The 132,564-nt window shown below is 46.1% G+C and overlaps 6 protein-coding genes across 11 annotated transcripts; all 6 read left to right on the top strand.

The window, feature by feature from the left end:
• The first annotated feature begins 31,756 nt into the window (after positions 1 to 31,756).
• LOC140410843 (4-galactosyl-N-acetylglucosaminide 3-alpha-L-fucosyltransferase 9-like) lies at positions 31,757 to 40,915 on the top strand. Its single transcript, XM_072499544.1, has one exon. The coding sequence runs from the start codon at positions 31,952 to 31,954 to the stop codon at positions 33,020 to 33,022; it is 1,071 nt and encodes a 356-aa protein (XP_072355645.1). The 5' UTR covers positions 31,757 to 31,951; the 3' UTR covers positions 33,023 to 40,915.
• Positions 40,916 to 47,514: 6,599 nt separating this feature from the next.
• On the top strand, positions 47,515 to 55,511 carry LOC140410842 (4-galactosyl-N-acetylglucosaminide 3-alpha-L-fucosyltransferase 9-like). Its single transcript, XM_072499542.1, has one exon. The coding sequence runs from the start codon at positions 47,530 to 47,532 to the stop codon at positions 48,598 to 48,600; it is 1,071 nt and encodes a 356-aa protein (XP_072355643.1). The 5' UTR covers positions 47,515 to 47,529; the 3' UTR covers positions 48,601 to 55,511.
• Positions 55,512 to 62,384: 6,873 nt separating this feature from the next.
• Positions 62,385 to 65,965, top strand: LOC140410841 (4-galactosyl-N-acetylglucosaminide 3-alpha-L-fucosyltransferase 9-like). The gene has a single exon (XM_072499541.1). It carries the CDS (start codon positions 62,414 to 62,416, stop codon positions 63,482 to 63,484), a length of 1,071 nt encoding a protein of 356 aa, XP_072355642.1. The 5' UTR covers positions 62,385 to 62,413; the 3' UTR covers positions 63,485 to 65,965.
• Positions 65,966 to 71,051: 5,086 nt separating this feature from the next.
• On the top strand, positions 71,052 to 119,246 carry LOC140410838 (4-galactosyl-N-acetylglucosaminide 3-alpha-L-fucosyltransferase 9-like). Of its 6 annotated transcripts, XM_072499535.1 has the most exons (3): positions 100,788 to 100,875; positions 107,146 to 107,353; positions 115,076 to 119,246. In XM_072499535.1, exon 3 carries the CDS (start codon positions 115,084 to 115,086, stop codon positions 116,161 to 116,163), a length of 1,080 nt encoding a protein of 359 aa, XP_072355636.1. In that variant the 5' UTR covers positions 100,788 to 100,875; positions 107,146 to 107,353; positions 115,076 to 115,083; the 3' UTR covers positions 116,164 to 119,246. The 6 variants fall into 6 exon arrangements, with proteins under 6 accessions (XP_072355640.1, XP_072355638.1, XP_072355639.1 ...); XM_072499539.1 differs by lacking the exons at positions 100,788 to 100,875; positions 107,146 to 107,353 and adding an exon at positions 71,052 to 71,102; XM_072499537.1 differs by lacking the exons at positions 100,788 to 100,875; positions 107,146 to 107,353 and adding an exon at positions 97,005 to 100,248.
• LOC140410837 (4-galactosyl-N-acetylglucosaminide 3-alpha-L-fucosyltransferase 9-like) lies at positions 77,289 to 85,579 on the top strand. The gene has a single exon (XM_072499532.1). It carries the CDS (start codon positions 77,304 to 77,306, stop codon positions 78,372 to 78,374), a length of 1,071 nt encoding a protein of 356 aa, XP_072355633.1. The 5' UTR covers positions 77,289 to 77,303; the 3' UTR covers positions 78,375 to 85,579.
• Positions 92,160 to 93,532, top strand: LOC140410840 (4-galactosyl-N-acetylglucosaminide 3-alpha-L-fucosyltransferase 9-like). Its single transcript, XM_072499540.1, has one exon. The coding sequence runs from the start codon at positions 92,188 to 92,190 to the stop codon at positions 93,256 to 93,258; it is 1,071 nt and encodes a 356-aa protein (XP_072355641.1). The 5' UTR covers positions 92,160 to 92,187; the 3' UTR covers positions 93,259 to 93,532.
• Positions 119,247 to 132,564: the final 13,318 nt, after the last annotated feature.

Genomic DNA, 132,564 nt, shown 5'->3' with positions numbered 1-132,564 from the left:
TTTTAACTAACAAATAAAGAGCATTTCCTTCAATTGTACACAGTGGAATATCTACCCCATTGTCATAAATTACATCTACGTCATGCAAGGGGCGGAATTCTCTGGCCTTGTTACACTCTCGTTCGAGCAAAACGAGGCCAGTGAATATCAGGAGAGGGAGAAATTGAGAACCGCGCCAGCGGCAAACAGTTTGCGATGCAACCGGCCCGTTCCAGTAGGCGAAATCAGGATCTCGCCGTAGCGTGTCAAGAAAACAATTATCGCCACTTATACACTATTTCAATTCAATAAACGAGAGCCACCCCATATCCAACGGCCTCCCGTTATTCAGCAGCCTTGCCAGCAAATGCTCCTGCTGGCGCCGATTAGTACTCCTTATTAAAAACGTGAACCTGACAGAAGGGCTTCTGTGAGGAGCCACGGAGGTGAGTAGCCATCTTTGCTCACATGCAAAGAGCCATGGGGCGCTGGGCTTGCCACCCCAGTGCTTGGCGAGGTGTGGGGGATCTTCCGCAGTGGCGGGCTGCCATGGGCGGGTGGCGGGGGAGGCAACCGGGGGGCAACCACGCGCAGCACCACTATGCCAAACCCTAGATCATGTGCACCCACTCCAGGGGCAACTCCTGTCCCTGCCTGTCTGCCCAACTGACCACCCCACCGACTGCCGAGCCCTCTGGCCGTGCGGCTGAAGGCAATTGCTAATAGTGAATTGGCAATTGTGGTTAAGTGAGCACTTCACATAACCATAGTGGAGACCTATGGGTGGGCGGGCCATGTAGCATGTGGAAGTCATTGCCTAGCATCCCAAACACACCTTGTTGCATGGACACTGTGTTTGAACGCTGCGAGAGGCAACACCACACACACACACAGCAGCCAACATCCAAACACCCAGGGGTTGGGACACAGCTCCAGGGACATGTCCATGGCCGGAGGATGGGCGGGTGCTACGGAAAGGGGAAGATGCTTGGAGAGATGGGCCAAATGTTCGGAGGTCGTGCCGTATTGCGGAAGAAAGTGACAGAGGTGTCATTCAGGTTGTGCACAAGGGTGTTTATTGTGTTTTATGATTCCCCACCCAATGATGCTGCCCCTCCCCCACCCCCGGCCCTCTCACCCCCTACCAATCCCCCCCACCCCTCCCCCGTTGCCCTCAATGATTCTCGATGTTCTTTGTCTTCCTAGCTCTATCATTACATCTAGTTGTGTCCCCAGGATGCACATCTGAGGTGAAGGCAGCCAGCTGCTTACCTCGCCCCATGGCCTTTGATGCCCCTGGCGGGCTTCCTCTCGGGGCTCTGAGGCCAGAAGGCCCCGGCTTACTTGTCGGCGGCACATGAACAGCAGTACCACCCTGTCCTGTGTGCTGATTGTGAGACCTCATCAGAGTGGTGGAACTCTGGGGAGCTGTGCCACTCCATGGGACGGTCTGGGTCGGCACCTGAAGCCCCCTCCTCCTGCTCAGTGCCCATAGAGCTGTGGTATTCACCTTGGGGTGGAGGGGCAGCTGGTTCAAGCCTTGCTGCCACTGCATCATCTGGCTCTTCCAGCCCTTGCAGCTCCCCATAGTCTGCACCATTGTGTCAATGCCCTCTGCGATGCTCCTCAGTGACTGGGACATGGTCTGCAGTGCCTCAGCAATGCCCATCTGCGACTGGGACAAGCTCTGCAGCGCATGGCCATGCCCATCTGACAGCGGGACATGTCCCGCACAACCTCATCAAGGTCAGTCTAGTACTGAGTCACATCCCACAGCGAGTCGGACATTCTGCCGAGACCCTCAGCCATAGCCGTCATCCACTGCTCGACGCCGTGGATATCTTCACTAATGGTGCCGACGTCATGCATCAGGCTCTCCACTGCGGTCGCCAACTTTCCTGTGTTGGCCTCAGTGTCATGCATTGCCGGCGACATCTCCAGCACCCGTCTTTGCTGGGACTCCCCCAAGGAGCTATGGATCTGCTGGAGTGACGCTGACATCTCCCTCCGAATGTCCCGGCTGCACCCTAACATCTCCATCAGCTCCGTGATTTCCTCTTCCACTGGGTCCTGGGATCCAGCAGACATCTGACTGCTGTCTCGCCCGGAGGTTCTTGCCTCATCTGATGTACATCCTCAGCAGCAACATGGTGCTTACCAGATTGTGCCCCAGAAGCCTGACCACTAATATTTCCCACCGAGGTGTGAGTATCTGGCTGGTGGATGACAGCTGTGACGCGACTATATGGTGGCATCCTCGGCACTCTCCTCCGAGGTGGTCTCACGGGAGGCTAGCCCCCCAGGACCTTTGGGGGAACAGGACATCCCTCCTGTCCCCCACAACATCTAGCAGCCTCCCCAAATCTTGGGGCTGGTCTCCTTGGCGCCATTGGTGTGAGCTGGCTGGGCTTGACTGAACAAGTGGTTCTTAAGTGCTGCTCGACCTTGTTAGGAGGTGGTGGTAGGGGGGCTGGCGAGCATGGTGCCAATGAATCGGCTGGAAAGCCTTCATTTGCAGCGAGAAGCCCGTGAAGCCTCAGTAAGTGGATCATTTAACTTTGAATAGCGTTGCCGGTCTCGCCAGGCCGAGTGCCAGGAAGCTCGCGGCAGTTCCCGCTCGCTACCACACTTAAACGTTTTTCCAGACAATCGCGTCCAAGATATTGTATTAGATGTATGGAATTAACTTTATAATGTGGCCTGTGAACAAGGAAGTTGTCTGACTTTTAGACCTGTCATGACTTTATGTTCACTGTTGTGAAATTGTTTGGTGCCTTTTTGGCTCCTTGAAACCTCTGGAAGCAAAATGTATTTCCCAAACTCTGACATTAATGGTCATATTTTCTCTTTCCATCAGAAATAGACTTTTATTTATTATCAGAATTTGCAATCTACTGATGATTACAATTTCTGAGATTACAAGGTTTGATAACAGAACAATCCCAATCTAGAACATTCCAGTAATTTCAATTTAAATATAAAAATAACATAGCAAAGATGAAATTTAGGGCACGGCCTAACGGCCACATCACTTTGGGTATGAATCTGCGTGGGCCGGGGAGAGGCCGAAATTGGGAATCGCACTGGACACCTGTCAGTTTCCGACCTAACCGGCCCACTCCCGTTGGCGGGTTCCGGATCCCACCTCAATGAGACGAGAAACCAATAATCACCGATTAAGGCCAAACTCGATCCCATTAATGGGACTGACCTCCTATCTAACAGCCACCCATGATCTAACCGGCTACAAAGTGAGCAGACACCAATTAAAATATGTACAGCTGGCAGAATGGCTGCTGAGGGGATCTGTGGAGGTGCGCAGCTATCTTCGAAACAGGCATGCATCCCAGGGGCACGGGCACCAGAGCTGCTGCCCCAGTGCTGAGGGCGAGGGGGCGTGGAGGGGTGGAAGGATAGGCCTGGTAGGGAGGGTGGGTTATTATCAGTGGAGGGTTGACCTGGGCTGGGAGGGGCTCGCAGCCATGGGTCCAAAGGATGGTTATGTGAGCTGGCTGAGTTGTGTGATTGAATACATCCGCCTTCACAGACATGTGAAATCAGCACGTGTGGGCAGGCATTTAATTAAAATAGAGAGAAAGGAATGACAGTTTTTTGTGGTCAGTGGTGTGAAGGGATTTAAGACAAATATGTGCAGAGTCACAAAACAGTCAGAATCCCATTTGCAGATCTTTCAAACTGTTCCAATGGTCAATTGTATTCAATTGGAACAGAATTTCGGATAGGACCATATAAATTTGCCTCCGAGCCTATGTGCAATTTCACCTCGGTCATTTAATGAGAGTTGGTGACTCACTCCCTTAACCAATAGATAAATAAATCGATTAACTACGATATTTGAGATCTTGCCAATCCTGCCCTTCAATACAGAAGTTGCCTCCCATGCTTTTACAATTTAGTAGGTTAATCAAACGCCACCTTAAACACCCTTCACTCTAACGGCCAGCTTTATCACATTTGCAGACAGAATGCTGAGCACAAATTAGGTAAGGATTTTAAGCTATGAATCCATTCTGTTCTCACCTACAGTGGTTGGTACGCGGTCACTTCCCCTGAATTGCATTCACTCTAGCATGATCTGATCAATGTACGTCCATCAGCTCCTATGACCCCGGAAATAATTATTACAGTGCACTGAAATTACTTCTTTAAAATAATTAAAGGGGCAAAATTGATGAACATGGATCTGGTGCAATAAGCTAGAATTCCTAACTGTCAAATCTGTCCTCATTGTAATTGTTTAAGGAGAGGACTGAATTGACGTTTTAGAACAAAGAACAAAGAAAAGTACAGCACAGGAACAGTCCCTTCGGCCCTTCAAGCCTGCACCGACCAGTTGGATTTTCCCTGCAGGCTTCTGAATGCTGCTGTTGGGAAACTCCGCCCTAGCGGCTGGTGGGCGCAATGAGCAGCAATTCGATCCTGCTTCCACGGCCCTTCTGACAACCGCCCGTGACCCACCTGCGGGTCGCAACCTCCACTTTGAAAACCCCTGGTCTAGCATCCCAATCAGACTGTGAGGCCTGGACTCTGGGGCTCAACACTACGATGGAAGCAGCCTAGCCAGGTCAACATTGCCAAAGGGTGGTGGAGGTCTCTTCAGTGGCATAGCTCTGTGCTGCCTGGGGTTTGCTCAGAGGGGTTTAGCTGCTGCACCCCCTGTTGGTGGGAAGCTGTTGGGCATGTCCAGGCAAATCAGTTGTTGGGCAGCCAGTTGTGGCATGAAGCTCATGGGGCATCATTTAAAAAATATATATTTTATTCCAAGCATCATCAAATTATCACAGACAAAAGGAATTTTTATTTTGACGAAGTAACAGCAACAACCCTAAATCCACTACCTACCTAGAGAAATCAAGGCCTGCGCCAGTGTGGCTGGCAACACCCTCCCTCAGCAGAGAGTCATTGAACGTTCCCAGTATGTGCGCCACTGACAGGGCCGTGAACTGTTTGTAGAATTTCACCAGAAAACCATCCGGCCTCAGTGCCTTCCCCAATTGTATGGAACCATTACAGTCCATATCTTCCTCCAACCTCAACAGTGCCTCCAGCTCCTCCCATTTCACCCTTTCCCCCACAGGGGAGACCAATCTGGCCAAGAATTGCTCCATCTTCGAGCTATCCTCCAGCGGTTCAGACTTCTACAGCCCTCGATAAAAATCCTCAAAACCTCCATTAATCATTTCCAGGGCAGTAACTAGCTCTCCCCCTCATTTTTCACCTGGGCCATCTCCCATGTGGCTGCCTGCCATCTCAGTTGGTGAGCAAATAATCGACTGGCTGTATCCCCCATCCTCATAAAATGTCCCTCGCGAACGGCAAAGCTGGCTCACCGCATTCCCCGTCGATTCAAGCTCAAACATAATTTGTAGCCTCTTTCTCTCTGCCGTAGGGGCCGTGGAGTACTCTGATCCACCTCCAAGATTAAGTCCACCAGCACCTGCATTTTCAGCCCTGCCAGCATTATCATTGTGTGCCTTGTCCAATATTATTTTCCCTCTGACCACCACCTTCGACGCTTCCCAGACATGGAAGGCGAGACCTGCCTGTTGTAGTTGGAATCCACGTAGTTCTCTTTGGCCCTAGCCACCTCTTCAGAAATCCCGTTGCCTATCAGGAGTGATGTGTCCAAACTCCATGGGGGGCACAGGGCTTGGTCCATCTCCAAATGCATATCCACATAGCGTGGAGCATAGTCCGGTATTACAATCGCCGAGTATCCAGTTCCCAACACCCCTGGGAATAACGGCTTTCCCACTATGAAGAAATGTGTTCTGGAATTGACCCGGTGCACGTCTCTCTTTCTCTCTCTCCTTCCTCCCCCAACACCACCACCGCCGCTGCCGCCATCCGTTCCATGAACAGTCAACTCCCTAGCCATCCCAGAAGTAACCAGAGACCTTGGACTTGACATGTCCATCCTCGCGTCTAATACACAATTGAAATCTACCCCCAATAATCAACTGGTATGAGTCCAGATCGGGGATGGCCGCCAACACCCTTTTGATAAAATCTGCGTTGTCCCAATTTGGTGCATAAATGTTCGCTGTGGGGCATCATTAAGTGCCCTATTTAACATTAGATACCGGTGAGGTCAGTCATCAGGAAAAACCCAGCAATTCCTGCTCACTACCACACTTTAAAACATTTCCGTTACTTTGCGCCCTTAGTGTTTGAAACATTAAAATCAACTAATGTTAAACTACGAGCAGAAGATTGCAATGAAGAAATAGGAGCTAATTACAACGCACAAGTTACCAGCGTATTCTACTGTTTCTTTTAAGTGTTTGCTAAAGCTCAGTAAGGAAGTAGCATAAGGCATGTATGGTGCAAACGAATAATATTTTACTTTTAAAATATATGCCATGAGACAGAAATTGAATATAGTTCAGTTATGAGGGTGCACGATGCTTCATGGGTATGATCAAACCAAATTTGTTCAAAATGTGATGGCAAGCCGGAATTGCCGTCAGTTTACCGACAGCTGCCCTGGCAAGGCCATCACCGGTATCTAATGCTAATTTCTCTACTTAACAAGACCCCACAGACCTCACTCCACAAATGACTGTCACACTGGCTGGTTTGCCAGCCCCCACTAACGAGGGGGGACAGTACTTAAACCGATCCCGGAGAGCAGCCAAGCCACCAAGGAGACCAGCTTCAGGTTTCGGAGATGCAGACCTGGCCAGACTGTTGGACACGGTGGAGTCGAGCCAGCACACCATGTTCACCCAAGGGGCTTGGCGGGTCAACCACAGGGCAGCCAGTGTCGCCTGGGAGGAAGTGGCAGGGGCCATCAGCACGATGAGTGTCACCAGGAGGACTGCCACCCAGTGCCGCGAAAAGCTAAATGGCCTCCACCGGACTGCACAGGTGAGTTTGCATCGGCCCCCGGCACCGGTCTTGCCTGTCATAACCCCACCCGGCCAACGACTTTGCATCACCTCCTCCGCTCAGTATAATGCCACAACCCTCCACCCATGCTCAGCAGTGGTGCCCATGCCATCCCCCCTCCCCCCAGGTGCATGAAGTGTCTGAATCCCAGCAGAAGAAGCTGGCTCATAACAGACGGGAGAGGGCCCAGGTGGGAGGCGCAGTACTGGACATCAGCGTCCTCATCCCCTACGAGGAACAGGCCCTGAAGGTTGAGGGACTTGTCCGGGACAGGTAGGTCAATTACGTTGAGATTAGCTAGCTTGGCAGAGGTGAGAAACCACCGATTCCCATCCAAATGACAGGTCACATGTGTGTTGTTCAAACTAGCATGTTGATCCTTTCCCTGGCACCCCCCCCCCCCTCCATTGACCACATGTCCATTCTCCCATAGGACCTCCATCTGATGCCGCCGGCCAACCGGGGTGGTTTCCTCCCATGCCTCCCAAGGGAACACCTCAGAGGAGAGCTGTGAGGATACCACCATAATAGTCGCGGCTATCATCCCCACCCTTCACCAGCTCAGTGACACAATCCTAGGTGGGCGAAAGCAGTAGACAGGCTTCTGGAACACATTCTGGTGAGCACCGCACAGTTGCAGATGCACATTAGGTGGAGGCAGGAACATCCAGGTGAGACAGCAGTTAGAGGTCTGCTCGATCCCAGGACCCAGTTGGGTCCCAGCCAGATGTAAGTCTGTTGACCAGGTTTACCTGGAGCTGATGCAATGGATAGAGTGCGGCTGAGCGATTTAGAGGGGAATGTCAGCCACAACATGTCCACAGCCGATTGGAGGAATCCTGAAGGCGAAGGGAACAGGAGATAGCACCGGCACAGAGGCCAACTGGCAGTGCTAACACAGGACCATCACCCTGGAGTGATCTAACACAGACCTTGGGAGAGTGGAAACAGGGTGATTGTGGCAAGAGGGTGATTGTGGCAGAGGGTGAGAGGGTTCGGTGGATGTGGGCGGGGAAGGGGAAAGTTGCAGCAGGTCAGGTGAGGGATGGGGACACAGGTATGGTGGGAAGGGGTGAAGAGATGGGATGACGGACATAGAATCATAGAATTTACAGTGCACAACATAGGACAGAGGCCATTAGGCCCATCGAGTCTGCACCGGCCCATACAAAGAGCACCCTACTGAAGCCCACATATCTACCCTATCCCCGTAACCCAGTAACCCCCACTTAACATTTTTTGAACACTAAGGGCAATTTTAGCATAGCCAATCCACCTAACCCACACTATTTGGACTGTGGAAGAAATACTGGAGCACCCGGAGGAAAGCCACGCAGACACGGGGAGAACGTGCAGACTCTGCACAGACAGTGACCCAGTGGGGAATCGAATCTGGGACCCTGGAGCTGTGAAGCAACTGTGCTAACCACTATGCTACCGTGCTGCCCACATCTTATGTGAGGCGGTCAAGGATGAGGGCCTCACTGGCTCTCCTTGCCACCGTTGTATGTCCTTCATCCTCCAGCTGGTCCTGCGGAACTTCCCCGGGCTCGTCCTCCATTTCCACCTGGTCCAGCGCCTCCTTGTCCTCCTTGGAGGTAACTGCATGTTCCTTCTCCTCCTCCTCCTCCATCTCCAGCACATTGCCCCATTTCTGTGGAGGGTTGTGGAGGGCACAGCAGACCACCAGAAAGCGGGCAACCCTCCGGGGAGGGGAGGGGGGTGGCTGTACAGCACAGCACCACTGGAGCAGTCGGGGCATCAGAACCGCATTATGAGGAGTAAGCTGCGCTGCTCAATCACAGCCCAGGTGGCCACATGGGATGCGTTATATTGTGTCTCCGCGTCAGTCACCAGTCTCCGTACTGGCGTCATCAGCCAGGTCTTCAGCGGGTACCTCTTATCCCCTCCAAAGCCACACGGTCACCCTAGGAGATCCCGCAGAGAAGAGGGGGATCTTCAACTGCCCCAGGATGTTGTGGACTCTCCCTGGGAAGTGTGTACACACGTGCATGATCTGCATGTGGTGGTCATACAGAAGTTTGACATTCAGGGTGTGGAACCCCATCCTGTTAAAGAAATGCAGTCCCTAATGCCCTGGTGCATGGAAGGCAACATACGTGCCATCTATTACCCCCTGGACCTGGGGCATCCCGGCGATGGTGGAGAATCCTGTTGGGCTTGGTCCAGGTCAAAGTTTATATAGTTAGCTGTCTGGGCAAAAAGGGCCTCCGTTACTTCACTTGTGGGCTGTTGGTTGAGAAATGCCACACAAGTCCCTGCTCAAGCCCTGGAATGATCCCAAAGCTTAAAATTTCAGAGCTGCGTTGACCATGACGGCAAACGGGAGCAGTTGTCCTCCTCCTATATTTGATTTGATTTGATTTATTGTCACATGTACCGAAGTACAGTGAAAAGTATTTTTCTGCGGCCGAGGGAACGTACACAGTACGTACATACTAAACAAAAAGAGTAATCAACAGAGAACATTGACAAATGGTACATCGACAAACAGTGATTGGTTACAGTGCAGAACAAGGGGCCAAACAAAGCAAATACATGAGCAAGAGCAGCATAGGGCGTCGTGAATAGTGTTCTTACAGGGAACAGATCAGTCCGAGGGGGAGTCGTTGAGGAGTCTTGTAGCTGTGGGGAAGAAGCTGTTCCTGTGTCTGGATGTGCGGGTCTTCAGACTTCTGCACCTTCTGCCTGATGGAAGATTCTGGAAGAAGGCAATGCCTGGGTGGGAGGGGTCTCTGATAATGCTGTCTGCCTTCCGGAGGCAGCAGGAAGTGTATACAGAATCAATGTGGGGGTGGCAAGCTTGTGTGATGCAGTTTCTTGCGATCTTGGACTGAGCAGTTGCCATGCCAGCCTGTGATGCAGCCGGATAGGATGCTCTCTATGGCACATCTGTAGAAGTTTGTGAGAGTCGATGCAGACATGCCAAATTTCTTTAGCTTCCGTAGGAAGTAGAGATGTTGTTGGGCTTTGTTGACTGTTGCATCAATGTGAGTGGACAAGGACAGACTGTTGGTACTGGTGACCCCCAGGAACCTAAAACTATCGACCATCTCCACTTCAGAGCCATTGATGCAGACGGGAGTGTGTGCCGTGCTATGCTTCCTGAAGTCGATCATCAGTTCCTTGGTCTTTCCGCCATTTAGAGAGAGGTTGTTTTCGGTACACCATGAAATCAAGTGATTTATCTCCCTCCTGTAGTCTGATTCGTCATTGTTTGAGATACGGTCCACCACAGTCGTATCATCTGCAAACTTATAGATTGACTTTGAGTTAAATCTTGCCACACGGTCATGTGTGTGATGTGCCATCAACGAACACGAGACAAGTAGTGAATGTAACTGAGGCTTTAATAAACTAAACAGAAAACCTCCTGGCCTTGGATCCATAACTGAGGCAGCGGCGGAGACCAGCCACCTTTATACCAAGCCCCAGTTCCAGCTGAGTACCCGCAAGGCACGCAGGAATTCTGCTAGTGATTCCCCCGGGCGTTGTCGTCTCGTGGCAAGAAGGTGCCTAGCATACACCTTGTTTACAGACTTCACATATTGTCCCTTCAGCAGCATTATCGCCTCCGTATACGAGGGGGCATCCCTGATGAGAAGGAAAACTTGCGGGCTCACCCGTGCGTTGAGGATCTGCTTCTTTTGGAGATCGGTGAAGTGTTCGGTGGAGGATCCGAGGTACGCTTCGAAGCAGCATAGCCAGTGCTCGAATGTTGCAGTGGCGTCAGCTGCCTGTGGGTCCAGCTCCAGGTGATCCGGCTTGAGCAATGAATTCATCTTAGTAGTTTAGTTTATTAAATTGATGTGCCATCAATGAACACATGACGAGTGGTGAACATAACTGAGACTTTAAGAAACTAAACAGAAAGCCGCCTGGCCTCGGATCCCGAACGTGGGCAGCGGCGGAGACCAGCCACCTTTATAGCGAGCCCAAGGGGAGGCGGAGCCAGCAGGCAGTGGTTTACCACATTACATATAATACAGTGGCAGTTTACCACAATACACATATTATATACGACAGTGGTTTGGAGCCAGCAGGGACAAGCCCAGGCATGTAACAATACAACAGTACAATGCAATATAGTGGTTTACCATAGTGTGTATAGGGAGCATAGTAGAGAACTGAGCACACACCCTTGCGGGGCCCCGGTGTTGATGACTATTGTGGTGGAGGTGCTGTTGCCTATCCTGACAGTTTGCGGTCTGCTGGTGAAGAAGTCAAGGATCCAGCTGCACAGGGAGGGGTCAAGTCCAAGATTGCAGGGTTTGGTTATTAATCTTGTCGGGATAATGGCGTTGAAGGCGGAGCTGTAGTGCTGCAGTCTTACATAGGTGTCCTTGTTGTCGAGGTGTTCGAGTGTTGTTTGGAGAGCCAGGGAGATAGCGTCTGCTTTGAACCGGTTGCGGTGCAAACTGCAGTGGATTGAGACAGTTTAGAAGGCTGGCAGTGATCCGTCTTAAGACTCGCCGCTCGAAACATTTCATGATAATAGACGTCAAGGCCACTGGTCGGTCGTCGTTGAGGCAGGCTACCTTGTTCTTCTACCTTGTTCCTCACACATGGTGCGAAGTCCACAAAGACATGGCAAGGGTGCCACACCATCCCCTTTTTGAGGCAGGGCCTCCTGCGGCACACGTCCGTTATCTGTTCGAATGACCAGCGACGCCTGTACACCTTGGGCCATTGTCAGCCTCCTCCTCTGAATCCCTCCCTGGTCTGATGAGTGGCTGGGCCCTCAGGGTGTGGGGCGGGGCCCTTAACATGGGCCACCATCTCTAACTTTTGTCAGTACTGCTGCCTCCTCTGACATTTGGCCACCTGGCCTGCCAGCAGCACCATGATGGCAACTTCTGTGGGGTTCAAGGTATCCATTTCGTGCAATATCTGCAAGGGATTGATAAGGGTGAGAAACAGTCACTCAGCGATAGCTTTTACCCGGTACACTCCAGTTCCCCAGCCTACCCCTTACATCCTCAGGGTGCTATGAAACACAGCCTGCACACACATTTCTGGATGCAGCGGGTGCCCCCAGGCATCAAAGCCGAGCCCCTGTAACCCAGACACCCACTGTCATGATATTCAAACATGCATCATAACACATACATAATGATAGACAGAGCAACGGACCAATTAGCACACATAACACGACAGCCAAACACAGACAAGAGCAGACACAGTATAAAACAAGAAACACAACACTTCCCGGGCAGTCCATCTGGAGACGGCACAGGACCTCAAAGCAAGACACTCACACCGTCACAACATGCTGAGTACCAAGTCTGATGTATAAATAGTTAGATGGAATAAAACTGCGTTGTACCAATCGCAACCATGTTGGTTCGTCTGTACCTCAGAGCACCCAACACTTCATCATACCAGGAGTGAATCGATACCTACCAGCAAATCTGCCATCCTGAGCCATGGAAACCCTCAACAAACCGCAGCCGTTGCAAGTTGCTGGGAACCTGGGCACAAATTGGAAGCTCTTCAAGCAGCGCTTTGAACTCTTCATGCAGGGGAATGAAAAACAGGGCACCTCGGACGAAACAAAGATTGCCGTGCTCCTCACTACCGCAGGTCAGCACGCCATCCATGTATACAACTCCTTGGTGTTCGCGGAAGGCGAGAACAAAGCTAAGTATGACACGGTCCTCCTCAAGCTCGACAAGCACCTCAATCTTGAGGTCAACGAGAGCTTTGAGAGGTATGTCTTTCAGCAGCGCCTGCAAGGTAAGGATGAGCTCTTTCAGTCCTTCCTGACGCACCTCCGCATACTCGCGCAGTCCTGCGGTTACGACACCACCTCAGAGTCCATGATCCGGGACCAGATCGTTTTTGGCGTTGCCTCCAGCGGCCTACGCCAGCAGTTTCTAAAAATTTTCTTACATTCATTAAAATTTCCCTCACTCTTCTCCTCTTTCTCTACAAGCTGTCTGCGGAGCGTCCTCACGACCTCCTCTGTGCCTCGCAATTGTGCCAGACAGGACACGATTGGCAACGGCTTACAAACATTTCCTACATTCTTCTTATGTATTTCGGTTAGGTTATCCCACCAGGTTTGTTCTATGCTTCCTGGACTGGATTCTTCATTTGAACAAAACTCGGACCAAAGGGGCCATCCTTTCCCCTTTAAATACTTCCTCAACTCTTCTTCCCATATGGGGCACTGCTCTGCTCTACTGGACGCTGCGACTTTGGTTCTTGCAGGTTCATTAGGCGTTTTATTGCCTTTGCTGCCATTGTTACTAGTATCGCTTATCCTCCCATAATCTCTGTTTCTCTACCGTAAATGTGGGACAGCGGAAGTAAGGCGGCGATTCGAACAGCGGGTATGGCCTAAGCTATTTACCGGTTCACAATACTCCCGATAGTTTTACGCAAGAAAATCTAACGAGCTTACCTTATATCCCTGTTAGTACGCATGCAAGTTAATACACACTTCCGAATCTTGGAGATTTGGCCTTACACTTGTGGTTTCTTTCACTTTTCCCAATTGGATTTCTAATTCAACGTTTTGTGAGTTCTGTCGGAGTGCCAAAATCACTTCTGGGTCGAGTCCCGTCAGTGTCGCCAATAGTGTTGTTCCTTTTAACTGGATACTGATAGTTATTGATGATAATATTGCTTTTCAGAGTCGCCAGGTATCAAATGATACCACCACAAGGCTTTACCGGATATCGATCAAAGACCAAAAAACCTGTTAGTTAGTTCAAGTTCAATGATAGTTTATTTACACACAAGAATTAGTTCGACATGCAACATAAAACACTACAAGCCAAATGACACCTAACACTACAACAACCTGTACTTAACTTCAGGCACCCGGCTTTATGCAGAAGAACAAGGCCTTTGTTTGGATCTTGCATGGCTGGGTCTGGAGAAGTGACTTTGTTTCTGCTGGGCTCATCCATCTGGTAGCAATTGTTGGTCTTGAACTTGCTTCTGGCCATCATGCTACAATTGGTTTTGGACGCAAGCCGGGGCCAAGAGAATTGCTGGTGCGCTGGGGCCAAAAAAGACTGAACACATGGCAGTGTCTCTTTTTATCCTTCGGCGGTTTTGTGCTCTTTTGAGCAGTCCTTAGCTTTGGACCTAATAATTCGGCAGGCTTCGATTACTGCCTTCGATTTCAGGCAATAAAGGGACGGGTGCCTTGATGGCTGGGCATGTCCTAAGCGGTCATTGACCTTGGCTGTTTGGGCTTCTTGGGTGAAGGGAGTGACGCCGATGAGTCTGTATCTGTATCTGATACCTAAGTACAAGACCTTTGTTCTGGGGAAATGGGCCATTAGAATGTAAATTGGCTGGGGGTTTCGATCGAGTCTGGTTATCTAGTGGGAAATATACACTTAAGCTCTGAGTTCGCCTGGATCCCGCATTGGCCATATTTCCCGTGATTCTTTGCAAGTGGCCATACTTCCCTTTATAAGTGGCCATGTTTCCCTTTGTAAGTGGCCATCCCAGATGGCTACAACCCTACTATAGCTAATTCCCATATCCTTGCTGCTGCCCATACTCCCTTGTTGAGGGTTGGTTTAGATCAGTTGGCTGGACAGCTGGGTCTTGATGCAGAGCGATGCCAACATACCATTGTACCGGCTGAGGTTATTCATGACCTTGCCCCTCGCCTGAGGTATGGTGATCCTCAGGTTAAATCACCACTAGTCAGCCTCCCCTTCAAAGGGAAAACAGCATTTGGTCATCTCAGACTATTGTGACTTTACTTGTTCTCCCTTGCAACCTTTATCCTTGGGGTTTCACCCCCCTCCCCAATACTATTCAACTGTGGCCTGGATCACTCACTTTCCCTGGTGCTCAAGTGGGTGAATTGTTAGTCGCAAAGACATAAGAATGTGGAGCAGGAATTGACCATTTGGCCTCTTGAGCCTGCTCTACCATTTGTTAAGAAAATGGCTGATCTCATGGCAGCATCTACCTTCCTGTCTATCCTTAAAACCTTTGAGTCCCTTCTCAGTCACAAATCTGACTCTGCCTTAAAAGTATTCGCCGTTGTCGTTGCTGGGAGACCCATGCTCCGACGTGGGATTGGAATTTTCCATCGGTTTGAACAGCCAGTAAATCCTGCCCAAGATGGCCAAAACTGTATACAATACCCCAGGTGTGGTCTCACCAATGCCCTGCACAACTACGGCAAAACATCTCAGCTTTTATATTTTATTCCCTTCACAATAAAATATAATATTTAATTTGCCTTCCTAATCACGTGCTGTACCTGCATAATTACCTTTTGTGAAGCATGCTACAACACAGGACTACTCGCATACCATTTACATTATATTGTGCTTTTCCATTCTTTTTGCCAAAGTGGACAAGTTCCACATCTTTCCACATTGTACTCCATCTGCCGAATTTTTGCCCATACACTTTACCTATATCTATGTCCCTTTTCAGACTTCTTATGTCCTCTTCACAACTTGCTCTTCTACCTACCTTTGTGTCATCACCAAAATTTGTAACCATGGATTTGGCCTCTTCATCCAAGTGATTAGTATAGATTGTAAATTATTGAGGCCCCAGCACTGATACCTGTGGCACAACACTTGTAGCATGTTGCCATTGCAATCATTATCCATGTATCCCTACTCTCTGTTTTCTGTTTACCAACCAATCCTCTATCCATGCTAACATTTTACCTCTTGTGGCAATCTTATTTTGTGGCAACCTTTGATGTGGAACTTTGTCAAATGCCTCCAGAAATCCATGTACACTATATCCACGGTTTCTGCTATATCCATGTTGCATATTATTTCCTCAGAGAACTCAAATAAATTAGTAAATCATAATTTCCTATTCACAAAACCACATTGATTCTTCCTGACTGGACTAAGATTTTCAAACTGGCTTATGATAATGTAAAGATGCATTTTCACTGACTTAGTGAACACAAAAGATATTTATTAATAGGAATTATACAGCAGCTTCATGGTTGTAGCCAACTCCCCAAATGGTGAGGAACCTTTCTCACCATGGGGTGATTCGACACTCTGGGTCCCGATTGGTCACCCAAGCCATGTGACCTTTACTCTGCTGTGTTGCCCTTAAAGGGACAATCACCATATCCTTTCCCCTTTAATTCCTTTATACAATCTTTTACTCAGCCCTAAATATTAACTAAACATTATGTACATGAGTTGGACAATTCCAAATCAAGTCTTTGAGGAGGTTTTCTGTATCTTGTCGAGTGGCATATTTCTGTCATCTGAGATGCTTCCACAGGATCGACATTTACAGGAACTGCAATAACAGACATCTCTTCTGGCCCAGGCGATTCATCGCTATTTGCTTCCATGGAGACATCAGTTATGTCGATAACATGTCAATCAGGCACTTGGTGTTTATGGTGATTTTGAAAGCAGTGATCAAGGATTTTGGCGCCTCTGAGGGACAGGAGCTTTGTTGGTGTAATTTTGGCAGTACACTCTTGAGATTGGCCTGGTTAAAGTCCCCGGTATAATGAATTAGACCAGGCATTTGAGATTGTCCAATTGGTATACGAGTTCCCTGATTAGTGAGCTAATCAGGGGACCTCTTCTCTGTATATAACAGGTAGTGTCAGATCCTCGGCACTCCCAGTGTAGATAGCAAGCGGAATGCATCTTGTTGTACTGTTGTTGGTTTTGTTAATAAAAGGGATTCTGGTGAAGGGACTTCTGCCTCCATGGATCTATTTCACCTGACCTCGATGAACAAGGCCTCCGGCATTCTGTTTCTTTGTTATTTTCAGTGGTGTACAATTCATCAAGTGCCTTCTTCAGTTCCACCTAGGGTGGGATGTAGACCGCCGTGATGACGGCAGAACTGAACTCCCATGGAAGGTAATGGGGCGACATTTCACAGTCAGGTATTCCAGTTCCAAGGAACAGTAGTTCACCAGGGTCGCCATGTCCGAGCACCAGTGGGAGTTGACGAGGAGGCAAACGCCTCCATCCTTCGCTTTGCTGTGCCGTCCATCCGGAGTCTGGTGAGGCAGGGGGGAGCCATGTCTCCGTAAAATAGAGCACATAGCAGCCTCTTACTTCCCTCTGAGAGGTAAGTCTAGAGTTAAGCTCGTCCAGCTTGTTTTCAATCACTTGGACATTTGCCAGCACTATGCTGGGGAGAGGAGTCTTCAATCAGCATTGTTTTCGTCTCACCTACAGACTGCCGCGTTCCCCTCGCTTCCTCGGTCAGGTGGCTGCTTCTGGATGGTGGGAGACATCTGGCCTTATGGTAGGGTGGTTGCAATTTCAGGGTCGTATCTGGCAGGGTCCCGGGCACTAGGTGTGATTTCGGGGTCGCCGGAGGAGATAGAACATAGAACATAGAACAATACAGCGCAGTACAGGCCCTTCGGCCCACGATGTTGCACCGAAACAAAAGCCATCTAACCTACACTATGCCATTATCATCCATATGTTTATCCAATAAACTTTTAAATGCCCTCAATGTTGGCGAGTTCACTACTGTAGCAGGTAGGGCATTCCACGGCCTCACTACTCTTTGCGTAAAGAACCTACCTCTGACCTCTGTCCTATATCTATTACCCCTCAGTTTAAAGTTATGTCCCCTCGTGCCAGCCATATCCATCCGCGGGAGAAGGCTCTCACTGTCCACCCTATCCAACCCCCTGATCATTTTGTATGCCTCTATTAAGTCTCCTCTTAACCTTCTTCTCTCCAACGAAAACAACCTCAAGTCCGTCAGCCTTTCCTCATAAGATTTTCCCTCCATACCAGGCAACATCCTGGTAAATCTCCTCTGCACCCGCTCCAAAGCCTCCACGTCCTTCCTATAATGCGGTGACCAGAACTGTACGCAATACTCCAAATGCGGCCGTACCAGAGTTCTGTACAGCTGCAACATGACCTCCCGACTCCGGAACTCAATCCCTCTACCAATAAAGGCCAACACTCCATAGGCCTTCTTCACAACCCTATCAACCTGGGTGGCAACTTTCAGGGATCTATGTACATGGACACCTAGATCCCTCTGCTCATCCACACTTTCAAGAACTTTACCATTAGCCAAATATTCCGCATTCCTGTTATTCCTTCCAAAGTGAATCACCTCACACTTCTCTACATTAAACTCCATTTGCCACCTCTCAGCCCAGCTCTGCAGCTTATCTATATCCCTCTGTAACCTGCTACATCCTTCCACACTATCGACAACACCACCGACTTTAGTATCATCTGCAAATTTACTCACCCACCCTTCTGTGCCTTCCTCTAGGTCATTGATAAAAATGACAAACAGCAACGGCCCCAGAACAGATCCTTGTGGTACTCCACTTGTGACTGTACTCCATTCTGAACATTTCCCATCAACCACCACCCTCTGTCTTCTTTCAGCTAGCCAATTTCTGATCCACATCTCTAAATCACCCTCAATCCCCAGCCTCCGTATTTTTTGCAATAGCCTACCGTGGGGAACCTTATCAAACGCTTTGCTGAAATCCATATACACCACATCAACTGCTCTACCCTCATCTACCTGTTCAGTCACCTTCTCAAAGAACTCAATAAGGTTTGTGAGGCATGACCTACCCTTCACAAAGCCATGCTGACTATCCCTGATCATATCATTCCTATCTAGATGATTATAAATCTTGTCCCTTATAATCCCCTCCAAGACTTTACCCACTACAGACGTGAGGCTCACCGGTCTATAGTTGCCGGGGTTGTCTCTGCTCCCCTTTTTGAACAAAGGGACCACATTTGCTGTCCTCCAGTCCTCTGGCACTATTCCTGTAGCCAATGATGACATAAAAATCAAAGCCAAAGGTCCAGCAATCTCTTCCCTGGCCTCCCATAGAATCCTAGGATAAATCCCATCAGGTCCCGGGGACTTATCTATTTTCAGCCTGTCCAGAATTGCCAACACCTCTTCCCTACGTACCTCAATGCCATCTATTCTATTAGCCTGGGGCTCAGCATTCTCCTCCACAACATTATCTTTTTCCTGAGTGAATACTGACGAAAAATATTCATTTAGTATCTCGCCTATCTCTTCAGACTCCACACACAACTTCCCATCCCTGTCCTTGACTGGTCCTACTCTTTCCCTAGTCATTCGCTTATTCCTGACATACCTGTAGAAAGCTTTTGGGTTTTCCTTGATCCTTCCTGCCAAATACTTCTCATGTCCCCTCCTTGCTCGTCTTAGCTCTCTCTTTAGATCTTTCCTCGCTACCTTGTAACTATCCATCGCCCCAACCGAAACTTCACACTTCATCTTCACATAGGCCTCCTTCTTCCTCTTAACAAGAGATTCCACTTCCCTGGTAAACCACGGTTCCCTCGCTCGACGCCTTCCTCCCTGTCTGACCGGTACATACTTATCAAGAACACGCAGTAGCTGATCCTTGAACAAGCCCCACTTATCCAGTGTGCCCAACACTTGCAGCCTACTTCTCCACCTTATCCCCCCCAAGTCACGTCTAATGGCATCATAATTGCCCTTCCCCCAGCTATAACTCTTGCCCTGCGGTGTATACTTATCCCTTTCCATCATTAACGTAAACGTCACCGAATTGTGGTCACTGTCCCCAAAGTGCTCTCCTACCTCCAAATCCAACACCTGGCCTGGTTCATTACCCAAAACCAAATCCAACGTGGCCTCGCCTCTTGTTGGCCTGTCAACATATTGTTTCAGGAAACCCTCCTGCACACACTGTACAAAAAACGACCCATCTATTGTACTCGAACTATATCTTTTCCAGTCAATATTTGGAAAGTTAAAGTCTCCCATAATAACTACCCTGTTACTTTCGCTCATATCCAGAATCATCTTCGCCATCCTTTCCTCTACATCCCTAGAACTATTAGGAGGCCTATAAAAAACTCCCAACAGGGTGACCTCTCCTTTCCTGTTTCTAACTTCAGCCAATACTACCTCGGAAGAAGAGTCCCCATCTAGCATCCTCTCCGCCACCGTAATACTGCTCTTGACTAGCAGCGCCACACCTCCCCCTCTTTTGCCTCCTTCTCTGAGCTTACTAAAACACCTAAACCCCGGAACCTGCAACATCCATTCCTGTCCCTGCTCTATCCATGTCTCCGAAATGGCCACAACATCGAAGTCCCAGGTACCAACCCACGCTGCCAGTTCCCCTACCTTGTTTCGTATACTCCTGGCATTGAAGTAGACACACTTCAAACCACCTACCTGAACGCTGGCCCCCTCCTGCGACGTCAAATCTGTGCTCCTGACCTCTATACTCTCATTCTCCCTTACCCTAAAACTACAATCCAGGTTCCCATGCCCCTGCTGCATTAGTTTAAACCCCCCCAAAGAGCACTAACAAATCTCCCCCCCAGGATATTTGTGCCCCTCAGGTTCAGATGTAGACCATCCTGTCTGTAGAGGTCCCACCTTCCCCAGAAAGAGCCCCAGTTATCCAGAAATCTGAAACCCTCCCGCCTGCACCATCCCTGTAGCCACGTGTTTAAATGCTCTCTCTCCCTATTCCTCATCTCACTATCACGTGGCACGGGCAACAACCCAGAGATAACAACTCTGTTTGTTCTAGTTCTGAGCTTCCATCCTAGCTCCCTGAAAGCCTGCCTGACATCCTTGTCCCCTTTCCTACCTATGTCGTTGGTGCCAATGTGGACCACGACTTGGGGCTGCTCCCCCTCCCCCCTAAGGACCCGGAAAACACGATCCGAGACATCACGTACCCTTGCACCTGGGAGGCAACATACCAAACGTGAGTCTCTCACGCTCCCACAAAATCTCCTATCTGTGCCCCTGACTATAGAGTCCCCAATTACTAATGCTCTGCTCCTCTCCCCCCTTCCCTTCTGAGCAACAGGGACAGACTCCGTGCCAGAGGCCCGTACCCCATGGCTTACCCCTGGTAAGTCCCCCCCCCCACAAGTATCCAAAGCGGTATACTTGTCTCTCAGGGGAACGACCGCAGGGGATCCCTGCACTGACTGTTTTTTCCCAGTCCCTCTTACAGTTACCCACCTATCTCCAATCTTTGGTGTAACTAATTCCCTGAAGCTGCTATCTATGACCCCTTCTGCCTCCCGAATGATCCGAAGTTCTTCCAACTCCAGCTCCAGTTCCCTAACTCGGTCTTGGAGGAGCTGGAGATGGCAGCACTTCCTGCAGGTAAAATCAGCAGGGACACTAACTGCATCCCTCACCTCAAACATCCTGCAGGAGGAACATTGTACTCCCTTCCCTGCCATTCCTCTAACTTTCTACCAAGATCTGGCTAACAACTAAATTAAATTTTTATAAAAAATAATAATAATATAATAAAAATATGGTACTTACCTCAGACCAATGGGTTTTATTATTAGGTTAGAGGAGGAGGGCGGGTGGGAGACACTACACGTGTAGTGTCTCGGGTTTCCTCTCCACCTGAATTTATTGGTGAGGGTCTTCCCAGACGTCCGCGGGTCGACTTCCTGATCCCGCCTAAAAAACTAATTTAAAGAAAAGAGAAAAAGTCTCAGCTCCTGCTGAAACTGACTCACCACTCACCAGCTGCTCTCACGCCGCCGAAATCGACTGGCCTGCCCCTGCAAAGAGAAGTGCTTTTAAAGGTTGACTTACCTCCCAGCACCCTCCTTCCGCAATGCTCCCGCTGAAACTGACTAACCAGCTGCTCTCACGCCGCCGAAATCGACTGGCCTGCCCCTGCAAAGAGAAGTGCTTTTAAAGGTTGACTTACCTCCCAGCACCCTCCTTCCGCAATGCTCCCGCTGAAACTGACTAACCAGCTGCTCTCACGCCGCCGAAATCGACTGGCCTGCCCCTGCAAAGAGAAGTGCTTTTAAAGGTTGACTTACCTCCCAGCACCCTCCTTCCGCAATGCTCCCGCTGAAACTGACTAACCAGCTGCTCTCACGCCGCCGAAATCGACTGGCCTGCCCCTGCAAAGAGAAGTGCTTTTAAAGGTTGACTTACCTCCCAGCACCCTCCTTCCGCAATGCTCCCGCTGAAACTGACTAACCAGCTGCTCTCACGCCGCCGAAATCGACTGGCCTGCCCCTGCAAAGAGAAGTGCTTTTAAAGGTTGACTTACCTCCCAGCACCCTCCTTCCGCAATGCTCCCGCTGAAACTGACTAACCAGCTGCTCTCACGCCGCCGAAATCGACTGGCCTGCCCCTGCAAAGAGAAGTGCTTTTAAAGGTTGACTTACCTTTGCTATCCGGTCTGGCCCCGGGTTCTGTAAGGATGGGTCTACTTTTCAGCACATTCGGGTCCTCGCATGGGGTCTTCGCTGTTTTGGGGGTGTTTAGCCTGGGTTTGGGTCGCAGGCAGGGTCTTCCTGCATCAGGTTGTCCTGTGTCACGTGTTCGGTTCCAGCGTTGGTGGTCAGGTCGGGCGTTCCTGAAATCGGGCCTTCACGTGGATTCACCCCCTTTTCTCCATCTGCCGGTAAGTTGGGATGCCAGATGGGTCTCTCCGAATCGGGTCGGGTCATGTCTCTTGGTCGGGGGCCGGGTCGGGCATTCCGGTGAAGATTTGAACGTCAGCCCTTGTGAATACGGTTCCATTGTCTGATACCATGACTTCAGGTACCCCAGGAGTTGATAAACATTGACGGGATTATTCAATGGTAGTGTGCGATGCAGGTGACTTTACCTCAAACGTGCCCATCCAGTTTGAGTGTGCATCAGTCATGAGCAAAACATTGTGCCCAGGAATAGACCAACATAATTATTATGGATTCATACCCAAGGATGCCCGTGGGGCTGTAGCAGGCAGCCATTGCAGTTGGCACTGTTGACAGTGCTTAACTAGCTTCTTGATACCAGCATCAATACCAGGCAACCACACATAACTCCTGGCAAACGTCTTCATCCTAGAGATACCAGGATGAGTGCTGTGTAATTCAGATAGGAGCAGCCTAACTAGAGCTGCCTAGAATGACAACACTCACTCCCCAAAGGTATGATGCCATCGGGGCTGTTTAGCACAGGGCTAAATCGCTGGTTTTGAAAGACGACCTAGGCAGGCCAGCAGAACGGTTCAATTCCCGTAACAGCCTCCCCGAACAGGTGCCGGAATGTGGCGACTAGGGGCTTTTCACAGTAACTTCATTTGAAGCCTACTTGTGACAATAAGCAATTTGCATTTCATTTTCATTTCCTGACAATTCAATTCATTCTTGCGGGTAAAGAATTGTTTCATTTCCTCGAAAACTGGCTCATTGACCTATCCGATAAGTACTCATTTAACTGGGGGACTTTGGACAGAAGTGGATCTCATTTAGTCCAGTTTTAGATCTGCTTCGCCGAGACTGGCAATGTGTCTAAAAAGTATAAGGCCATGATGATATCTTGTGGTATTGGTGTATAGGTGGTACTTTCTTGCAAGGGTAGGATGCTAAGAGCATCCGTATTTGGAATGTGTGTTCCAGCTCTGTGCTTGAAAGTATTTAAAGGCAGACAGAATTAATGCCCATCAATGAATTCTCGCTGAGACGATCGTCAGGATAACCTTGTCCTCTTCGAAGAGACCCAAGGGCGGTTTGTGGTCATAAATAGTGGAAAACTGTCTACTGTGCTGTTGGAATTTCTTGATGCCAAAGTCCTTTCTTCGTGATTGTTGAGTCGCCTTTTTTGGCCTCTGAAAGAGTTCCATACACATACCCTATTGGCCTTTCAGAGCCCTAGTCCATTTCATGGCACAATAGCGCACCGACACCATATGGAGAGGTGTTACAGGTCAATATCAGTTCTTTGCTGGGTCAAATTATACTAACAGGTTTGAGGGATGGAGCACTTTCTTTACTCTGTTGAAAACCTCCTCCTCAAGAGCCTTTCAAGACCTATGATGGTGCTTCTTTTGCAAAATATACAAGGGGGCTAATACCATTGATAAGTTTGATTTGAGTTCAGTTGCGTGTGTGAGGGCAGGTACCTCCTTTGTCGCTTTGATCATGTTTTCCACAGGGTGTGATCTTTGTGCACCTACACAGGGCTCCAGGTAGGTTACCTCAATGGCTTGAATGGTGCCCTTCGATTTCTTGAAGCAAACTCCAGCCTCCTGAAATCTCTTTACACTAGATGCTCAATGTCTGTCGATCCAGTGATAAGGACATTGTCAAGGTATACTGCAATTCGTGGTAGCCCCTGTAGGAGACTCTTCAATGTCCTTTGGAATATTGCAGATGCTGAAGGCATAACAAAAGGCAGGCATGTGTACTGGAATAGGCTTTAGTGTGTGTTTATCGCATCATCTAATTCAAATTGCTGGTTCGCGTGACTCATATACAACTTTGTGAAGGACTGATCTCCTGCCAGCTTTGCATATGTAGTGATCTCTGTATATGTTAATACATGATTAGTTAATGTGCAGTCATTACAATCAGATGATCAATAGATGGCAATACTAACCCGCTCTTTCTGTGGGTTACTGTGTGCGTAGTGCAGCTAGAGTAAAGACATGACCAGATCAGAGTGTAGTGTATTATCATAGTTGTTAGTTTAATATAATCTCAGTTAATTATCTTACTAGTTAAAGTATTAAAGTAAAAGAACTCACAAGTATATTATTTTGTTACTCAATAAATAATTTGTCATCAACTGGAAGACTTTGACTGTTTATCACCAGGTTCAATACAACTCAGCAAGACAAATGAATAATATTTATACTACATCTCTGTAATATAACAGCATACAGGTCTTCAATACTCGGGATTGGATATTTATCCAGCTTGGCAGCCTGATAATGTGTCAGCTTGTAATTGCCGTAAATGTGGATGGTCTTGTCCAGTTTCAATATGCGGACCATGGGTGCTGCCCATTCTCAGAACTGAACTGAATTGGTGAGTACCAGGGCTAAATCGCTGGCTTTTAAAGCAGACCAAGGCAGGCCAGCAGCACGGTTCAATTCCCGTACCAGCCTCCCCGAACAGGCGCCGGAATGTGTCGACTAGGGGCTTTTCACAGTAACTTCATTTGAAGCCTACTTGTGACAATAAGCAATTTTCATTTCATTTTCATTTCATTTCATTTCATTTCTTCCAACTTTTTAAACTCAGTATCCATTTAATCTTATAGACATATGGGGCTGGATTATCCATTCTGGAGACTACGTGTTGACGCTGTCATGCAAATGGTGGATTTTCACGATGACGTTATCAGGTCCACAGCTGCAGCGATTTAATCGCTCCCAAGGGGCTAGCGTGGACGTATCGGGAACCACAACATGCTGTTAATGGACCGACGGCCGATTCGCCGGTTCCGTGATTGACGCAACGCCGCGGCTGCACATAATGCATTCTCCCCCTCAAACAAGCGTGGCAGCCGACATGCCCGCAAGGAGGGCAGCACTGCGCTTCCGGGACGTCGAACTGGAGACCCTCCTTGACACCATGCAGGAGAGGAGGCTGATACTATACCCCGGGCCGAGACAGAGTTCAGCAGAAGCCATTGTTCGCCATGCCTCGGCGGAGGTGTGAGTCGCCATCAGCGAGGTGGCCCGGACTGGAGGCCAGTGCAGGAAGAAACTGCACAACCACCTCAGGGCGGCCAGGGTGAGTACCCAGCGCTGTGCCCCTGGCACCAAGCACCCTACCCTCAACATACATGTGACCCAACAACCCCACCCTGACTCACATGACTGCACCCATGCCAGCCGCATGGCCGGGTCCCCTGGCCACTAATGCCATCAGATATCCGACCCCTAGGGTGTATGTGTTGGGCCATCTAACACTGTTACTGGCTGGTTGCTTGGTTCCCCTGCCTGGTGCAGGTCTCCATGCATGGTTGTGGGTCCCTTCCCACCCCAATCCCCACACCCCAACCCCCCTCACCCCACAGCCCGCACCCCAACCTCTCTCACCCCACAATCCAACACCCCACATTCCATACCCCCCCTCACCCCAGCCCTCACCACCTCACGCCTCACCCCCGTCTGGCTGTCTAACCATAAATGCCGTCTTTTGCCTTACAGGACCAGCCGGGGATGGTCTCAGCCCATCCGTGGCCACCCACCCCCAGTGAGGGCCAGAGCATGTGCCCTCCAGACAGTCAAGCATCGACCGAGGGAGCAATTGGAAAACCAGCTTTCTGCCCGAGGCGACCCAGGACACCACAACCCAGGACACCGCGACCCAAGAGATCCCGGAGTTCGGGTCGGAGGAGAACACTGACTTTCCATCACAGCTATCTTCAACGCCCTCCACCATCTCTGAGACTATCGGAGTTGAATTTGTAGGGCAGCATGGTAGCATAGTGGTTAGCACAGCCACTTCACAACTCCAAGGTCTCAGGTTCAATTCCCAGCTGGGTCACTGTCTGCGCGGAGTCTGCATGTTCTCCCTGTGTCTGCATGGGTTTCCTCCGGGTGATCCGGTTTCCTCCCACAGTCCAAAGATGTGCGGGTTATGTGGATTGGCTATGCTAAATTGCCCTCAGTGTCCAAAACATGTTAAGTGGGGGTTACTGGGTTACGGGGATACGGGAGATATGTGGGCTTCAGTAGGGTGCTCTTTGTAAGGGCCGGTGCAGACTCGATGGGCCGAATGTCCTCCTTCTGCACTGTAAATTCTATGATTCCATGACCTCGGTTGAGCAAATTAGTAAAGAGGCTTCTGGGACACTGTCTGGTGCGCACCACACAGTCGTTCCGGTGCAGCAGGAGGTAGGAGGAGCCGAGGGGCCGGACGGTCGGAGGGTAGGCCGGAACCAGCAACCAGCTGCCGCCCAGACGGGTCCCGGGTTCTTGGAATATCCAGTCCCACCTGTAGTGTTGGTGCAGGCAGAGACCCAGGGACTAGAGGAGGGGATGACGGCTGGCTTCCAGCACCTGCAGATGCAGGTGGAGGAGTCCATCCGCGTGCAGCAGCAGGAGGTGGTGCCGGCAATGCGTGCTACCCAGGCCGAAACCTTATGGGTGGCGTCCGCGGTGGAGGCATTGGGGGCAACGGTGTCAAACATGGGTCAACGTGTGTGGGGCACTCTGTGCAGGCGGGAGCCGTGGCCCAGGACAGGGCTGCCCTCTCACTGGCAATCATGTACAGAGCCACCTGGAGATTGCAGCAGTGCTCCTCAGCGTCGTCGACTCACAGCAGGCCATTCCTGACAGAATTGGCGGCATAGCCCAGGTGCTGGCCCAGTCACAGCAGGCTATTGATGAGAGCTGCGGCGGCATTGCCCAGGTGCTCGCACAGACACAGAGGGAGGTGGCCCAATGACTCGCTGATGTGGCACAGACATTCAGGGTGGTGGCACAGTCGCAGACAGAGATGGCCCACTCCCTGTGCTCCATGGCCACGAACGTTCAGACCCATGTCGATACCTGAGCGGGCCTCCAGGACTGGCAGTGCCAGGTGGTGAGGGACCACGGGGGATGGCTCCGCCCGCACCCCCGTCCCATGGAGAGGCCCGGGGGCCATCGGGCACCAGAGGGTGGAGGAGGAGAGGTATCCCCCCTTATGGCCGTTTTCTCTGCGTCCTCCTAGGGACGGGGGTGGGTGGCAGCAAGCTGGCTGCCGTAATGGCTCTCCGTGCATGGGCACCGCCCCTGTCCTGTCGGGGGCTCCACGGCTGCTCGGCCTGTCTTCCCCACCCTTCCCCACCCCTGCAGAAAGCACAGCCAGTGTCCGAAACGGGAGGCCGCAGTGCTCCCCACACCAACTCCTACCTCCTCTCGCAGTTGCCTCAGCCAGCACGGCGGCTTCACAATTTTGTACAGCTCATTAGAAACACGCTGTCGGGAAATCAGCCCATCTGGGGCGCAGAATCGCTGAGGCCCCGGAGAATCGGTCGTCAGGGCTGATAATGAGATGTGTACTGTATTTCTGGATCCGATTTTGGCATCGGAGCCGATTCTCCAGCCGATCGCGTTTCGCGATTTCGGCATGATGTCACAGAGAATCCAGCCCAGGTACCGGTCTTACCCTAAATAATTGATCTGTCGCCCCTGAATCCACATAAACTTTAGCTTGTAGCCCTTATCACAGAAGACGTTCCCGTATTTTCTTTTCGGTTTGGGCAGTCCCCCTTCCCACACTTGAAAACTCTCAGCCCAATTCAACTTGATTTCTTTGAGCCGATCGCGGCTGAGAAGGCTTGGTCCTTCACCCATCACTGTTATCACTGGGAGTTGGGTAGACTGTTGTCCATAGCTTACAAGTACCATTGTAATGCCTTTTATTTTTATTGCTTCTCCCATATAAGTCTCTAAGTGCTCTTGAAGTTCAATGGTTGGACTCCTTCACTTAGGTACTGAAATGAATTCTCATCCATCATAGTGACTGATGGCCCGGATCCACTTCCATCTTAATAATAATAATAATTGCTTATTGTCACAAGTAGGCTTCAATGGCAGCACGGTGGCGCAGTGGGTTAGCCCTGCAGCCTCACAGCGCCGAGGTCCCAGGTTCGATCCCGACTCTGGGTCACTGTCCGTGTGGAATTTGCACATTCTCCCCGTGTTTGCATGAGTTTCGCCCCGACAACCCAAAGATGTGCAGGCTAGGTGGATTGGCCATGCAAAATTGTCCCTTAATTGGAAAAAATTAATTGGGTACTCTAAATTTATTTTTTAAAAAGTAGGCTTCAATGAAGTTACTGTGAAAAGCCCCTAGTCACCATATTCCAGCCCCTGTTCAGGGAGTCCGGTATGGGAATTGAACCCGTGCTGCTGGCCTTGTTCTGCATTACAAGCCAGCTGTTTAGGCCTCCCTTTTACCCAGAGCATTACAGCAATAGGACCTATCTTGCCTGCCTTTAGATTAAACAGAGAGTGAATAGCAGAATCACTGGTGCTAAGCTCTTTCACAATGTATTTTTGTAACATTATGATTGATCAATTAGTTGCTGACCTTGACTGCATTCCTCTTGTGACAATAAAAACATTGGGCGTCATTCTCCGACCCCCCCGCCGGGTCGGAGAATGGCCGTTGGCCGCCGTGAATCCCGCCCCCGCCCCCGCCGAAGTCTCCGGTACCGGAGATTGGGCGGGGGCGGGAATCGGGCCGCGCCGGTTGGCGGGACCCCCGCTCAATTCTCCGGCCCGGATGGGCTGAAGTCCCGCCCAGAAATTGCCTGTCCCGCCGGCGTAAATTAAACCTGGTATTTACCGGCGGGACCAGGCGGCGTGGGCGGGCTCCGGAGTCCTGGGGGAGGGCTTGAGGCGATCTGACCCCGGGGGGGTGCCCCCACGGTGGCCTGGCCCGCGATCGGGGCCCACCGATCCGCGGGCAGGCCTGTGCCGTGGGGGCACTCTTTCCCTTCCGCCTCCGCCACGGCCTCCACCATGGCGGAGGAGGAAGTGACTCTCCCCACTGCGCATGCGTGGGAAACTGTTGGCGCCCGCTGATGCTCCCGCGCATGCGCCGGGAAACTGTCAGTGGCCGCTGACGCTCCCGCGCATGCGCCGCATTTCCGCGGCAGCTGGCGGGGCAACAAACGCCATTTCCGCCAGCTGGCGGGGCGGAAATCCCTCCGGCGCCGGCCTAGCCCCTCAATGTTGGGGTTTGGCCCCCAAAGATGCGGAGCATTCTGCACCTTTGGGCCGGCGCGATGCCCATCTGATTGGCGCCGTTTTTGGCGCCAGTTGGCGGACAACGCGCCGTTGGGGGAGAATTTCGCCGATTGTCTCCTTAAACTCACATGATTCAGGAGTGTGGTTAACTCATTATTGTTAATATTCCATTTTAGGCATTACAGATTGATTGCCTATTCTGTAGTTTGTAGCTGAGATTGTTTCCTGCTTCACAGCGATTTCAGTGGTTTTGGTGCCATGGTGTCCTATAGGTTCCTTCCCTAACTGGTGAACAACACCATTTAATGCGCTCTGCAGGTCTTATGCACCTTTTTCAGCACTTTCCATGGCCATCACTATCTCCATTGCTCGTTTCAAATTTACCTTGGCCTCTGGAAGCAATCTGTGTTGAATGATGTTGTTCATGCCACAGATGAACCTGTCCCATAACATGTTGTTTAGGTTGGCTCCAAAATCACAATACTCCATGATTGCTTCAGTCTAACAATGTAAGTTGTGATCAAGTCACTTGCGGCTCCCGCCCTCAAATTCAATTTGAATCTCTGGAGTATGATTGATGGTTGAGGGTGCAATTGAACATTTATTAAATCCATGAGCTCACTAAATTATATGGAGTCGGTCTCACTTGGGGCTGTAAGACTGCAAATAAGGTTTTAGGTCTGAGTTCCACAAGGAGAATTACTTTGTGTTTCATCTCCTCTCCACTTTGTTTGCTTGGAAATCATATCCAAGGCGCTCAACTTATTGTGTCCAGTCCTCCATGGAGGTGTCAAATAGGTTTATTCTGGTGAGTACTTTATTTTCTTAGACTTCGATTGAAACATATTACTCACAGGTATTGGGTCAGAGGTAGTGTCAGGATAATTTATCCTCGTCACCAGATGTAAAGGTGCACTTTCACAGATGTCATTTGTGAACACAAAAGGTGTTTATAAATGAGAACTGGACAGCAGTCTCATGGCTATAGCAAGCTCCCAAAATGTTGCTTTGCCGAAGAACCTTTCTCACCATGGATTCCAAACACTAAGTCCCGATTGGTCACACAGGCCATGTGACCCTTACTCTGCTGTGTTGCCCTTGAAGGGACAATCACCATAGATAAGCTCCTAAATAATGGATTCTAGCATTTTCCCTCTGGCCGATGTTCGACTAATTGGCCTGTAATTTCCTCTTTCTGTCTCCCTTCTTTCTTGAATAATAGATTTACATTTGCAAATTTCCAAGCAGATGGGAGATTTTTATAATCTAGGGAATTTTGGAAACATTACTATCTCTGCAACCACTTATTTTAAGACCCTAGGTTGAAGTCTATCAGAACTAGGGACTTGTCAGCTTTGCTTTTAACATTTTTCTCAGTACCCTTTTCCTGATACGAATTGATTTCAATTCCTCCCTTTTTCAACTTCTTGCTTTACAATTATTTCTGGGATGTTATTTGTGTCTTCTACAAAGAAGACAGACACAAAACATCTATCCAGTGCTTCTTCCATTTCCATATTTCTCATTACTAATCACCAGACTCGCCCACCCCCCAGAGGACAAACACCCACCTTAGCGACCATTTTTCTTTTCAAATATCTGTAGGAACTCTGTATGCTTATTTTAATATTTCTAGCTTGCTTACTCTCTTATTACTTTTCCAGTCATTCTTTGTTTTACTTATATCTGTCCAATCCTCTGACTTGCCACTAATCTTAGCAAAATTATATGCGTTTTCTTTCAATTCCCTGCTATCTTTAACTTCCTCACTTCCATGGATGACGCATCCTTCTCCTCAAATAATTCTTTTGAACTGGAATGCATCTTTGTTGAGTGTTATGATATATCTCCTTAAATATCTGCCACTGCATCTCAACTCATCTATCGCTCAACCAAACGTTCCCAGTTCACGTTGCCCAGCTCTGTCTTCGTACCCTTTATTTAAATTTAAAACACCAGTCTTAGATCTACACCTTGCTTATTCAAAATGAGTGCAAAATTCAGTCATGTATGATGACTGAAAATTATGAGCCCATTAATTAATCCTGCTTCATTGCACATTAGCTGGGGGCCCTGCCAAGCAAACTCAGCTGATCGCCTCTGATTGGCCAAGAGCATTAAAGGAGGCAGAATTTCTGCCCCAGTTTCCTTGATCACAGGGAAGGCCGTTGTCCAGTTGATGTGCAGTAACCCCATCATCTACCTTCAATTCTATCCTATGGCTCTATGAAAGGTGCAATATAAATGCAAATCTTTCTTTCCATTTATTCCACAGTGCATTGTAATGTTGGCAACATTATCATGCTCATTGTTGTCTGTGTTTGATTAGATCCTCTTACTATCATTTTTCTTCATTCTTTTTGTTCACTTCTTTCCTAAATTGAACTCTCATTTTAAGCTTTCTCCTCTTCCACTCTCTTTACCTTCTCTCTTATATCTCCAAGCTAAATCTTCCTCATTCCATTCAGAAAGCTGTGTTCAAACATTCTGGATCTTGATGCAGTTAATTGGAAGAGAAGCTGTGCTTCCAGGATCCTAATAGTCTTAATCTTTCCCTTCACAGGAGACATTATGACATCAATTGGTAATACAGGGATTTTTCGCATCCTGTTAATATCCACCATCTGTTTGGGCTGTTTTTTAGCCATGTTGTTGCTGTATGTCCAACCAACAACCAACTGGATTTATACTCCATTGGAATCTGCCAAATCGATACTCGGTGTGAAAAAGCCCCTTGTGAAAGTTATTGAAAAGAATGAAACTATTGTACTCATTTGGCTTTGGCCTTTTGGTGCAAAATTTGAGCTCAATTCTTGTGGATCTGAGTTCAACTGCCGTTTAACTGCAGATAGAAACCTCTATAACAAATCTCATGCTGTCCTTTTCCATCACCGAGACATGAGTGGAGACTTGTCCAATCTGCCCAAACAGCCTCGGCCAACATTTCAGAAATGGGTTTGGATGAACCTGGAGTCACCTACCCACTCTCCAAAAAAGACTGGACTCGACCATTTCTTCAACCTGACCTTGACATATCGTCATGATTCAGATATCAAAGCGCCTTATGGGTCTCTGATAATAAACAGAGTGCCATTAGATTTTAAACTGCCTAAGAAAAGCAATCTGGTGTGTTGGGTTGTAAGCCATTGGAACACTAATCATGCCAGAGTGAAGTTCTACAATGAATTCCGCAAATACATTAATATCAACACTTACGGTCAAGCCTTCGGGAAACGTCTGGACAATCACAAATTGATGCCTACCATATCTAGTTCTAAATTCTACCTTGCCTTTGAGAATTCAGTACATGAAGATTACATAACTGAAAAGCTCTACAATGCTTTGCGTGCTGGCACCGTGCCTGTGGTCCTGGGGACATCTAGAAAAAACTATGAAAATTACATTCCAGCCGATTCTTTCATTCATGTGGATGATTTCCACTCAGCTAAAGAACTTGCGGGTTACCTGCACAAACTGGACGGGAATGAAGATTTGTACATGACCTACTTCAAATGGAGGAAACACTACTCAGTGAGGAATCCGTTTTCCTGGTGTGAACACGCATGCCACGTGTGTGAGAATGTAAAACGGTATCAAGAATATAGATCATGTTCCAATTTGGAGAAATGGTTTTGGGACTGAACTCAAAATCACATGTTATGGGCGAGGCGTTTTCAGAACCCCAAAATGTATCATGGAGTTCAACCAACCTCTCCCTTCAATGGATTTGTTGCTTTTCCTAGCACATGGCTTTTTCCCTAGGTGTGGTATTACAATTATGGACAGGTGGGTTTTCAAACATAAAACACTGTTTATTCCATGAACTCAACTTAACATCTCAACTAAACATTGGATCTCTCATTGAGCTCCACCCACTCTATGGCATCACTGTTTTCTTAAAGGTACATTGCTTAAACAACCAGTTCTTAAAGGTACTCTCGCATGACACATCCCCCCAAGAAAAAAAACCCCATCAACTTCAAGATGGTTTCATTTTTCACTTTTGCACCATCCACTAAGAAATGCACACATTAAATATACATTTTTATTTAAAGAAAACAACACACGCAAACAGGTATAATAATATAATCCATTTTTCTTTGTTCTTCTTCCTCCAACTAAAATGGTTGATAGTCTTTTTCAACAAAGTCTCTGCACGATCCATCCATTCCTCTACTCCTCGGCATTTCTCTTTAGAATCAGATACTTTCGTTCAATCTGACCACAGAGTCCCTTGCAATTCTCCAATACACGAGCATTGGTGATCACAGCTTTCAGGCAGTCAAATGCCTGTTGAAAGTCCGCTGTCCATTGAAATTTTTTAGGTTTCTTTAGCAACTCCATCAGTGGAGTAATCACGCCACAAAACTTTTGCACAAAGGTTCGATCAAATTCATTCATGGTAAGAGATCGCATTGCCTCCCTTTGTCATGAGAGTATCGGAAACTCCTCAAGAAAAGTGATTTGGGCTTCTCCAAATTCACTTTCGGCTAGGTTCATCACCAAACCCGCCACCTGAAGTTGATCGAAGAACTCCATACGATGTTTTAAATGTTCTTTCCATGTCTGGAAAGTGGAAATAAAAGCAGATTGTCCCACTTTCTCCATGCAATCCTTCAATGGTGGGATAGGATAAGAGTCCATTCTTGTAACTGCATTCACCTTTTGATAGTCCAAACACAACCATTGGGTACCGTTTGGTTTAGGTACCATCACTATGGGTGAGCTCCATTGGCTGCAACCCACTTCAATTATGCCATTTTTAAGCATACTCTCAATCTCTTTGTTAACCTGTGCCAATTTTAAAGGATTAAGTCTATATGGATGTTGTTTGATAGGAACAGCATTTCCCACATTTACATCATGTATAGCCATTTTAGTACTTCCCAATTTATCTCTACAAACTTGCCCATGTGATATCAATAACTCTTTCAAGTCAGTTTGTTTTTCCTCTGGAAGGTAACTTAACAATTTATCCCAATTTTTAAGAACATTCTCATTTTCCAATTTAATTTGAGGTATGTCAAATTCACAGTCATCTGGATTTGGTTCGTCACTTTAAGTTAGAATCATTAAAACCTCCATTTTCTCTCCTTCCCTTTCAAAGTACCTTTTAAGCATATTCACATGACACACTCGGTGAGCCTTCTATCTGGTGTTTTTTCCACATAATTCAGCTCACTTAATTTCCTTTCAATCTGAAACAGTTCACAAAACCTAGCTTTTAAAGTCTCCCCTACCACTGGTATCAACACTAAAACTTTATCCCCACTGGCAAAACTATGAACTTTGGATTTCTTGTCCGCTACCCGTTTCATCACATTTTGTGCAATTTTCAAATGTTGTCTAGCCAATTCACCTGCTCTATTTAATCGTTCCCTAAAATTTGACACGTAATCCAATAGTGGAATTTCCGATTTCTCACCCACCAATTTTTCCTTCATCAATTTAAGTGGTCCTCTTACCTCATGACCAAAAATTAGTTCAAAAGGACTAAATTTGGTAGACTCATTAGGTGCATCCCTAATTGCAAACAATACAAATGGGATTACTTTATCCCAATCCTCTGGATAATCTTGACAATAGGCCCTCAATATTGTCTTTAATGTCTGATGCCACCTTTCTAACGCTCCCTGCGATTCTGGATGGTACGCAGTTGATTTAAATTGTTTTATTCCTAAGCTATCCATAACTTTGAATAACTTTGAAGTAAAATTAGTTCCTTGATCCGATTGAATGTCTGTGGGTAGTCCATATCTAGTAAAGAATTCAAGCAACTCCTCCACAATCCTTTTAGCTGTAATATTACATACTGGAATGGCCTCTGGAAACCTAGTAGACACATCCATTATAGTCAAAAGATATTGATTCCCACTTTTTGTTTTAGGAAGCGGTCCTACACAATCGATTAGGACCCTTGTAAAAGGTTCCTTAAATGCTGGAATGGGTATTAAGAGCGCTGATTTTATCACTGCTTGAGGTTTCCCTATCACTTGACATGTGTGACATGATTGACAACATTGAACTACATCTTTCTGTAGTCCAGGCCAATAAAAATGTTTCTGGATTTTAGCTTGAGTTTTCCTTATTCCCAAATGACCTCCCACTGGTACCTCATGTGCAACTCGCAACACCTCCTTTCTATACCCTACCGGCAATACTACTTGATGAACTTCTGCCCAGTTTTCATCCGCCTGCATATGAACAGGTCTCCATTTTCTCATCAAGACATCATTTTTACGGTAATAACACTCTGGTATACTCTCAGATTCCTCTTCCGTATATGCTTTCTAATATATCCGTTTTATTTCTACATCTTTCTGTTGTAACTCTGCCAATGTTCCTGAACTAAAAATATTCACCTCACCCTCCACCTGTTCTTGTTCTTTTTCAACCATCTGGTCAAAAATCGTTTCTGTTAATTGCACTTTAGCTTCATCTTCACTCTTTGATTTCTCCTCTTGTCTTAACCTGTGACTTTGCGACCTTGTTACTCGACAATCCAGAAAAATCCCAGGATATTCGTCCTTCAACCCTTCAGTTGACTGATTTTCCAATGGCTTATCAACCACAGTAGGCATCACTCCCACCTGCGATCCAGCTATATCATCACCCAAAATAAACTATCTTGTCCAGGAATACAGTTTATCTATTACTCCTACTACCACTTCACCACTCTTCACTGGACTTTCCAACATTATCTTATATAATGGAACACTACTCCTCTCACCCTGAATTCCACATGTCACCACCTTTTCTGGCACCATTCTTCGCAAACTACATAATTCCTCATCACTTACCATTAAAGATTGACTAGCCCATGTATCTCTTAAAATTGTGACTTCTTTACCTGCTCCTCCTGATACACATGAGTAAATTTTACCCACACAATTAAATTCTTTAAAGACATCTGGCACCTTCTTAACAATTACTTCTTGAACAGGCTGTACAATCGTTTGCACCTCTTCGCTTCCCTTGGGCTTTCCTTTCCCACTCTAACAAACCCCACCGTCTTATCCTGTTTTACCACATTAGCCTTCCCAGTGCTTTTCTTCAACCACCAACACTGTGACTTTACATGGCCTAGTTTATTACAATGAAAACATTTGAAATTTTTCATTTCTTTTCCACCATCCTGGATTTCTTTTTTAATCTGAAGTACACCCTCTTTATTGTCTCCCATCAGATCACCTTTACCTTTACCACTTGAGTATTTCTCATGTCCCCAGTTTCTATCCCTCACCGGCTGAAACTGATGTCGGAAACCAATCTTTGATTTATGAACTAATTCATAATCATCTGCCATTTCCGCCGCTAATCTCGCAGTTTTAACCCTCTGTTCTTTCACATGAGTTCTCACTACATCAGGAATTTAATTTTTAAACTTCTCTAAAAGTATAATTTCTCTGAGAGCTTCATACGTTTGGTCTATTTTCAAAGCCCTTATCCACCTATCAAAATTACTCTTTGAGCCTTTCAAACTCCATTTATGTTTGACCAAATTCTTCCCTTAAATTTCTAAACCTTTGTCTGTAAGCTTCAGGCACTCGCTCATATGCACTTCAGATGGATTTCTTCACCTCCTCATACTTTCCAGATACTTCCTCCCATAGTGATGCAAACACTTCACTAGCTCTACCTACCAGCTTTGTTTGAATCAGTAACACCCACATGTCCAGTGGCCATTTCATGTGCTTAGCTACCTTCTCAAATGAAATGAAAAAGGCTTCCACTTCCTTCTCGTCAAACCTTGGCAATGCTTGGACATATTTAAATAGATTCCCACCAAGCCTTCGACTATGACACTCTTTTTCACTATCCTCATCACTATCATCCAACTGTACGTTTCCCTTTACGTCTGCCAATTTTTACTGATTGTTATGTTTCATGGCCATTTTCTGAAGTTCAAACTCCCTCTCTTTATCTTTTTCCCTGATCTGTATCTCCCTTTCTTTTTCTTTTTGTTTTGCTAGGGCTATTCTTTCTTTTATCCTTTCTTCTCTCTCCTTTTCTTTGTCCTCTCTTCTCTTTCTTTTTCCTCTCTCTCAATCTCGTATGCCAGCCACTTTAATTCTTTCTCATGTTCCATTTGTTTAATTTGCAACTGAATTTTTGCCATTTTCAATTAGTCAAACTCTATCTCAGGCAACTTTAAATGCTTAACCACCGCCATAATTACCTCATCTTTTGCAGTTAACATTACCTGACAAAATGCGAATATTCTTGCCAAATCTAACAGTCTGTTTTTCATTTCTGTCCGTAAGGTAACGTGTAACATTCACCACCCCCAAAAATGTCTGAGCCTCTGAAAGAGCCATTGTTCACAACACTCTCCCCATTTAAACTAAAATACCACACCGGAAAAGCAACAATCCTTCACTGTCTTTAAGTTCACAAAAGCCAATCCAATAGATAGACTTTTATTCCCCTCGAGCCCCCAATTGTTATGGGCGAGGCTTTTTCAGAACCACAAATGTATCATGGAGTTCAACCAACCTCTCCCTTTAATGGATTTGTTGCTTTTCCTAGCACACGGCTTGTTCCCTAGGTGTGGTATTACAATTATGGACAGGTGGGTTTTCAAACACAAAACACTGTTTATTCCATGAACTCAACTTAATATCTTAAATAAACATTGGATCTCTTAACTCCCCTTACTTCAAAGATAACTCAGAAAATATTGCAACAGTAAATAATTCCTTAAAATGTTCCTTCAAACTTCCAAGAGACTTAACACCTTTAAACAAAATCACATCAGGTTAAAGGCTTTACTTTAAATCACCCAAATGATCCAGGCATAGTCTTTCATGGCAGAAATCCAGCTCACTGCAAAACACAGACACACACCCAGCTCTTTTCCAAACCAGAACTTCTCAAGCTGCTGTCTCAAACTGGCTTTCTCCTTTTAATCAGCTCACAGCAAAACCAGCCAGGCACTTTTCAAAACTGAAACCAAACTGCAAAATCAAACTGCAAAATGGCTGACCTGAGCTCTACCCACTCTATGACATCACTGTTTTCTTAAAGGTACATTGCTTAAACATCCAGTTCTTAAAGGCACTCTCGGATGACTCACATCACTGGTAAATATCACGGATCATGAGCAATTTCTATCAAATTCAATTGACTTCTTTCTCCAAAAGAAAATATTTTTGATTAATTCATTTGTTTAAGCAATAGTAACTCGACAACCTTACATCTTCCCTGGTGATGTGAGAATTCATGATGCTTCTGAAACTGCAGTAGTTGGATTCCGAGCATCAATTTCTCGTCTTAAATTGACCTGTGCTGGAAAATAATGGCTTTCCAAGGTGAATGATTTTATTTAGGAAAAAAATCACACTGTCTTTCCCCTGCTATTGCCACTTTTAGAAACATTTTAGAAAAAGATAAACTGTATTAGAAATTATCGAGAAAGTGTCCTGAAACAGATTTTATAGCTGATCAGATATATTAAAGTTATAGTGCCCTATTCGAGACAATCTTTCACTTGGAATTATCTATGAAGGTGGTCTGAAACACATATTGCCATTCTGTGTGGCGTCTCTATGAACCCATGCAATATCACCTCAAGAAACCCCAAAGGGTTTACCTTAGACCCCCTCCTTCTCCTCAACTACATCTTCTCCTTTTGGAATATGAATGGAGATGCAGCAGAATTTCCTCCCTGATATGTGAGCAGAAATGCTGGTAGGCATTTGCATAATTTTGTGCCACCAGCCAGTGCCCTGGTTTGTGGACATCATGCCCAATTTCAGGGTCTCCCCTCCACAATGACATTCCAACAGCTGTGACTGTTTATTTCAGATTTTGTAAAGTTGCTGCGAGGGAGCCTCAAAATGGAGGCGCACTCTCCCTCTCTCTTTCCTTCGAAGGTGTGATGACTGGACGATTGTAAGAAATTGGGTTATGAAAATAGTGGACAATTTAAGGGTTAAACACTGGCAGAGGAGGTCAGTGATGGGAGGAGCTAAGAGAGCTCAGGGACATTTTTTAACAGCTGTGGGGGGAGAGGCACTGAGCGATATTGTGAGAAGCTGTGAAGAGAGACAGTGGCTGGAGAAAGGCTTTTGGAAGTGAGGTCTGGGGCTGGATTCTCTGATTTTCAAGCTATGTCTTGATGCTGGCGTGAGAACGGTGGCGTTTTACGACCAAAAATTTGACGTAAACAGCCACCGATTCTCCATCTGGCTGGGGGCTAGCAGGAAGGCAGCGCAGACCACCCAGACCTAACTGCCGATACGGCACGGATAATTGCCGGATCCATGGCCACGCATGCGCACGGTGGCGGTCTACAGTGGCCGCGCCGAGAAACAGAGCGCCGGCCGCGCGTGGTCCCGGCCTGTAAAATAGTGCCTTCCCATTTGGCCGGCTCGCGAGCCCCGGACCACCCCCCAACAGTGCCCCCAGCCCCTGCCAAAGTCCTCCCTGCCCGCGGATTGGCCCTTCCCCGACTGTGACGGGCTGGACTGAGTCCACAGCCGCCAGGCCGAGTTCCCGACAAATGATAGCACACGTGACCGACGCCATCGGGAACTCGGCCGGTTGGGTGGGGCGGAGCTTTATGGGGAGGGCCTCAGGCAACATCCTGAAACTGTCGATACGGCACGCGGCTGATGTGTTAGGCAGGTCAGTTCGGTGTGGACTACAGTTGATGCAGCGATGCAAGTAACAGACCTCTACACTGTAGAAGATCCAACACGGTTTTATTGACCGATAGAACTAACATACATATTTAACTGTGGGTCAACACTATACTGAACTGACTGGAGACCTTGTACTAGCCTGACCAGACTCACTAGCTACCACATGGTGTTTGCACTGTGCTAGCTCGTGGACTCGGACTGTCTCAGTGGCTGGGTCCAGAGAGAGCGGGAAACCTAGTGCCCTCTGGCTTTATAGTGGTGGTGTCCTGTCTGGTGATTGGCTGCACTGTGCTGTGTGCTTACTGGTCATCCTGTGTGTCAATCACTGCCTGTCCGCACTTCATTATATACATGCGTGGATATTATGACAGCGGCGTACTCCTAGAGTATGCCGCTTAGCGGCGCCACTCCCGATTTCATCGGTAACATTGATTCTCCAGCCGATCGTCCCTGATCTCTGATCTGGCAACTCTTGCTTTTTTTGGGACCACAGGTTGAGGCAGAAACGCAATGAGTTTGAGAAAAGAGAAATTGAGTTCCCATATGCTTGACTCCGAGTCCATACTCCTTTTCCAAGTAAGATACTACTTTAAAAACCGAGCAGCCTTCTCCGGAGACAAGGGAAAGACTGAAACAAATCAAGTGAAGCAGCCATTTGAAGACCTTCAGATAGAGTAAGAAGAGATTCTCAGAATGTGCACAGTGAGACATGTATCACTTTAAGGCCTGCATGTTTAAGCTATATTTAGAGCTGCATGTGTATGATCTTGTTTTTTGATGGGAAATTGAATCGTAATTTTAAGGTGTACGTGTGTGGCTGTTCTTTTCGGGTTTGAAGTTAAACAGGTTTAATATTGTTATTCACAATAAAGTTTTGTTTTAAAAATGACTAACCTGATTTCTTCATGGAATCATGCCTGGAGTGAATCGATCTTTTCACAGTCTTTTTTCTTTAAATATTTTATTGGAAGCATTTTCAAATATATACATAAGAAAGAAGAAAAACCAAAACCAACCGCGGCAACAGCAAACAGCCACAACATCCTTACACCCCTCTCAAAAATCTCCCCTACTCTCCCGGCTGCCACTCCGGTGCCTCCCCCCCATTTTTTAACTGTTTACCAGCTTCCTTACCTTGCAGGTCAGCTGTTAGTTTCGGGAGTTCAGTTCCGGGAGCAGGCCTCTTGGCTGAGTGTAAATCAGGAAGGATACAAAAGGTGTGGCTGACGAGCCTTTAGAAACGGAGTGCTGGAAGCAAACAGAGTGTATCTGAGTTTGGGTAAGGCTGAGTTTGGGTAAGAGGTGAGTGAGGGCTGTGTTTTTTGGAGTTTGGTGTTTGGAGTTGAGTTTCCAAAAAAAATAAAAAATAAAAAAAATCCAATTAATTAAGTAAATTAATTAACTAGTGAAGGGAATTTGGTGCTCATCTTAAGGAGGTGCAGAGAAGCAGACCTGTGAGGGAGTCTCGGGAGCAATTACATCACAGCCAGCAGGTAAGCGATTGGCTTGTGACTAGTAAGTGATTTTTCTCTCTTTGACTTTCTCTTAGCTGTGTAGTGTAGTTCAAATTTAACTTCAGGTTTAAGTCATGGCAGGAGAGCTCAGACCCGTGTCATGCTCCTCTTGTGAGATGTGGCAAGTCAGGGAACCTTCTGGTGTCCCTGACTCCTTCATCTGCAAGAAGTGTGTCCAACTGCAGCTCCTGTTAGACCGCTTGACGGCTCTGGAGCTGCGGATGGATTCACTTTGGAGCATCCGCGATGCTGAGGAAGTTGTGGATAGCACATTCAGTGAGTTGGTCACACCGCAGATTAAAATTACTGAGGCAGATAGGGAATGGGTGACCAACAGACAGAGGAAGAGTAGGAAGGCAGTGCAGGGATCCCCTGCGGTCATCTCCCTCCAAAGCAGATTTACCGTTTTGGAAACTGTTGGGGGAGATGGCTCACCAGGGGAAGGTGGCAGCAGCCAGGTTCATGGCACCGTGGCTGGCTCTGCTGCACAGAAGGGCGGGAAAAAGAGTGGCAGAGCTATAGTGATAGGGGATTCAATTGTAAGGGGAATAGACAGGCATTTCTGCGGACGCAAACGAGAATCCAGGTTGGTATGTTGCCTCCCTGGTGCAAGGGTCAAGGATGTCTCGGAGCGGCTGCAGGGCATTCTGGAGGGGGAGGGTGAACAGCCAGCTGTCGTGGTGCATATAGGCAGCAACGATATAGGTAGAAAACGGGATGAGGTCCTACAAGCTGAATTTAGGGAGTTAGGAGTTAAACTAAAAAGTAGGACCTCAAAGGTAGTAATCTCAGGATTGCTACCAGTGCCACGTGATAGTCAGAGTAGGAATGACAGGATAGCTAGGATGAATACGTGGCTTGAGAGATGGTGCAAGAGGGAGGGTTTCAAATTCCTGGGACATTGGGACCAGTTCTGGGGGAGGTGGGACCTGTACAAATCGGACGGTCTGCATCTGGGTGGGACCGGAACCAATGTTCTCGGGGGTGTGTTTGCTAGTGCAGTTGGGGAGGGTTTAAACTAATGTGGCAGGGGGATGGGAACCGATGTAGGAAGTCAGTGGGGACGGAAACAAAAGGCAGGAAGGGAGAGTGTGTAAAGCATGACCAGAGAAAGCAGGGCAGAGAGCAAGGAAAGTCTACATTAAACTGCATTTATTTCAATGCAAGGGGCCTGACGGGCAAAGCGGATGAACTCAGGGCATGGATGGGCACATGGGACTGGGATATTATAGCTATGACTGAAACATGGCTAAGGGAGGGGCAGGACTGGCAGCTCAATGTTCTGGGGTACAGATGCTATAGAGAGGATAGAACAGGAGGTAAGAGAGGAGGGGGAGTGGCGTTTTTGTTTAGGGAGAACATCACGGCAGTACTTAGAGGGGATGTATCCGAGGGTTCGCCCACTGAGTCTCTATGGGTGGAACTGAAAAATAAGGGAGAGATCACCTTGATAGGACTGTACTACAGGCCCCCAAATAGTCAGCGGGAAATTGAGGAGCAAATACCCCTGCAGAAAGCACAGCCAGTGTCCGAAACGGGAGGCCGCAGTGCTCCCCACACCAACTCCTACCTCCTCTCGCAGTTGCCTCAGCCAGCACGGCGGCTTCACAATTTTGTACAGCTCATTAGAAACACGCTGTCGGGAAATCAGCCCATCTGGGGCGCAGAATCGCTGAGGCCCCGGAGAATCGGTCGTCAGGGCTGATAATGAGATGTGTACTGTATTTCTGGATCCGATTTTGGCATCGGAGCCGATTCTCCAGCCGATCGCGTTTCGCGATTTCGGCATGATGTCACAGAGAATCCAGCCCAGGTACCGGTCTTACCCTAAATAATTGATCTGTCGCCCCTGAATCCACATAAACTTTAGCTTGTAGCCCTTATCACAGAAGACGTTCCCGTATTTTCTTTTCGGTTTGGGCAGTCCCCCTTCCCACACTTGAAAACTCTCAGCCCAATTCAACTTGATTTCTTTGAGCCGATCGCGGCTGAGAAGGCTTGGTCCTTCACCCATCACTGTTATCACTGGGAGTTGGGTAGACTGTTGTCCATAGCTTACAAGTACCATTGTAATGCCTTTTATTTTTATTGCTTCTCCCATATAAGTCTCTAAGTGCTCTTGAAGTTCAATGGTTGGACTCCTTCACTTAGGTACTGAAATGAATTCTCATCCATCATAGTGACTAATGGCCCGGATCCACTTCCATCTTAATAATAATAATAATAATTGCTTATTGTCACAAGTAGGCTTCAATGGCAGCACGGTGGCGCAGTGGGTTAGCCCTGCAGCCTCACAGCGCCGAGGTCCCAGGTTCGATCCCGACTCTGGGTCACTGTCCGTGTGGAATTTGCACATTCTCCCCGTGTTTGCATGAGTTTCGCCCCGACAACCCAAAGATGTGCAGGCTAGGTGGATTGGCCATGCAAAATTGTCCCTTAATTGGAAAAAATTAATTGGGTACTCTAAATTTATTTTTAAAAAAGTAGGCTTCAATGAAGTTACTGTGAAAAGCCCCTAGTCACCACATTCCAGCCCCTGTTCAGGGAGTCCGGTATGGGAATTGAACCCGTGCTGCTGGCCTTGTTCTGCATTACAAGCCAGCTGTTTAGGCCTCCCATTTACCCAGAGCATTACAGCAATAGGACCTATCTTGCCTGCCTTTAGATTAAACAGAGAGTGAATAGCAGAATCACTGGTGCTAAGCTCTTTCACAATGTATTTTTGTAACATCATGATTGATCAATTAGTTGCTGACCTTGACTGCATTCCTCTTGTGACAATAAAAACATTGGGCGTCATTCTCCGACCCCCCGCCGGGACGGAGAATGGCCGCTGGCCGCCGTGAATCCCGCCCCCGCCCCCGCCGAAGTCTCCGGTACCGGAGATTGGGCGGGGGCGGGAATCGGGCCGCGCCGGTTGGCGGGACCCCCGCTCAATTCTCCGGCCCGGATGGGCCCAAGTCCCGCCCAGAAATTGCCTGTCCCGCCGGCGTAAATTAAACCTGGTATTTACCGGCGGGACCAGGCGGCGTGGGCGGGCTCCGGGGTCCTGGGGGGGGGGCGTGTGGTGATCTGACCCCGGGGGGGGTGCCCCCACGGTGGCCTGGCTGCGATCGGGGCCCACCGATCCGCGGGCAGGCCTGTGCCGTGGGGGCACTCTTTCCCTTCCGCCTCCGCCACGGCCTCCACCATGGCGGAGGAGGAAGTGACTCACCCCACTGCGCATGCGTGGGAAACTGTCGGCGCCCGCTGATGCTCCCGCGCATGCGCCGGGAAACTGTCAGCGGCCGCTGACGCTCCCGCGCATGCGCCGCATTTCCGCGGCAGCTGGCGGGGCAACAAACGCCATTTCCGCCAGCTGGCGGGGCGGAAATCCCTCCGGCGCCGGCCTAGCCCCTCAATGTTGGGGTTTGGCCCCCAAAGATGCGGAGCATTCTGCACCTTTGGGCCGGCGCGATGCCCATCTGATTGGCGCCGTTTTTGGCGCCAGTCGGCGGACATCGCGCCGTTTGGGGAGAATTTCGCCGATTGTCTCCTTAAACTCACATGATTCAGGAGTGTGGTTAACTCATTATTGTTAATATTCCATTTTAAGCATTACAGATTGATTGCCTATTCTGTAGCTTGTAGCTGAGATTGTTTCCTGCTTCACAGCGATTTCAGTGGTTTTGGTGCCATGGTGTCCTATAGGTTCCTTCCCTAACTGGTGAACAACACCATTTAATGCGCTCTGCAGGTCTTATGCACCTTTTTCAGCACTTTCCACAGCCATCACTATCTCCATTGCTCGTTTCAAATTTGCCTTGGCCTCTGGAAGCAATCTGTGTTGAATGATGTTGTTCATGCCACAGATGAACCTGTCCCATAACATGTTGTTTAGGTTGGCTCCAAAATCACAATACTCCATGATTGCTTCAGTCTAACAATGTAAGTTGTGATCAAGTCACTTGCGGCTCCCGCCCTCAAATTCAATTTGAATCTCTGGAGTATGATTGATGGTTGAGGGTGCAATTGAACATTTATTAAATCCATGAGCTCACTAAATTATCTGGAGTCGGTCTCACTTGGGGCTGTAAGACTGCAAATAAGGTTTTAGGCCTGAGTTCCACAAGGAGAATTACTTTGTGTTTCATCTCCTCTCCACTTTGTTTGCTTGGAAATCATATCCAAGGCGCTCAACTTATTGTGTCCAGTCCTCCATGGAGGTGTCAAATAGGTTTATTCTGGTGAGTACTTTATTTTCTTAGACTTCGATTGAAACATATTACTCACAGGTGTTGGGTCAGAGGTAGTGTCAGGATAATTTATCCTCGTCACCAGATGTAAAGGTGCACTTTCACAGATGTCATTTGTGAACACAAAAGGTGTTTATAAATGAGAATTGGACAGCAGTCTCATGGCTATAGCAAGCTCCCAAAATGTTGCTTTGCCGAAGAACCTTTCTCACCATGGATTCCAAACACTAAGTCCCGATTGGTCACACAGGCCATGTGACCCTTACTCTGCTGTGTTGCCCTTGAAGGGACAATCACCATAGATAAGCTCCTAAATAATGGATTCTAGCATTTTCCCTCTGGCCGATGTTCGACTAATTGGCCTGTAATTTCCTCTTTCTGTCTCCCTTCTTTCTTGAATAATAGATTTACATTTGCAAACTTCCAAGCAGATGGGAGATTTTTATAATCTAGGGAATTTTGGAAAAATTACTATCTCTGCAACCACTTATTTTAAGACCCTAGGTTGAAGTCTATCAGAACCAGGGACTTGTCAGCTTTGCTTTTAACATTTTTCTCAGTACCCTTTTCCTGATACGAATTGATTTCAATTCCTCCCTTTTTCAACTTCTTGCTTTACAATTATTTCTGGGATGTTATTTGTGTCTTCTACAAAGAAGACAGACACAAAACATCTATCCAGTGCTTCTTCCATTTCCATATTTCTCATTACTAATCACCAGACTCGCCCACCCCCCAGAGGACAAACACCCACCTTAGCGACCATTTTTCTTTTCAAATATCTGTAGGAACTCTGTATGCTTATTTTAATATTTCTAGCTTGCTTACTCTCTTATTACTTTTCCAGTCATTCTTTGTTTTACTTATATCTGTCCAATCCTCTGACTTGCCACTAATCTTAGCAAAATTATATGCGTTTTCTTTCAATTCCCTGCTATCTTTAACTTCCTCACTTCCATGGATGACGCATCCTTCTCCTCAAATAATTCTTTTGAACTGGAATGCATCTTTGTTGAGTGTTATGACATATCTCCTTAAATATCTGCCACTGCATCTCAACTCATCTATCGCTCAGCCAAACGTTCCCAGTTCACGTTGCCCAGCTCTGTCTTCGTACCCTTTATTTAAATTTAAAACACCAGTCTTAGATCTACACCTTGCTTATTCAAAATGAGTGCAAAATTCAGTCATGTATGATGACTGAAAATTATGAGCCCATTAATTAATCCTGCCTCATTGCACATTAGCTGGGGGCCCTGCCAAGCAAACTCAGCTGATCGCCTCTGATTGGCCAAGAGCATTAAAGGAGGCAGAATTTCTGCCCCAGTTTCCTTGATCACAGGGAAGGCCGTTGTCCAGTTGATGTGCAGTAACCCCATCATCTACCTTCAATTCTATCCTATGGCTCTATGAAAGGTGCAATATAAATGCAAATCTTTCTTTCCTTTTATTCCACAGTGCATTGTAATGTTGACAACATTATCATGCTCATTGTTGTCTGTGTTTGATTAGATCCTCTTACTATCATTTTTCTTCATTCTTTTTGTTCACTTCTTTCCTAAATTGAACTCTCATTTTAAGCTTTCTCCTCTTCCACTCTCTTTACCTTCTCTCTTATATCTCCAAGCTAAATCTTCCTCATTCCATTCAGAAAGCTGTGTTCAAACATTCTGGATCTTGATGCAGTTAATTGGAAGAGAAGCTGTGCTTCCAGGATCCTAATAGTCTTAATCTTTCCCTTCACAGGAGACATTATGACATCAATTGGTAATACAGGCATTTTTCGCATCCTGTTAATATCCACCATCTGTTTGGGCTGTTTTTTAGCCATGTTGTTGCTGTATGTCCAACCAACAACCAACTGGATTTATACTCCATTGGAATCTGCCAAATCGATACTCGGTGTGAAAAAGCCCCTTGTGAAAGTTATTGAAAAGAATGAAACTATTGTACTCATTTGGCTTTGGCCTTTTGGTGCAAAATTTGAGCTCAATTCTTGTGGATCTGAGTTCAACTGCCGTTTAACTGCAGATAGAAACCTCTATAACAAATCTCATGCTGTCCTTTTCCATCACCGAGACATGAGTGGAGACTTGTCCAATCTGCCCAAACAGCCTCGGCCAACATTTCAGAAATGGGTTTGGATGAACCTGGAGTCACCTACCCACTCTCCAAAAAAGACTGGACTCGACCATTTCTTCAACCTGACCTTGACATATCGTCATGATTCAGATATCAAAGCGCCTTATGGGTCTCTGATAATAAACAGAGTGCCATTAGATTTTAAACTGCCTAAGAAAAGCAATCTGGTGTGTTGGGTTGTAAGCCATTGGAACACTAATCATGCCAGAGTGAAGTTCTACAATGAATTCCGCAAATACATTAATATCAACACTTACGGTCAAGCCTTCGGGAAACGTCTGGACAATCACAAATTGATGCCTACCATATCTAGTTCTAAATTCTACCTTGCCTTTGAGAATTCAGTACATGAAGATTACATAACTGAAAAGCTCTACAATGCTTTGCGTGCTGGCACCGTGCCTGTGGTCCTGGGGACATCTAGAAAAAACTATGAAAATTACATTCCAGCCGATTCTTTCATTCATGTGGATGATTTCCACTCAGCTAAAGAACTTGCGGGTTACCTGCACAAACTGGACGGGAATGAAGATTTGTACATGACCTACTTCAAATGGAGGAAACACTACTCAGTGAGGAATCCGTTTTCCTGGTGTGAACACGCATGCCACGTGTGTGAGAATGTAAAACGGTATCAAGAATATAGATCATGTTCCAATTTGGAGAAATGGTTTTGGGACTGAACTCAAAATCACATGTTATGGGCGAGGCGTTTTCAGAACCCCAAAATGTATCATGGAGTTCAACCAACCTCTCCCTTCAATGGATTTGTTGCTTTTCCTAGCACATGGCTTTTTCCCTAGGTGTGGTATTACAATTATGGACAGGTGGGTTTTCAAACATAAAACACTGTTTATTCCATGAACTCAACTTAACATCTCAACTAAACATTGGATCTCTCATTGAGCTCCACCCACTCTATGGCATCACTGTTTTCTTAAAGGTACATTGCTTAAACAACCAGTTCTTAAAGGTACTCTCGCATGACACATCCCCCCAAGAAAAAAAACCCCATCAACTTCAAGATGGTTTCATTTTTCACTTTTGCACCATCCACTAAGAAATGCACACATTAAATATACATTTTTATTTAAAGAAAACAACACACGCAAACAGGTATAATAATATAGTCCATTTTTCTTTGTTCTTCTTCCTCCAACTAAAATGGTTGATAGACTTTTTCAACAAAGTCTCTGCACGATCCATCCATTCCTCTACTCCTCGGCATTTCTCTTTAGAATCAGATACTTTCGTTCAATCTGACCACAGAGTCCCTTGCAATTCTCCAATACACGAGCATTGGTGATCACAGCTTTCAGGCAGTCAAATGCCTGTTGAAAGTCCGCTGTCCATAGAAATCTTTTAGGTTTCTTTAGCAACTCCATCAGTGGAGTAATCACGCTACAAAACATTTGCACAAAGGTTCGATCAAATTCATTCATGGTAAGAGATCGCATTGCCTCCCTTTGTCTTGAGGGTATCGGAAACTCCTCAAGAAAAGTGATTCGGGCTTCTCCAAATTCACTTTCGGCTAGGTTCATCACCAAACCCGCCACCTGAAGTTGATCGAAGAACTCCATACGATGTTTTAAATGTTCTTTCCATGTCTGGAAAGTGGAAATAAAAGCAGATTGTCCCACTTTCTCCATGCAATCCTTCAATGGTGGGATAGAATAAGAGTCCATTCTTGTAACTGCATTCACCTTTTGATAGTCCAAACACAACCATTGGGTACTGTTTGGTTTAGGTACCATCACTATGGGTGAGCGCCATTGGCTGCAACCCACTTCAATTATGCCATTTTTAAGCAGACTCTCAATCTCTTTGTTAACCTGTGCCAATTTTAAAGGATTAAGTCTATATGGATGTTGTTTGATAGGAACAGCATTTCCCACATTTACATCATGTATAGCCATTTTAGTACTTCCCAATTTATCTCTACAAACTTGCCCATGTGATATCAATAACTCTTTCAAGTCAGTTTGTTTTTCCTCTGGAAGGTAACTTAATTTATCCCAATTTTTAAGAACATTCTCATTTTCCAATTTAATTTGAGGTATGTCAAAATCACAGTCACCTGGATTTGGTTCGTCACTTTGAGTTAGAATCATTAAAACCTCCTTTTTCTCTCCTTCCCTTTCAAAGTACCTTTTAAGCATATTCACATGACACACTCGGTGAGCCTTCTATCTGGTGTTTTTTCCACATAATTCAGCTCACTTAATTTCCTTTCAATCTGAAACAGTTCACAAAACCTAGCTTTTAAAGTCTCCCCTACCACTGGTATCAACACTAAAACTTTATCCCCACTGGCAAAACTACGAACTTTGGATTTCTTGTCCGCTACCCGTTTCATCACATTTTGTGCAATTTTCAAATGTTGTCTAGCCAATTCACCTGCTCTATTTAATCGTTCCCTAAAATTTGACACGTAATCCAATAGTGGAATTTCCGATTTCTCACCCACCAATTTTTCCTTCATCAATTTAAGTGGTCCTCTTACCTCATGACCAAAAATTAGTTCAAAAGGACTAAATTTGGTAGACTCATTAGGTGCATCCCTAATTGCAAACAAAACAAATGGGATTACTTTATCCCAATCCTCTGGATAATCTTGACAATAGGCCCTCAATATTGTCTTTAATGTCTGATGCCACCTTTCTAACGCTCCCTGCGATTCTGGATGGTACGCAGTTGATTTAAATTGTTTTATTCCTAAGCTATCCATAACTTTGAATAACTTTGAAGTAAAATTAGTTCCTTGATCCGATTGAATGTCTGTGGGTAGTCCATATCTAGTAAAGAATTCAAGCAACTCCTCCACAATCCTTTTAGCTGTAATATTACGTACTGGAATGGCCTCTGGAAACCTAGTAGACACATCCATTATAGTCAAAAGATATTGATTCCCACTTTTTGTTTTAGGAAGCGGTCCTACACAATCGATTAGGACCCTTGTAAAAGGTTCCTTAAATGCTGGAATGGGTATTAAGAGCGCTGATTTTATCACTGCTTGAGGTTTCCCTATCACTTGACATGTGTGACATGATTGACAACATTGAACTACATCTTTCTGTAGTCCAGGCCAATAAAAATGTTTCTGGATTTTAGCTTGAGTTTTCCTTATTCCCAAATGACCTCCCACTGGTACCTCATGTGCAACTCGCAACACCTCCTTTCTATACCCTACCGGCAATACTACTTGATGAACTTCTGCCCAGTTTTCATCCGCCTGCATATGAACAGGTCTCCATTTTCTCATCAAGACATCATTTTTACGGTAATAACACTCTGGTATACTCTCAGATTCCTCTTCCGTATATGCTTTCTAATATATCCATTTTATTTCTACATCTTTCTGTTGTAACTCTGCCAATGTTCCTGAACTAAAAATATTCACCTCACCCTCCACCTGTTCTTGTTCTTTTTCAACCATCTGGTCAAAAATCGTTTCTGTTAATTGCACTTTAGCTTCATCTTCACTCTTTGATTTCTCCTCTTGTCTTAACCTGTGACTTTGCGACCTTGTTACTCGACAATCCAGAAAAATCCCAGGATATTCGTCCTTCAACCCTTCAGTTGACTGATTTTCCAATGGCTGATTAACCACAGTAGGCATCACTCCCACCTGCGATCCAGCTATATCATCACCCAAAATAAACTATCTTGTCCAGGAATACAGTTTATCTATTACTCCTACTACCACTTCACCACTCTTCACTGGACTTTCCAACATTATCTTATATAATGGAACACTACTCCTCTCACCCTGAATTCCACATGTCACCACCTTTTCTGGCACCATTCTTCGCAAACTACATAATTCCTCATCATTACCATTAAAGATTGACTAGCCCATGTATCTCTTAAAATTGTGACTTCTTTACCTGCTTCAGGCACTCGCTCATATGCACTTAAGATGGATTTCTTCACCTCCTCATACTTTCCAGATACTTCCTCCCATAGTGATGCAAACACTTCACTAGCTCTACCTACCAGCTTTGTTTGAATCAGTAACACCCACATGTCCAGTGGCCATTTCATTTGCTTAGCTACCTTCTCAAATGAAATGAAAAAGGCTTCCACTTCCTTCTCGTCAAACCTTGGCAATGCTTGGACATATTTAAATAGATTCCCACCAAGCCTTCGACTATGACACTCTTTTTCACTATCCTCATCACTATCATCCAACTGTACGTTTCCCTTTACGTCTGCCAATTTTAACTGATTGTTATGTTTCATGGCCATTTTCTGAAGTTCAAACTCCCTCTCTTTATCTTTTTCCCTGATCTGTATCTCCCTTTCTTTTTCTTTTAGTTTTGCTAGGGCTATTCTTTCTTTTATCCTTTCTTCTCTCTCTTTTTCTTTGTCCTCTCTTCTCTTTCTTTTTCCTCTCTCTCAATCTCGTATGCCAGCCACTTTAATTCTTTCTCATGTTCCATTTGATTAATTTGCAACTGAATTTTTGCCATTTTCAATTAGTCAAACTCTATCTCAGGCAACTTTAAATGCTTAACCACCGCCATAATTACCTTATCTTTTGCAGTTAACATTACCTGACAAAATGCGAATATTCTTGCCAAATCTAACAGTCTGTTTTTCATTTCTGTCCGTAAGGTAACGTGTAACATTCACCACCCCCAAAAATGTCTGAGCCTCTGAAAGAGCCATTGTTCACAACACTCTCCCCATTTAAACTAAAATACCACACCGGAAAAGCAACAATCCTTCACTGTCTTTAAGTTCACAAAAGCCAATCCAATAGATAGACTTTTATTCCCCTCGAGCCCCCAATTGTTATGGGCGAGGCTTTTTCAGAACCACAAATGTATCATGGAGTTCAACCAACCTCTCCCTTTAATGGATTTGTTGCTTTTCCTAGCACACGGCTTGTTCCCTAGGTGTGGTATTACAATTATGGACAGGTGGGTTTTCAAACACAAAACACTGTTTATTCCATGAACTCAACTTAATATCTTAAATAAACATTGGATCTCTTAACTCCCCTTACTTCAAAGATAACTCAGAAAATATTGCAACAGTAAATAATTCCTTAAAATGTTCCTTCAAACTTCCAAGAGACTTAACACCTTTAAACAAAATCACATCAGGTTAAAGGCTTTACTTTAAATCACCCAAATGATCCAGGCATAGTCTTTCATGGCAGAAATCCAGCTCACTGCAAAACACAGACACACACCCAGCTCTTTTCCAAACCAGAACTTCTCAAGCTGCTGTCTCAAACTGGCTTTCTCCTTTTAATCAGCTCACAGCAAAACCAGCCAGGCACTTTTCAAAACTGAAACCAAACTGCAAAATCAAACTGCAAAATGGCTGACCTGAGCTCTACCCACTCTATGACATCACTGTTTTCTTAAAGGTACATTGCTTAAACATCCAGTTCTTAAAGGCACTCTCGGATGACTCACATCACTGGTAAATATCACGGATCATGAGCAATTTCTATCAAATTCAATTGACTTCTTTCTCCAAAAGAAAATATTTTTGATTAATTCATTTGTTTAAGCAATAGTAACTCGACAACCTTACATCTTCCCTGGTGATGTGAGAATTCATGATGCTTCTGAAACTGCAGTAGTTGGATTCCGAGCATCAATTTCTCGTCTTAAATTGACCTGTGCTGGAAAATAATGGCTTTCCAAGGTGAATGATTTTATTTAGGAAAAAAATCACACTGTCTTTCCCCTGCTATTGCCACTTTTAAAAACATTTTAGAAAAAGATAAACTGTATTAGAAATTATCGAGAAAGTGTCCTGAAACAGATTTTATAGCTGATCAGATATATTAAAGTTATAGTGCCCTATTCGAGACAATCTTTCACTTGGAATTATCTATGAAGGTGGTCTGAAACACATATTGCCATTCTGTGTGGCGTCTCTATGAACCCATGCAATATCACCTCAAGAAACCCCAAAGGGTTTACCTTAGACCCCCTCCTTCTCCTCAACTACATCTTCTCCTTTTGGAATATGAATGGAGATGCAGCTGAATTTCCTCCCTGATATGTGAGCAGAAATGCTGGTAGGCATTTGCATAATTTTGTGCCACCAGCCAGTGCCCTGGTTTGTGGACATCATGCCCAATTTCAGGGTCTCCCCTCCACAATGACATTCCAACAGCTGTGACTGTTTATTTCAGATTTTGTAAAGTTGCTGCGAGGGAGCCTCAAAATGGAGGCGCACTCTCCCTCTCTCTTTCCTTCGTCGGTGTGATGACTGGACGATTGTAAGAAATTGGGTTATGAATATAGTGGACAATTTAAGGGTTAAACACTGGCAGAGGAGGTCAGTGATGGGAGGAGCTAAGAGAGCTCAGGGACATTTTTTAACAGCTGTGGGGGGAGAGGCACTGAGCGATATTGTGAGAAGCTGTGAAGAGAGACAGTGGCTGGAGAAAGGCTTTTGGAAGTGAGGTCTGGGGCTGGATTCTCTGATTTTCAAGCTATGTCTTGATGCTGGCGTGAGAACGGTGGCGTTTTACGACCAAAAATTTGACGTAAACAGCCACCGATTCTCCATCTGGCTGGGGGCTAGCAGGAAGGCAGCGCAGACCACCCGGACCTAACTGCCGATACGGCACGGATAATTGCCGGATCCATGGCCACGCATGCGCACGGTGGCGGTCTACAGTGGCCGCGCCGAGAAACATAGCGCCGGCCGCGCGTGGTCCCGGCCTGTAAAATAGTGCCTTCCCATTTGGCCGGCTCGTGAGCCCCGGACCACCCCCCAACAGTGCCCCCAGCCCCTGCCAAAGTCCTCCCTGCCCGCGGATTGGCCCTTCCCCGACTGTGACGGGCTGGACTGAGTCCACAGCCGCCAGGCCGAGTTCCCGACAAATGATAGCACACGTGACCGACGCCATCGGGAACTCGGCCGGTTGGGGGGGGCGGAGCTTTATGGGGAGGGCCTCAGGCAACATCCTGAAACTGTCGATACGGCACGCGGCTGATGTGTTAGGCAGGTCAGTTCGGTGTGGACTACAGTTGATGCAGCGATGCAAGTAACAGACCTCTACACTGTAGAAGATCCAACACGGTTTTATTGACCGATAGAACTAACATACATATTTAACTGTGGGTCAACACTATACTGAACTGACTGGAGACCTTGTACTAGCCTGACCAGACTCACTAGCTACCACATGGTGTTTGCACTGTGCTAGCTCGTGGACTCGGACTGTCTCAGTGGCTGGGTCCAGAGAGAGCGGGAAACCTAGTGCCCTCTGGCTTTATAGTGGTGGTGTCCTGTCTGGTGATTGGCTGCACTGTGCTGTGTGCTTACTGGTCATCCTGTGTGTCAATCACTGCCTGTCCGCACTTCATTATATACATGCGTGGATATTATGACAGCGGCGTACTCCTAGAGTATGCCGCTTAGCGGCGCCACTCCCGATTTCATCGGTAACATTGATTCTCCAGCCGATCGTCCCTGATCTCTGATCTGGCAACTCTTGCTTTTTTTGGGACCACAGGTTGAGGCAGAAACGCAATGAGTTTGAGAAAAGAGAAATTGAGTTCCCATATGCTTGACTCCGAGTCCATACTCCTTTTCCAAGTAAGATACTACTTTAAAAACCGAGCCGCCTTCTCCGGAGACAAGGGAAAGACTGAAACAAATCAAGTGAAGCAGCCATTTGAAGACCTTCAGATAGAGTAAGAAGAGATTCTCAGAATGTGCACTGTGAGACATGTATCACTTTAAGGCCTGCATGTTTAAGCTATATTTAGAGCTGCATGTGTATGATCTTGTTTTTTGATGGGAAATTGAATCGTAATTTTAAGGTGTACGTGTGTGGCTGTTCTTTTCGGGTTTGAAGTTAAACAGGTTTAATATTGTTATTCACAATAAAGTTTTGTTTTAAAAATGACTAACCTGATTTCTTCATGGAATCATGCCTGGAGTGAATCGATCTTTTCACAGTCTTTTTTCTTTAAATATTTTATTGGAAGCATTTTCAAATATATACATAAGAAAGAAGAAAAACCAAAACCAACCGCGGCAACAGCAAACAGCCACAACATCCTTACACCCCTCTCAAAAATCTCCCCTACTCTCCCGGCTGCCACTCCGGTGCCTCCCCCCCATTTTTTAACTGTTTAACAGCTTCCTTACCTTGCAGGTCAGCTGTTAGTTTCGGGAGTTCAGTTCCGGGAGCAGGCCTATTGGCTGAGTGTAAATCAGGAAGGATACAAAAGGTGTGGCTGACGAGCCTTTAGAAACGGAGTGCTGGAAGCAAACAGAGTGTATCTGAGTTTGGGTAAGGCTGAGTTCGGGTAAGAGGTGAGTGAGGGCTGTGTTTTTTGGAGTTTGGTGTTTGGAGTTGAGTTTCCAAAAAAAAAAAAAAAAAAATCCAATTAATTAAGTAAATTAATTAACTAGTGAAGGGAATTTGGTGCTCATCTTAAGGAGGTGCAGAGAAGCAGACCTGTGAGGGAGTCTCGGGAGCAATTACATCACAGCCAGCAGGTAAGCGATTGGCTTGTGACTAGTAAGTGATTTTTCTCTCTTTGACTTTCTCTTAGCTGTGTAGTGTAGTTCAAATTTAACTTCAGGTTTAAGTCATGGCAGGAGAGCTCAGACCCGTGTCATGCTCCTCTTGTGAGATGTGGCAAGTCAGGGAACCTTCTGGTGTCCCTGACTCCTTCATCTGCAAGAAGTGTGTCCAACTGCAGCTCCTGTTAGACCGCTTGACGGCTCTGGAGCTGCGGATGGATTCACTTTGGAGCATCCGCGATGCTGAGGAAGTTGTGGATAGCACATTCAGTGAGTTGGTCACACCGCAGATTAAAATTACTGAGGCAGATAGGGAATGGGTGACCAACAGACAGAGGAAGAGTAGGAAGGCAGTGCAGGGATCCCCTGCGGTCATCTCCCTCCAAAGCAGATTTACCGTTTTGGAAACTGTTGGGGGAGATGGCTCACCAGGGGAAGGTGGCAGCAGCCAGGTTCATGGCAATGTGGCTGGCTCTGCTGCACAGAAGGGCGGGAAAAAGAGTGGCAGAGCTATAGTGATAGGGTATTCAATTGTAAGGGGAATAGACAGGCATTTCTGCGGACGCAAACGAGAATCCAGGTTGGTATGTTGCCTCCCTGGTGCAAGGGTCAAGGATGTCTCGGAGCGGCTGCAGGGCATTCTGGAGGGGGAGGGTGAACAGCCAGCTGTCGTGGTGCATATAGGCACCAACGATATAGGTAGAAAATGGGATGAGGTCCTACAAGCTGAATTTAGGGAGTTAGGAGTTAAACTAAAAAGTAGGACCTCAAAGGTAGTAATCTCAGGATTGCTACCAGTGCCACGTGATAGTCAGAGTAGGAATGACAGGATAGCTAGGATGAATACGTGGCTTGAGAGATGGTGCAAGAGGGAGGGTTTCAAATTCCTGGGACATTGGGACCAGTTCTGGGGGAGGTGGGACCTGTACAAATCGGACGGTCTGCATCTCGGTGGGACCGGAACCAATGTTCTCGGGGGTGTGTTTGCTAGTGCAGTTGGGGAGGGTTTAAACTAATTTGGCAGGGGGATGGGAACCGATGTAGGAAGTCAGTGGGGACGGAAACAAAAGGCAGGAAGGGAGAGTGTGTAAAGCATGACCAGAGAAAGCAGGGCAGAGAGCAAGGAAAGTCTACATTAAACTGCATTTATTTCAATGCAAGGGGCCTGACGGGCAAAGCGGATGAACTCAGGGCATGGATGGGCACATGGGACTGGGATATTATAGCTATGACTGAAACATGGCTCAGGGAGGGGCAGGACTGGCAGCTCAATGTTCTGGGGTACAGATGCTATAGAAAAAATAGAACAGGAGGTAAGAGAGGAGGGGGAGTGGCGTTTTTGTTTAGGGAGAACATCACGGCAGTTCTTAGAGGGGATGTATCCGAGGGTTCGCCCACTGAGTCTATATGGGTGGAACTGAAAAATAAGGGAGAGATCACCTTGATAGGACTGTACTACAGGCCCCCAAATAGTCAGCGGGAAACTGAGTAGCAAATACCCCTGCAGAAAGCACAGCCAGTGTCCGAAACGGGAGGCCGCAGTGCTCCCCACACCAACTCCTACCTCCTCTCGCAGTTGCCTCAGCCAGCACGGTGGCTTCACAATTTTGTACAGCTCATTAGAAACACGCTGTCGGGAAATCAGCCCATCTGGGGCGCAGAATCGCTGAGGCCCCGGAGAATCGGTCGTCAGGGCTGATAATGAGATGTGTACTGTATTTCTGGATCCGATTTTGGCATCGGAGCCGATTCTCCAGCCGATCGCGTTTCGCGATTTCGGCATGATGTCACAGAGAATCCAGCCCAGGTACCGGTCTTACCCTAAATAATTGATCTGTCGCCCCTGAATCCACATAAACTTTAGCTTGTAGCCCTTATCACAGAAGACGTTCCCGTATTTTCTTTTCGGTTTGGGCAGTCCCCCTTCCCACACTTGAAAACTCTCAGCCCAATTCAACTTGATTTCTTTGAGCCGATCGCGGCTGAGAAGGCTTGGTCCTTCACCCATCACTGTTGTCACTGGGAGTTGGGTAGACTGTTGTCCATAGCTTACAAGTACCATTGTAATGCCTTTTATTTTTATTGCTTCTCCCATATAAGTCTCTAAGTGCTCTTGAAGTTCAATGGTTGGACTCCTTCACTTAGGTACTGAAATGAATTCTCATCCATCATAGTGACTAATGGCCCGGATCCACTTCCATCTTAATAATAATAATAATAATTGCTTATTGTCACAAGTAGGCTTCAATGGCAGCACGGTGGCGCAGTGGGTTAGCCCTGCAGCCTCACAGCGCCGAGGTCCCAGGTTCGATCCCGACTCTGGGTCACTGTCCGTGTGGAATTTGCACATTCTCCCCGTGTTTGCATGAGTTTCGCCCCGACAACCAAAAGATGTGCAGGCTAGGTGGATTGGCCATGCAAAATTGTCCCTTAATTGGAAAAAATTAATTGGGTACTCTAAATTTATTTTTTAAAAAGTAGGCTTCAATGAAGTTACTGTGAAAAGCCCCTAGTCACCACATTCCAGCCCCTGTTCAGGGAGTCCGGTATGGGAATTGAACCCGTGCTGCTGGCCTTGTTCTGCATTACAAGCCAGCTGTTTAGGCCTCCCATTTACCCAGAGCATTACAGCAATAGGACCTATCTTGCCTGCCTTTAGATTAAACAGAGAGTGAATAGCAGAATCACTGGTGCTAAGCTCTTTCACAATGTATTTTTGTAACTTCATGATTGATCAATTAGTTGCTGACCTTGACTGCATTCCTCTTGTGACAATAAAAACATTGGGCGTCATTCTCCGACCCCCCGCCGGGTCGGAGAATGGCCGTTGGCCGCCGTGAATCCCGCCCCCGCCCCCGCCGAAGTCTCCGGTACCGGACATTGGGCGGGGGCGGGAATCGGGCCGCGCCGGTTGGCGGGACCCCCGCTCAATTCTCCGGCCCGGATGGGCTGAAGTCCCGCCCAGAAATTGCCTGTCCCGCCGGCGTAAATTAAACCTGGTATTTATCGGCGGGACCAGGCGGCGTGGGCGGGCTCCGGGGTCCTGGGGGGGGGCGTGAGGTGATCTGACCCCGGGGGGGTGCCCCCACGGTGGCCTGGCCCGCGATCGGGGCCCACCGATCCGCGGGCAGGCCTGTGCCGTGGGGGCACTCTTTCCCTTCCGCCTCCGCCACGGCCTCCACCATGGCGGAGGAGGAAGTGACTCTCCCCACTGCGCATGCGTGGGAAACTGTTGGCGCCCGCTGATGCTCCCGCGCATGCGCCGGGAAACTGTCAGCGGCCGCTGACGCTCCCGCGCATGCGCCGCATTTCCGCGGCAGCTGGCGGGGCAACAAACGCCATTTCCGCCAGCTGGCGGGGCGGAAATCCCTCCGGCGTCGGCCTAGCCCCTCAATGTTGGGGTTTGGCCCCCAAAGATGCGGAGCATTCTGCACCTTTGGGCCGGCGCGATGCCCATCTGATTGGCGCCGTTTTTGGCGCCAGTCGGCGGACAACGCACCATTGGGGGAGAATTTCGCCGATTGTCTCCTTAAACTCACATGATTCAGGAGTGTGGTTAACTCCTTATTGTTAATATTCCATTTTAAGCATTACAGATTGATTGCCTATTCTGTAGTTTGTAGCTGAGATTGTTTCCTGCTTCACAGCGATTTCAGTGGTTTTGGTGCCATGGTGTCCTATAGGTTCCTTCCCTAACTGGTGAACAACACCATTTAATGCGCTCTGCAGGTCTTATGCACCTTTTTCAGCACTTTCCACGGCCATCACTATCTCCATTGCTCGTTTCAAATTTACCTTGGCCTCTGGAAGCAATCTGTGTTGAATGATGTTGTTCATGCCACAGATGAACCTGTCCCATAACATGTTGTTTAGGTTGGCTCCAAAATCACAATACTCCATGATTGCTTCAGTCTAACAATGTAAGTTGTGATCAAGTCACTTGCGGCTCCCGCCCTCAAATTCAATTTGAATCTCTGGAATATGATTGATGGTTGAGGGTGCAATTGAACATTTATTAAATCCATGAGCTCACTAAATTATCTGGAGTCGGTCTCACTTGGGGCTGTAAGACTGCAAATAAGGTTTTAGGCCTGAGTTCCACAAGGAGAATTACTTTGTGTTTCATCTCCTCTCCACTTTGTTTGCTTGGAAATCATATCCAAGGCACTCAACTTATTGTGTCCAGTCCTCCATGGAGGTGTCAAATAGGTTTATTCTGGTGAGTACTTTATTTTCTTAGACTTCGATTGAAACATATTACTCACAGGTGTTGGGTCAGAGGTAGTGTCAGGATAATTTATCCTCGTCACCAGATGTAAAGGTGCACTTTCACAGATGTCATTTGTGAACACAAAAGGTGTTTATAAATGAGAATTGGACAGCAGTCTCATGGCTATAGCAAGCTCCCAAAATGTTGCTTTGCCGAAGAACCTTTCTCACCATGGATTCCAAACACTAAGTCCCGATTGGTCACACAGGCCATGTGACCCTTACTCTGCTGTGTTGCCCTTGAAGGGACAATCACCATAGATAAGCTCCTAAATAATGGATTCTAGCATTTTCCCTCTGGCCGATGTTCGACTAATTGGCCTGTAATTTCCTCTTTCTGTCTCCCTTCTTTCTTGAATAATAGATTTACATTTGCAAACTTCCAAGCAGATGGGAGATTTTTATAATCTAGGGAATTTTGTAAAAATTACTATCTCTGCAACCACTTATTTTAAGACCCTAGGTTGAAGTCTATCAGAACCAGGGACTTGTCAGCTTTGCTTTTAACATTTTTCTCAGTACCCTTTTCCTGATACGAATTGATTTCAATTCCTCCCTTTTTCAACTTCTTGCTTTACAATTATTTCTGGGATGTTATTTGTGTCTTCTACAAAGAAGACAGACACAAAACATCTATCCAGTGCTTCTTCCATTTCCATATTTCTCATTACTAATCACCAGACTCGCCCACCCCCCAGAGGACAAACACCCACCTTAGCGACCATTTTTCTTTTCAAATATCTGTAGGAACTCTGTATGCTTATTTTAATATTTCTAGCTTGCTTACTCTCTTATTACTTTTCCAGTCATTCTTTGTTTTACTTATATCTGTCCAATCCTCTGACTTGCCACTAATCTTAGCAAAATTATATGCGTTTTCTTTCAATTCCCTGCTATCTTTAACTTCCTCACTTCCATGGATGACGCATCCTTCTCCTCAAATAATTCTTTTGAACTGGAATGCATCTTTGTTGAGTGTTATGATATATCTCCTTAAATATCTGCCACTGCATCTCAACTCATCTATCGCTCAGCCAAACGTTCCCAGTTCACGTTGCCCAGCTCTGTCTTCGTACCCTTTATTTAAATTTAAAACACCAGTCTTAGATCTACACCTTGCTTATTCAAAATGAGTGCAAAATTCAGTCATGTATGATGACTGAAAATTATGAGCCCATTAATTAATCCTGCCTCATTGCACATTAGCTGGGGGCCCTGCCAAGCAAACTCAGCTGATCGCCTCTGATTGGCCAAGAGCATTAAAGGAGGCAGAATTTCTGCCCCAGTTTCCTTGATCACAGGGAAGGCCGTTGTCCAGTTGATGTGCAGTAACCCCATCATCTACCTTCAATTCTATCCTATGGCTCTATGAAAGGTGCAATATAAATGCAAATCTTTCTTTCCTTTTATTCCACAGTGCATTGTAATGTTGACAACATTATCATGCTCATTGTTGTCTGTGTTTGATTAGATCCTCTTACTATCATTTTTCTTCATTCTTTTTGTTCACTTCTTTCCTAAATTGAACTCTCATTTTAAGCTTTCTCCTCTTCCACTCTCTTTACCTTCTCTCTTATATCTCCAAGCTAAATCTTCCTCATTCCATTCAGAAAGCTGTGTTCAAACATTCTGGATCTTGATGCAGTTAATTGGAAGAGAAGCTGTGCTTCCAGGATCCTAATAGTCTTAATCGTTCCCTTCACAGGAGACATTATGACATCAATTGGTAATACAGGGATTTTTCGCATCCTGTTAATATCCACCATCTGTTTGGGCTGTTTTTTAGCCATGTTGTTGCTGTATGTCCAACCAACAACCAACTGGATTTATACTCCATTGGAATCTGCCAAATCGATACTCGGTGTGAAAAAGCCCCTTGTGAAAGTTATTGAAAAGAATGAAACTATTGTACTCATTTGGCTTTGGCCTTTTGGTGCAAAATTTGAGCTCAATTCTTGTGGATCTGAGTTCAACTGCCGTTTAACTGCAGATAGAAACCTCTATAACAAATCTCATGCTGTCCTTTTCCATCACCGAGACATGAGTGGAGACTTGTCCAATCTGCCCAAACAGCCTCGGCCAACATTTCAGAAATGGGTTTGGATGAACCTGGAGTCACCTACCCACTCTCCAAAAAAGACTGGACTCGACCATTTCTTCAACCTGACCTTGACATATCGTCATGATTCAGATATCAAAGCGCCTTATGGGTCTCTGATAATAAACAGAGTGCCATTAGATTTTAAACTGCCTAAGAAAAGCAATCTGGTGTGTTGGGTTGTAAGCCATTGGAACACTAATCATGCCAGAGTGAAGTTCTACAATGAATTCCGCAAATACATTAATATCAACACTTACGGTCAAGCCTTCGGGAAACGTCTGGACAATCACAAATTGATGCCTACCATATCTAGTTCTAAATTCTACCTTGCCTTTGAGAATTCAGTACATGAAGATTACATAACTGAAAAGCTCGACAATGCTTTGCGTGCTGGCACCGTGCCTGTGGTCCTGGGGACATCTAGAAAAAACTATGAAAATTACATTCCAGCCGATTCTTTCATTCATGTGGATGATTTCCACTCAGCTAAAGAACTTGCGGGTTACCTGCACAAACTGGACGGGAATGAAGATTTGTACATGACCTACTTCAAATGGAGGAAACACTACTCAGTGAGGAATCAGTTTTCCTGGTGTGAACACGCATGCCACGTGTGTGAGAATGTAAAACGGTATCAAGAATATAGATCATGTTCCAATTTGGAGAAATGGTTTTGGGACTGAACTCAAAATCACATGTTATGGGCGAGGCGTTTTCAGAACCCCAAAATGTATCATGGAGTTCAACCAACCTCTCCCTTCAATGGATTTGTTGCTTTTCCTAGCACATGGCTTTTTCCCTAGGTGTGGTATTACAATTATGGACAGGTGGGTTTTCAAACATAAAACACTGTTTATTCCATGAACTCAACTTAACATCTCAACTAAACATTGGATCTCTCATTGAGCTCCACCCACTCTATGGCATCACTGTTTTCTTAAAGGTACATTGCTTAAACAACCAGTTCTTAAAGGTACTCTCGCATGACACATCCCCCCAAGAAAAAAAACCCCATCAACTTCAAGATGGTTTCATTTTTCACTTTTGCACCATCCACTAAGAAATGCACACATTAAATATACATTTTTATTTAAAGAAAACAACACACGCAAACAGGTATAATAATATAGTCCATTTTTCTTTGTTCTTCTTCCTCCAACTAAAATGGTTGATAGACTTTTTCAACAAAGTCTCTGCACGATCCATCCATTCCTCTACTCCTCGGCATTTCTCTTTAGAATCAGATACTTTCGTTCAATCTGACCACAGAGTCCCTTGCAATTCTCCAATACACGAGCATTGGTGATCACAGCTTTCAGGCAGTCAAATGCCTGTTGAAAGTCCGCTGTCCATTGAAATTTTTTAGGTTTCTTTAGCAACTCCATCAGTGGAGTAATCACGCCACAAAACATTTGCACAAAGGTTCGATCAAATTCATTCATGGTAAGAGATCGCATTGCCTCCCTTTGTCTTGAGGGTATCGGAAACTCCTCAAGAAAAGTGATTCGGGCTTCTCCAAATTCACTTTCGGCTAGGTTCATCACCAAACCCGCCACCTGAAGTTGATCGAAGAACTCCATACGATGTTTTAAATGTTCTTTCCATGTCTGGAAAGTGGAAATAAAAGCAGATTGTCCCACTTTCTCCATGCAATCCTTCAATGGTGGGATAGAATAAGAGTCCATTCTTGTAACTGCATTCACCTTTTGATAGTCCAAACACAACCATTGGGTACTGTTTGGTTTAGGTACCATCACTATGGGTGAGCGCCATTGGCTGCAACCCACTTCAATTATGCCATTTTTAAGCAGACTCTCAATCTCTTTGTTAACCTGTGCCAATTTTAAAGGATTAAGTCTATATGGATGTTGTTTGATAGGAACAGCATTTCCCACATTTACATCATGTATAGCCATTTTAGTACTTCCCAATTTATCTCTACAAACTTGCCCATGTGATATCAATAACTCTTTCAAGTCAGTTTGTTTTTCCTCTGGAAGGTAACTTAATTTATCCCAATTTTTAAGAACATTCTCATTTTCCAATTTAATTTGAGGTATGTCAAAATCACAGTCACCTGGATTTGGTTCGTCACTTTGAGTTAGAATCATTAAAACCTCCTTTTTCTCTCCTTCCCTTTCAAAGTACCTTTTAAGCATATTCACATGACACACTCGGTGAGCCTTCTATCTGGTGTTTTTTCCACATAATTCAGCTCACTTAATTTCCTTTCAATCTGAAACAGTTCACAAAACCTAGCTTTTAAAGTCTCCCCTACCACTGGTATCAACACTAAAACTTTATCCCCACTGGCAAAACTACGAACTTTGGATTTCTTGTCCGCTACCCGTTTCATCACATTTTGTGCAATTTTCAAATGTTGTCTAGCCAATTCACCTGCTCTATTTAATCGTTCCCTAAAATTTGACACGTAATCCAATAGTGGAATTTCCGATTTCTCACCCACCAATTTTTCCTTCATCAATTTAAGTGGTCCTCTTACCTCATGACCAAAAATTAGTTCAAAAGGACTAAATTTGGTAGACTCATTAGGTGCATCCCTAATTGCAAACAAAACAAATGGGATTACTTTATCCCAATCCTCTGGATAATCTTGACAATAGGCCCTCAATATTGTCTTTAATGTCTGATGCCACCTTTCTAACGCTCCCTGCGATTCTGGATGGTACGCAGTTGATTTAAATTGTTTTATTCCTAAGCTATCCATAACTTTGAATAACTTTGAAGTAAAATTAGTTCCTTGATCCGATTGAATGTCTGTGGGTAGTCCATATCTAGTAAAGAATTCAAGCAACTCCTCCACAATCCTTTTAGCTGTAATATTACGTACTGGAATGGCCTCTGGAAACCTAGTAGACACATCCATTATAGTCAAAAGATATTGATTCCCACTTTTTGTTTTAGGAAGCGGTCCTACACAATCGATTAGGACCCTTGTAAAAGGTTCCTTAAATGCTGGAATGGGTATTAAGAGCGCTGATTTTATCACTGCTTGAGGTTTCCCTATCACTTGACATGTGTGACATGATTGACAACATTGAACTACATCTTTCTGTAGTCCAGGCCAATAAAAATGTTTCTGGATTTTAGCTTGAGTTTTCCTTATTCCCAAATGACCTCCCACTGGTATCTCATGTGCAACTCGCAACACCTCCTTTCTATACCCTACCGGCAATACTACTTGATGAACTTCTGCCCAGTTTTCATCCGCCTGCATATGAACAGGTCTCCATTTTCTCATCAAGACATCATTTTTACGGTAATAACACTCTGGTATACTCTCAGATTCCTCTTCCGTATATGCTTTCTAATATATCCGTTTTATTTCTACATCTTTCTGTTGTAACTCTGCCAATGTTCCTGAACTAAAAATATTCACCTCACCCTCCACCTGTTCTTGTTCTTTTTCAACCATCTGGTCAAAAATCGTTTCTGTTAATTGCACTTTAGCTTCATCTTCACTCTTTGATTTCTCCTCTTGTCATAACCTGTGACTTTGCGACCTTGTTACTCGACAATCCAGAAAAATCCCAGGATATTCGTCCTTCAACCCTTCAGTTGACTGATTTTCCAATGGCTGATTAACCACAGTAGGCATCACTCCCACCTGCGATCCAGCTATATCATCACCCAAAATAAACTATCTTGTCCAGGAATACAGTTTATCTATTACTCCTACTACCACTTCACCACTCTTCACTGGACTTTCCAACATTATCTTATATAATGGAACACTACTCCTCTCACCCTGAATTCCACATGTCACCACCTTTTCTGGCACCATTCTTCGCAAACTACATAATTCCTCATCATTACCATTAAAGATTGACTAGCCCATGTATCTCTTAAAATTGTGACTTCTTTACCTGCTTCAGGCACTCGCTCATATGCACTTAAGATGGATTTCTTCACCTCCTCATACTTTCCAGATACTTCCTCCCATAGTGATGCAAACACTTCACTAGCTCTACCTACCAGCTTTGTTTGAATCAGTAACACCCACATGTCCAGTGGCCATTTCATTTGCTTAGCTACCTTCTCAAATGAAATGAAAAAGGCTTCCACTTCCTTCTCGTCAAACCTTGGCAATGCTTGGACATATTTAAATAGATTCCCACCAAGCCTTCGACTATGACACTCTTTTTCACTATCCTCATCACTATCATCCAACTGTACGTTTCCCTTTACGTCTGCCAATTTTAACTGATTGTTATGTTTCATGGCCATTTTCTGAAGTTCAAACTCCCTCTCTTTATCTTTTTCCCTGATCTGTATCTCCCTTTCTTTTTCTTTTTGTTTTGCTAGGGCTATTCTTTCTTTTATCCTTTCTTCTCTCTCCTTTTCTTTGTCCTCTCTTCTCTTTCTTTTTCCTCTCTCTCAATCTCGTATGCCAGCCACTTTAATTCTTTCTCATGTTCCATTTGATTAATTTGCAACTGAATTTTTGCCATTTTCAATTAGTCAAACTCTATCTCAGGCAACTTTAAATGCTTAACCACCGCCATAATTACCTTATCTTTTGCAGTTAACATTACCTGACAAAATGCGAATATTCTTGCCAAATCTAACAGTCTGTTTTTCATTTCTGTCCGTAAGGTAACGTGTAACATTCACCACCCCCAAAAATGTCTGAGCCTCTGAAAGAGCCATTGTTCACAACACTCTCCCCATTTAAACTAAAATACCACACCGGAAAAGCAACAATCCTTCACTGTCTTTAAGTTCACAAAAGCCAATCCAATAGATAGACTTTTATTCCCCTCGAGCCCCCAATTGTTATGGGCGAGGCTTTTTCAGAACCACAAATGTATCATGGAGTTCAACCAACCTCTCCCTTTAATGGATTTGTTGCTTTTCCTAGCACACGGCTTGTTCCCTAGGTGTGGTATTACAATTATGGACAGGTGGGTTTTCAAACACAAAACACTGTTTATTCCATGAACTCAACTTAATATCTTAAATAAACATTGGATCTCTTAACTCCCCTTACTTCAAAGATAACTCAGAAAATATTGCAACAGTAAATAATTCCTTAAAATGTTCCTTCAAACTTCCAAGAGACTTAACACCTTTAAACAAAATCACATCAGGTTAAAGGCTTTACTTTAAATCACCCAAATGATCCAGGCATAGTCTTTCATGGCAGAAATCCAGCTCACTGCAAAACACAGACACACACCCAGCTCTTTTCCAAACCAGAACTTCTCAAGCTGCTGTCTCAAACTGGCTTTCTCCTTTTAATCAGCTCACAGCAAAACCAGCCAGGCACTTTTCAAAACTGAAACCAAACTGCAAAATCAAACTGCAAAATGGCTGACCTGAGCTCTACCCACTCTATGACATCACTGTTTTCTTAAAGGTACATTGCTTAAACATCCAGTTCTTAAAGGCACTCTCGGATGACTCACATCACTGGTAAATATCACGGATCATGAGCAATTTCTATCAAATTCAATTGACTTCTTTCTCCAAAAGAAAATATTTTTGATTAATTCATTTGTTTAAGCAATAGTAACTCGACAACCTTACATCTTCCCTGGTGATGTGAGAATTCATGATGCTTCTGAAACTGCAGTAGTTGGATTCCGAGCATCAATTTCTCGTCTTAAATTGACCTGTGCTGGAAAATAATGGCTTTCCAAGGTGAATGATTTTATTTAGGAAAAAAATCACACTGTCTTTCCCCTGCTATTGCCACTTTTAAAAACATTTTAGAAAAAGATAAACTGTATTAGAAATTATCGAGAAAGTGTCCTGAAACAGATTTTATAGCTGATCAGATATATTAAAGTTATAGTGCCCTATTCGAGACAATCTTTCACTTGGAATTATCTATGAAGGTGGTCTGAAACACATATTGCCATTCTGTGTGGCGTCTCTATGAACCCATGCAATATCACCTCAAGAAACCCCAAAGGGTTTACCTTAGACCCCCTCCTTCTCCTCAACTACATCTTCTCCTTTTGGAATATGAATGGAGATGCAGCAGAATTTCCTCCCTGATATGTGAGCAGAAATGCTGGTAGGCATTTGCATAATTTTGTGCCACCAGCCAGTGCCCTGGTTTGTGGACATCATGCCCAATTTCAGGGTCTCCCCTCCACAATGACATTCCAACAGCTGTGACTGTTTATTTCAGATTTTGTAAAGTTGCTGCGAGGGAGCCTCAAAATGGAGGCGCACTCTCCCTCTCTCTTTCCTTCGTCGGTGTGATGACTGGACGATTGTAAGAAATTGGGTTATGAATATAGTGGACAATTTAAGGGTTAAACACTGGCAGAGGAGGTCAGTGATGGGAGGAGCTAAGAGAGCTCAGGGACATTTTTTAACAGCTGTGGGGGGAGAGGCACTGAGCGATATTGTGAGAAGCTGTGAAGAGAGACAGTGGCTGGAGAAAGGCTTTTGGAAGTGAGGTCTGGGGCTGGATTCTCTGATTTTCAAGCTATGTCTTGATGCTGGCGTGAGAACGGTGGCGTTTTACGACCAAAAATTTGACGTAAACAGCCACCGATTCTCCATCTGGCTGGGGGCTAGCAGGAAGGCAGCGCAGACCACCCGGACCTAACTGCCGATACGGCACGGATAATTGCCGGATCCATGGCCACGCATGCGCACGGTGGCGGTCTACAGTGGCCGCGCCGAGAAACATAGCGCCGGCCGCGCGTGGTCCCGGCCTGTAAAATAGTGCCTTCCCATTTGGCCGGCTCGCGAGCCCCAGACCACCCCCCAACAGTGCCCCCAGCCCCTGCCAAAGTCCTCCCTGCCCGCGGATTGGCCCTTCCCCGACTGTGACGGGCTGGACTGAGTCCACAGCCGCCAGGCCGAGTTCCCGACAAATGATAGCACACGTGACCGACGCCATCGGGAACTCGGCCGGTTGGGGGGGGCGGAGCTTTATGGGGAGGGCCTCAGGCAACATCCTGAAACTGTCGATACGGCACGCGGCTGATGTGTTAGGCAGGTCAGTTCGGTGTGGACTACAGTTGATGCAGCGATGCAAGTAACAGACCTCTACACTGTAGAAGATCCAACACGGTTTTATTGACCGATAGAACTAACATACATATTTAACTGTGGGTCAACACTATACTGAACTGACTGGAGACCTTGTACTAGCCTGACCAGACTCACTAGCTACCACATGGTGTTTGCACTGTGCTAGCTCGTGGACTCGGACTGTCTCAGTGGCTGGGTCCAGAGAGAGCGGGAAACCTAGTGCCCTCTGGCTTTATAGTGGTGGTGTCCTGTCTGGTGATTGGCTGCACTGTGCTGTGTGCTTACTGGTCATCCTGTGTGTCAATCACTGCCTGTCCGCACTTCATTATATACATGCGTGGATATTATGACAGCGGCGTACTCCTAGAGTATGCCGCTTAGCGGCGCCACTCCCGATTTCATCGGTAACATTGATTCTCCAGCCGATCGTCCCTGATCTCTGATCTGGCAACTCTTGCTTTTTTTGGGACCACAGGTTGAGGCAGAAACGCAATGAGTTTGAGAAAAGAGAAATTGAGTTCCCATATGCTTGACTCCGAGTCCATACTCCTTTTCCAAGTAAGATACTACTTTAAAAACCGAGCAGCCTTCTCCGGAGACAAGGGAAAGACTGAAACAAATCAAGTGAAGCAGCCATTTGAAGACCTTCAGATAGAGTAAGAAGAGATTCTCAGAATGTGCACTGTGAGACATGTATCACTTTAAGGCCTGCATGTTTAAGCTATATTTAGAGCTGCATGTGTATGATCTTGTTTTTTGATGGGAAATTGAATCGTAATTTTAAGGTGTACGTGTGTGGCTGTTCTTTTCGGGTTTGAAGTTAAACAGGTTTAATATTGTTATTCACAATAAAGTTTTGTTTTAAAAATGACTAACCTGATTTCTTCATGGAATCATGCCTGGAGTGAATCGATCTTTTCACAGTCTTTTTTCTTTAAATATTTTATTGGAAGCATTTTCAAATATATACATAAGAAAGAAGAAAAACCAAAACCAACCGTGGCAACAGCAAACAGCCACAACATCCTTACACCCCTCTCAAAAATCTCCCCTACTCTCCCGGCTGCCACTCCGGTGCCTCCCCCCCATTTTTTAACTGTTTACCAGCTTCCTTACCTTGCAGGTCAGCTGTTAGTTTCGGGAGTTCAGTTCCGGGAGCAGGCCTCTTGGCTGAGTGTAAATCAGGAAGGATACAAAAGGTGTGGCTGACGAGCCTTTAGAAACGGAGTGCTGGAAGCAAACAGAGTGTATCTGAGTTTGGGTAAGGCTGAGTTTGGGTAAGAGGTGAGTGAGGGCTGTGTTTTTTGGAGTTTGGTGTTTGGAGTTGAGTTTCCAAAAAAAATAAAAAATAAAAAAAATCCAATTAATTAAGTAAATTAATTAACTAGTGAAGGGAATTTGGTGCTCATCTTAAGGAGGTGCAGAGAAGCAGACCTGTGAGGGAGTCTCGGGAGCAATTACATCACAGCCAGCAGGTAAGCGATTGGCTTGTGACTAGTAAGTGATTTTTCTCTCTTTGACTTTCTCTTAGCTGTGTAGTGTAGTTCAAATTTAACTTCAGGTTTAAGTCATGGCAGGAGAGCTCAGACCCGTGTCATGCTCCTCTTGTGAGATGTGGCAAGTCAGGGAACCTTCTGGTGTCCCTGACTCCTTCATCTGCAAGAAGTGTGTCCAACTGCAGCTCCTGTTAGACCGCTTGACGGCTCTGGAGCTGCGGATGGATTCACTTTGGAGCATCCGCGATGCTGAGGAAGTTGTGGATAGCACATTCAGTGAGTTGGTCACACCGCAGATTAAAATTACTGAGGCAGATAGGGAATGGGTGACCAACAGACAGAGGAAGAGTAGGAAGGCAGTGCAGGGATCCCCTGCGGTCATCTCCCTCCAAAGCAGATTTACCGTTTTGGAAACTGTTGGGGGAGATGGCTCACCAGGGGAAGGTGGCAGCAGCCAGGTTCATGGCACCGTGGCTGGCTCTGCTGCACAGAAGGGCGGGAAAAAGAGTGGCAGAGCTATAGTGATAGGGGATTCAATTGTAAGGGGAATAGACAGGCATTTCTGCGGACGCAAACGAGAATCCAGGTTGGTATGTTGCCTCCCTGGTGCAAGGGTCAAGGATGTCTCGGAGCGGCTGCAGGGCATTCTGGAGGGGGAGGGTGAACAGCCAGCTGTCGTGGTGCATATAGGCAGCAACGATATAGGTAGAAAACGGGATGAGGTCCTACAAGCTGAATTTAGGGAGTTAGGAGTTAAACTAAAAAGTAGGACCTCAAAGGTAGTAATCTCAGGATTGCTACCAGTGCCACGTGATAGTCAGAGTAGGAATGACAGGATAGCTAGGATGAATACGTGGCTTGAGAGATGGTGCAAGAGGGAGGGTTTCAAATTCCTGGGACATTGGGACCAGTTCTGGGGGAGGTGGGACCTGTACAAATCGGACGGTCTGCATCTGGGTGGGACCGGAACCAATGTTCTCGGGGGTGTGTTTGCTAGTGCAGTTGGGGAGGGTTTAAACTAATGTGGCAGGGGGATGGGAACCGATGTAGGAAGTCAGTGGGGACGGAAACAAAAGGCAGGAAGGGAGAGTGTGTAAAGCATGACCAGAGAAAGCAGGGCAGAGAGCAAGGAAAGTCTACATTAAACTGCATTTATTTCAATGCAAGGGGCCTGACGGGCAAAGCGGATGAACTCAGGGCATGGATGGGCACATGGGACTGGGATATTATAGCTATGACTGAAACATGGCTAAGGGAGGGGCAGGACTGGCAGCTCAATGTTCTGGGGTACAGATGCTATAGAGAGGATAGAACAGGAGGTAAGAGAGGAGGGGGAGTGGCGTTTTTGTTTAGGGAAAACATCACGGCAGTACTTAGAGGGGATGTATCCGAGGGTTCGCCCACTGAGTCTCTATGGGTGGAACTGAAAAATAAGGGAGAGATCACCTTGATAGGACTGTACTACAGGCCCCCAAATAGTCAGCGGGAAATTGAGGAGCAAATACCCCTGCAGAAAGCACAGCCAGTGTCCGAAATGGGAGGCCGCAGTGCTCCCCACACCAACTCCTACCTCCTCTCGCAGTTGCCTCAGCCAGCACGGCGGCTTCACAATTTTGTACAGCTCATTAGAAACACGCTGTCGGGAAATCAGCCCATCTGGGGCGCAGAATCGCTGAGGCCCCGGAGAATCGGTCGTCAGGGCTGATAATGAGATGTGTACTGTATTTCTGGATCCGATTTTGGCATCGGAGCCGATTCTCCAGCCGATCGCGTTTCGCGATTTCGGCATGATGTCACAGAGAATCCAGCCCAGGTACCGGTCTTACCCTAAATAATTGATCTGTCGCCACTGAATCCACATAAACTTTAGCTTGTAGCCCTTATCACAGAAGACGTTCCCGTATTTTCTTTTCGGTTTGGGCAGTCCCCCTTCCCACACTTGAAAACTCTCAGCCCAATTCAACTTGATTTCTTTGAGCCGATCGCGGCTGAGAAGGCTTGGTCCTTCACCCATCACTGTTATCACTGGGAGTTGGGTAGACTGTTGTCCATAGCTTACAAGTACCATTGTAATGCCTTTTATTTTTATTGCTTCTCCCATATAAGTCTCTAAGTGCTCTTGAAGTTCAATGGTTGGACTCCTTCACTTAGGTACTGAAATGAATTCTCATCCATCATAGTGACTAATGGCCCGGATCCACTTCCATCTTAATAATAATAATAATAATTGCTTATTGTCACAAGTAGGCTTCAATGGCAGCACGGTGGCGCAGTGGGTTAGCCCTGCAGCCTCACAGCGCCGAGGTCCCAGGTTCGATCCCGACTCTGGGTCACTGTCCGTGTGGAATTTGCACATTCTCCCCGTGTTTGCATGAGTTTCGCCCCGACAACCCAAAGATGTGCAGGCTAGGTGGATTGGCCATGCAAAATTGTCCCTTAATTGGAAAAAATTAATTGGGTACTCTAAATTTATTTTTAAAAAAGTAGGCTTCAATGAAGTTACTGTGAAAAGCCCCTAGTCACCACATTCCAGCCCCTGTTCAGGGAGTCCGGTATGGGAATTGAACCCGTGCTGCTGGCCTTGTTCTGCATTACAAGCCAGCTGTTTAGGCCTCCCATTTACCCAGAGCATTACAGCAATAGGACCTATCTTGCCTGCCTTTAGATTAAACAGAGAGTGAATAGCAGAATCACTGGTGCTAAGCTCTTTCACAATGTATTTTTGTAACATCATGATTGATCAATTAGTTGCTGACCTTGACTGCATTCCTCTTGTGACAATAAAAACATTGGGCGTCATTCTCCGACCCCCCGCCGGGACGGAGAATGGCCGCTGGCCGCCGTGAATCCCGCCCCCGCCCCCGCCGAAGTCTCCGGTACCGGAGATTGGGCGGGGGCGGGAATCGGGCCGCGCCGGTTGGCGGGACCCCCGCTCAATTCTCCGGCCCGGATGGGCCCAAGTCCCGCCCAGAAATTGCCTGTCCCGCCGGCGTAAATTAAACCTGGTATTTACCGGCGGGACCAGGCGGCGTGGGCGGGCTCCGGGGTCCTGGGGGGGGGGCGTGTGGTGATCTGACCCCGGGGGGGGTGCCCCCACGGTGGCCTGGCTGCGATCGGGGCCCACCGATCCGCGGGCAGGCCTGTGCCGTGGGGGCACTCTTTCCCTTCCGCCTCCGCCACGGCCTCCACCATGGCGGAGGAGGAAGTGACTCACCCCACTGCGCATGCGTGGGAAACTGTCGGCGCCCGCTGATGCTCCCGCGCATGCGCCGTGAAACTGTCAGCGGCCGCTGACGCTCCCGCGCATGCGCCGCATTTCCGCGGCAGCTGGCGGGGCAACAAACGCCATTTCCGCCAGCTGGCGGGGCGGAAATCCCTCCGGCGCCGGCCTAGCCCCTCAATGTTGGGGTTTGGCCCCCAAAGATGCGGAGCATTCTGCACCTTTGGGCCGGCGCGATGCCCATCTGATTGGCGCCGTTTTTGGCGCCAGTCGGCGGACATCGCGCCGTTTGGGGAGAATTTCGCCGATTGTCTCCTTAAACTCACATGATTCAGGAGTGTGGTTAACTCATTATTGTTAATATTCCATTTTAAGCATTACAGATTGATTGCCTATTCTGTAGCTTGTAGCTGAGATTGTTTCCTGCTTCACAGCGATTTCAGTGGTTTTGGTGCCATGGTGTCCTATAGGTTCCTTCCCTAACTGGTGAACAACACCATTTAATGCGCTCTGCAGGTCTTATGCACCTTTTTCAGCACTTTCCACGGCCATCACTATCTCCATTGCTCGTTTCAAATTTGCCTTGGCCTCTGGAAGCAATCTGTGTTGAATGATGTTGTTCATGCCACAGATGAACCTGTCCCATAACATGTTGTTTAGGTTGGCTCCAAAATCACAATACTCCATGATTGCTTCAGTCTAACAATGTAAGTTGTGATCAAGTCACTTGCGGCTCCCGCCCTCAAATTCAATTTGAATCTCTGGAGTATGATTGATGGTTGAGGGTGCAATTGAACATTTATTGAATCCATGAGCTCACTAAATTATCTGGAGTCGGTCTCACTTGGGGCTGTAAGACTGCAAATAAGGTTTTAGGCCTGAGTTCCACAAGGAGAATTACTTTGTGTTTCATCTCCTCTCCACTTTGTTTGCTTGGAAATCATATCCAAGGCGCTCAACTTATTGTGTCCAGTCCTCCATGGAGGTGTCAAATAGGTTTATTCTGGTGAGTACTTTATTTTCTTAGACTTCGATTGAAACATATTACTCACAGGTGTTGGGTCAGAGGTAGTGTCAGGATAATTTATCCTCGTCACCAGATGTAAAGGTGCACTTTCACAGATGTCATTTGTGAACACAAAAGGTGTTTATAAATGAGAATTGGACAGCAGTCTCATGGCTATAGCAAGCTCCCAAAATGTTGCTTTGCCGAAGAACCTTTCTCACCATGGATTCCAAACACTAAGTCCCGATTGGTCACACAGGCCATGTGACCCTTACTCTGCTGTGTTGCCCTTGAAGGGACAATCACCATAGATAAGCTCCTAAATAATGGATTCTAGCATTTTCCCTCTGGCCGATGTTCGACTAATTGGCCTGTAATTTCCTCTTTCTGTCTCCCTTCTTTCTTGAATAATAGATTTACATTTGCAAACTTCCAAGCAGATGGGAGATTTTTATAATCTAGGGAATTTTGGAAAAATTACTATCTCTGCAACCACTTATTTTAAGACCCTAGGTTGAAGTCTATCAGAACCAGGGACTTGTCAGCTTTGCTTTTAACATTTTTCTCAGTACCCTTTTCCTGATACGAATTGATTTCAATTCCTCCCTTTTTCAACTTCTTGCTTTACAATTATTTCTGGGATGTTATTTGTGTCTTCTACAAAGAAGACAGACACAAAACATCTATCCAGTGCTTCTTCCATTTCCATATTTCTCATTACTAATCACCAGACTCGCCCACCCCCCAGAGGACAAACACCCACCTTAGCGACCATTTTTCTTTTCAAATATCTGTAGGAACTCTGTATGCTTATTTTAATATTTCTAGCTTGCTTACTCTCTTATTACTTTTCCAGTCATTCTTTGTTTTACTTATATCTGTCCAATCCTCTGACTTGCCACTAATCTTAGCAAAATTATATGCGTTTTCTTTCAATTCCCTGCTATCTTTAACTTCCTCACTTCCATGGATGACGCATCCTTCTCCTCAAATAATTCTTTTGAACTGGAATGCATCTTTGTTGAGTGTTATGACATATCTCCTTAAATATCTGCCACTGCATCTCAACTCATCTATCGCTCAGCCAAACGTTCCCAGTTCACGTTGCCCAGCTCTGTCTTCGTACCCTTTATTTAAATTTAAAACACCAGTCTTAGATCTACACCTTGCTTATTCAAAATGAGTGCAAAATTCAGTCATGTATGATGACTGAAAATTATGAGCCCATTAATTAATCCTGCCTCATTGCACATTAGCTGGGGGCCCTGCCAAGCAAACTCAGCTGATCGCCTCTGATTGGCCAAGAGCATTAAAGGAGGCAGAATTTCTGCCCCAGTTTCCTTGATCACAGGGAAGGCCGTTGTCCAGTTGATGTGCAGTAACCCCATCATCTACCTTCAATTCTATCCTATGGCTCTATGAAAGGTGCAATATAAATGCAAATCTTTCTTTCCTTTTATTCCACAGTGCATTGTAATGTTGACAACATTATCATGCTCATTGTTGTCTGTGTTTGATTAGATCCTCTTACTATCATTTTTCTTCATTCTTTTTGTTCACTTCTTTCCTAAATTGAACTCTCATTTTAAGCTTTCTCCTCTTCCACTCTCTTTACCTTCTCTCTTATATCTCCAAGCTAAATCTTCCTCATTCCATTCAGAAAGCTGTGTTCAAACATTCTGGATCTTGATGCAGTTAATTGGAAGAGAAGCTGTGCTTCCAGGATCCTAATAGTCTTAATCTTTCCCTTCACAGGAGACATTATGACATCAATTGGTAATACAGGCATTTTTCGCATCCTGTTAATATCCACCATCTGTTTGGGCTGTTTTTTAGCCATGTTGTTGCTGTATGTCCAACCAACAACCAACTGGATTTATACTCCATTGGAATCTGCCAAATCGATACTCGGTGTGAAAAAGCCCCTTGTGAAAGTTATTGAAAAGAATGAAACTATTGTACTCATTTGGCTTTGGCCTTTTGGTGCAAAATTTGAGCTCAATTCTTGTGGATCTGAGTTCAACTGCCGTTTAACTGCAGATAGAAACCTCTATAACAAATCTCATGCTGTCCTTTTCCATCACCGAGACATGAGTAGAGACTTGTCCAATCTGCCCAAACAGCCTCGGCCAACATTTCAGAAATGGGTTTGGATGAACCTGGAGTCACCTACCCACTCTCCAAAAAAGACTGGACTCGACCATTTCTTCAACCTGACCTTGACATATCGTCATGATTCAGATATCAAAGCGCCTTATGGGTCTCTGATAATAAACAGAGTGCCATTAGATTTTAAACTGCCTAAGAAAAGCAATCTGGTGTGTTGGGTTGTAAGCCATTGGAACACTAATCATGCCAGAGTGAAGTTCTACAATGAATTCCGCAAATACATTAATATCAACACTTACGGTCAAGCCTTCGGGAAACGTCTGGACAATCACAAATTGATGCCTACCATATCTAGTTCTAAATTCTACCTTGCCTTTGAGAATTCAGTACATGAAGATTACATAACTGAAAAGCTCTACAATGCTTTGCGTGCTGGCACCGTGCCTGTGGTCCTGGGGACATCTAGAAAAAACTATGAAAATTACATTCCAGCCGATTCTTTCATTCATGTGGATGATTTCCACTCAGCTAAAGAACTTGCGGGTTACCTGCACAAACTGGACGGGAATGAAGATTTGTACATGACCTACTTCAAATGGAGGAAACACTACTCAGTGAGGAATCCGTTTTCCTGGTGTGAACACGCATGCCACGTGTGTGAGAATGTAAAACGGTATCAAGAATATAGATCATGTTCCAATTTGGAGAAATGGTTTTGGGACTGAACTCAAAATCACATGTTATGGGCGAGGCGTTTTCAGAACCCCAAAATGTATCATGGAGTTCAACCAACCTCTCCCTTCAATGGATTTGTTGCTTTTCCTAGCACATGGCTTTTTCCCTAGGTGTGGTATTACAATTATGGACAGGTGGGTTTTCAAACATAAAACACTGTTTATTCCATGAACTCAACTTAACATCTCAACTAAACATTGGATCTCTCATTGAGCTCCACCCACTCTATGGCATCACTGTTTTCTTAAAGGTACATTGCTTAAACAACCAGTTCTTAAAGGTACTCTCGCATGACACATCCCCCCAAGAAAAAAAACCCCATCAACTTCAAGATGGTTTCATTTTTCACTTTTGCACCATCCACTAAGAAATGCACACATTAAATATACATTTTTATTTAAAGAAAACAACACACGCAAACAGGTATAATAATATAGTCCATTTTTCTTTGTTCTTCTTCCTCCAACTAAAATGGTTGATAGACTTTTTCAACAAAGTCTCTGCACGATCCATCCATTCCTCTACTCCTCGGCATTTCTCTTTAGAATCAGATACTTTCGTTCAATCTGACCACAGAGTCCCTTGCAATTCTCCAATACACGAGCATTGGTGATCACAGCTTTCAGGCAGTCAAATGCCTGTTGAAAGTCCGCTGTCCATTGAAATTTTTTAGGTTTCTTTAGCAACTCCATCAGTGGAGTAATCACGCCACAAAACATTTGCACAAAGGTTCGATCAAATTCATTCATGGTAAGAGATCGCATTGCCTCCCTTTGTCTTGAGGGTATCGGAAACTCCTCAAGAAAAGTGATTCGGGCTTCTCCAAATTCACTTTCGGCTAGGTTCATCACCAAACCCGCCACCTGAAGTTGATCGAAGAACTCCATACGATGTTTTAAATGTTCTTTCCATGTCTGGAAAGTGGAAATAAAAGCAGATTGTCCCACTTTCTCCATGCAATCCTTCAATGGTGGGATAGAATAAGAGTCCATTCTTGTAACTGCATTCACCTTTTGATAGTCCAAACACAACCATTGGGTACTGTTTGGTTTAGGTACCATCACTATGGGTGAGCGCCATTGGCTGCAACCCACTTCAATTATGCCATTTTTAAGCAGACTCTCAATCTCTTTGTTAACCTGTGCCAATTTTAAAGGATTAAGTCTATATGGATGTTGTTTGATAGGAACAGCATTTCCCACATTTACATCATGTATAGCCATTTTAGTACTTCCCAATTTATCTCTACAAACTTGCCCATGTGATATCAATAACTCTTTCAAGTCAGTTTGTTTTTCCTCTGGAAGGTAACTTAATTTATCCCAATTTTTAAGAACATTCTCATTTTCCAATTTAATTTGAGGTATGTCAAAATCACAGTCACCTGGATTTGGTTCGTCACTTTGAGTTAGAATCATTAAAACCTCCTTTTTCTCTCCTTCCCTTTCAAAGTACCTTTTAAGCATATTCACATGACACACTCGGTGAGCCTTCTATCTGGTGTTTTTTCCACATAATTCAGCTCACTTAATTTCCTTTCAATCTGAAACAGTTCACAAAACCTAGCTTTTAAAGTCTCCCCTACCACTGGTATCAACACTAAAACTTTATCCCCACTGGCAAAACTACGAACTTTGGATTTCTTGTCCGCTACCCGTTTCATCACATTTTGTGCAATTTTCAAATGTTGTCTAGCCAATTCACCTGCTCTATTTAATCGTTCCCTAAAATTTGACACGTAATCCAATAGTGGAATTTCCGATTTCTCACCCACCAATTTTTCCTTCATCAATTTAAGTGGTCCTCTTACCTCATGACCAAAAATTAGTTCAAAAGGACTAAATTTGGTAGACTCATTAGGTGCATCCCTAATTGCAAACAAAACAAATGGGATTACTTTATCCCAATCCTCTGGATAATCTTGACAATAGGCCCTCAATATTGTCTTTAATGTCTGATGCCACCTTTCTAACGCTCCCTGCGATTCTGGATGGTACGCAGTTGATTTAAATTGTTTTATTCCTAAGCTATCCATAACTTTGAATAACTTTGAAGTAAAATTAGTTCCTTGATCCGATTGAATGTCTGTGGGTAGTCCATATCTAGTAAAGAATTCAAGCAACTCCTCCACAATCCTTTTAGCTGTAATATTACGTACTGGAATGGCCTCTGGAAACCTAGTAGACACATTCATTATAGTCAAAAGATATTGATTCCCACTTTTTGTTTTAGGAAGCGGTCCTACACAATCGATTAGGACCCTTGTAAAAGGTTCCTTAAATGCTGGAATGGGTATTAAGAGCGCTGATTTTATCACTGCTTGAGGTTTCCCTATCACTTGACATGTGTGACATGATTGACAACATTGAACTACATCTTTCTGTAGTCCAGGCCAATAAAAATGTTTCTGGATTTTAGCTTGAGTTTTCCTTATTCCCAAATGACCTCCCACTGGTACCTCATGTGCAACTCGCAACACCTCCTTTCTATACCCTACCGGCAATACTACTTGATGAACTTCTGCCCAGTTTTCATCCGCCTGCATATGAACAGGTCTCCATTTTCTCATCAAGACATCATTTTTACGGTAATAACACTCTGGTATACTCTCAGATTCCTCTTCCGTATATGCTTTCTAATATATCCGTTTTATTTCTACATCTTTCTGTTGTAACTCTGCCAATGTTCCTGAACTAAAAATATTCACCTCACCCTCCACCTGTTCTTGTTCTTTTTCAACCATCTGGTCAAAAATCGTTTCTGTTAATTGCACTTTAGCTTCATCTTCACTCTTTGATTTCTCCTCTTGTCTTAACCTGTGACTTTGCGACCTTGTTACTCGACAATCCAGAAAAATCCCAGGATATTCGTCCTTCAACCCTTCAGTTGACTGATTTTCCAATGGCTGATTAACCACAGTAGGCATCACTCCCACCTGCGATCCAGCTATATCATCACCCAAAATAAACTATCTTGTCCAGGAATACAGTTTATCTATTACTCCTACTACCACTTCACCACTCTTCACTGGACTTTCCAACATTATCTTATATAATGGAACACTACTCCTCTCACCCTGAATTCCACATGTCACCACCTTTTCTGGCACCATTCTTCGCAAACTACATAATTCCTCATCATTACCATTAAAGATTGACTAGCCCATGTATCTCTTAAAATTGTGACTTCTTTACCTGCTTCAGGCACTCGCTCATATGCACTTAAGATGGATTTCTTCACCTCCTCATACTTTCCAGATACTTCCTCCCATAGTGATGCAAACACTTCACTAGCTCTACCTACCAGCTTTGTTTGAATCAGTAACACCCACATGTCCAGTGGCCATTTCATTTGCTTAGCTACCTTCTCAAATGAAATGAAAAAGGCTTCCACTTCCTTCTCGTCAAACCTTGGCAATGCTTGGACATATTTAAATAGATTCCCACCAAGCCTTCGACTATGACACTCTTTTTCACTATCCTCATCACTATCATCCAACTGTACGTTTCCCTTTACGTCTGCCAATTTTAACTGATTGTTATGTTTCATGGCCATTTTCTGAAGTTCAAACTCCCTCTCTTTATCTTTTTCCCTGATCTGTATCTCCCTTTCTTTTTCTTTTAGTTTTGCTAGGGCTATTCTTTCTTTTATCCTTTCTTCTCTCTCTTTTTCTTTGTCCTCTCTTCTCTTTCTTTTTCCTCTCTCTCAATCTCGTATGCCAGCCACTTTAATTCTTTCTCATGTTCCATTTGATTAATTTGCAACTGAATTTTTGCCATTTTCAATTAGTCAAACTCTATCTCAGGCAACTTTAAATGCTTAACCACCGCCATAATTACCTTATCTTTTGCAGTTAACATTACCTGACAAAATGCGAATATTCTTGCCAAATCTAACAGTCTGTTTTTCATTTCTGTCCGTAAGGTAACGTGTAACATTCACCACCCCCAAAAATGTCTGAGCCTCTGAAAGAGCCATTGTTCACAACACTCTCCCCATTTAAACTAAAATACCACACCGGAAAAGCAACAATCCTTCACTGTCTTTAAGTTCACAAAAGCCAATCCAATAGATAGACTTTTATTCCCCTCGAGCCCCCAATTGTTATGGGCGAGGCTTTTTCAGAACCACAAATGTATCATGGAGTTCAACCAACCTCTCCCTTTAATGGATTTGTTGCTTTTCCTAGCACACGGCTTGTTCCCTAGGTGTGGTATTACAATTATGGACAGGTGGGTTTTCAAACACAAAACACTGTTTATTCCATGAACTCAACTTAATATCTTAAATAAACATTGGATCTCTTAACTCCCCTTACTTCAAAGATAACTCAGAAAATATTGCAACAGTAAATAATTCCTTAAAATGTTCCTTCAAACTTCCAAGAGACTTAACACCTTTAAACAAAATCACATCAGGTTAAAGGCTTTACTTTAAATCACCCAAATGATCCAGGCATAGTCTTTCATGGCAGAAATCCAGCTCACTGCAAAACACAGACACACACCCAGCTCTTTTCCAAACCAGAACTTCTCAAGCTGCTGTCTCAAACTGGCTTTCTCCTTTTAATCAGCTCACAGCAAAACCAGCCAGGCACTTTTCAAAACTGAAACCAAACTGCAAAATCAAACTGCAAAATGGCTGACCTGAGCTCTACCCACTCTATGACATCACTGTTTTCTTAAAGGTACATTGCTTAAACATCCAGTTCTTAAAGGCACTCTCGGATGACTCACATCACTGGTAAATATCACGGATCATGAGCAATTTCTATCAAATTCAATTGACTTCTTTCTCCAAAAGAAAATATTTTTGATTAATTCATTTGTTTAAGCAATAGTAACTCGACAACCTTACATCTTCCCTGGTGATGTGAGAATTCATGATGCTTCTGAAACTGCAGTAGTTGGATTCCGAGCATCAATTTCTCGTCTTAAATTGACCTGTGCTGGAAAATAATGGCTTTCCAAGGTGAATGATTTTATTTAGGAAAAAAATCACACTGTCTTTCCCCTGCTATTGCCACTTTTAAAAACATTTTAGAAAAAGATAAACTGTATTAGAAATTATCGAGAAAGTGTCCTGAAACAGATTTTATAGCTGATCAGATATATTAAAGTTATAGTGCCCTATTCGAGACAATCTTTCACTTGGAATTATCTATGAAGGTGGTCTGAAACACATATTGCCATTCTGTGTGGCGTCTCTATGAACCCATGCAATATCACCTCAAGAAACCCCAAAGGGTTTACCTTAGACCCCCTCCTTCTCCTCAACTACATCTTCTCCTTTTGGAATATGAATGGAGATGCAGCAGAATTTCCTCCCTGATATGTGAGCAGAAATGCTGGTAGGCATTTGCATAATTTTGTGCCACCAGCCAGTGCCCTGGTTTGTGGACATCATGCCCAATTTCAGGGTCTCCCCTCCACAATGACATTCCAACAGCTGTGACTGTTTATTTCAGATTTTGTAAAGTTGCTGCGAGGGAGCCTCAAAATGGAGGCGCACTCTCCCTCTCTCTTTCCTTCGTCGGTGTGATGACTGGACGATTGTAAGAAATTGGGTTATGAATATAGTGGACAATTTAAGGGTTAAACACTGGCAGAGGAGGTCAGTGATGGGAGGAGCTAAGAGAGCTCAGGGACATTTTTTAACAGCTGTGGGGGGAGAGGCACTGAGCGATATTGTGAGAAGCTGTGAAGAGAGACAGTGGCTGGAGAAAGGCTTTTGGAAGTGAGGTCTGGGGCTGGATTCTCTGATTTTCAAGCTATGTCTTGATGCTGGCGTGAGAACGGTGGCGTTTTACGACCAAAAATTTGACGTAAACAGCCACCGATTCTCCATCTGGCTGGGGGCTAGCAGGAAGGCAGCGCAGACCACCCGGACCTAACTGCCGATACGGCACGGATAATTGCCGGATCCATGGCCACGCATGCGCACGGTGGCGGTCTACAGTGGCCGCGCCGAGAAACATAGCGCCGGCCGCGCGTGGTCCCGGCCTGTAAAATAGTGCCTTCCCATTTGGCCGGCTCGCGAGCCCCGGACCACCCCCCAACAGTGCCCCCAGCCCCTGCCAAAGTCCTCCCTGCCCGCGGATTGGCCCTTCCCCGACTGTGACGGGCTGGACTGAGTCCACAGCCGCCAGGCCGAGTTCCCGACAAATGATAGCACACGTGACCGACGCCATCGGGAACTCGGCCGGTTGGGGGGGGCGGAGCTTTATGGGGAGGGCCTCAGGCAACATCCTGAAACTGTCGATACGGCACGCGGCTGATGTGTTAGGCAGGTCAGTTCGGTGTGGACTACAGTTGATGCAGCGATGCAAGTAACAGACCTCTACACTGTAGAAGATCCAACACGGTTTTATTGACCGATAGAACTAACATACATATTTAACTGTGGGTCAACACTATACTGAACTGACTGGAGACCTTGTACTAGCCTGACCAGACTCACTAGCTACCACATGGTGTTTGCACTGTGCTAGCTCGTGGACTCGGACTGTCTCAGTGGTTGGGTCCAGAGAGAGCGGGAAACCTAGTGCCCTCTGGCTTTATAGTGGTGGTGTCCTGTCTGGTGATTGGCTGCACTGTGCTGTGTGCTTACTGGTCATCCTGTGTGTCAATCACTGCCTGTCCGCACTTCATTATATACATGCGTGGATATTATGACAGCGGCGTACTCCTAGAGTATGCCGCTTAGCGGCGCCACTCCCGATTTCATCGGTAACATTGATTCTCCAGCCGATCGTCCCTGATCTCTGATCTGGCAACTCTTGCTTTTTTTGGGACCACAGGTTGAGGCAGAAACGCAATGAGTTTGAGAAAAGAGAAATTGAGTTCCCATATGCTTGACTCCGAGTCCATACTCCTTTTCCAAGTAAGATACTACTTTAAAAACAGAGCAGCCTTCTCCGGAGACAAGGGAAAGACTGAAACAAATCAAGTGAAGCAGCCATTTGAAGACCTTCAGATAGAGTAAGAAGAGATTCTCAGAATGTGCACTGTGAGACATGTATCACTTTAAGGCCTGCATGTTTAAGCTATATTTAGAGCTGCATGTGTATGATCTTGTTTTTTGATGGGAAATTGAATCGTAATTTTAAGGTGTACGGGTGTGGCTGTTCTTTTCGGGTTTGAAGTTAAACAGGTTTAATATTGTTATTCACAATAAAGTTTTGTTTTAAAAATGACTAACCTGATTTCTTCATGGAATCATGCCTGGAGTGAATCGATCTTTTCACAGTCTTTTATCTTTAAATATTTTATTGGAAGCATTTTCAAATATATACATAAGAAAGAAGAAAAACCAAAACCAACCGCGGCAACAGCAAACAGCCACAACATCCTTACACCCCTCTCAAAAATCTCCCCTACTCTCCCGGCTGCCACTCCGGTGCCTCCCCCCCATTTTTTAACTGTTTAACAGCTTCCTTACCTTGCAGGTCAGCTGTTAGTTTCGGGAGTTCAGTTCCGGGAGCAGGCCTATTGGCTGAGTGTAAATCAGGAAGGATACAAAAGGTTTGGCTGACGAGCCTTTAGAAACGGAGTGCTGGAAGCAAACAGAGTGTATCTGAGTTTGGGTAAGGCTGAGTTCGGGTAAGAGGTGAGTGAGGGCTGTGTTTTTTGGAGTTTGGTGTTTGGAGTTGAGTTTCCAAAAAAAAAAAAAAAAAAATCCAATTAATTAAGTAAATTAATTAACTAGTGAAGGGAATTTGGTGCTCATCTTAAGGAGGTGCAGAGAAGCAGACCTGTGAGGGAGTCTCGGGAGCAATTACATCACAGCCAGCAGGTAAGCGATTGGCTTGTGACTAGTAAGTGATTTTTCTCTCTTTGACTTTCTCTTAGCTGTGTAGTGTAGTTCAAATTTAACTTCAGGTTTAAGTCATGGCAGGAGAGCTCAGACCCGTGTCATGCTCCTCTTGTGAGATGTGGCAAGTCAGGGAACCTTCTGGTGTCCCTGACTCCTTCATCTGCAAGAAGTGTGTCCAACTGCAGCTCCTGTTAGACCGCTTGACGGCTCTGGAGCTGCGGATGGATTCACTTTGGAGCATCCGCGATGCTGAGGAAGTTGTGGATAGCACATTCAGTGAGTTGGTCACACCGCAGATTAAAATTACTGAGGCAGATAGGGAATGGGTGACCAACAGACAGAGGAAGAGTAGGAAGGCAGTGCAGGGATCCCCTGCGGTCATCTCCCTCCAAAGCAGATTTACCGTTTTGGAAACTGTTGGGGGAGATGGCTCACCAGGGGAAGGTGGCAGCAGCCAGGTTCATGGCAACGTGGCTGGCTCTGCTGCACAGAAGGGCGGGAAAAAGAGTGGCAGAGCTATAGTGATAGGGGATTCAATTGTAAGGGGAATAGACAGGCATTTCTGCGGACGCAAACGAGAATCCAGGTTGGTATGTTGCCTCCCTGGTGCAAGGGTCAAGGATGTCTCGGAGCGGCTGCAGGGCATTCTGGAGGGGGAGGGTGAACAGCCAGCTGTCGTGGTGCATATAAGCACCAACGATATAGGTAGAAAATGGGATGAGGTCCTACAAGCTGAATTTAGGGAGTTAGGAGTTAAACTAAAAAGTAGGACCTCAAAGGTAGTAATCTCAGGATTGCTACCAGTGCCACGTGATAGTCAGAGTAGGAATGACAGGATAGCTAGGATGAATACGTGGCTTGAGAGATGGTGCAAGAGGGAGGGTTTCAAATTCCTGGGACATTGGGACCAGTTCTGGGGGAGGTGGGACCTGTACAAATCGGACGGTCTGCATCTCGGTGGGACCGGAACCAATGTTCTCGGGGGTGTGTTTGCTAGTGCAGTTGGGGAGGGTTTAAACTAATTTGGCAGGGGGATGGGAACCGATGTAGGAAGTCAGTGGGGACGGAAACAAAAGGCAGGAAGGGAGAGTGTGTAAAGCATGACCAGAGAAAGCAGGGCAGAGAGCAAGGAAAGTCTACATTAAACTGCATTTATTTCAATGCAAGGGGCCTGACGGGCAAAGCGGATGAACTCAGGGCATGGATGGGCACATGGGACTGGGATATTATAGCTATGACTGAAACATGGCTAAGGGAGGGGCAGGACTGGCAGCTCAATGTTCTGGGGTACAGATGCTATAGAAAGGATAGAACAGGAGGTAAGAGAGGAGGGGGAGTGGCGTTTTTGTTTAGGGAGAACATCACGGCAGTTCTTAGAGGGGATGTATCCGAGGGTTCGCCCACTGAGTCTCTATGGGTGGAACTGAAAAATAAGGGAGAGATCACCTTGATAGGACTGTACTACAGGCCCCCAAATAGTCAGCGGGAAATTGAGTAGCAAATACCCCTGCAGAAAGCACAGCCAGTGTCCGAAACGGGAGGCCGCAGTGCTCCCCACACCAACTCCTACCTCCTCTCGCAGTTGCCTCAGCCAGCACGGTGGCTTCACAATTTTGTACAGCTCATTAGAAACACGCTGTCGGGAAATCAGCCCATCTGGGGCGCAGAATCGCTGAGGCCCCGGAGAATCGGTCGTCAGGGCTGATAATGAGATGTGTACTGTATTTCTGGATCCGATTTTGGCATCGGAGCCGATTCTCCAGCCGATCGCGTTTCGCGATTTCGGCATGATGTCACAGAGAATCCAGCCCAGGTACCGGTCTTACCCTAAATAATTGATCTGTCGCCCCTGAATCCACATAAACTTTAGCTTGTAGCCCTTATCACAGAAGACGTTCCCGTATTTTCTTTTCGGTTTGGGCAGTCCCCCTTCCCACACTTGAAAACTCTCAGCCCAATTCAACTTGATTTCTTTGAGCCGATCGCGGCTGAGAAGGCTTGGTCCTTCACCCATCACTGTTGTCACTGGGAGTTGGGTAGACTGTTGTCCATAGCTTACAAGTACCATTGTAATGCCTTTTATTTTTATTGCTTCTCCCATATAAGTCTCTAAGTGCTCTTGAAGTTCAATGGTTGGACTCCTTCACTTAGGTACTGAAATGAATTCTCATCCATCATAGTGACTAATGGCCCGGATCCACTTCCATCTTAATAATAATAATAATAATTGCTTATTGTCACAAGTAGGCTTCAATGGCAGCACGGTGGCGCAGTGGGTTAGCCCTGCAGCCTCACAGCGCCGAGGTCCCAGGTTCGATCCCGACTCTGGGTCACTGTCCGTGTGGAATTTGCACATTCTCCCCGTGTTTGCATGAGTTTCGCCCCGACAACCCAAAGATGTGCAGGCTAGGTGGATTGGCCATGCAAAATTGTCCCTTAATTGGAAAAAATTAATTGGGTACTCTAAATTGATTTTTAAAAAAGTAGGCTTCAATGAAGTTACTGTGAAAAGCCCCTAGTCACCACATTCCAGCCCCTGTTCAGGGAGTCCGGTATGGGAATTGAACCCGTGCTGCTGGCCTTGTTCTGCATTACAAGCCAGCTGTTTAGGCCTCCCATTTACCCAGAGCATTACAGCAATAGGACCCAACTTGCCTGCCTTTAGATTAAACAGAGAGTGAATAGCAGAATCACTGGTGCTAAGCTCTTTCACAATGTATTTTTGTAACATCATGATTGATCAATTAGTTGCTGACCTTGACTGCATTCCTCTTGTGACAATAAAAACATTGGGCGTCATTCTCCGACCCCCCGCCGGGTCGGAGAATGGCCGTTGGCCGCCGTGAATCCCGCCCCCGCCCCCGCCGAAGTCTCCGGTACCGGACATTGGGCGGGGGCGGGAATCGGGCCGCGCCGGTTGGCGGGACCCCCGCTCAATTCTCCGGCCCGGATGGGCTGAAGTCCCGCCCAGAAATTGCCTGTCCCACCGGCGTAAATTAAACCTGGTATTTATCGGCGGGACCAGGCGGCGTGGGCGGGCTCCGGGGTCCAGGGGGGGGGCGTGAGGTGATCTGACCCCGGGGGGGTGCCCCCACGGTGGCCTGGCCCGCGATCGGGGCCCACCGATCCGCGGGCAGGCCTGTGCCGTGGGGGCACTCTTTCCCTTCCGCCTCCGCCACGGCCTCCACCATGGCGGAGGAGGAAGTGACTCTCCCCACTGCGCATGCGTGGGAAACTGTTGGCGCCCGCTGATGCTCCCGCGCATGCGCCGGGAAACTGTCAGCGGCCGCTGACGCTCCCGCGCATGCGCCGCATTTCCGCGGCAGCTGGCGGGGCAACAAACGCCATTTCCGCCAGCTGGCGGGGCGGAAATCCCTCCGGCGTCGGCCTAGCCCCTCAATGTTGGGGTTTGGCCCCCAAAGATGCGGAGCATTCTGCACCTTTGGGCCGGCGCGATGCCCATCTGATTGGCGCCGTTTTTGGCGCCAGTCGGCGGACAACGCGCCATTCGGGGAGAATTTCGCCGATTGTCTCCTTAAACTCACATGATTCAGGAGTGTGGTTAACTCATTATTGTTAATATTCCATTTTAAGCATTACAGATTGATTGCCTATTCTGTAGTTTGTAGCTGAGATTGTTTCCTGCTTCACAGCGATTTCAGTGGTTTTGGTGCCATGGTGTCCTATAGGTTCCTTCCCTAACTGGTGAACAACACCATTTAATGCGCTCTGCAGGTCTTATGCACCTTTTTCAGCACTTTCCACGGCCATCACTATCTCCATTGCTCGTTTCAAATTTACCTTGGCCTCTGGAAGCAATCTGTGTTGAATGATGTTGTTCATGCCACAGATGAACCTGTCCCATAACATGTTGTTTAGGTTGGCTCCAAAATCACAATACTCCATGATTGCTTCAGTCTAACAATGTAAGTTGTGATCAAGTCACTTGCGGCTCCCGCCCTCAAATTCAATTTGAATCTCTGGAATATGATTGATGGTTGAGGGTGCAATTGAACATTTATTAAATCCATGAGCTCACTAAATTATCTGGAGTCGGTCTCACTTGGGGCTGTAAGACTGCAAATAAGGTTTTAGGCCTGAGTTCCACAAGGAGAATTACTTTGTGTTTCATCTCCTCTCCACTTTGTTTGCTTGGAAATCATATCCAAGGCACTCAACTTATTGTGTCCAGTCCTCCATGGAGGTGTCAAATAGGTTTATTCTGGTGAGTACTTTATTTTCTTAGACTTCGATTGAAACATATTACTCACAGGTGTTGGGTCAGAGGTAGTGTCAGGATAATTTATCCTCGTCACCAGATGTAAAGGTGCACTTTCACAGATGTCATTTGTGAACACAAAAGGTGTTTATAAATGAGAATTGGACAGCAGTCTCATGGCTATAGCAAGCTCCCAAAATGTTGCTTTGCCGAAGAACCTTTCTCACCATGGATTCCAAACACTAAGTCCCGATTGGTCACACAGGCCATGTGACCCTTACTCTGCTGTGTTGCCCTTGAAGGGACAATCACCATAGATAAGCTCCTAAATAATGGATTCTAGCATTTTCCCTCTGGCCGATGTTCGACTAATTGGCCTGTAATTTCCTCTTTCTGTCTCCCTTCTTTCTTGAATAATAGATTTACATTTGCAAACTTCCAAGCAGATGGGAGATTTTTATAATCTAGGGAATTTTGTAAAAATTACTATCTCTGCAACCACTTATTTTAAGACCCTAGGTTGAAGTCTATCAGAACCAGGGACTTGTCAGCTTTGCTTTTAACATTTTTCTCAGTACCCTTTTCCTGATACGAATTGATTTCAATTCCTCCCTTTTTCAACTTCTTGCTTTACAATTATTTCTGGGATGTTATTTGTGTCTTCTACAAAGAAGACAGACACAAAACATCTATCCAGTGCTTCTTCCATTTCCATATTTCTCATTACTAATCACCAGACTCGCCCACCCCCCAGAGGACAAACACCCACCTTAGCGACCATTTTTCTTTTCAAATATCTGTAGGAACTCTGTATGCTTATTTTAATATTTCTAGCTTGCTTACTCTCTTATTACTTTTCCAGTCATTCTTTGTTTTACTTATATCTGTCCAATCCTCTGACTTGCCACTAATCTTAGCAAAATTATATGCGTTTTCTTTCAATTCCCTGCTATCTTTAACTTCCTCACTTCCATGGATGACGCATCCTTCTCCTCAAATAATTCTTTTGAACTGGAATGCATCTTTGTTGAGTGTTATGATATATCTCCTTAAATATCTGCCACTGCATCTCAACTCATCTATCGCTCAGCCAAACGTTCCCAGTTCACGTTGCCCAGCTCTGTCTTCGTACCCTTTATTTAAATTTAAAACACCAGTCTTAGATCTACACCTTGCTTATTCAAAATGAGTGCAAAATTCAGTCATGTATGATGACTGAAAATTATGAGCCCATTAATTAATCCTGCCTCATTGCACATTAGCTGGGGGCCCTGCCAAGCAAACTCAGCTGATCGCCTCTGATTGGCCAAGAGCATTAAAGGAGGCAGAATTTCTGCCCCAGTTTCCTTGATCACAGGGAAGGCCGTTGTCCAGTTGATGTGCAGTAACCCCATCATCTACCTTCAATTCTATCCTATGGCTCTATGAAAGGTGCAATATAAATGCAAATCTTTCTTTCCTTTTATTCCACAGTGCATTGTAATGTTGACAACATTATCATGCTCATTGTTGTCTGTGTTTGATTAGATCCTCTTACTATCATTTTTCTTCATTCTTTTTGTTCACTTCTTTCCTAAATTGAACTCTCATTTTAAGCTTTCTCCTCTTCCACTCTCTTTACCTTCTCTCTTATATCTCCAAGCTAAATCTTCCTCATTCCATTCAGAAAGCTGTGTTCAAACATTCTGGATCTTGATGCAGTTAATTGGAAGAGAAGCTGTGCTTCCAGGATCCTAATAGTCTTAATCGTTCCCTTCACAGGAGACATTATGACATCAATTGGTAATACAGGGATTTTTCGCATCCTGTTAATATCCACCATCTGTTTGGGCTGTTTTTTAGCCATGTTGTTGCTGTATGTCCAACCAACAACCAACTGGATTTATACTCCATTGGAATCTGCCAAATCGATACTCGGTGTGAAAAAGCCCCTTGTGAAAGTTATTGAAAAGAATGAAACTATTGTACTCATTTGGCTTTGGCCTTTTGGTGCAAAATTTGAGCTCAATTCTTGTGGATCTGAGTTCAACTGCCGTTTAACTGCAGATAGAAACCTCTATAACAAATCTCATGCTGTCCTTTTCCATCACCGAGACATGAGTGGAGACTTGTCCAATCTGCCCAAACAGCCTCGGCCAACATTTCAGAAATGGGTTTGGATGAACCTGGAGTCACCTACCCACTCTCCAAAAAAGACTGGACTCGACCATTTCTTCAACCTGACCTTGACATATCGTCATGATTCAGATATCAAAGCGCCTTATGGGTCTCTGATAATAAACAGAGTGCCATTAGATTTTAAACTGCCTAAGAAAAGCAATCTGGTGTGTTGGGTTGTAAGCCATTGGAACACTAATCATGCCAGAGTGAAGTTCTACAATGAATTCCGCAAATACATTAATATCAACACTTACGGTCAAGCCTTCGGGAAACGTCTGGACAATCACAAATTGATGCCTACCATATCTAGTTCTAAATTCTACCTTGCCTTTGAGAATTCAGTACATGAAGATTACATAACTGAAAAGCTCTACAATGCTTTGCGTGCTGGCACCGTGCCTGTGGTCCTGGGGACATCTAGAAAAAACTATGAAAATTACATTCCAGCCGATTCTTTCATTCATGTGGATGATTTCCACTCAGCTAAAGAACTTGCGGGTTACCTGCACAAACTGGACGGGAATGAAGATTTGTACATGACCTACTTCAAATGGAGGAAACACTACTCAGTGAGGAATCCGTTTTCCTGGTGTGAACACGCATGCCACGTGTGTGAGAATGTAAAACGGTATCAAGAATATAGATCATGTTCCAATTTGGAGAAATGGTTTTGGGACTGAACTCAAAATCACATGTTATGGGCGAGGCGTTTTCAGAACCCCAAAATGTATCATGGAGTTCAACCAACCTCTCCCTTCAATGGATTTGTTGCTTTTCCTAGCACATGGCTTTTTCCCTAGGTGTGGTATTACAATTATGGACAGGTGGGTTTTCAAACATAAAACACTGTTTATTCCATGAACTCAACTTAACATCTCAACTAAACATTGGATCTCTCATTGAGCTCCACCCACTCTATGGCATCACTGTTTTCTTAAAGGTACATTGCTTAAACAACCAGTTCTTAAAGGTACTCTCGCATGACACATCCCCCCAAGAAAAAAAACCCCATCAACTTCAAGATGGTTTCATTTTTCACTTTTGCACCATCCACTAAGAAATGCACACATTAAATATACATTTTTATTTAAAGAAAACAACACACGCAAACAGGTATAATAATATAGTCCATTTTTCTTTGTTCTTCTTCCTCCAACTAAAATGGTTGATAGACTTTTTCAACAAAGTCTCTGCACGATCCATCCATTCCTCTACTCCTCGGCATTTCTCTTTAGAATCAGATACTTTCGTTCAATCTGACCACAGAGTCCCTTGCAATTCTCCAATACACGAGCATTGGTGATCACAGCTTTCAGGCAGTCAAATGCCTGTTGAAAGTCCGCTGTCCATTGAAATTTTTTAGGTTTCTTTAGCAACTCCATCAGTGGAGTAATCACGCCACAAAACTTTTGCACAAAGGTTCGATCAAATTCATTCATGGTAAGAGATCGCATTGCCTCCCTTTGTCTTGAGGGTATCGGAAACTCCTCAAGAAAAGTGATTCGGGCTTCTCCAAATTCACTTTCGGCTAGGTTCATCACCAAACCCGCCACCTGAAGTTGATCGAAGAACTCCATACGATGTTTTAAATGTTCTTTCCATGTCTGGAAAGTGGAAATAAAAGCAGATTGTCCCACTTTCTCCATGCAATCCTTCAATGGTGGGATAGAATAAGAGTCCATTCTTGTAACTGCATTCACCTTTTGATAGTCCAAACACAACCATTGGGTACTGTTTGGTTTAGGTACCATCACTATGGGTGAGCGCCATTGGCTGCAACCCACTTCAATTATGCCATTTTTAAGCATACTCTCAATCTCTTTGTTAACCTGTGCCAATTTTAAAGGATTAAGTCTATATGGATGTTGTTTGATAGGAACAGCATTTCCCACATTTACATCATGTATAGCCATTTTAGTACTTCCCAATTTATCTCTACAAACTTGCCCATGTGATATCAATAACTCTTTCAAGTCAGTTTGTTTTTCCTCTGGAAGGTAACTTAATTTATCCCAATTTTTAAGAACATTCTCATTTTCCAATTTAATTTGAGGTATGTCAAAATCACAGTCACCTGGATTTGGTTCGTCACTTTGAGTTAGAATCATTAAAACCTCCTTTTTCTCTCCTTCCCTTTCAAAGTACCTTTTAAGCATATTCACATGACACACTCGGTGAGCCTTCTATCTGGTGTTTTTTCCACATAATTCAGCTCACTTAATTTCCTTTCAATCTGAAACAGTTCACAAAACCTAGCTTTTAAAGTCTCCCCTACCACTGGTATCAACACTAAAACTTTATCCCCACTGGCAAAACTACGAACTTTGGATTTCTTGTCCGCTACCCGTTTCATCACATTTTGTGCAATTTTCAAATGTTGTCTAGCCAATTCACCTGCTCTATTTAATCGTTCCCTAAAATTTGACACGTAATCCAATAGTGGAATTTCCGATTTCTCACCCACCAATTTTTCCTTCATCAATTTAAGTGGTCCTCTTACCTCATGACCAAAAATTAGTTCAAAAGGACTAAATTTGGTAGACTCATTAGGTGCATCCCTAATTGCAAACAAAACAAATGGGATTACTTTATCCCAATCCTCTGGATAATCTTGACAATAGGCCCTCAATATTGTCTTTAATGTCTGATGCCACCTTTCTAACGCTCCCTGCGATTCTGGATGGTACGCAGTTGATTTAAATTGTTTTATTCCTAAGCTATCCATAACTTTGAATAACTTTGAAGTAAAATTAGTTCCTTGATCCGATTGAATGTCTGTGGGTAGTCCATATCTAGTAAAGAATTCAAGCAACTCCTCCACAATCCTTTTAGCTGTAATATTACGTACTGGAATGGCCTCTGGAAACCTAGTAGACACATCCATTATAGTCAAAAGATATTGATTCCCACTTTTTGTTTTAGGAAGCGGTCCTACACAATCGATTAGGACCCTTGTAAAAGGTTCCTTAAATGCTGGAATGGGTATTAAGAGCGCTGATTTTATCACTGCTTGAGGTTTCCCTATCACTTGACATGTGTGACATGATTGACAACATTGAACTACATCTTTCTGTAGTCCAGGCCAATAAAAATGTTTCTGGATTTTAGCTTGAGTTTTCCTTATTCCCAAATGACCTCCCACTGGTACCTCATGTGCAACTCGCAACACCTCCTTTCTATACCCTACCGGCAATACTACTTGATGAACTTCTGCCCAGTTTTCATCCGCCTGCATATGAACAGGTCTCCATTTTCTCATCAAGACATCATTTTTACGGTAATAACACTCTGGTATACACTCAGATTCCTCTTCCGTATATGCTTTCTAATATATCCGTTTTATTTCTACATCTTTCTGTTGTAACTCTGCCAATGTTCCTGAACTAAAAATATTCACCTCACCCTCCACCTGTTCTTGTTCTTTTTCAACCATCTGGTCAAAAATCGTTTCTGTTAATTGCACTTTAGCTTCATCTTCACTCTTTGATTTCTCCTCTTGTCTTAACCTGTGACTTTGCGACCTTGTTACTCGACAATCCAGAAAAATCCCAGGATATTCGTCCTTCAACCCTTCAGTTGACTGATTTTCCAATGGCTGATTAACCACAGTAGGCATCACTCCCACCTGCGATCCAGCTATATCATCACCCAAAATAAACTATCTTGTCCAGGAATACAGTTTATCTATTACTCCTACTACCACTTCACCACTCTTCACTGGACTTTCCAACATTATCTTATATAATGGAACACTACTCCTCTCACCCTGAATTCCACATGTCACCACCTTTTCTGGCACCATTCTTCGCAAACTACATAATTCCTCATCATTACCATTAAAGATTGACTAGCCCATGTATCTCTTAAAATTGTGACTTCTTTACCTGCTTCAGGCACTCGCTCATATGCACTTAAGATGGATTTCTTCACCTCCTCATACTTTCCAGATACTTCCTCCCATAGTGATGCAAACACTTCACTAGCTCTACCTACCAGCTTTGTTTGAATCAGTAACACCCACATGTCCAGTGGCCATTTCATTTGCTTAGCTACCTTCTCAAATGAAATGAAAAAGGCTTCCACTTCCTTCTCGTCAAACCTTGGCAATGCTTGGACATATTTAAATAGATTCCCACCAAGCCTTCGACTATGACACTCTTTTTCACTATCCTCATCACTATCATCCAACTGTACGTTTCCCTTTACGTCTGCCAATTTTAACTGATTGTTATGTTTCATGGCCATTTTCTGAAGTTCAAACTCCCTCTCTTTATCTTTTTCCCTGATCTGTATCTCCCTTTCTTTTTCTTTTAGTTTTGCTAGGGCTATTCTTTCTTTTATCCTTTCTTCTCTCTCCTTTGCTTTGTCCTCTCTTCTCTTTCTTTTTCCTCTCTCTCAATCTCGTATGCCAGCCACTTTAATTCTTTCTCATGTTCCATTTGATTAATTTGCAACTGAATTTTTGCCATTTTCAATTAGTCAAACTCTATCTCAGGCAACTTTAAATGCTTAACCACCGCCATAATTACCTTATCTTTTGCAGTTAACATTACCTGACAAAATGCGAATATTCTTGCCAAATCTAACAGTCTGTTTTTCATTTCTGTCCGTAAGGTAACGTGTAACATTCACCACCCCCAAAAATGTCTGAGCCTCTGAAAGAGCCATTGTTCACAACACTCTCCCCATTTAAACTAAAATACCACACCGGAAAAGCAACAATCCTTCACTGTCTTTAAGTTCACAAAAGCCAATCCAATAGATAGACTTTTATTCCCCTCGAGCCCCCAATTGTTATGGGCGAGGCTTTTTCAGAACCACAAATGTATCATGGAGTTCAACCAACCTCTCCCTTTAATGGATTTGTTGCTTTTCCTAGCACACGGCTTGTTCCCTAGGTGTGGTATTACAATTATGGACAGGTGGGTTTTCAAACACAAAACACTGTTTATTCCATGAACTCAACTTAATATCTTAAATAAACATTGGATCTCTTAACTCCCCTTACTTCAAAGATAACTCAGAAAATATTGCAACAGTAAATAATTCCTTAAAATGTTCCTTCAAACTTCCAAGAGACTTAACACCTTTAAACAAAATCACATCAGGTTAAAGGCTTTACTTTAAATCACCCAAATGATCCAGGCATAGTCTTTCATGGCAGAAATCCAGCTCACTGCAAAACACAGACACACACCCAGCTCTTTTCCAAACCAGAACTTCTCAAGCTGCTGTCTCAAACTGGCTTTCTCCTTTTAATCAGCTCACAGCAAAACCAGCCAGGCACTTTTCAAAACTGAAACCAAACTGCAAAATCAAACTGCAAAATGGCTGACCTGAGCTCTACCCACTCTATGACATCACTGTTTTCTTAAAGGTACATTGCTTAAACATCCAGTTCTTAAAGGCACTCTCGGATGACTCACATCACTGGTAAATATCACGGATCATGAGCAATTTCTATCAAATTCAATTGACTTCTTTCTCCAAAAGAAAATATTTTTGATTAATTCATTTGTTTAAGCAATAGTAACTCGACAACCTTACATCTTCCCTGGTGATGTGAGAATTCATGATGCTTCTGAAACTGCAGTAGTTGGATTCCGAGCATCAATTTCTCGTCTTAAATTGACCTGTGCTGGAAAATAATGGCTTTCCAAGGTGAATGATTTTATTTAGGAAAAAAATCACACTGTCTTTCCCCTGCTATTGCCACTTTTAAAAACATTTTAGAAAAAGATAAACTGTATTAGAAATTATCGAGAAAGTGTCCTGAAACAGATTTTATAGCTGATCAGATATATTAAAGTTATAGTGCCCTATTCGAGACAATCTTTCACTTGGAATTATCTATGAAGGTGGTCTGAAACACATATTGCCATTCTGTGTGGCGTCTCTATGAACCCATGCAATATCACCTCAAGAAACCCCAAAGGGTTTACCTTAGACCCCCTCCTTCTCCTCAACTACATCTTCTCCTTTTGGAATATGAATGGAGATGCAGCTGAATTTCCTCCCTGATATGTGAGCAGAAATGCTGGTAGGCATTTGCATAATTTTGTGCCACCAGCCAGTGCCCTGGTTTGTGGACATCATGCCCAATTTCAGGGTCTCCCCTCCACAATGACATTCCAACAGCTGTGACTGTTTATTTCAGATTTTGTAAAGTTGCTGCGAGGGAGCCTCAAAATGGAGGCGCACTCTCCCTCTCTCTTTCCTTCGTCGGTGTGATGACTGGACGATTGTAAGAAATTGGGTTATGAATATAGTGGACAATTTAAGGGTTAAACACTGGCAGAGGAGGTCAGTGATGGGAGGAGCTAAGAGAGCTCAGGGACATTTTTTAACAGCTGTGGGGGGAGAGGCACTGAGCGATATTGTGAGAAGCTGTGAAGAGAGACAGTGGCTGGAGAAAGGCTTTTGGAAGTGAGGTCTGGGGCTGGATTCTCTGATTTTCAAGCTATGTCTTGATGCTGGCGTGAGAACGGTGGCGTTTTACGACCAAAAATTTGACGTAAACAGCCACCGATTCTCCATCTGGCTGGGGGCTAGCAGGAAGGCAGCGCAGACCACCCGGACCTAACTGCCGATACGGCACGGATAATTGCCGGATCCATGGCCACGCATGCGCACGGTGGCGGTCTACAGTGGCCGCGCCGAGAAACATAGCGCCGGCCGCGCGTGGTCCCGGCCTGTAAAATAGTGCCTTCCCATTTGGCCGGCTCGCGAGCCCCGGACCACCCCCCAACAGTGCCCCCAGCCCCTGCCAAAGTCCTCCCTGCCCGCGGATTGGCCCTTCCCCGACTGTGACGGGCTGGACTGAGTCCACAGCCGCCAGGCCGAGTTCCCGACAAATGATAGCACACGTGACCGACGCCATCGGGAACTCGGCCGGTTGGGGGGGGCGGAGCTTTATGGGGAGGGCCTCAGGCAACATCCTGAAACTGTCGATACGGCACGCGGCTGATGTGTTAGGCAGGTCAGTTCGGTGTGGACTACAGTTGATGCAGCGATGCAAGTAACAGACCTCTACACTGTAGAAGATCCAACACGGTTTTATTGACCGATAGAACTAACATACATATTTAACTGTGGGTCAACACTATACTGAACTGACTGGAGACCTTGTACTAGCCTGACCAGACTCACTAGCTACCACATGGTGTTTGCACTGTGCTAGCTCGTGGACTCGGACTGTCTCAGTGGCTGGGTCCAGAGAGAGCGGGAAACCTAGTGCCCTCTGGCTTTATAGTGGTGGTGTCCTGTCTGGTGATTGGCTGCACTGTGCTGTGTGCTTACTGGTCATCCTGTGTGTCAATCACTGCCTGTCCGCACTTCATTATATACATGCGTGGATATTATGACAGCGGCGTACTCCTAGAGTATGCCGCTTAGCGGCGCCACTCCCGATTTCATCGGTAACATTGATTCTCCAGCCGATCGTCCCTGATCTCTGATCTGGCAACTCTTGCTTTTTTTGGGACCACAGGTTGAGGCAGAAACGCAATGAGTTTGAGAAAAGAGAAATTGAGTTCCCATATGCTTGACTCCGAGTCCATACTCCTTTTCCAAGTAAGATACTACTTTAAAAACAGAGCAGCCTTCTCCGGAGACAAGGGAAAGACTGAAACAAATCAAGTGAAGCAGCCATTTGAAGACCTTCAGATAGAGTAAGAAGAGATTCTCAGAATGTGCACAGTGAGACATGTATCACTTTAAGGCCTGCATGTTTAAGCTATATTTAGAGCTGCATGTGTATGATCTTGTTTTTTGATGGGAAATTGAATCGTAATTTTAAGGTGTACGGGTGTGGCTGTTCTTTTCGGGTTTGAAGTTAAACAGGTTTAATATTGTTATTCACAATAATTTTTTTTTGAAAGATGACTCACCTGATTTCTTCATGGAATCATGCCTGGAGTGAATCGATCTTTTCACAGTCTTTTTTCTTTAAATATTTTATTGGAAGCATTTTCAAATATATACATAAGAAAGAAGAAAAACCAAAACCAACCGCGGCAACAGCAAACAGCCACAACATCCTTACACCCCTCTCAAAAATCTCCCCTACCCTCCCGGCTGCCACTCCGGTGCCTCCCCCCCATTTTTTAACTGTTTAACAGCTTCCTTACCTTGCAGGTCAGCTGTTAGTTTCAGGAGTTCAGTTCCGGGAGCAGGCCTATTGGCTGAGTGTAAATCAGGAAGGATACAAAAGGTGTGGCTGACGAGCCTTTAGAAACGGAGTGCTGGAAGCAAACAGAGTGTATCTGAGTTTGGGTAAGGCTGAGTTCGGGTAAGAGGTGAGTGAGGGCTGTGTTTTTTGGAGTTTGGTGTTTGGAGTTGAGTTTCCAAAAAAAAAAAAAAAATCCAATTAATTAAGTAAATTAATTAACTAATGAAGGGAATTTGGTGCTCATCTTAAGGAGGTGCAGAGAAGCAGACCTGTGAGGGAGTCTCGGGAGCAATTACATCACAGCCAGCAGGTAAGCGATTGGCTTGTGACTAGTAAGTGATTTTTCTCTCTTTGACTTTCTCTTAGCTGTGTAGTGTAGTTCAAATTTAACTTCAGGTTTAAGTCATGGCAGGAGAGCTCAGACCCGTGTCATGCTCCTCTTGTGAGATGTGGCAAGTCAGGGAACCTTCTGGTGTCCCTGACTCCTTCATCTGCAAGAAGTGTGTCCAACTGCAGCTCCTGTTAGACCGCTTGACGGCTCTGGAGCTGCGGATGGATTCACTTTGGAGCATCCGCGATGCTGAGGAAGTTGTGGATAGCACATTCAGTGAGTTGGTCACACCGCAGATTAAAATTACTGAGGCAGATAGGCAATGGGTGACCAACAGACAGAGGAAGAGTAGGAAGGCAGTGCTGGGATCCCCTGCGGTCATCTCCCTCCAAAGCAGATTTACCGTTTTGGAAACTGTTGGGGGAGATGGCTCACCAGGGGAAGGTGGCAGCAGCCAGGTTCATGGCAACGTGGCTGGCTCTGCTGCACAGAAGGGCGGGAAAAAGAGTGGCAGAGCTATAGTGATAGGGGATTCAATTGTAAGGGGAATAGACAGGCATTTCTGCGGACGCAAACGAGAATCCAGGTTGGTATGTTGCCTCCCTGGTGCAAGGGTCAAGGATGTCTCGGAGCGGCTGCAGGGCATTCTGGAGGGGGAGGGTGAACAGCCAGCTGTCGTGGTGCATATAGGCAGCAACGATATAGGTAGAAAACGGGATGAGGTCCTACAAGCTGAATTTAGGGAGTTAGGAGTTAAACTAAAAAGTAGGACCTCAAAGGTAGTAATCTCAGGACTGCTACCAGTGCCACGTGATAGTCAGAGTAGGAATGACAGGATAGCTAGGATGAATACGTGGCTTGAGAGATGGTGCAAGAGGGAGGGTTTCAAATTCCTGGGACATTGGGACCAGTTCTGGGGAGGTGGGACCTGTACAAATCGGACGGTCTGCATCTGGGTGGGACCGGAACCAATGTTCTCGGGGGTGTATTTGCTAGTGCAGTTGGGGAGGGTTTAAACTAATGTGGCAGGGGGATGGGAACCGATGTAGGAAGTCAGTGGGGACGGAAACAAAAGGCAGGAAGGGAGAGTGTGTAAAGCATGACCAGAGAAAGCAGGGCAGAGAGCAAGGAAAGTCTACATTAAACTGCATTTATTTCAATGCAAGGGGCTGACGGGCAAAGCGGATGAACTCAGGGCATGGATGGGCACATGGGACTGGGATATTATAGCTATGACTGAAACATGGCTAAGGGAGGGGCAGGACTGGCAGCTCAATGTTCCGGGGTACAGATGCTATAGAAAGGATAGAACAGGAGGTAAGAGAGGACGGGGAGTGGCGTTTTTGATTCGGGAGAACATCACGGCAGTACTTAGAGGGGATATATCCGAGGGTTCGCCCACTGAGTCTATATGGGTGGAACTGAAAAATAAGAAGGGAGAGATCACCTTGATAGGACTGTACTACAGGCCCCCAAATAGTCAGCGGGAAATTGAGGAGCAAATATGTAAGGAGATTACAGATAGCTGCAAGAAAAATAGGGTGGTAATAGTAGGGGACTTTAACTTTCCCAACATTGACTGGGACAGCCATAGCATTAGGGGCTTGGATGGAGGGAAATTTGTTGAGTGTATTCAGGAGAAATTTCTCATTCAGTCTGTGGATGGACCGACCAGAGAGGTGGCAAAACTTGACCTCGTCTTGGGAAATAAGGAAGGGCAAGTGACAGAAGTGTTAGTGAGGGATCACTTTGGGACAAGTGACCATAACTCCATTAGTTTTAAGATAGCTATGGAGAATGATAGGTCTTGCCCAAGAGTTAAAATTCTTAATTGGGGCAAGGCCAATTTTGATGGTATCCGACAGGAACTTTCAGAGGTAGATTGGGGGAGACTGTTGGCAGGCAAAGGGATGGCTGGTAAATGGGAGGCTTTTAAAAATGTGTTAACCAGGGTTCAGGGTAAGCACATTCCCTTTAGAGTGAAGGGCAAGGCTGGTAGAAGTAGGGAACTCTGGATGACTCGAGATATTGAGATTCTGGTCAAAAAGAAGAAGGAGGCATATGACGTACATAAAGAACTGGGATCAAGTGGATCCCTTGAAGAGTATAGAGATTGTCGAAATAGAGTTAAGAGGGAAATCAGGAGGGCAAAAAGGCGACATGAAATTGCTTTGGCAAATAATGCAAAGGAGCTTCTACAGATACATAAAGGGAAAAAGAGTAACTAGGGACAGAGTAGGGCCTCTTAAGGATCAACAAGGACATCTATGTGCAGAGCCACAAGAGTTGGGTGAGATCCTGAATGAATATTTCTCATCGGTATTCACAGTGGAGAAAGGCATGGATGTTAGGAAACTAAGGGAAATAAATAGTGATGTCTTGAGAAGTGTGCATATTACAGAGGAGGAGGTGCTGGAAGTCTTAAAGCGCATCAAGGTAGATAAATCCCCGGGACCTGATGAAATGTATCCCAGGATGTTGTGGGAGGCTAGGGAGGAAATTGCGGGTCCCCTAACAGAGATATTTGAATCATCGGCAGCCACAGGTGAGGTGCCTGAAGATTGGAGAGAGGCGAATGTTGTGCCCTTGTTTAAGAAGGGCAACAGGGAAAAGCCTGGGAACTACAAACCGGTGAGCCTAACGTCTGTAGTAGGTAAATTGCTAGAAGGTATTCTGAGAGACAGGATCTACAAGCATTTAGAGAGGCAAGGACTGATTCGGGGCAGTCAGCATGGCTTTGTGCGTGGAAAATCATGTCTCACAAATTTGATTGAGTTTTTTGAGGGGGTGACCAAGAAGGTAGATGAGGGCAGTGCAGTAGACGTTGTCTACATGGACTTTAGCAAAGCCTTTGACAAGGTACCGCATGGTAGGTTGTTGCAGAAGGTTAAAGCTCACGGGATCCAGGGTGAAAATTGGCTGGACGACAGAAGACAGAGGGTGGTTGTAGAGGGTTGTGTTTCAAACTGGAGGCCTGTGACCAGTGGTGTGCCTCAGGGATCGGTGCTGGGTTCTCTGTTATTTGTGATTTATATTAATGATTTGGATGAGAATTTAGGCGGCATGGTTAGTAAGTTTGCAGATGACACCAAGATTGGTGGCACAGTGGATAGTGAAGAAGGTTATCTAGGATTGCAACGGGATCTTGATCAATTAGGCCAGTGGGCCGACGAGTGGCAGATGGAGTTTAATTTAGATAAATGTGAGGTGATGCATTTTGGCAGATCGAATCAGGCCAGGACCTACTCAGTTAATGGTATGGCGTTGGGGAGAGTTATAGAACAAAGAGATCTAGGAGTACAGGTTCATAGCTCCTTGAAGGTGGAGTCACAGGTGGACAGGGTGGTGAAGAAGGCATTCGGCATGCTTGGTTTCATTGGTCAGAACATTGAATACAGGAGTTGGTACGTCTTGTTGAAGTTGTACAAGACATTGGTACGGCCACACTTGGAATACTGTGTGCAGTTCTGGTCACCCTATTATAGAAAGGATATTATTAAACTAGAAAGAGTGCAGAAAAGATTTACTAGGATGTTACCGGGACTTGATGGTTCGAGTTATAAGGAGAGGCTGGATAGACTGGGACTTTTTTCCCTGGAGTGTAGGAGGCTTAGGGGTGATCTTATAGAGGTCTATAAAATAATGAGGGGCATAGATAAGGTAGATAGTCAACATCTTTTCCCAAAGGTAGGGGAGCCTAAAACTAGGGGGCATAGGTTTAAGGTGAGAGGGGAGAGATTCAGAAGGGCCCAGAGGGGCAATTTCTTCACTCAGAGGGTAGTGAGTGTCTGGAATGGGCTGCCAGTGGTAGTAGTAGAGGCGGGTACAATTGTGTCTTTTAAAAAGCATTTAAATAGTTACATGGGTAAGATGGGTATAGAGGGTTATGGGCCAAGTGCGGGCAACTGGGACTAGCGAAGGGCCTGTTTACATGCTGTAAAATTCTATGATTCTATGAACCCAGGCCCCTGGCCCCAACAAACTGAAACCACCATCCCCACTGACGACTCAATACTCTTTAAAGGAGTCGATGAACGGGCGGCATGTGGCACGATGGTTAGCACTGGGATTGCGGCGCTGAGGACTCGGGTTCGAATCCCAGCCCTGGGTCACTGTCCGTGTGGAGTTTGCACCTTCTCCCCATGTCTGCGTGGGTTTCACCCCAACAACCCAAAGATGTGCAGGTTAGGTGGATTGACCATGCTAAATTTCCCCTTAATTGGAAAAACAAATTGGGGTCTCTAAATTTTTTTTAAAAAGAAGTCGATGAATAGCTTCTACCTCGAGGTGAATCCCTCCTCTGCACCTCTGATGGCGAACTTGATTTTCTCTAAGTCTAAGAACTTTGCCAAATTGCTAACCCACACCCCTGCACTCGGCAGCTCCAGGTCCCACCAGCTCAACAAAATCCGTCTCCGGGCTATCAGGGAGGCAAAGGCCAACACATTGACCCCTCTCCCCACCTGCACTTCTGGATCCTCTGACACTCCAAATATTGCCACCTCTGAACTCAGAGCTACTGTTACCCTCAATATCTTCGACATCTGCGAATCCTTTCCAAACCCAGCCCTCCTCTCCCCCCCCCCCCCCCCCCCCCAACCTAAAATGTGTCCAAAACATGTGAACATGGTTCACCGGCCTCCCTGCACACCGCCCACACCTACCCTTTACCCCTGGAAAGAACCGACTCATCCTGGACACAGTCATGTGCGCCCTCTTTGCCACTTTGAACTGGGCGAGACTTAGTCTTGCGCACAATGAGGATGCATTAACGCTCCACAAACCATTACTCCATACTCCAGCCCCCAAAGCGCCACTCAGCTCTTCCTCCCACTTACACCTAGCCTCCTCCACCGGGGCACTCTCTCTCTTCAACAGCTTCCCATATATATCCAAGACCTTGACCTCTCCTATTTCCTCCTTGGACAGGGGTTTGTCCTCCAGCGCCAGGGGTGGTAGTGCTGGAAACGAGGCCACCTTCTTCCTCATAAAGTCCCAACTTGCAGATACCTGGACCCAATCCCTTTTGGCAACTGATGTGTCTGCTCCAACCCCTCCAAATCTGCAAACTTCCCTCCAACAAAAATCTACCCCTGTTGCTATATTTACTCGCTATAAATATGGCATTCAATGAGGTTGCCCTTCTTTTGTCTAGATATTGATATTATATTGCTTTCAAAGTCGCCAGGTATCAAATGATACCACCACAAGGTTCAACCGGATATCAATCAAAGACTCAACAACCAGTTAGTTAGTTCAAGTTCAATAATACTTTATTTACACACAAGATTAACTTATACATGCAACATAAACACTATGAGCTAAATTACACCTAACACTATGACAACCTGTACTTAACTTCAGGCACCCGGCTTAGGTCAGAGGAACAGTGGCCTTTGTTCGAATCTGGCTCTGCTGGGTCTGGCGAAGTAACTGCGGTTCAGCTGGGCTCATCCGTCTGGCAGCGAGCGTTGAACTTGGACTTGCTTGTGGTCGTGGTGCTGCAGTTGGAGATGGACGTTGCTGGAGCGCCAGGTCCAAAAGAGATCGAACACATGGCAGTGTCTCTCTTTATCCTGGGGGGGGGGGGGTTTCACGCTCTTTTGGGTGGTCCTTAGGATTGGACCCAATAATTCAGCAGACTTTGATCACTGCCTTCGATCTGAGCCAATAAAGGGGCGGGTGCCTTGATGGCTGGGCGTGTCCTAATCGGTCATTGACCTTGCTGTTTATGCTTCCAGAGTAAAGGGAGTGGTGCCGATGTCTCTGGAATTGTATCGGATGTTCCACCCCTCCCCGACCAATCCCCCTCCACTTACTAGAGGACCTCAATGCTAGAAAGCATCGCTATTGCCAAAACAAACAGGAGTGGGGAAAGTGAGCAACCCTGCCTAGTGCCCCTATTCAAAGGAAAATAATCAGAGTTCAAAGCTCCCATATAAACATTGGCAGTAGAGGCATTATACAACAGATAAAATCAAGAAATACATTTATGGTAAAATCCAAACCCCCCCCCAAGAATCTCAAATAAATATTCTCATTCCATTTTTTCAAATAACTTTTCAGCATCAAGAGATACCATCACCTCAGGTTCAGGTACTGAGGAGGGGGAAACGACAACATTTAACAGACAATATATATTGGTCAACAATTGTTGGCCCTTCATAAAGCCTGTTTGATTCTCCAAGATTATATTTTGAAGGCAAGGCTCCAGCCGGGTTGCCTGCACCTGAGCGAGTAGCTTGACGTCCACATTCAGAAGCAAAATAGAACGGTAAGAACTGCACTCTGTCGGGACTTTATCCTGCTTAAGAAGTAGGGAAATAGAGGCGTGAGTGAGGGTCAGGGACAACGTCCCCCGACATCAGGAATCATTGAACATGTCCAAAATTAAAGGCACCAGCTTCTCCGAGAAAGTTTTGTAGTTTTCAGTCAGAAAGCTATCCAGTCCAGGGGTTTGCCAGATTGCATCAACCCAATGCATTTTAAAATTTTGTCAGGGTGTAAAGGGAATTTCAATTCACTGCTCCTATCCACCTCCATAGTTGGGATAAGTAGCCCATCCAGAAAGTCAAACATGACTGACCCAACCACAGGAGACTCCGATTTATAAACATTGCGGTAAGAAGATATAAAAGATTACGGGGTCGAGTGATATTGTTACTGGACGAGCAATCCAGTGACAGAAGACAAAGTTCTGGGGACGCGGGTTCAAATCGCGTCACAGCAGATGATGAAATTTGAATTCAATAAAAATCTGGAATTAAATGTCTGACAATGACCATGAAACCATTGTTGATCGTTTTAAAAACCCACCTGGTTCACTAATGTCCTTTAAGGTCCACATTTAGTCTGGTCCACACGTGACTCCAGACCCACAGCAATGTGGTTGACTCTTAACTGCCCCTTCAAGGGCAATTAGGGATGGGCAATTTCGATCTGGGTCAGCTGCCAGTGCCCACACACCATGAACGAATAAAATAAAACTGCATCAACCTGAGGAGGAGGTTGCCACCCGTATTGAATATCTGTGTGATCTCCTGGGAGGTCCCTTGCCATTTGGGCTGATGAGCTAAAAGGTGACAGGCCTTCTCCGTACTCATAAAAAGTGCCCCAGGAGCATTGTAAATGACGTACCACCATGCCAGTCGACAATAGTTCGAACTGGGTCTGTAGCTTTTTTTCCCTATTTGCCAGTAGTTCCGAAGTAGGATCAAGGAGTACTGGTGATCCACCTCTAGAATGGAATCCACCAGTCTTTGCTGCTCCAACCTCAACAAATGTAGGAGATAATTTCCCCCCTGAGGGCTGCCTTAAGAGGTCCCCCACAATGTGGAGGGTGAGATTGAATCAGATTTGTTAGATTTTATATAGTCCTCAATGGCAGAGGACATACACTCACAAAATTCTTTATTCACTAACAATGCTGGATCTAATCTCCAGGGTGCGGCCAGACTCGAGCGACAAATCAATGAAGTGCGGGACATGATCAAAAGTAACAATTGCTGAGTACTCAAATGCCACCACCAAAGGGTGGAGAACCCTATCCAAAAAATCAATTCGTGAATATGCTTGGTGGACACGAGAAACAAAATCTTTATTGCTTGCTTTATTTCAAGAAATGCCAAGGATCTACCTTCCCCCCTCTCCCCCCTCCCCATCTGCATCAGGAAAGAGGACAAAGCCCTGACCATATCCGATGGAGCAAGAGATTTAGGCTTGAAACAATCCAATCCAGGGTCATACAATCATAGAATTTACAGTGCAGAAGGAGGCCATTTGGCCCATCGAGTCTGCATTGGTCCTTGGAAAGAGCACCCCACTCAAGCCCACACCTCCACCCTATCCCAGTATCCCCACCTAACCGTTTTTGTGGACACTAAGGGCAATTGATCATACCAATCTACCTAACCTGCACATCTTTGGACTGTGGGAGGAAACAGGAGGACCCAGAGGAAAGCCATGCAGACACGTGGAGAACCTGCAGACTCCACACAGACTGTGACCCAAGCCAGGAATTGAACCTGGGACCCTGGAGCTGTGAAGCAACAGTGCTAACCACTGTGCTATCAGGCTGTCCAAGACACAATTCTGGTTCCCTCCTAAAATAAGCTGACATGAGTCTAGATTGGGAAGGGAGATCTGCAGGGTATTAATAAAATTCTTTTCATACTCAGTTGGAGGGCGTAAATGTCAATCATGAAAACTGGGGTGCTCACTAGGGAGCACAGCCAACATATCGACCGTTGGGATCAGCTATAATCTTAAAAGTGGAATGCTGAACTCTTTTATTAATTAGAGTCACCATACCCCTGGCCCTACCTTCAAAACCAGAATGAAAAAACTGCCTTACCCACGCCTTGCACAGCCTAGTTTGATCTCGGACCCACAAATGAGTCTCTTGCAAAAACATTACATCGGAGTTTAAACTCTTGAGCTGAGTGTGATGTTCCTTGTATAGTTCTCCAAGATGGTTAAAAGTCGTAGTGTTGACAAAGAACATCAAGCTATGTATTTGAAACAAAGCTAGTTTATTTTACACTGCTCCCAATGGTTTGCACACTTCACTAAGTAATAATATAACAATAATAATAATAATAATCACTTATTGTCACAAATAGGCTTCAATGAAGTTACTGTGAAAAGCCCCTAGTCGCCACATTCTGGCGCTAAGCCGCACTGTCATGTGAGAGTAGCTTTAAGGAATGGGTGTTTATAAATGGGTGTGTATATAAATGTCTGTAGTAAGAGTACCTTTAAGAAATGGGTGTTTACTACTGCAGTGATATCAAGGAGTGGGTGGAGCTGGGCTGTCTGCCAGCGTTTTACTTTCATTTTAGGCTGCTTGCTGCAGGGTGTGTTTTAGTTTTGTTTTCAGAGCTGGATAGCTGCAGTCACAGCCAGAAGGTGTATTAGAGTCTCTCTCTGTAATCTAAAGACTGTAAATCGATCCTGGTGATTTAAAACTATTAACAGTCGTGACTTTAACCTGATGTGTTTCTGGTAAAAGGTGTTTTAAGCCTTATGGATGTTAAAAGGAAAGCTTAAAGAATTACTTAGTGTTGTATTCTTTGGGGGTTGTATTTGAATTGATGGTTGCTAAGATATTCTTTGATTTTTTCAAAAAGGTTAACTTGAGTTCATAGAATAAACATTGTTTTGCTTTAAAAAATACTTTTCCATTTCTGCTCTACCACACCTGTAGAGTGGGCCGTGTGCTCCCCATACCACAATGTATTAAAAGTTGTGGGTCAGGTGAACTCCATGATACACTTTGGGGTTCTCTAAAATCTGGCCCATAACAGCACCCTCTAACTAACTCTCTGGAGGGAGACTTCCAACTGGAGAAAGACAAAAATAGATCTAAATAACAAAATACCAAAACCCCATTTAAAGGAAGCAAAACAATGTATTGCCACATTGTTGTTAATAAAACACAAGTTGGGCGCGTTGTAATTTGTTGATTTGGCCCTGGCAATGAGCCATGTTGTTGGGGGTTCATGTTTATTCTTGTTTTCTCTGTTCTTGTTGGGGTTGGAGTTCTTATAGTTCTGGATTAGGAGTTTTATACAGAGAACGGAACCCCACATAGTATAAAACTCCTAATCAAAAAGTACAAGAACTCAACCCCAACAAGAACAGAGAAAACAAGAATAAACATGAAACCCCAACAACGTGGCTCATCGACAGAGCCAAAAAAACAAATTACAACGTGCCCAATTTGTGTTTTTTTAACAAAAGAGTCCACCTCTCCCAGCACATCGAAGAAATTGTCTTTTTCTTCAAATGTTACTCTGAGACGAGCCGGGTAGACCAAACCAAAGCACACTCCACTATTGTACAGGGCAGGACCGTCTCGGTAGGACCGTCATCTTAACCGTCTGCACCCTCCCAGCCAGCGACAGCGGTAGCGCATCCCATCTCCGAAACTCGCCCCTCATCTGCTCAACCAACCGGGGCAAGTTCAACTTGTGTAACCGGCCCCACTCGCGTGCCACTCGTATCCCTAGGTACCTAAAACTGTCCCCCACTACCTAAAACTGTCCGCCACTAACCTAAACGGTAACTCCCCCCCCCCCCCCCCCGCCGACCCTCCTGTTTCCTTGCCTGGACTACAAACATCTCGCTCTTTGTCATATTCAGTTTATATCCTGAAAACCAACCAAATTCCCCCAAAGTCGCCATGATTTCAACCATCCTTGCCCCTGGATCCGTTACATATAAGAGCAGGTCATCCACGTACAGCGAGACCCTATGTTCCACCACCCCCCGAACCAGCCCCTTGAAGCTCTCAGAGCAATTGCCAGCGGCTCTATAGCTAACGCAAACAGCAGTGGGGAGAGGGGGCATCCCTGCCTTGTTCCCTGGTGCAGTCTAAAATAGTCCGAGGTCGCCCTATTCGTCCTTACAGTAGCCTCCGGGGCCTGGTACAACAGCATAACCCAGTCGATAAAGCCCCTGCCGAACCCAAATCGTCCCAACACCTCCCATAGATAGTCCCACTCCACCCGGTCGAACGTCTTCTCCACATCCATGGCCACAACTACTTCAACCTCCCTACTCTCCAGGGGCATCATAATCACGTTGAGCAGCCTTCTTATATTGGCCACCAACTACCTGCCCTTGACAAACCTGGTTTGATCCTCCATAATCACATCCGGCACACAATCTTCAATCTTGGAGGCCAAAACTTTGGCCAGCAGCTTGGCGTCCACATTAAGCAGTGAGATCGGCCTCTATGACCCTCATAGCTCCAGGTTCTTGTCCCGCTTCAATATTAACAAAATAGTGGCCTGTGACATCGTCGGGGGCAGCACCCTTCTATCCCTCGCCTCATTAAAAACCTTGACCAGCAACGGCCCTAATATCCCCAAGAATTTCTTGTACAATTCCACCGGATACCCATCCGGCCCCAGGGCTTTACCCGACTGCATTGCCTTCAAGCCCTCGACTATTTCTTCGGCCCTAATCGGGGCCCCCAGCACATCCACCAACTCCCTGCCCACCCTTGGGAAGGTCAGTCCATCCAAAAAGCGTCTCATCCCCTCGGGCCCCATGGGGGGTTCCGAGCGATAGAGTCTATTGTAAAAGTCCCTGATTGCCCTGTTTAGCCCAGCCGACTCCCCTACCAAATTCCCATCCCCATCAACTACCCTCTCTGTTTCCCTGGCTGCCTCACTCTTCCTAAGCTGCTGTGCCAGCATTCTGCTGGCCTTCTCCCCATGTTCGTAAACTGCACCCCTCGCCTTTCTCAGCTGCTCCACTGCCTTGCCTGTGGACAACACCCCGAACTCAGCCTGCAGCCTCCGACGTTCCCTTAACAGCTCCACCCCCGGGGTCGCCACACCCCTCCTATCTATCTGTAGGATCTCCTTAACCAGTCGATCCGTCTCTGCCCTACCCATCCTGTTCCTATGAGCCCGGATCAAAATCAGCTCCCCTCTCACCACTGCTTCCAGCGCCTCCCAGACCACCGCTGCTGAGACTTCCGCTGTGTCATTGATCTGCAGGTAGTTCTGCATGCACTTCCCCAGCCTCTCGCACACCGCCTCGTCTACCAATAAGCCCACGTCCAATCTCCATTGCGGACACTGGAAGCTCTCCTCATTAACCTGCAGTTCCACTCAGTGTTGGGCATGATCCGAAATAGTGATGGCCGCCGAATACCTCATGTCCACCACCCCCGCCAGCAAATCTCTGCTCAAAATGAAAAAATCAATCCGGGAATAAACCTTATGCACATGCGAATAAAAAGAAAATTCCCTCCCCGTCGGCTGCCTAAACCTCCATGGGTCAACCCCCCCCCCCCATCTGCTCCATGAACCCTAACAGTTTCTTCGCCATTGCTGGTACCCTCCCCGTTTTTGAACACGACCGGTCCAGGCCAGGGTCGATGACCGTATTAAAATCCCCTCCCATCACCAGCTTGTGCGAGTCCAGGTCAGGTATCTTCCCCAGTACCCTCTTTATGAATTCTACGTCATCCCAGTTTGGCGCATACACGTTAACCATGGCTACCTTCCTTCCTCCAGCTTGCCGCTCACCATGCCATAATGGCCCCCCCCATCTGAGACTATACTGCCCACCTGAAATTGCGCCCGCTTATTGATTAAAATCACCTCCCCTCTAGTCTTGGTGTCCAGCCCTGAATGAAAGACCTGACTGACCCAACCCTTCCTTAGCCTGACTTGATCTGCCACTTTCAGGTGTGTCTCCTGAAATCACCACGTCCGGCTTCAGAGCCCTCAGATGCGCGAACACATGTGCCCTCTTGACCGGCCCATTCAACCCTCCAACATTCCAGGTGATCAGCCTAGTTGGGGGGCACTGCACCCCCCCCCACCCCCCCCCCCCCCCCGTCCGCCGGTCAGCCATCCCCTTTCCTGGGCCCACCTCCAGCCCATGTGCCAGGCCTCCACAGGCCTGTCTCCTGGCAGCCCCCACCCCCAACCTCCTCTCTGTCCCAAAACCTAAGTCCCTCCCTCGTCAGCAGAGTAACTCCCCCCCACCAGCAACACCACTTTGTAACCTAACCCATGCCATATATTGAACATATACACAGCCCCCACTGTGCTTCCATAGACTCGTTCACCCAGCTAGCCTGGTGGCCCTCGCCTCCGGCGCCAATAAGTCTCCCACCTATTGTTCCCTACTCCCCTCCCCCTCCCCCCCCCGCCCATCGAAACCACTTCTCTCATCAAACCAACCCCAAACAATCTCCCAATTACTACAGAAGACAACCCAAAACGAAAAACCCACAAAGAACCCCCCCCAATAGTGCAAATCAAAGTAATAAAAAGTAAAAAGCCCCCACCAGCCACCCCCACCAACACACCGAAAACCCATAGAACCGAATAACTTATACTTCCCCCATCTTCACCCAAACTTAAAAGCAGAAGAAAAACGACAATCAAAACATATAACCGTCGACAAAAGCAGAGTTAAGTGAGTTTTTAAAATCAACTTAACTCTGCGAGCCTGGGTCCCACCTCTTGTGGACGTGATTCAGGTGGTGACGCCTTAAGAGATCTCGTTCGATCTTGTGAGGCGTAACGACTGACCGGAATCCTAAAAGAGGCCACTCTCGGGATCTACCGGCCGCATCCCTTTCCGATTTTGGTGGGATGCAGCTGGTAAATCACGCCCATTGTGTGCAGCTTAGGGAGATTAGGAAGTCAGTGGGAGGAGCCAGGGGTTAAAGCAGTCAGTTCAGTTTTAGTTTTTGGCTGGAAGGTGAGCTAAGAAGGTTTTCTGAGGAAATACAGCCAGAGATTCTGCATTATTCTGGCAGGGGGGCGGTCAGGTCTCTTTATTTAAAGCAGTCTTCAAAGATCTCTCTTTCTCAAAGTGGAGTATTAAAGACATCTCTGTCCATCAAGTATTCCTGAGTGTTAACTGTATTTAAAAGTGGATTGGGTTCTGAGATTGTTCTGTTGTTTGAGTGGAAGTAAAGTTAGCAGTTAAGGGTTATTGTGTCGCTGCATTGTTTAGCATTGCTTAAAGGGTAATTGTAAAGCATTTTCTTGTGTGATGTTCAAGATACTTCAATTGTGTATTAGGAATTAAGTTTGTTTATCCCTATTTTGCATGAAATCACTCCTGGAATGAAGTATCCTTGCCTCGCAGTCTTAAAAAATTAAAATAAGTATTGGGGTGTCTGTTCAGTATCCTAGCTATTGTTGGGATCTGGTCTGGGATAATAATAACTACTAAGTATATTTTAATTCTAACAATATTACCATGTTCTTTGTTGTCTATATTTGATTATGACTTACTTTTCTTAATTCTGTTTCATTTCTTTTTTTGCTAAATTTAAATCTAATTTTGATGTTATCCCTCACCCGCTCCTTTTACCCTCTCTCCTATATTTCCAAGGTAAATCTTCCTCATTCCATGAGTTAAGTTCTGTTCAAATGTTTTGGATTTAGATAGAGTTTAAATGGAATAGGAGCTGTGCTCCCAGGATTCTAATAATCTTCATCTTTTTTCTTTACAGGAGTCAGTATGACATCTGTGTCCAGTGTAGGGATTTGCCGCACCCTGTTAATTTCCCTAATCATTTTGGGCTGTTTTTTAGCCATGGTGTTGCTGTATGTCAAACCGTCTAACAGCTGGATTTATGCTCCATTAGAATCTGCCACATTAAAACTAGGTGTGAAAAACCCCTTTGTGACAAGTGCTGAAGAGAATGAAACTATTGTGCTCATTTGGTTTTGGCCTTTTGGTCAGCTATTTAAACTCAATTCTTGTGCATCTGAGTTTAACATCCATAAATGCCACTTAACTGCGGATAGAAACCTCTATGACAAATCCGATGCTGTCCTTTTCCATCACCGAGACATGAGTGGAGACTTGTCCAATCTGCCCAAACAGCCTCGGCCAACATTTCAGAAATGGGTTTGGATGAACCTGGAGTCACCTACCCACTCTCCAAAAAAAACTGGACTCGACCATTTCTTCAACCTGACCTTGACTTATCGACAAGGTTCAGATATCGTAGTGCCTTATGGGTCTCTGATAATAAACAAAGTTCCATTAGATTTTAAACTGCCTAAGAAAAGCAATCTGGTGTGTTGGGTTGTAAGCCATTGGAACACTAATCATGCCAGAGTGAAGTTCTACAATGAATTCCGCAACTATATTAATATCAGCACTTACGGTCAAGCCTTTGGGGAACGCCTAAGCGATAACAACTTGATGCCTACCATATCTAGTTGTAAGTTCTACCTTTCCTTTGAGAATTCAGTACATGAAGATTACATAACTGAAAAGCTCTACAATGCTTTGCTTGCTGGTACCGTGCCTGTGGTCCTGGGGACATCCAGAAAAAACTATGAAAATTACATTCCAGCCGATTCTTTCATTCATGTGGATGATTTCCACTCAGCTGAAGAGCTTGCGGGTTACCTGCACAAACTGGACGGGAATGAAGATTTGTACATGACCTACTTCAAATGGAGGAAACACTACTCAGTACGGTCAGTTCGTTTCTGGGATGAACACGCATGTAGCGTGTGTGAGAACATAAAACGGTATCAAAAATATAGATCATGTTCCAATTTGGAGAAATGGTTTTGGGGCTGAACTCTAAAACAAATCTCTGTTGAATATCATGGATCATCAGCAAAATCTATTGAATTCAATTGACTTCTTGCTCCAAAACAAAATATTTTCACTTCCTCTTTTAAGCTTTGTTTAACCAAAAAGAACTCAACAGCTCTTTCCTGCTGATGTGAGAATTCGTCATGCTCTGAAACTGCAGCAGTGGAATTCTGGGCATCAAATTCTCATTTTAAATTGAATTGCGCTGGAAAATGTGATTGCATTCCAATGTGAATTATTTTATTTGAAAGAAATTTCAAGTTGCCTTCCCCCTTTCATTGATCATCGCCATGAGCAGAAAAAAATATCAGAGAAAAAGAAATCACCTTTACTAGGAATTATGGAGAACATATCCTGAAACAGATGGTATAGCCATTCTGTATATTTTAACAGGAGAAAGATTGTTCGTCTTATATGGTAGTTTCAAGAAAATAACTTTGAATAATTTATAAACACTGTATATTCCATCCATATTGAGTAAAGTGCCAATGATTTTTTTCAGAATTTATAATCTTACATGAGACTGGAGCTCAAACCTTGGCTATTGTCATTACTTTATATACAAAGTGGATGAGGTGACCTGGGATCCAACACAGTTATTCTGTGATTTGACAGGTAGTAAGAAAATTGACAGGCAGCTGAAAATTAACAAATTGTCTACCATTTATTGCAGGCACTTTGACTTCATATCTGTTTATCGAATAGCCAGCAGAGGTGTAATGGGCTCAAATTTAATAACTGCCATCATGTCCAAGCAGCAGTTAGAATGGAGACTTTTAATACCTTACCCACCACAAGTTTGCTGACAGAAGCTTGAAATTTCAGACTATCATCTTTAGAAATGCAGACCAGGTTCTGAAGACATTACAGGGGCTCACACAAACTGCCATTTTAAACTGAGGCCCGAACAAGGCCGCATTGGTGGCCTCTATACCTGTCAAAACCTGTCATGAACCACTGTCAGAGCCAATAGAGGACCAAAGTATATTTGTTCTAAAGATTTTTTAGTTTACACGTAAGTCAAGAGGAGCAGCAATGCTCTTCTGGCCCCCATACAGAAACCCCAGGGCATCACAATAGCACAGTGGGTAGCACTGCTGCTTCACAGCACCAGGGTCACAGGTTCGATTCCCAACTTGGGTCACTGTCTGTGTGGAAACTGCATGTTCTCCTTGTGTCTGAGTGGGTTTCCTCTGGGTGCTCCAGTTTCCTCCCACTAGTCCCGAAAGACGTGCTGCTAGGTGAATTGGATATTCTGAATTCTCCCTCTGTGTACCCAAACAGGCGCTGGAATGTGGTGACTAGGGACTTTTCACAGTAACTTCAATGCAGTGTTAATGTGAGCCTACTTGTGACAATAAAGATTATTAGATTATTAGAAAATGCTCCAGATAATCTCCCTACTCTCCTGTTAAGCATTCCCTTCAGTTTGGGCAAGGAGGTGATGTGTTAGTTTTTCTCACATTTTTTCACCTCATAGGTGGCTGCAACAACTTGGGGTTTAGAGGGAGCACTTTAAACAATTTTAGGGTTGTGAATTTCAGTAATAAACACAAAATTTAAATTCAATGAAAGGGTAATGTTTATTCACACAACACCCCAAAATGTAAGTGCAACAAAATACACTCACCCCCTCGTGCAGACAGACATGTACACAAAATGGATAATAGAGATAAAGCATGCACTTAGATTATTAGCAACAGTAAATCACATGTCCAAGTTTGAATCCATTAAATATGCAATGCCGAATTTTCTGGCTGGCGGGGGCCATTTGAAGTGTCGCTGGGGAATGCTTTACCACCCACTCCAGCAGATCCGACTCCAGCAAATCATGCTCCAATAAGCATTAATTGGCAGAAGGTGGGATCTCCACCCATTCGTGGGAGGAAGTTCCACTTTGGATTTATGCCAGCCACTTAGAGGTTCAGCTGCCTGGAATCCCTTCCATAAACTCCTCTCACGTTGCCACTGCATCTTTCTTTTCTTTAAGACCATCCTTAAAATCACCACTTTCACCATGGTTTTGTCACTCAGCTTAGTATCACATCCTGATTCAGGAATTTTTTTTTCTGTTTATTTGAAGAACCTTGGGATTTTTTTGACACTTCAGACACTATTTCCCACCGATCTTTAAATGGTCCACCATCATGTCCGTCCCTCCTGCAACGATTGCCACTTTGGGCGGGACTGGAAATTTACCCCTACATAAATGCAAGCTGTTGTTCTTCTTGTCAAACAAATGACTCTGATGACCTATCATTCCTCTTCAACAAAAAATATCTCCTATTTTTTGGGCCAGAGATACTGTTCAGCTGCTGTTTACTAGCTGTGGCATAGCAATTGGAGGTAAGGCCTACAGTTGTCATGAGAAGTGCTCCCTTGAAATGATTTTTGTGAATTACAAATACCTTTGCACTTCAAGCCCATAGCTTGTTCTGAAATGGATTAATGTAATGTGTTTTCTACAACATTGACATAAAATTGCACTGGAACTGCTGGACTGCAGGCTAAACCGAGTTTGAACCCTTTGAAACTGAAAATGGGCTTATTCTATAGCATTTTGCAGTCTGTCCTCTGTGCTTTATTTAGCAAGATAGCTGCAAGCATTGACTTAATGTAATAAGTGGATTAAATTAAATATATTTTATTTTATTTTAATCAGTTTCTGTCCACATTTGAAATGTTCATGAATCTTGCGCGTTTGGCAGGAATTCTGTTGCTCCTGGTGACTAGCAAAGGTTTTCACCTCAGTGGCGTGTTGTCATCTTCACTCACCTTTGTACTATTATTGGATATATATATTTTTACATTTATGATCATTTTAAGCACTGGGTTTCTAAACAATCGCACTGAAATAATCAGCTACTCAAAATTAAATCTCTGTATTTTTAAAAAATGTGATCACAACACAATGGAATTTATTCTCGCTAAATGTTCTGGGGGAGTAAAAGCTGTATTTTCCCTAAAAGTGATTAATATGATCAAACAATTTAACTTTTTGTAATACATAAAAAGAGATATAAATATTTGTATGTTGGCTACTGAATAAAGGTTCAGCTATTGTACACTTGGGTGACAAGATCACTGATTAAATCTATGAATGGTATTTACTCCATCCACTGTTTTGTAAGTCTCAAACACTTTCTTGATGCTGTAAGAAATAATACTGGATTTTACAGTAATTATTTTATTTAGGTAATGACTTTATATTATTTTGTTTCTATGTGGCTGTATTTCTTTTTTTTGATTATTTCTGCTGTTTTTCTCCATGGGTACTGTTGAAGGTATTTGTTTTATTTTACTAAACTGAAATTTTAACTAACAAATAAAGAGCATTTCCTTCAATTGTACACAGTGGAATATCTACCCCATTGTCATAAATTACATCTACGTCATGCAAGGGGCGGAATTCTCTGGCCTTGTTACACTCTCGTTCGAGCAAAACGAGGCCAGTGAATATCAGGAGAGGGAGAAATTGAGAACCGCGCCAGCGGCAAACAGTTTGCGATGCAACCGGCCCGCTCCAGTAGGCGAAATCAGGATCTCGCCGTAGCGTGTCAAGAAAACAATTATCGCCACTTATACACTATTTCAATTCAATAAACGAGAGCCACCCCATATCCAACGGCCTCCCGTTATTCAGCAGCCTTGCCAGCAAATGCTCCTGCTGGTGCCGATTAGTACTCCTTATTAAAAACGTGAACCTGACAGAAGGGCTTCTGTGAGGAGCCACGGAGGTGAGTAGCCATCTTTGCTCACATGCAAAGAGCCATGGGGCGCTGGGCTTGCCACCCCAGTGCTTGGCGAGGTGTGGGGGATCTTCCGCAGTGGCGGGCTGCCATGGGCGGGTGGCGGGGGAGGCAACCGGGGGGCAACCACGCGCAGCACCACTATGCCAAACCCTAGATCATGTGCAGCCACTCCAGGGGCAACTCCTGTCCCTGCCTGTCTGCCCAACTGACCACCCCACCGACTGCCGAGCCCTCTGGCCGTGCGGCTGAAGGCAATTGCTAATAGTGAATTGGCAATTGTGGTTAAGTGAGCACTTCACATAACCATAGTGGAGACCTATGGGTGGGCGGGCCATGTAGCATGTGGAAGTCATTGCCTAGCATCCCAAACACACCTTGTTGCATGGACACTGTGTTTGAACGCTGCGAGAGGCAACACCACACACACACACAGCAGCCAACATCCAAACACCCAGGGGTTGGGACACAGCTCCAGGGACATGTCCATGGCCGGAGGATGGGCGGGTGCTACGGAAAGGGGAAGATGCTTGGAGAGATGGGCCAAATGTTCGGAGGTCGTGCCGTATTGCGGAAGAAAGTGACAGAGGTGTCATTCAGGTTGTGCACAAGGGTGTTTATTGTGTTTTATGATTCCCCACCCAATGATGCTGCCCCTCCCCCACCCCCGGCCCTCTCACCCCCTACCAATCCCCCCCACCCCTCCCCCGTTGCCCTCAATGATTCTCGATGTTCTTTGTCTTCCTAGCTCTATCATTACATCTAGTTGTGTCCCCAGGATGCACATCTGAGGTGAAGGCAGCCAGCTGCTTACCTCGCCCCATGGCCTTTGATGCCCCTGGCGGGCTTCCTCTCGGGGCTCTGAGGCCAGAAGGCCCCGGCTTACTTGTCGGCGGCACATGAACAGCAGTACCACCCTGTCCTGTGTGCTGATTGTGAGACCTCATCAGAGTGGTGGAACTCTGGGGAGCTATGCCACTCCATGGGACGGTCTGGGTCGGCACCTGAAGCCCCCTCCTCCTGCTCAGTGCCCATAGAGCTGTGGTATTCACCTTGGGGTGGAGGGGCAGCTGGTTCGAGCCATGCTGCCACTGCATCATCTGGCTCTTCCAGCCCTTGCAGCTCCCCATAGTCTGCACCATTGTGTCAATGCCCTCTGCGATGCTCCTCAGTGACTGGGACATGGTCTGCAGTGCCTCAGCAATGCCCATCTGCGACTGGGACAAGCTCTGCAGCGCATGGCCATGCCCATCTGACAGCGGGACATGTCCCGCACAACCTCATCAAGGTCAGTCTAGTACTGAGTCACATCGCACAGCGAGTCGGACATTCTGCCGAGACCCTCAGCCATAGCCGTCATCCACTGCTCGACGCCGTGGATATCTTCACTAATGGTGCCGACGTCATGCATCAGGCTCTCCACTGCGGTCGCCAACTTTCCTGTGTTGGCCTCAGTGTCATGCATTGCCGTAATCATACCGTAATCATAAAGCACCCGTCTTTGCTGGGACTCCCCCAACCAGCTATGGATCTGCAGGAGTGACGCTGACATCTCCCTCCGAATGTCCCGGCTGCACCCTAACATCTCCATCAGCTCCGTGATTTCCTCTTCCACTGGGTCCTGGGATCCAGCAGACATCTGACTGCTGTCTCGCCTGGAGGTTCTTGCCTCATCTGATGTACATCCTCAGCAGCAACATGGTGCTTACCAGATTGTGCCCCAGAAGCCTGACCACTAATATTTCCCACCGAGGTGTGAGTATCTGGCTGGTGGATGACAGCTGTGACGCGACTATATGGTGGCATCCTCGGCACTCTCCTCCGAGGTGGTCTCACGGGAGGCTAGCCCCCCAGGACCTTTGGGGGAACAGGACATCCCTCCTGTCCCCCACAGCATCTAGCAGCCTCCCCAAATCTTGGGGCTGGTCTCCTTGGCGCCATTGGTGTGAGCTGGCTGGGCTTGACTGAACAAGTGGTTCTTAAGTGCTGCTCGACCTTGTTAGGAGGTGGTGGTAGGGGGGCTGGCGAGCATGGTGCCAATGAATCGGCTGGCAAGCCTTCATTTGCAGCGAGAAGACCGTGAAGCCTCAGTAAGTGGATCATTTAACTTTGAATAGCGTTGCCGGTCTCGCCAGGCCGAGTGCCAGGAAGCTCGCGGCAGTTCCCGCTCGCTACCACACTTAAACGTTTTTCCAGACAATCGCGTCCAAGATATTGTATTAGATGTATGGAATTAACTTTATAATGTGGCCTGTGAACAAGGAAGTTGTCTGACTTTTAGACCTGTCATGACTTTATGTTCACTGTTGTGAAATTGTTTGGTGCCTTTTTGGCTCCTTGAAACCTCTGGAAGCAAAATGTATTTCCCAAACTCTGACATTAATGGTCATATTTTCTCTTTCCATCAGAAATAGACTTTTATTTATTATCAGAATTTGCAATCTACTGATGATTACAATTTCTGAGATTACAAGGTTTGATAACAGAACAATCCCAATCTAGAACATTCCAGTAATTTCAATTTAAATATAAAAATAACATAGCAAAGATGAAATTTAGGGCACGGCCTAACGGCCACATCACTTTGGGTATGAATCTGCGTGGGCCGGGGAGAGGCCGAAATTGGGAATCGCACTGGACACCTGTCAGTTTCCGACCTAACCGGCCCACTCCCGTTGGCGGGTTCCGGATCCCACCTTAATGAGACGAGAAACCAATAATCACCGATTAAGGCCAAACTCGATCCCAATAACGGGACTGACCTCCTATCTAACAGCCACCCATGATCTAACCGGCTACAAAGTGAGCGGACACCAATTAAAATATGTACAGCTGGCAGAATGGCTGCTGAGGGGATCTGTGGAGGTGCGCAGCTATCTTCGAAACAGGCATGCATCCCAGGGGCACGGGCACCAGAGCTGCTGCCCCAGTGCTGAGGGCAAGGGGGCGTGGAGGGGTGGAAGGATAGGCCTGGTAGGGAGGGTGGGTTATTATCAGTGGAGGGTTGACCTGGGCTGGGAGGGGCTCGCAGCCATGGGTCCAAAGGATGGTTATGTGAGCTGGCTGAGTTGTGTGATTGAATACATCCGCCTTCACAGACATGTGAAATCAGCACGTGTGGGCAGGCATTTAATTAAAATAGAGAGAAAGGAATGACAGTTTTTTGTGGTCAGTGGTGTGAAGGGATTTAAGACAAATATGTGCAGAGTCACAAAACAGTCAGAATCCCATTTGCAGATCTTTCTAAACAGTTCCAATGGTCAATTGTATTCAATTGGAACAGAATTTCGGATAGGACCATATAAATTTGCCTCCGAGCCTATGTGCAATTTCACCTCGGTCATTTAATGAGAGTTGGTGACTCACTCCCTTAACCAATAGATAAATAAATCGATTAACTACGATATTTGAGATCTTGCCAATCCTGCCCTTCAATACAGAAGTTGCCTCCCATGCTTTTACAATTTAGTAGGTTAATCAAACGCCACCTTAAACACCCTTCACTCTAACGGCCAGCTTTATCACATTTGCAGACAGAATGCTGAGCACAAATTAGGTAAGGATTTTAAGCTATGAATCCATTCTGTTCTCACCTACAGTGGTTGGTACGCGGTCACTTCCCCTGAATTGCATTCACTCTAGCATGATCTGATCAATGTACGTCCATCAGCTCCTATGACCCCGGAAATAATTATTACAGTGCACTGAAATTACTTCTTTAAAATAATTAAAGGGGCAAAATTGATGAACATGGATCTGGTGCAATAAGCTAGAATTCCTAACTGTCAAATCTGTCCTCATTGTAATTGTTTAAGGAGAGGACTGAATTGACGTTTTAGAACAAAGAACAAAGAAAAGTACAGCACAGGAACAGTCCCTTCGGCCCTTCAAGCCTGCACCGACCAGTTGGATTTTCCCTGCAGGCTTCTGAATGCTGCTGTTGGGAAACTCCGCCCTAGCGGCTGGTGGGCGCAATGAGCAGCAATTCGATCCTGCTTCCACGGCCCTTCTGACAACCGCCCGTGACCCACCTGCGGGTCGCAACCTCCACTTTGAAAACCCCTGGTCTAGCATCCCAATCAGACTGTGAGGCCTGGACTCTGGGGCTCAACACTACGATGGAAGCAGCCTAGCCAGGTCAACATTGCCAAAGGGTGGTGGAGGTCTCTTCAGTGGCATAGCTCTGTGCTGCCTGGGGTTTGCTCAGAGGGGTTTAGCTGCTGCACCCCCTGTTGGTGGGAAGCTGTTGGGCATGTCCAGGCAAATCAGTTGTTGGGCAGCCAGTTGTGGCATGAAGCTCATGGGGCATCATTTAAAAAATATATATTTTATTCCAAGCATCATCAAATTATCACAGACAAAAGGCATAACTATATAATACAAACAGTTTGTAATTTTTATTTTGACGAAGTAACAGCAACAACCCTAAATCCACTACCTACCTAGAGAAATCAAGGCCTGCGCCAGTGTGGCTGGCAACACCCTCCCTCAGCAGAGAGTCATTGAACGTTCCCAGTATGTGCGCCACTGACAGGGCCGTGAACTGTTTGTAGAATTTCACCAGAAAACCATCCGGCCTCAGTGCCTTCCCCAATTGTATGGAACCATTACAGTCCATATCTTCCTCCAACCTCAACAGTGCCTCCAGCTCCTCCCATTTCACCCTTTCCCCCACAGGGGAGACCAATCTGGCCAAGAATTGCTCCATCTTCGAGCTATCCTCCAGCGGTTCAGACTTCTACAGCCCTCGATAAAAATCCTCAAAACCTCCATTAATCATTTCCAGGGCAGTAACTAGCTCTCCCCCTCATTTTTCACCTGGGCCATCTCCCATGTGGCTGCCTGCCATCTCAGTTGGTGAGCAAATAATCGACTGGCTGTATCCCCCATCCTCATAAAATGTCCCTCGCGAACGGCAAAGCTGGCTCACCGCATTCCCCGTCGATTCAAGCTCAAACATAATTTGTAGCCTCTTTCTCTCTGCCGTAGGGGCCGTGGAGTACTCTGATCCACCTCCAAGATTAAGTCCACCAGCACCTGCATTTTCAGCCCTGCCAGCATTATCATTGTGTGCCTTGTCCAATATTATTTTCCCTCTGACCACCACCTTCGACGCTTCCCAGACATGGAAGGCGAGACCTGCCTGTTGTAGTTGGAATCCACGTAGTTCTCTTTGGCCCTAGCCACCTCTTCAGAAATCCCGTTGCCTATCAGGAGTGATGTGTCCAAACTCCATGGGGGGCACAGGGCTTGGTCCATCTCCAAATGCATATCCACATAGCGTGGAGCATAGTCCGGTATTACAATCGCCGAGTATCCAGTTCCCAACACCCCTGGGAATAACGGCTTTCCCACTATGAAGAAATGTGTTCTGGAATTGACCCGGTGCACGTCTCTCTTTCTCTCTCTCCTTCCTCCCCCAACACCACCACCGCCGCTGCCGCCATCCGTTCCATGAACAGTCAACTCCCTAGCCATCCCAGAAGTAACCAGAGACCTTGGACTTGACATGTCCATCCTCGCGTCTAATACACAATTGAAATCTACCCCCAATAATCAACTGGTATGAGTCCAGATCGGGGATGGCCGCCAACACCCTTTTGATAAAATCTGCGTTGTCCCAATTTGGTGCATAAATGTTCGCTGTGGGGCATCATTAAGTGCCCTATTTAACATTAGATACCGGTGAGGTCAGTCATCAGGAAAAACCCAGCAATTCCTGCTCACTACCACACTTTAAAACATTTCCGTTACTTTGCGCCCTTAGTGTTTGAAACATTAAAATCAACTAATGTTAAACTACGAGCAGAAGATTGCAATGAAGAAATAGGAGCTAATTACAACGCACAAGTTACCAGCGTATTCTACTGTTTCTTTTAAGTGTTTGCTAAAGCTCAGTAAGGAAGTAGCATAAGGCATGTATGGTGCAAACGAATAATATTTTACTTTTAAAATATATGCCATGAGACAGAAATTGAATATAGTTCAGTTATGAGGGTGCACGATGCTTCATGGGTATGATCAAACCAAATTTGTTCAAAATGTGATGGCAAGCCGGAATTGCCGTCAGTTTACCGACAGCTGCCCTGGCAAGGCCATCACCGGTATCTAATGCTAATTTCTCTACTTAACAAGACCCCACAGACCTCACTCCACAAATGACTGTCACACTGGCTGGTTTGCCAGCCCCCACTAACGAGGGGGGACAGTACTTAAACCGATCCCGGAGAGCAGCCAAGCCACCAAGGAGACCAGCTTCAGGTTTCGGAGATGCAGACCTGGCCAGACTGTTGGACACGGTGGAGTCGAGCCAGCACACCATGTTCACCCAAGGGGCTCGGCGGGTCAACCACAGGGCAGCCAGTGTCGCCTGGGAGGAAGTGGCAGGGGCCATCAGCACGATAAGTGTCACCAGGAGGACTGCCACCCAGTGCCGCGAAAAGCTAAATGGCCTCCACCGGACTGCACAGGTGAGTTTGCATCGGCCCCCGGCACCGGTCTTGCCTGTCATAACCCCACCCGGCCAACGACTTTGCATCACCTCCTCCGCTCAGTATAATGCCACAACCCTCCACCCATGCTCAGCAGTGGTGCCCATGCCATCCCCCCTCCCCCCAGGTGCATGAAGTGTCTGAATCCCAGCAGAAGAAGCTGGCTCATAACAGACGGGAGAGGGCCCAGGTGGGAGGCGCAGTACTGGACATCAGCGTCCTCATCCCCTACGAGGAACAGGCCCTGAAGGTTGAGGGACTTGTCCGGGACAGGTAGGTCAATTACGTTGAGATTAGCTAGCTTGGCAGAGGTGAGAAACCACCGATTCCCATCCAAATGACAGGTCACATGTGTGTTGTTCATACTAGCATGTTGATCCTTTCCCTGGCACACCCCCCCCCCCTCCATTGACCACATGTCCATTCTCCCATAGGACCTCCATCTGATGCCGCCGGCCAACCGGGGTGGTTTCCTCCCATGCCTCCCAAGGGAACACCTCAGAGGAGAGCTGTGAGGATACCACCATAATAGTCGCGGCTATCATCCCCACCCTTCACCAGCTCAGTGACACAATCCTAGGTGGGCGAAAGCAGTAGACAGGCTTCTGGAACACATTCTGGTGAGCACCGCACAGTTGCAGATGCACATTAGGTGGAGGCAGGAACATCCAGGTGAGACAGCAGTTAGAGGTCTGCTCGATCCCAGGACCCAGTTGGGTCCCAGCCAGATGTAAGTCTGTTGACCAGGTTTACCTGGAGCTGATGCAATGGATAGAGTGCGGCTGAGCGATTTAGAGGGGAATGTCAGCCACAACATGTCCACAGCCGATTGGAGGAATCCTGAAGGCGAAGGGAACAGGAGATAGCACCGGCACAGAGGCCAACTGGCAGTGCTAACACAGGACCATCACCCTGGAGTGATCTAACACAGACCTTGGGAGAGTGGAAACAGGGTGATTGTGGCAAGAGGGTGATTGTGGCAGAGGGTGAGAGGGTTCGGTGGATGTGGGCGGGGAAGGGGAAAGTTGCAGCAGGTCAGGTGAGGGATGGGGACACAGGTATGGTGGGAAGGGGTGAAGAGATGGGATGACGGACATAGAATCATAGAATTTACAGTGCACAACATAGGACAGAGGCCATTAGGCCCATCGAGTCTGCACCGGCCCATACAAAGAGCACCCTACTGAAGCCCACATATCTACCCTATCCCCGTAACCCAGTAACCCCCACTTAACATTTTTTGAACACTAAGGGCAATTTTAGCATAGCCAATCCACCTAACCCACACTATTTGGACTGTGGAAGAAATACTGGAGCACCCGGAGGAAAGCCACGCAGACACGGGGAGAACGTGCAGACTCTGCACAGACAGTGACGCAGTGGGGAATCGAATCTGGGACCCTGGAGCTGTGAAGCAACTGTGCTAACCACTATGCTACCGTGCTGCCCACATCTTATGTGAGGCGGTCAAGGATGAGGGCCTCACTGGCTCTCCTTGCCACCGTTGTATGTCCTTCATCCTCCAGCTGGTCCTGCGGAACTTCCCCGGGCTCGTCCTCCATTTCCACCTGGTCCAGCGCCTCCTTGTCCTCCTTGGAGGTAACTGCATGTTCCTTCTCCTCCTCCTCCTCCATCTCCAGCACATTGCCCCATTTCTGTGGAGGGTTGTGGAGGGCACAGCAGACCACCAGAAAGCGGGCAACCCTCCGGGGAGGGGAGGGGGGTGGCTGTACAGCACAGCACCACTGGAGCAGTCGGGGCATCAGAACCGCATTATGAGGAGTAAGCTGCGCTGCTCAATCACAGCCCAGGTGGCCACATGGGATGCGTTATATTGTGTCTCCGCGTCAGTCACCAGTCTCCGTACTGGCGTCATCAGCCAGGTCTTCAGCGGGTACCTCTTATCCCCTCCAAAGCCACACGGTCACCCTAGGAGATCCCGCAGAGAAGAGGGGGATCTTCAACTGCCCCAGGATGTTGTGGACTCTCCCTGGGAAGTGTGTACACACGTGCATGATCTGCATGTGGTGGTCATACAGAAGTTTGACATTCAGGGTGTGGAACCCCATCCTGTTAAAGAAATGCAGTCCCTAATGCCCTGGTGCATGGAAGGCAACATACGTGCCATCTATTACCCCCTGGACCTGGGGCATCCCGGCGATGGTGGAGAATCCTGTTGGGCTTGGTCCAGGTCAAAGTTTATATAGTTAGCTGTCTGGGCAAAAAGGGCCTCCGTTACTTCACTTGTGGGCTGTTGGTTGAGAAATGCCACACAAGTCCCTGCTCAAGCCCTGGAATGATCCCAAAGCTTAAAATTTCAGAGCTGCGTTGACCATGACGGCAAACGGGAGCAGTTGTCCTCCTCCTATATTTGATTTGATTTGATTTATTGTCACATGTACCGAAGTACAGTGAAAAGTATTTTTCTGCGGCCGAGGGAACGTACACAGTACGTACATACTAAACAAAAAGAGTAATCAACAGAGAACATTGACAAATGGTACATCGACAAACAGTGATTGGTTACAGTGCAGAACAAGGGGCCAAACAAAGCAAATACATGAGCAAGAGCAGCATAGGGCGTCGTGAATAGTGTTCTTACAGGGAACAGATCAGTCCGAGGGGGAGTCGTTGAGGAGTCTTGTAGCTGTGGGGAAGAAGCTGTTCCTGTGTCTGGATGTGCGGGTCTTCAGACTTCTGCACCTTCTGCCTGATGGAAGATTCTGGAAGAAGGCAATGCCTGGGTGGGAGGGGTCTCTGATAATGCTGTCTGCCTTCCGGAGGCAGCGGGAAGTGTATACAGAATCAATGTGGGGGTGGCAAGCTTGTGTGATGCAGTTTCTTGCGATCTTGGACTGAGCAGTTGCCATGCCAGCCTGTGATGCAGCCGGATAGGATGCTCTCTATGGCACATCTGTAGAAGTTTGTGAGAGTCGATGCAGACATGCCAAATTTCTTTAGCTTCCGTAGGAAGTAGAGATGTTGTTGGGCTTTGTTGACTGTTGCATCAATGTGAGTGGACAAGGACAGACTGTTGGTACTGGTGACCCCCAGGAACCTAAAACTATCGACCATCTCCACTTCAGAGCCATTGATGCAGACGGGAGTGTGTGCCGTGCTATGCTTCCTGAAGTCGATCATCAGTTCCTTGGTCTTTCCGCCATTTAGAGAGAGGTTGTTTTCGGTACACCATGAAATCAAGTGATTTATCTCCCTCCTGTAGTCTGATTCGTCATTGTTTGAGATACGGTCCACCACAGTCGTATCATCTGCAAACTTATAGATTGACTTTGAGTTAAATCTTGCCACACGGTCATGTGTGTGATGTGCCATCAACGAACACGAGACAAGTAGTGAATGTAACTGAGGCTTTAATAAACTAAACAGAAAACCTCCTGGCCTTGGATCCATAACTGAGGCAGCGGCGGAGACCAGCCACCTTTATACCAAGCCCCAGTTCCAGCTGAGTACCCGCAAGGCACGCAGGAATTCTGCTAGTGATTCCCCCGGGCGTTGTCGTCTCGTGGCAAGAAGGTGCCTAGCATACACCTTGTTTACAGACTTCACATATTGTCCCTTCAGCAGCATTATCGCCTCCGTATACGAGGGGGCATCCCTGATGAGAAGGAAAACTTGCGGGCTCACCCGTGCGTTGAGGATCTGCTTCTTTTGGAGATCGGTGAAGTGTTCGGTGGAGGATCCGAGGTACGCTTCGAAGCAGCATAGCCAGTGCTCGAATGTTGCAGTGGCGTCAGCTGCCTGTGGGTCCAGCTCCAGGTGATCCGGCTTGAGCAATGAATTCATCTTAGTAGTTTAGTTTATTAAATTGATGTGCCATCAATGAACACATGACGAGTGGTGAACATAACTGAGACTTTAAGAAACTAAATAGAAAGCCGCCTGGCCTCGGATCCCGAACGTGGGCAGCGGCGGAGACCAGCCACCTTTATAGCGAGCCCAAGGGGAGGCGGAGCCAGCAGGCAGTGGTTTACCACATTACATATAATACAGTGGCAGTTTACCACAATACACATATTATATACGACAGTGGTTTGGAGCCAGCAGGGACAAGCCCAGGCATGTAACAATACAACAGTACAATGCAATATAGTGGTTTACCATAGTGTGTATAGGGAGCATAGTAGAGAACTGAGCACACACCCTTGCGGGGCCCCGGTGTTGATGACTATTGTGGTGGAGGTGCTGTTGCCTATCCTGACAGTTTGCGGTCTGCTGGTGAAGAAGTCAAGGATCCAGCTGCACAGGGAGGGGTCAAGTCCAAGATTGCAGGGTTTGGTTATTAATCTTGTCGGGATAATGGCGTTGAAGGCGGAGCTGTAGTGCTGCAGTCTTACATAGGTGTCCTTGTTGTCGAGGTGTTCGAGTGTTGTTTGGAGAGCCAGGGAGATAGCGTCTGCTTTGAACCGGTTGCGGTGCAAACTGCAGTGGATTGAGACAGTTTAGAAGGCTGGCAGTGATCCGTCTTAAGACTCGCCGCTCGAAACATTTCATGATAATAGACGTCAAGGCCACTGGTCGGTCGTCGTTGAGGCAGGCTACCTTGTTCTTCTACCTTGTTCCTCACACATGGTGCGAAGTCCACAAAGACATGGCAAGGGTGCCACACCATCCCCTTTTTGAGGCAGGGCCTCCTGCGGCACACGTCCGTTATCTGTTCGAATGACCAGCGACGCCTGTACACCTTGGGCCATTGTCAGCCTCCTCCTCTGAATCCCTCCCTGGTCTGATGAGTGGCTGGGCCCTCAGGGTGTGGGGCGGGGCCCTTAACATGGGCCACCATCTCTAACTTTTGTCAGTACTGCTGCCTCCTCTGACATTTGGCCACCTGGCCTGCCAGCAGCACCATGATGGCAACTTCTGTGGGGTTCAAGGTATCCATTTCGTGCAATATCTGCAAGGGATTGATAAGGGTGAGAAACAGTCACTCAGCGATAGCTTTTACCCGGTACACTCCAGTTCCCCAGCCTACCCCTTACATCCTCAGGGTGCTATGAAACACAGCCTGCACACACATTTCTGGATGCAGCGGGTGCCCCCAGGCATCAAAGCCGAGCCCCTGTAACCCAGACACCCACTGTCATGATATTCAAACATGCATCATAACACATACATAATGATAGACAGAGCAACGGACCAATTAGCACACATAACACGACAGCCAAACACAGACAAGAGCAGACACAGTATAAAACAAGAAACACAACACTTCCCGGGCAGTCCATCTGGAGACGGCACAGGACCTCAAAGCAAGACACTCACACCGTCACAACATGCTGAGTACCAAGTCTGATGTATAAATAGTTAGATGGAATAAAACTGCGTTGTACCAATCGCAACCATGTTGGTTCGTCTGTACCTCAGAGCACCCAACACTTCATCATACCAGGAGTGAATCGATACCTACCAGCAAATCTGCCATCCTGAGCCATGGAAACCCTCAACAAACCGCAGCCGTTGCAAGTTGCTGGGAACCTGGGCACAAATTGGAAGCTCTTCAAGCAGCGCTTTGAACTCTTCATGCAGGGGAATGAAAAACAGGGCACCTCGGACGAAACAAAGATTGCCGTGCTCCTCACTACCGCAGGTCAGCACGCCATCCATGTATACAACTCCTTGGTGTTCGCGGAAGGCGAGAACAAAGCTAAGTATGACACGGTCCTCCTCAAGCTCGACAAGCACCTCAATCTTGAGGTCAACGAGAGCTTTGAGAGGTATGTCTTTCAGCAGCGCCTGCAAGGTAAGGATGAGCTCTTTCAGTCCTTCCTGACGCACCTCCGCATACTCGCGCAGTCCTGCGGTTACGACACCACCTCAGAGTCCATGATCCGGGACCAGATCGTTTTTGGCGTTGCCTCCAGCGGCCTACGCCAGCAGTTTCTAAAAATTTTCTTACATTCATTAAAATTTCCCTCACTCTTCTCCTCTTTCTCTACAAGCTGTCTGCGGAGCGTCCTCACGACCTCCTCTGTGCCTCGCAATTGTGCCAGACAGGACACGATTGGCAACGGCTTACAAACATTTCCTACATTCTTCTTATGTATTTCGGTTAGGTTATCCCACCAGGTTTGTTCTATGCTTCCTGGACTGGATTCTTCATTTGAACAAAACTCGGACCAAAGGGG

The sequence above is a fragment of the Scyliorhinus torazame genome, chromosome 4 (genome assembly GCF_047496885.1).
Source record: "Scyliorhinus torazame isolate Kashiwa2021f chromosome 4, sScyTor2.1, whole genome shotgun sequence".
Taxonomy (NCBI): domain Eukaryota; kingdom Metazoa; phylum Chordata; class Chondrichthyes; order Carcharhiniformes; family Scyliorhinidae; genus Scyliorhinus; species Scyliorhinus torazame.
Note: the sequence above shows the minus strand (reverse complement) of the source record. Positions and strands in the feature narration are given on the sequence as shown.

Excerpts from the sequence above, each read along its gene's own strand:
- LOC140410843 (XM_072499544.1), top strand. The coding sequence starts at position 31,952 with ATGACATCAATTGGTAATACAGGGATTTTTCGCATCCTGTTAATATCC.
- LOC140410842 (XM_072499542.1), top strand. The coding sequence starts at position 47,530 with ATGACATCAATTGGTAATACAGGCATTTTTCGCATCCTGTTAATATCC.
- LOC140410841 (XM_072499541.1), top strand. The coding sequence starts at position 62,414 with ATGACATCAATTGGTAATACAGGGATTTTTCGCATCCTGTTAATATCC.
- LOC140410837 (XM_072499532.1), top strand. The coding sequence starts at position 77,304 with ATGACATCAATTGGTAATACAGGCATTTTTCGCATCCTGTTAATATCC.
- LOC140410840 (XM_072499540.1), top strand. The coding sequence starts at position 92,188 with ATGACATCAATTGGTAATACAGGGATTTTTCGCATCCTGTTAATATCC.
- LOC140410838 (XM_072499539.1), top strand. The coding sequence starts at position 115,084 with ATGACATCTGTGTCCAGTGTAGGGATTTGCCGCACCCTGTTAATTTCC.